The 144,179-nt window shown below is 47.0% G+C and overlaps 3 protein-coding genes across 4 annotated transcripts; 2 read left to right on the top strand and 1 right to left on the bottom strand.

Moving 5' to 3' along the window:
- Positions 1 to 2,265: 2,265 nt before the first annotated feature.
- Positions 2,266 to 19,299, top strand: det1 (DET1 partner of COP1 E3 ubiquitin ligase). Its single transcript, XM_072470571.1, has 5 exons — positions 2,266 to 2,526; positions 8,046 to 9,156; positions 13,754 to 13,944; positions 17,136 to 17,327; positions 18,115 to 19,299. Exons 2-5 carry the CDS (start codon positions 8,071 to 8,073, stop codon positions 18,302 to 18,304), a joined length of 1,659 nt encoding a protein of 552 aa, XP_072326672.1. The 5' UTR covers positions 2,266 to 2,526; positions 8,046 to 8,070; the 3' UTR covers positions 18,305 to 19,299.
- Positions 19,300 to 24,645: 5,346 nt separating this feature from the next.
- mrps11 (mitochondrial ribosomal protein S11) lies at positions 24,646 to 72,516 on the bottom strand. Its single transcript, XM_072470574.1, has 6 exons — positions 72,389 to 72,516; positions 66,030 to 66,143; positions 61,317 to 61,415; positions 51,603 to 51,732; positions 37,359 to 37,424; positions 24,646 to 24,924 (listed from the first exon to the last, which is right to left on the bottom strand). Exons 1-6 carry the CDS (start codon positions 72,451 to 72,453, stop codon positions 24,817 to 24,819), a joined length of 582 nt encoding a protein of 193 aa, XP_072326675.1. The 5' UTR covers positions 72,454 to 72,516; the 3' UTR covers positions 24,646 to 24,816.
- Positions 72,517 to 72,948: 432 nt separating this feature from the next.
- On the top strand, positions 72,949 to 85,617 carry mrpl46 (mitochondrial ribosomal protein L46). 2 transcript variants are annotated; one of them, XM_072470572.1, is made up of 4 exons: positions 72,949 to 73,212; positions 81,879 to 82,077; positions 84,634 to 84,810; positions 85,259 to 85,617. In XM_072470572.1, exons 1-4 carry the CDS (start codon positions 72,976 to 72,978, stop codon positions 85,519 to 85,521), a joined length of 876 nt encoding a protein of 291 aa, XP_072326673.1. In that variant the 5' UTR covers positions 72,949 to 72,975; the 3' UTR covers positions 85,522 to 85,617. The 2 variants fall into 2 exon arrangements, with proteins under 2 accessions (XP_072326673.1, XP_072326674.1); XM_072470573.1 differs by having other exon boundaries at positions 72,952 to 73,212; positions 84,634 to 84,807.
- Positions 85,618 to 144,179: the final 58,562 nt, after the last annotated feature.

Genomic DNA, 144,179 nt, shown 5'->3' on the forward strand with positions numbered 1-144,179 from the left:
CCTATCTCCAGGTCCGGAATGTGCCCCAACATCCGCTTCATAAATCCAGCATCGTCCCAGTTCGGGGCGCATACATTTACCAATACCACCCATGTCCCCTGCAACCTACCACTCACCATCACGTACCGACCCCCATTGTCCACTACTATGTTCTTGGCCTCAAACGACACCCGCTTCCCCACCAGTATTGCCACCCCTCTATTCTTTGCATCCAACCCCGAATGGAATACCTGTCCTACCCATCCCTTTCTTAACCTGACCTGGTCTGCCACCTTCAAAAGTGTCTCCTGAAGCATGACCACGTCTGCCTTCAGTCCCTTTAAGTGCGCGAGCACGCGGGCCCTCTTAACCGGCCCATTCAGGCCCCTCACATTCCACGTTATCAGCCGGATCCCCCCCCCCCCCCCCCGCCGACTAGCCATCTCCTGTTTTAGGCCAGTCCCGTGCCCGCGCCTCCAGTCCCCCACACGGGGAACCCCCGCCCCGACCACCTCTTCTGTTTTCAGTTTCCCCTTGGCCATTGCAGCAGCAACACTATTTTCCCCTCCTCCCCCCGCTAGATCCAAATCTAGGTCTTTTGCTCCCCCCATAACACTTCCGTAAGTCAGCTGACCCCGGCTTCCCCCGCCTTTCCGTTGAACCCCCCCCCCCCCCCCGGTGTGGAAATCCCCCCTCCTCCTCCACCCCCCCCCGCCCTTCCCTAACGCGGGAAAAAGCCCGCTCTTTCCTGAGCCAGCCCCGCCCCCTGTGGCGCAGCTCCTGTTGCGGCCTTATCCCAATTCCCCCATCCCCGAGCCTCCCCTCCCTCCAGCACCGGCGCCCACATTCCCCACCGTCTTCCCATCAAATCTCTTCCCCCATCCCCATCCATCGCCCCACCCGTGGAACAATCCTTACGCATAGTTAAAACCCTGTATACAATCGACATCCCCCCCACAACCACAGACCCTCAGTTTGAGTCCAATTTTTCCGTTTGGATAAAGGTCCAAGCCTCTTCAGGCGTTTCAAAGTAGTGGTGTCGATCCTGAAACGTGACCCACAGTCGCGCTGGCTGCAGCATTCCGAATTTCACCCTCTTCTTATGCAGCACCGCCTTGGCCTGATTAAAACCAGCTCTCCTCTTTGCCACCTCCGCGCTCCAGTCCTGGTAGACTCGGATTACTGCATTCTCCCATCTACTGCTCCGCTCCTTCTTGGCCCATCTCAGGACACACTCTCTGTCCACGAAACGATGAAACCTCACCACTATCGCCCTTGGCGGTTCGTTGGCCTTGGGTCTACTCGCCAGGACCCGGTGAGCCCCATCTAGCTCCAGGGGACTCGGAGAGGCCTCCGCACCCATCAGCGAATGGAGCATCGTGCTCACATACGCCCCGGCATCGGCCCCCTCCACCCCTTCAGGGAGACCCAGAATCCGAAGATTCTTCCTCCTCGACCTGTTCTCCAGGTCCTCGAATCTTTCGGTCCACCTCTTGTGCAGCGCCTCATGCGCCTCCAGCTTCACCGCCAGGACCAAGATTTTGTCCTCGGTGGTTTTTTCCCTCACCTCTCGGATCTCTACCTCCTGGGTCTCCTTCAGCCCCTCGATCGCCGTCAGCAGTGGCGCCAGCACCTCTTTTTTAAGCTCCTCCACGAAGCGCCTGAGAAACTCCTGCTGCTCCGGCCCCCATGCTGCTCGATCTCCACCCTCCGCCATCTTGTTTTTCCTCCCTTGTTTCTGTCGCTGCTCCAAAGCCGCTTTTTTCCCCGCTCCACTTCTGATCCCCTCCATGCACTATGGAAGGGGGACCTTGCTCTCACCTTCCCACACAGGAAGTGGTCGAAAAATTTCCGTTGGGGCGCCTCTGGAGAGCCCAAACGTCCGTTCTAGCGGGAGCCGTCGAAATGTGCGGCTTAGCTCCGTATCGCCGCAACCGGAAGTGTCTTTGTTAAGAGTTGATCACCATGCAGCACTCCTGTAAATTAGTGTGTTGGGGGGGGGGGTTAAAGTGGGGTGGAAATTTATTACTGGTTTGTTCATTCTGGATTATACTCAAGCAAACATTGGTGTAGAATGCAGCAATCCCAGGACACAACATGACACCAGCAGCTCAAACTCCCTCTACAGGCGGTGCAGCGTGGGATAGGCCGCCTGATTCGTCGAGAGCGGTGCAGCGTGGGATAGGCCGTCTGGCGCAGGCTGACTCGTCGAGAGCGGTGCAGTGTGGGATAGGCCGCCTGGCGCCGGCTGACTGGCCGGGGAGCGGTGCAGTGTGGGATAGACCGCTTGGCGCCGGCTGACTGGCCGGGGAGCGGTGCAGTGTGGGATAGGCTGCCTGGCGCCGGCTGACTGGCCGGGGAGCGGTGCAGTGTGGGATAGGCTGCCTGGCGCCGGCTGACTGGCCGGGGAGCGGTGCAGTGTGGGATAAGCCGCTTGGTGCCGGCTGACTTGCCGGGAGCGGACCGGAGCGGACGCTGGTGGGCCAGACGCCGCAAGTTTGAGCCGGTGCGGGGCTGGGCAGTGAACGGGCGGCCTGTGTGCACCAGGTGAGCGCAGGGCAGGATGGGGAGCCCCACCATTCACAGCAAAGCTAAGGCTGAGAGAGAGAGGGAACCGTGGCAACAGACCTGGGGGAAGGGACTGGGCACGGGGATATCTGACTGTGATAACCATCAACCTGGGACCCCCACATTGTGAGCCCCATTCAGTGCTGCTGCCTGTACTTTGCATCACTAATCCTGTTCCTGTTGTCTCTCTGTTTTAAAGTGTTAATTACAGATTAGACTAAGGATGGATCTAAGTTTGCTTCACTACTTTGCCATCCAAAGCCTGCATCTAATAATAATCTTTATTGTCACAAGCAGGCTTACATTAAAACTGCAATGATTTTACTGTGAAAATCCCCGAGTCACTCGGGCACACTGAGGGAGAATTCAGAATGCCCAATTCACCTAACAGCACGTCTTTCGGGACTTGTGGGAGGAAACCGGAGCACCCGGAGGAAACCCACGCGCACACGGGGAGAACGTGCAGACTCCGCACAGACTGTGACCCAAGCGGGAATTGAACAGGAAAGGAGAGGTCACCCTGTTGGGAGTTTTTTATAGGCCTCCTAATAGTTCTAGGGATGTAGAGGAAAGGATGGCGAAGATGATTCTGGGTAAGAGCGAAAGTAACAGGGTAGTTATTATGGGAGACTTTAACTTTCCAAATATTGACTGGAAAAGATGTAGTTCGAGTACAATAGATGGGTTGTTTTTTGTACAATGTGTGCAGGAGGGTTTCCTGAAACAATATGTTGACAGGCCAACAAGAGGCGAGGCCACGTTGGATTTGGTTTTGGGTAATGAACCAGGCCAGGTGTTGGATTTGGAGGTAGGAGAGCACTCTGGGGACAGTGACCACAATTCGGTGACGTTTACGTTAATGATGGAAAGGGATAAGTATACACCGCAGGGCAAGAGTTATAGCTGGGGGAAGGGCAATTATGATGCCATTAGACGTGACTTGGGGGGGATAAGGTGGAGAAGTAGGCTGCAAGTGTTGGGCACACTGGATAAGTGGGGCTTGTTCAAGGATCAGCTACTGCGTGTTCTTGATAAGTATGTACCGGTCAGGCAGGGAGGAAGGCGTCGAGCGAGGGAACCGTGGTTTACCAAGGAAGTGGAATCTCTTGTTAAGAGGAAGAAGGAGGCCTATGTGAAGATGAGGTGTGAAGTTTCAGTTGGGGCGATGGATAGTTACAAGGTAGCGAGGAAGGATCTAAAGAGAGAGCTAAGACGAGCAAGGAGGGGACATGAGAAGTATTTGGCAGGAAGGATCAAGGAAAACCCAAAAGCTTTCTATAGGTATGTCAGTAATAAGCGAATGACTAGGGAAAGAGTAGGACCAGTCAAGGACAGGGATGGGGAAATTGTGTGTGGAGTCTGAAGAGATAGGCGAGATACTAAATGAATATTTTTCGTCGGTATTCACTCAGGAAAAAGATAATGTTGTGGAGGAGAATGCTGAGCCCCAGGCTAATAGAATAGATGGCATTGAGGTACGTAGGGAAGAGATGTTGGCAATTCTGGACAGGCTGAAAATAGATAAGTCCCCGGGACCTGATGGGATTTATCCTAGGATTCTCTGGGAGGCCAGGGAAGAGATTGCTGGACCTTTGGCTTTGATTTTTATGTCATCATTGGCTACAGGAATAGTGCCAGAGGACTGGAGGACAGCGAATGTGGTCCCTTTGTTCAAAAAGGGGAGCAGAGACAACCCCGGCAACTATAGACCGGTGAGCCTCACGTCTGTAGTGGGTAAAGTCTTGGAGCGGATTATAAGAGACAAGATTTATAATCATCTAGATAGGAATAATATGATCAGGGATAGTCAGCATGGCTTTGTGAAGGGTAGGTCATGCCTCACAAACCTTATTGAGTTCTTTGAGAAGGTGACTGAACAGGTAGATGAGGGTAGAGCAGTTGGTGTGGTGTATATGGATTTCAGCAAAGCGTTTGATAAGGTTCCCCACGGTAGGCTATTGCAGAAAATACGGAGGCTGGGGATTGAGGGTGATTTAGAGATGTGGATCAGAAATTGGCTAGCTGAAAGAAGACAGAGGGTGGTGGTTGATGGGAAATGTTCAGAATGGAGTACAGTCACAAGTGGAGTACCACAAGGATCTGTTCTGGGGCCGTTGCTGTTTGTCATTTTTATCAATGACCTAGAGGAAGGCGCAGAAGGGTGGATGAGTAAATTTGCAGACGATACTAAAGTCGCTGGTGTTGTCGATAGTGTGGAAGGATGTAGCAGGTTACAGAGGGATATAGATAAGCTGCAGAGCTGGGCTGAGAGGTGGCAAATGGAGTTTAATGTAGAGAAGTGTGAGGTGATTCACTTTGGAAGGAATAACAGGAATGCAGAATATTTGGCTAATGGTAAAGTTCTTGAAAGTGTGGGTGAGCAGAGGGATCTAGGTGTCCATGTACATAGATCCCTGAAAGTTGCCACCCAGTTTGATAGGGTTGTGAAGAAGGCCTATGAAGTGTTGGCCTTTATTGGTAGAGGGATTGAGTTCCGGAGTCGGGAGGTCATGTTGCAGCTGTACAGAACTCTGGTACGGCCGCATTTGGAGTATTGCATACAGTTCTGGTCACCGCATTATAGGAAGGACGTGGAGGCTTTGGAGCGGGTGCAGAGGAGATTTACCAGGATGTTGCCTGGTATGGAGGGAAAATCTTATGAGGAAAGGCTGATGGACTTGAGGTTGTTTTCGTTGGAGAGAAGAAGGTTAAGAGGAGACTTAATAGAGGCATACAAAATGATCAGGGGGTTGGATAGGGTGGACAGTGAGAGCCTTCTCCCGCGGATGGAAATGGCTGGCACGAGGGGACATAACTTTGAGGGGTAATAGATATAGGACAGAGGTCAGAGGTAGGTTCTTTACGCAAAGAGTAGTGAGGCCGTGGAATGCCCTACCTGCTACAGTAGTGAACTCGCCAACATTGAGGGCATTTAAAAGTTTATTGGATAAACATATGGATGATAATGGCATAGTGTAGGTTAGATGGCTTTTGTTTTGGTGCAACATCGTGGGCCGAAGGGCCTGTACTGCGCTGTATTGTTCTATGTTCTATGAACCTGGGAACCTGGTGCTGTGAAGCAACCACTGTGCTACCATGCTGCCCCATCTGCCTATTTCACAATGATTGTGTTCCCAGAGTGCTAACATTGATGTCTTTTGAAGCAGCTTCTCCATTGCTGCTGATTTGCAGGTGTATAACCTCCCTTACATTTGCTGCCCCATCTGCCCATTTCACAATGATTGTGTTCCCAGAGTGCTAACATTGATGGCTTTTGAAGCAGCTTCTCCATTGCTGCTCATTTGCAGGTGTATAACCTCCCTTACATTTGCTGGCCCTATTTGGAGGATAGTAATGCAGTGACTACTTGGCTGGAGAGGCTCGTGTACTTGACTCGGGCCAGTTTGGTGCCTCTTTTTGTCCTTCACAAGTAGCCCAGTCACTAAGTGTCCAAAAGGTCATTACTATCCCATTCACGCACGTCCTTTCTCTGCATTCTTCCAACTGAGCTTCCGTAATATCTTTCCACCAAAAGTGTCTCAAGTTAAATTCAGTGGGAAAGTACTCGAAGAAAATCAAAATTTTGGATCAGGTAATCACTCATAGGTTGAGGACGTTAAGGCATTGGGGTTCAGATGGACTGAATCTATGAGATTCATTAGAAACGAAAGTCCCAAGGACCGGGAAGTAACTAATATCCCATCAAGGGGAGAAAACAACTCCCTTAATCTAGTTTAGTGTGGGAGACCCTTCCTTGTGTGATATCCGTAATCAATCCCCTCACTTTATTATTAGAGCACCTTGATATTGTAGGAAGGTTGTCATTTTGTTAGAAGTATTACTCCTGGGCCACTCAAGCCAGACAGGTGGAAAGGTAGGAGCCAGACTAAAGGTATTCACTGGCCTGACTGGTTGGGGATGAGTCGGCTCACGATTTGTCCATGCAAAAATGTCTTCCTTTTGGAAGGCTGTCTGCTACAGATGTAACTGGAAATTCATGATATGTTGGATGTAGCAAGACAACATAATGATTTCCACTATGATTCTCTGGACAGAGAACAGTGGAAGAAATAGGTCGCCTCACATGTCACTAAGCACAGGATACATTAACCTCCTGCATGTACCACCAGTGCCTGATTTGCATTACACTGTTCAAAATGCTTCTTCTGGGAACAAGCCAAATTTAGGAGGACAGGATTTTATAATTGCCATCTTTTACAGTTCAGATGGACAAAGTACAAACATTTCCAACATCCACATTTTATTAAACCCCAGAACATTATAGAATTGTATGATGGGTACAATACGGAAAGAGGTAACTAGGTTCATTGTGCCAATGCTAGCTGTCTGCAAGACTAAGTTAGCAGGGCAGCACGGTAGTGCAGTGGTTAGCACAGTTGCTTCACAGCTCCAGCGTCCTAGGTTTGATTCCCAGTTTGGGTCACTGTGCGGAGTCTGCATGTTCTCCCCGTGTCTGCGTGGGTTTCCTCCGGGTGCTCCGGTTTCCTCCCACAGTCCAAAGATGTGCAGGGTAGGTGGATTGGCCATGCTAAATTGCCCTTAGTGTCCAAAAAAGATGGGGTGGAGATGTGGGCTTGGGTAGGGTGCTCTTTCCAAGGGCTGGTGCAGACTCGATGGGCCGAATGGCCTCCTGCACTGTAAATTCTATGATTCTAGTCTCACTCCCCTGCCTTTTTCCTGTAACATTGTTTTCTTTTCTCTTCAGGTAATTATCTAACACCCATTGAAAGTTACAATTAAATCTGTTCTCACCAAAATACTCCGGCAGAACATTCCAGATCCTCACCACGCTACGTTAAAAGAAAATTTATCCTCGTGTCGCTTTTGATTCCTTTGCCAATCAATTCCGTTTGGTGTCTCGAAACGGGAACACTTCTTCCTATCTGTTTTGCCCAGCCCTCTCATGACTTTGAACACTGTGGCTTCACAGCGCCAAGGTCCCAGGTTCGATACCCCGCTGGGTCGCTGTCTGTGCGGAGTCTTCACGTTCTCCCCATGTCTGCATGGGTTTTCTCCGGGTGCTCCCGTTTCCTCCCACAGTCCAAAGACGTGCAGGTTAGATGGATTGGCCATGCTAAATTACCCTCAGTGACCAAAAGGGTTAGGAGGGGTTATTGGGTTACGGGGATAGGGTGGAAGTGAGCTTAAGTGGGTCGGTGCAGACTCGATGGTCCGAATGGACTCCTGCACTGTATGTTCTATGTTCTTGTTCTGTGTTCTCCCCTCGAGCTTCTCTAATCCATCCTTGTCACTCAAAGTCCCTCATCCCTGCAGCCGTTCCTGTAAAATCCTTTCTGCACCTTCTCTAATGCATGAAGCATGGAATGTACAAGTAATCAGTAGGTAAATAACGGGCAATATTTCAGTGGGAATCCAGCTTGTAATGATGTATTTGTGTTGTTTCTGGTACCACAAGTGCAGACCCAGTGGCAGACTTGGCTTGACTCTGCTTTTCAATGTTTTGTGTGCTGCTGCAGAGACAACATGTGGTGATGGCTGAGAATGGACGATGACGAACCTACCATCAAACCTCGTCGAATTGAGAACCAGAATGTTGTTTACCGGCTGGAACGACGGCGGATCTATTCGGGCAGGCCTGGTGCTCACTGGTATATGGTGCGTTGCCTGCACCAGAACGTGTTTCCCAACTTCACCGTTGTAAATGTAGAAAAGCCACCATGTTTTCTGCGCAAGTTCTCTCCTGATGGTCGCTACTTCATTGCGTTTTCCCTGGACCAGACCTCGTTGGAGATCTACGAGTACCAGGGCTGCCAGGCAGCTGAGGACCTCCTCCAGGGCTACGATGGCGAGATCATGCTGAATGGAGCCAATGACCTTCAGTCCGTCAGCATCCGCGGTAAACTGTTTGAACGTTTCTTTGTCTTGCTGCACGTCACAAACGTAGCGTCGAATGGGGAGCACCTGAATCGTGAGTGCAGCTTGTTCACTGATGATTGCCGATATGTCATTGTTGGCTCTGCTGCTTACCTCCCCGAGGAACCTCACCCCCTCTTTTTTGAAGTTTACCGAAACAATGAGTCCGTTACACCAAACCCTCGCTCTCCGTTAGAGGATTACTCTCTGCACATCATTGACTTGCACACAGGGAGTCTTTGTGACACAAGAACCTTTAAGTGTGACAAGATCATTCTCTCGCACAACCAAGGGCTTTACCTGTATAAAAATATCTTGGCTATTCTCTCAGTGCAGCATCAGACCATTCACGTGTTCCAGGTTACCCCGGAAGGAACTTTCATTGACGTTCGAACCATTGGACGCTTCTGCTATGAAGATGACCTCCTCACTGTGTCAGCTGTGTATCCTGAGGTGCAGGGTGATGCACAAAATGCCACATCACGCCCCTTTAAGGAAAAAACACTGAACTCGTTGAAGCACCGGCTGCTGGTGTACCTGTGGCAAAGGGCAGAGCACGATGGCAGTGCCGCGGCTAAGCGTCGTTTCTTTCAGTATTTCGATCAGTTGCAGCAACTGCGCATGTGGAAGATGCAGCTTCTGGATGAGAATCACCTCCTGATAAAATACACGAGCGAGGACGTGGTGACCCTCCGGGTCACTGACCCCTCCCAGGTACAGAGCCAACATGTACCGGTGAACAGGTTGCAGCTTTTAGCTGCCCCAGTTTAATGGGTCTTGAAATGATCAGTGGGAGGAAACAAACTGTTGATGCACGGGGCCCTGGATGTGGAGGATGGCTGGGTCCAAGCTTGGGGGAAAGCCTAAAATATTTAGATGAATTGACTTGTGTCTTAAAGCTGGACTCGCGTCTAATATGGTTGGGGCTGTGAGTGGGAGGAGATTTCCACATTGAAAGGCTGTCATTTGTTGGATTAATAGTGCTCTGAATAATAGGCATATTATAAATCTAGCAGGAAGGAACCAGAGTGTTTTATGCATTTATTTTGCAACGGTCTATGGCTTCCTCAATAATCTTGTGTTAAGTGCACTGTTTATTGTAGTATTAAACTGGTAGACCAGAAGACAACTCCATAGATTGCCTCCTCCTTCTCTTCTTTAGAAATTATTATTTTTTGATCATGCCTTCAGGCTTCCCTCGCCATCTTTACGTTTTCTGTCTTGCTCCGTGTTTACTGCAAAGTGCTCGGAGACCTTTTCTTGTGCCCGGCAAGTGCTGAAGAAATATAAGAGTTTGCTGTAGAGATTTAGTGCAGGGTGAGTTCAGCCTGTGATGGTGCACGTGTTCCTGATTTAGCGACTCCTGCCGCCAAGTGCATCTGTGCGAGGCAGCACGGTAGCACTGTGGCTTCACAGCGCCAGGGTCTCAGATTCGATTCCCGGCTTGGGTCACTGTCTGCAGAGTCTGTACGTTCTCTACATGGGTTTCTTCCGGGTGCTCCGGGTTCTTCCCACAGTACAAAGACGTGCAGGTTAGGTGGATTGGCCATGATAAATTGCCCTTAGTGACCAGAAAAAAGGTTAGCTGGGGTTATTGGGTTACGGGGGATAGGGTGGAAGTGAGGGCTTACATGGGTCGGTGCAGACTCGATGGGCCAAATGGCCTCCTTCTGCACTGTTATGTTCTATGTTCTAAGATTGAATTCAGTGGTGAGGCCCCTACAGTTAAACAGCCTGCCAACATTTACTGTCGTGTCTCATATCAAGAATGGACACATGGGTGAGTTATCTGAAACCATTTAAATTGTACCCCAGCCAGAGTTGGTAAGGGGATGGGGAAAAAGGGAGAAATGTAAAACAACCCTAATATCCTGGGTCCCTCCCACCCCATCTCAATAATATAGGCCAACATAATCGCTCTGGGATCATTTTAAGTAGTTCATAACATGACATACACTGCAACAGTAAAACCTAATCGAATAATATAACAAAGAAGGTAGCACTTGGCTCGAGAACAGTTCATTGCTCATTTTAAGGAGACATCAGAAGATGGCTACCTTTTAAATTAACCAATTGAAACGTCCCCTACCCATAAATTAATGTTTCCACAGTGTAGCAACATCTGCGACCTCAAATCTTTAGATGGTGCACCGATTTGAATAACCACAGGCTGGGTTTTGATTAATGCCATTGGTTCAAATACAACTAAACGTTCAGAGTAATTCCAAAATTGCCTCACTCCGAGACAGACAAGGAAATGAAAACACACATTGCTGGAGATGCATGGCAGAGCAGCCAGCCTCTAGTGGAGGAAAGTTTTCATCCTTTCCCCAGGATCAGTCTTGGACGATCTTTGCTGAATAAGTTGATTTCAGTCAAGGTAATGGTTAAGACAATATCCGGGCCTGGTCTGACAAGTGGTGAGTAACATTCGTGCCACACAATGACCATCTTCAACAAAAGAGAAAGTAACTATCTCACCTTCGCATTCAGTGTCATCACTATCGCTGAATCCCCCACTGCCAACATCCAGGGGGAGGTTACCATTGACCAGAAACTGAACTGGACCAGCCATATACTGATCAGAGGCAGGGAATTATGTGGCGAGTAACTCCCCTATATCTGCAAAGTTTGTCCATCATTTTCAATGATGTGGAGATGCCGGCGTTGGACTGGGGTGAGCACAGTACGAAGTCTTACAACACCAGGTTAAAGTCCAACAGGTTTGTTTCGATGTCACTAGCTTTTGGAGCGCTGCTCCTTCCTCAGGTAAATGAAGAGGTATGTTCCAGAAACAAATATATAGGCAAATTCAAAGCTGCCAGACAATGCTTGGAATGCGAGCATTAGCAGGTGATTAAATCTTTACAGATCCAGAGATGGGGTAACCTCAGGTTAAAGAGGTGTGAATTGTGTCAAGCCAGGACAGTTGGTAGGATTTCGCAGGCCAGATGGTGGGGGATGAATGTAACACGACATGAATCCCAGGTCCCGGTTGAGGCCGCACTCATGTGTGTGGAACTTGGCTATAAGTTTCTGCTCGGCGATTCTGCGTTGTCGCGCGTCCTGAAGGCCGCCTTGGAGAACGCTTACCTGGAGATCAGAGGCTGAATGTCCTTGATTGCTGAAGTCTTCCCCGACTGGAAGGGAACATTCCTGCCTGGTGATTGTCGCGCGATGTCCGTTTTCAAACTGGAGGCCTGTGACCAGTGGTCTGCCTCAGGGATCGGTGCTGGGTCCACTGTTATTTGTGATATATATAAATGATTTGGATGAGAATGTAGGAGGCATGGTTAGTAATTTTGCAGATGACACCAAATTGGTGGCATAGTGGATAGTGAAAAAGGTTATATAAGATTACAACAGTGGGCCGATGAATGGCAGATGGAGTTTAATTTGGATAAATGTGAGGTGATGCATTTTGGTAGATCAAATCAGGGCACGACCTACTCAGTTAATGGTGGGGAGTTGGGGAGAGTTACAGAACAAAGAGATCTAGGAGTACAGGTTCATAGCTCCTTGAAGGTGGAGTCGCAGGTGGACAGGGTGGTGAAGAAGGCATTCAGCATGCTGGGTTTTATTGGTCAGAATATTGAATACAGGAGTTGGGACGTCTTGTTGAAGTTGTACAAGACACTGGTAAGATTACGCATGGAATGCTGTTATCAGTTTTGGTCACCCTATTCTAGGAAGGATATTGTTAAACTAGAAAGAGTGCAGAAGAGATTTACGAGGATGCTACCAGGGCTTGATGGTCTGAGTTATAAGGAGAGGCTGGATAGGCTGGGACTTTTTCCCTGGAGAGTAGGAGGCTGTGGGGCGATCTTATAGAGGTCTATAAAATAATGAGGAGCATAGAGAAAGTAGATAGTCACATGTTTTTCCAAAGGGAGAGGAGTCTAGAACTAGAGGGCATAGGTTTAAGGTGAGAGGAGAGAGATATAAAAGAGACCAGAGAGGAAATGTCTTCACGCAGAGGGTGGTGAGCATCTGGAACGGGTTGCCAGAGGCAGTGGTAGAGGCGGGTACGATTTTATCTGTTAAAAAGTAGTTAGACAGTTACATGGGCAGGGTGGGTTTAGATGGATATGGGCCAAATATGGGCAGGTGGGACTAGTGATAGAAACTGGGCGGCATGGACAAGCTGGGCCAAGGTGCCTGTTTCCATGCTGTAAACATCTATGACTCTATAACAAAGGTTTGCCTTGCCTCTGGTCCCCACATCTTACAAAATATATAAGAAATTGTGAGGGTAAAATCATTTGCGGTCTCCCACAGCTGCAAAGTGTGAGTTTAGATGTCAGATTAGGTCAGGTCTTTGTTGGGAAGAGTCCATGGTTAGTAACTTTGATGTAATGTTCAATCCTGAGGTAAACGTTTAGTCGCACATCTTATCCACTCTCTGGATTGTTCACTCCTACCTGCATACATTGCCTGCCTCTGCCCCTTCCATGAACCCTTTCGACTCTTATACATGCCGTTGTTGCTTCTAGATCGTACAGCTCTAATACAATCTTCAGAGCCTCCCATCACAAATTCTAGATCTGTCTCAACTCCAACACTTCTCTGTCTCACATTAAGTTTCATTACTCCACCCCCAGTGTAGTAACTTTAAAATTCTCGTCTTTCCCTCCAATGCTCCACCCTACCTCTTTAATTCTAAAATCCTTCGCAAAATATTCTAATCTTCTGGTTCTGACTTTCTGACCTTGCGTTGCCCAAACATTGGTGATCGCGCCTTCAGCTATGTTAGTCCTGTTAGCTGGAATTCTCTTCCTAAGATTCTATCCACCTCTCTTTCTGGCATTATAAAGCTTCTCAAAATTTAAGATACCTGTCCATCGGTACTTTTTAGTTCATCATCCAATCTATCTATTTATTAGCCCGTCTCCAACTCCCCCATCTATGTAGCACCCGGATCGTTTTCTATGCATTACACACATTCTCGTTGTTGGTCTCCTGCTGGCAGTCTAGAGTTGTACCAGAGTGAGACCCGGGAAGAGGGAAATAAAGGTGGCTGGGGTTGGGAGAAACGGTAGCATTTTAAAACAACATTTTAAAATGGCTGCAGCCAGCTGGAAAGGCCTTCTTCTCCCAGCCACTCAGAATTGCAATCAGTGTTTCAGCGGCAAGCATCACTTGCTGGTTCCGCACTACGAGCAGGTTTTCCACATAACCAGGTGTTGCAGTTCCCTCCAGACCATGTCCAGCATTAATAGTTGACTGTCTGTGAAGGATCATTGATTCGTACATAGCTGACCTCAGGCTCACTTTCCCTCTCATGGTGCTGTTTTGTCTCTGCTCCCTGCAGCCGTCATTCTTTGTCGTGTACAACATGGTGACCACCCGGGTTCTGGCTGTGTTTGAGAACACTTGTGACGAGCTTTTACAACTGTTTGAAAATTTCTGTGATCTCTATCGGAACGCCACATTACACAGCGAGGCCGTGCAGTTCCCCTGCTCTGCGTCTAGCAATAACTTTGCCAGACAAATCCAGCGAAGGTGAGTGACAGTTTGCTGCCTAAGGTCTTTTACTGTACATTTCACTTTATTCTGCATATCATATAGAATTTACAGTGCAGAAGGAGGCCATTCGGCCCATCAAGTCTGCACCGGCTCTTGGAAAGAGCACCCTACCCAAGGTCAACACCTCCACCCTATCCCCATAACCCAGTAACCCCACCAAACACTAAGGGCAATTTTGGACACTAAGGGCAATTTATCATGGCCAATCCATCTAACCCGCACATCTTTGGACTGTGGGAGGAAACCGGAGCACCCGGAGGAAACCCACGCACACACGGGGAGGATGTGCAGACTCCGCACAGACAGTGACCCAAGCCAGAATCGAACCTGGGACCCTAGAGCTATGAAGCAATTGTGCTATCCACAATGCTACTGTGCTGTCAGAGGAAGGCAGGATGCTGACAATACGAACATGCATGTTATGGGGTTAGCTTTGAAGAGGTTTCATGATATTACCTGCTGCTCTTTCCCGGGTGAATTCACACCACCCTTCAGAGAAAATGTGAAACTGCTGGAACTCTTAAGTTAAAACAGAAAATGCAAGGAACAGACAGACTATTGGGCAGCCAGCATCTGTAAAGAAATGGGACAGGTCATTTATGCTTTTGGTGTTGGGCGGCACGGCAGCACAGTGGTTAGCACTGTCGCTTTACGGCTCCAGGGTCCCAGGTTCAATTCCCGGCTTGGGTCACTGTCTGTTCGCACGTTCGCACTGGAGCTCGCACGTTCTCCCTGTGTCTGTGTGGGTTTCCTCCGGATGCTCCAGTTTCCTCCAAGTCCCAAAAGATGTGCTTGTTAGGTGAATTGGACGTTCTGAATTATCCCTCAGTGTACCCGAACAGGCGCCGGAATGTGACGGCTAGGGGATTTTCACAGTAACTTCAATGCTGTGTTAATGTAAGCCAACTTGCGACAATAATAAACATTATTATTATGATACCCCTTTATCAGAACCTCTCCTGATTATATATAGTTCCAGCAGACTCAACCTCGCATACCGAATCTGCAGTACAACTGCAGGCATTTATATAAAGTTCTGACTGGTAGTGCCAAACTTCAATGCTCTAACATAACATCACTACTAACTGTATAGGAAGAGATGCTCCCCACCACCCAACACTGTCAAAACCAGTATGTGTGCTGAATCTTCCTCTGTAGCCAAATTGGTCAAAGTGAGTTTCACTGTTGCAGTAACTGTGGGAAACAATACCAAGAAATGTGAATGTTAATTGTGATAATCAAATTTATAATATTGTCTTTATAAGGATTGTATATTTCACAACATTTCCGATCGCTTGTCTGTTTTATTACGACTGTGACATTGATTGCTAGTGATGCAGTGGGAACAAATTGGAGCAGTTACAGTGCCAGATAATAGGGAGAGAGTTAACAAACATATATGCACCGTATACATGCACATGCACTCCTTTGTACGCAAGTGCATATATACAAATGTACATATTTCAGGTGTTTGTTGCACATGTGACTGATATAGGTTCTCCTTGTCTGCAATGTCTTACGCTGATCGCCCAGATCATCACTTCTCTTAAATCATATGGAATCCACAAATGTCAAACAAGGATTCAATTTCAATTTAATTCTTTGAAGCAGTTTTGCGTGAAAGTCGGGCTGTGCAATACTGCAGTAAGCATCCTTATTGGAAATGTCTTTTGCTGACGTTTTAATGAAGATATCGATAGGTCATGTGACCCTCCCACTAACTTGTTCATTTATATTCATGACTAATAATGTGGTGCCAACCTTTAAAGGGGTCCTCACGGAGATTCTCTCTAAATGTCAGGTGACATTTTATTGAACATTGTACATTCCATATACAAAACCATTCTTATGGAATGACTACAGTACGGAAGAAGGCCATTTGGCCCGTTGGTCTGTGCTGGCTCTCTGAAGAAGCAATTCTCTTGGTGCCACTGTCCTGCCTTCTCTCCGCAGTCCTGTACATTCTTGCTTTTCAGATAATCCAATTCCATCTTGAATGCCTCGATTGAGCCTGCCTCCACCACACTCTCGGGCAATACATTCCAAATCTTAACCACTGGCTGCAGTCGCCATTCTTTCTTTTGCAATTACCTATAATCTGTGCCCCCTCGTTCTCAATCCAACCATCCTTGGGAACAGATCTTTTGATCCTTTCATCAATGGAAACAGTGATGAATTAATTTACAATTGAAGTGTAACTCAAATAATGAAGTTGGGCGATTCAGAAACTTGTCAACAGAAATGTTGGCAAGAGTTTGGAGTGGTAAATATTGAGACAAATTGGTAACCAAAAATTGTGGCAGTCGGAAGTATAGGCAAGAAGTGTGCCCTCCAGCAAGATTTAGAATAAAATATACCAGTGAATTGCTAAGCTTTTCTTTATTTGTAGCTTCATGTTGATTTTTCCTTTCTAGCAAACTACATATAACTGAACATGTTCCAAATGTTAATGCTGTACACTCTGGGTTTGATTGGGCACCCTATTTGGATGGGGCCTGCACAGTGGTAAGGTGTTCAATAGGCCAAATTTTTAAGGTTCCAACTTGACTCCTGTCAGAATACGATTGTCATGTCCATGTGACCCCTGCTTCTGAGAGATTCTGAATGCGAGACACCGCTCTGTTGGAGAACAGCAGGCAAACGGTAGACACAGAGACCAGGGAAAGACAATGATATGCTGTTTTGATTGGGAGGTTGTCAGATCACCAGAGAAGAAATTCTGCTGGTGTCATAGCCAAAGTTCTTTATTTAGTCAACAGTACTAGCGGGATTGCAAACTCTGGATGGACCTGTTCCTGGAGGTTTGGTCAGGTGACATTTCATTAAACATTGTACAGCATAAATAAATGACCTCCCTTTTTTTTAAAAATGTAAATATATCTTCACACTTCAGTAGAGTGTTCATGTGCATAACTTTGCTTGTTTCTGGGTTTTTAAGCTCGGTGCCCATTGCATAAATGCTTGTCACAGAGGAAACCAGACATTCATCAGGTCGGTATGAGGGTAGGCAGCGGGATGCAGGTTTGAGATTACTTATCAGATCTGATCAGCCATGTTCTTATTAAATGGTGGTCAGGCTTGAGTGGCTGAATGGCCTATTCCTGCTCCTTTTTCATATAAATTACAGACTCTGTTCGAATCGGTGAAACCTGGTCCTTTATTTCCAGGTTTAAAGACACTATTGTGAATGCCAAATATGGGGGTCACACTGAGGCAGTGAGGCGACTCCTCGGACAGCTGCCTATCAGTGCACAGTCCTACAGCAGCAGTCCATATCTCGATCTCTCGCTCTTCAGCTACGATGACAAGTGGGTCTCTGTCATGGAGAGGCCCAAGACCTGTGGCGATCATCCTATCAGGTAAAGCAATCCATTGCACTTGAACTGGAGGGAAGCATCTCATTAAATTGATCCTGCAATTTGGCAGTGCAGCGAACCAGTTCAACCCTATTGTACCCGCGCTGCCTCTCTGAAAGAGCTACCCGTTTGGTTGCATTCACTTATCCTTTTCCCATGCCTTTTAAAATTTTCTTCAAGTATTTCTCCAAGGTAATATGGATTTAAAAGGTAATATGGATTCTACTTCCTTCGTTGTGTCTGATGGAATGTTTCATATCATAACAAAGTACTTCCCAGTGACCATTTGTGTGTTCCCTCCCCTCAAAGTTTCTCCCCTCTGCCTGCAGTTGCTGTTTTTTCCTTCTTTAACTTCGCCCAAATGGTCATTCTTTACATGTGAGTCTGACTGGTGATTTGTGGTATAGTCATCATAGCCAAGCCAGATCCTGTTCTTGCTGATGTCCGCACTAATGTGCATATTTTCTCATGACCAACCAGATAACGATCAGGAGTTGGAACCTGAATGGAAGTTCCCCCCCGCACCAATTGTGTAACTATGGTCACCTAACTCCATACAGACCAGGGAGGGATGTGAGGACCTTTCATTCTGTATAGTACAGTACCGCCCTGGATGGCACTCTTGGCCATCATGTATGGCTTAGTGCCCTCGAAGGGGGGGCAGCTCGCTCTTCATGTCCCAGTGCCGTTTATTACTGAACTCAAAGCTGTGGCTATGATATTTCAATCATTGTGTTGCTAACCCATTGTTGCTGAAGTTTACAAAGAAAATTTATGTTTCTGTTTTCAGATTTTACGCTCGGGATTCTGGTCTACTTAAGTTTAAAATCCAAGCAGGGCTGCTGGGACGGCCAATTAACCATACAGTGCGACGCCTGGTAGCTTTCACCTTTCATCCTTTTGAGCCATTTGCCATATCAGTGCAGAGGACAAACGCAGAGTATGTGGTCAGTTTCCACATGCGGCACGCGTGTGTGTGAAGATGGTGTGCGATCTCGAAGCATTTTGTGCTGCTCGGATTCACTTTGTACTTTTTGTGGGGCCTCATGAAGGGATCCTAATAAAACTCTTGAAACTACCAAAGGTGGAGCTTTGAACTTTGGTCAAAAGTAATAATACTGCTAAGTAACTGCCCCTTAAAAGTCAAATTCAGGCTTCTGAATCATCTTTGATACCTGACAGGCTGAATGATCAAGAGTTTTAATGCAGCAGTTTTCTCCACTAAAGGTAAACCCTATGTGCGTGGTGTGTCTGGACTGTTACCCCTATCTCTTTGTGTCTGTCGTTCATTTACAGTTAATTATATACTAGATGTCTAGAGTGGTAGAGCCCGGCATTTGACTGGTTAACAGCCAAATAGGAAATGATGGACTCTGTGCAATAAACTTTGTCCATAGTTTTGGGAAGTTTGGGGAAATTAAGTCCAATTTTAAATTGGGAACAACTAATGAATGTGTCTCTACAGTGACCTGGGTGGGGGATGGGGTGGAATCCTGAGAACGCTAGTATAATCAATAATAAAAACAAAAGATGCTGGAATTGCACAGTGGCTCAGTTCAGTCTGAGAAAAGAAAAAGTCCAGATTAAGAACCTTTTATTGGAAGCTTCCAACCATTGGTCCTATCTAAAATTATTTTTTCCCAGCAGTTTTGTTTCATTCCCAGTGTTTGACTTGTTTGAGTGAAACTGGGTGTAAACTACTAGCGCTGTCCAATTTAAGGTACTGTATTTTTATTTCACTAGTGATGTGAACTAATTGAACCAGATTTAATTTTATGTGGCGGTGTCCTCGGTACAATGCATCTCAATTTGTTTTTTAAAAATAAGAATTGTTGTATGATGGATTTCTAATTTTACAAATCAAATATTACGTGGGCTTTAAACTTATTTTTTCATATGAACGCTACATTTTGAAAACACCTTTTTATGTATGAACATATCACATCAACTGTCAATCAAAGTTTTTAGAAAATGATGTTTGGTCTTCTGATTTCTTATTTCACTTATCATAGTGTAGAGATACACCAGATACATTATACAAACAGGAAAACACGCCTGTAGATGGTAACACTTATGTGGACAAATGACCAGAAACCATTAAATCTTCAGTCGACTCTCACATTTCTGTTTGTAATGACAGGTGCTTTGCAACTGTGCAGAAAGATGTATTCTTCTGAGTTGTTGAGGCCAGTACAGTCACTGGTCCCAGTTCTAGTCTGACATGAATTTTATAGTAGGATGTCTGACAACGCCAGGTTAAAGTCCAACAGGTTTGTTTTGATTCACTAGTTTTCGGAGCGTAGCTCCTTCATCAGGTGAGCTGCACTTTGAAAGCTAGTGAATCGAAACAAACCTGTTGGACTTTAACCTGATGTTGTAAGATGTCTTACTGTGCCCACCCCAGTCCAACACCGGCATCTCCACATCATGAATTTTATAGTCCTTTAAAATATAACTGCTTGAGCATTTATGAAAACAAATATTCAGGACCAGAAAAGATCACTGTTAGTCCGAAAGTTCAATAGAACCATAAAGTCCTTACAATGCAGGAAGCCATTTGGTCCATCGAGTCTGCAACAGCGACAGAGAATTTGAAACAAAATTTAGAATTTTTCCTATGTTCTGCACTGAATCCTTCACGCTTAAAAGGTACATCCAATGGACTAATTATAAATAACATTCATTGCGCTTCTGATGGTTCACTGGGCAAATGGGAGTGCCTGTTGCAGTGCTTATCCATGTAGACCTGGGATTAAACCTCCCCTCTGCAAGCTCTTCAATTAGGGCTATATAATCCTAATAGTAATCTTTATTATTGTCTCAAGTAGGCTTACATTAACACTGCAATGAAGTTACTGTGAAAATCCCCAACTCGCCACACTCCAGCACCTGTTCGGGTACACTGAGCAACAGTGCTAACCACTTTGCTATCGTGCCGCTATCCTATGGCCTTGTATCCTTTTACAGAGACTGGGAGGAGATCCCAACAATTCTGAGGTACCTACTTGGCTTGTTATAGCTGTGGAGGCACAATAGATTCACTCATTGCCCCTATTGTTGTGCCAGGTTGAGGAGTTAGGAAGGAAGAAACTGATTTGGGTTCCCATTCCTGATCATCCCTGCTGGAAAATATGAATTGAAATTGATTGGATTTGGCTTGGATACCACCCTCTTATAGATGAACCAGCCCGATGATATTCAGTTCAGGTTCATACTTTCCGAGTAGCCAATTGTGGTAGATTCGTGAAGCGATGGATTGTCAGAGGATGCCAGGAACAAACTGCACAAGTTGACACCTTTAGGATGGAAGGATTAAAGTTGATACAAAAAAGGGAGGAAAATGAAAGAAAAAAAATAAAAGCATAGTGGGGCTAACAAGGAAAACTGACGATGCTGAAAATCTGAGTCACTTAAACATGTGTAGCGCTTGTTTGTGAAATGGCAACATTAAACCGTACATTAAAAGCTCACTGAACATAAAGCACCTTTAGCGGGTGCACTGGCTATAAAACTAAAATCTACTTTACAATTTTGAGCACCAGGTACACAGGTACAGTCTGCACAACAAGAGCTGAAAAGTTTCTTTAATTATAAGGGAATAGACAGGATGAAAAGCTCAAGTGCACTTTGTAGTCTCAGTAAATTAATCCTCGCCCTTTTATTTCCTTTTTTAAGTCAAAACATGTGCTGAGGGGAACACTGGGCACAGAGAATGAGTTGTTCTGGCTCAAACCACTGATTGTAAACTTTGCTGTGAGCATTTTGAATGTGAGTGCTCATTACACAGGTATAATACTAAGCAAAAAGCATTGTGTAATCATCACATGCAACGTTTGCTGTGACACTGTTCTGCAGGAATATTCAATTTCAGAATGCCTCTGCAAAAGTACAAATGACAACATTTCTGTAAAATATGTGGTGGTAAAGGTTTTCAGGCGGTCATGGGGGAGGATTGTGAACTTTATCCCTCATTTTTTTTATTTCCTGGGTTGTGGGTGTCGAATGGTAGGGCCAGCATTTGTTGTCCATTCTTAGTTGCCCTTGAAATGGTTGAACATGGGAATTAGGAGCAGCAGTAGGCAATTCAGCCTCTCGAGCCTGCTCCGCCATTCAATCAGATCACGGCTGATCTCTTCCTGGTCTCAAATCCACCTCCCAACCTGTTCCCCATATCCCTTTGACCCGCTTTTTTCATTTCACAAATATATCTATCTCCTTCTTAAAACCATTTAATGACTCAGACTCCACCGCACTTATGGGGCAGCGAATTCCACAAATTCACCACCCTCTGCGAGAAGTAGCTCTTCCTCATCTCAGTTCTAAATCTACCATCTCTCAAACTATATTTGTGACACCTCATTCTAGATTGGTGATGGTGACCTGCTTCCTTGGACCACTGCAGTCCATCTGGTAAAGGCACGCTCGCAGTGCTGCTGGGACAGAAGTTCCAGCATTTTGATTCCATGACAGTGAAAGAACACAGATATAGTTCCAAATCAGGATGGTGTATTGTGTACTCCACGCTACCACATTACCTGCTTACCACTGAACTACTGTTCGTCAGAGGTTTACAGCATGGAAACAGGCCCTTCGGCCCAACTCGTCACTGCCGCCCAGTTTTTGCAACTAAGCTAGTCCCAATTTCCTGCATTTGGCCCATATCTCTCTATACCCACACCTTACCGTCTAAATGTTTTTTAAATGACAAAATTGTACCTGCCTCAACTACTGCCTCTGGTAGCTCGTTCCAGACACTCCACCCTGTGTGAAATAATTGCCCCTCTGGACTCCTTCGTATCTCTCACCTTAAACCTATGCCCTCTAGTTTTAGGCTCCTCTGCCTTTGGGAAAATATATCTACCTATCTATGCCCCTCATTATTTTATAGATCTCTAAAAGATCACCCCGAAGCCTCCTACTCTCCAGGGAAAAGAGTCCCAGTCTATCCAGCCTCTCCTTCTAACTCAAACCATCAAATCCTGGAAGCACCCTAGTAAATCTTTTCTGCACTCTTTCTAGTTTAATAATATCCTTTCTATAATAGGGTAACCAAAACTATACACAGTATTCAAAGTGCGGCCTTACTAATGTCTTGTTCAACTTCAACAAGACGTCCCAACTCCTGAATTCAGTGTTTTGACCAATGAAACCAAGCATGCTGAATGCCTTCTTCACCGCCCTGTCCAACTGTGACTCCACTTTCTTCTTATAAATTTAGAGTACCCAATTCATTTTTTCCAATTAAGGGGCAATTTAGCATAGCCAATCCACCTACCCTGCACATCTTTGGGTTGTGGGGGCCAAAACCACAAACACGGGGAGAATGTGAAAACTCCACACAGACAGTGACCCAGGGCCAGGATCGGACCTCGGCGCCATGAGGCAGCAGCGCTAACCACTGCACCACCGTGCTGCCTCTGTGACTCCACTGTCAAGGAGCTATGAACCTGTACTCCTAGATCTCTTTGTTCTATAACTCTACCCAACACCCTACCATTAACTGAGTAGGTCCTGACCCGATTCGATCTACCAAAATGCATCATCTGACATTCATCTAAATTAAACTCCATCTGCCTCTCAACTGTCGAATTGACACTGATGTTCTGGTGAAAATTTAGTTACGTGTGGCAAGCCTTTTCAGTGTGTAGTACTTTTAATTTATTTTGCGCAGCAGTGCACGAGTGTTACTATGAAATGAAACCGTCACATTACCTTCTAGGCTCCTGCAAGCCCATGCAGCTTGGCGTGACACTGGTTAGGCTCCTGCAAGCCCATGCAGCTTGGCGTGACACTGGTTCAATACTCAAATCATTGTATGTGAGACTATTACAGCCAACAGTACAGAATATTAATCCAATCTATTTTAAAGCTAGGGAATAAACTCAGTAAAGGAAATTCATGAGTGGCACATGGGCTAGCACTGCTACCTCTCAGCACCAAGGACCCGGGTTCAAATGGTGACTTGGAGTGGAGTTTGCACTTTCTCCCCATGTTTGCCTGAGTTTTCTCTGGTTTCCTCCCACAATCCAAAAATGTGCACGTTCGGTGGACTGGCTATGCTAAATTCCCCCTTTGTGTCCAGGGATGTGCAGGTTAGGTGGGATTACAGGGATAGGGCAGGGGAAGATGCTCTTTCAGAGGGTCGGTGCAGACTCAATGGCCAAATAGCCACCTGCACTGTAGAGATTCTATGGTTTCTATGGAAGCAATGCTGAAGTGAAAGGAGTCTCGTAGAAGAGAAAAAGCATAATTTATTTTATGGTTAAACTGACATTCCAGTCAGATACTAGGTGTGGAGACCAAGTAGTTGTTTTGGAACATATTTGCCATTTTTGCTCACTCTGGTACTGATTTAACACTAGCAGGGAGCTGTTCTTGGATGCTTCTGCAGTTTAATTTGTGTGTCAATTAAAAAAAAACCCAGAATGGGCTGGAAATATTCAGCAGGTCAAGCAGCATCTGTGAAGCCTGAAACAGAGTTAATGTTACAGGTCTCTGACCTTTCATCAGAATAGTGTGTGGATACAGCACACAGTGCAGCAACCAATGACTGTGTGGCCGCAATCAATACTCACTTTGAGGTCAGAAATTTGGCCCAAACTCTTCTCTGTTTCATTTAAAACAGGGCCTAATCTAATCTGCAATTGAAATTGTTGTCTGACAGTGATTTAGGAACTGGAGGAAATGTTCATTAATGTCTTTAATGTATTCATGAAGGTTTTGCTTATAAGTGGCAGATTTGCTGGAATAGAATGAATCTTTGCTTTCAGCAGTTCCCCTGCTGGATGCAGAGATGGGCTTAAATTAATATTAAAGGTTTTTGATGAACAATAAGCCATTCACACTACCGCCTGAAATCAATATGAATGATGGTGCTCTGAGCTGAATTAGTTCTTCTTTCTATCCAAATCGCACTGGGAACACATTGGACATTAACAGATTAGAGCAGGACACACGGACGGGGTGGTTAACAACAAACCAGACCTGCTGGAGGCACCTGATTTTAATCCATTTCTATGAAACTTGATTTGGCCTCAATTTTCTTCTCTCCAAAATTATCAGTAAGTTCATAAAGCAACCATTCTTTTTAAAGGGACACTGTCATTCAGATTTCTGATTTGCTGTGAAGAAATCACCTGGCCAGAAAAAAAGAGCGGGAGAATGTAAAAGTAAAAGAATATATAAAAGTTGGATTTCTCCAATTTTCAGTTAATCATAGATTACTTTTGTGCTTTTCATGGGTGTGTGCTGTGGAACTGAACACTTCACTCTTCAGTGCCATCAATAAAAACACACAAAATTGGAACCTGGCCCCTCAGCATTTACCCAGCACAGTCAGTTTTTATTGCTATATTTGCCCTTTGGTAACAGTTGGTTAAATTGAACTCTGAACAAACGTAGCTGGTCTTGGTATGTGATGAATAGGGGGACGTTTTGGAACACGTGGTTAGTCCCGTTTGATGTTTCTTCATCAGTTATGCATCGCACAGCTTCACATTCTGCGGGCTTTCCGCGGTCGGCAGCCATTGTGAGGAATGGGAGTGTTGTCAGTGATTGAAACCACCTGGAGGCCACCCATGCTTAATCCTTTTATGGCAGACTGCAATGGAAAAGAAGTGGAATGAAACCAGGAAAAGCAACACTGAATGTGCTACACCCACATCCTCAAACATTTTTTCAAAACAATGAACAAAGCTTTCTGATAATTCAGTGAGGGTCATTGTGCAGAGTCCGCACGTTCTCCCTGTGTCTGTGGGTTTCCTCCGGGTGCTCCGATTTCCTCCCACAAGTCCCGAAAGACGTGCTGTTAGGTGAATTGGACATTCTGAATTCTCCCTCTGTGTACCTGAACAGGTGTCGGAATGTGGCAACTGGGGGCTTTTCACAGTAACTTCATTGCAGTATCAATGTAAGCCTACTTGTGACAAAAATTATTATTAGTTTATCTCATCAATAGCTCTGCCTAGAACTTCCAAAGTTCCAATCCAAGATCTCACCTGAGGTGGCAATAGGAACACTGAATGGATATCTGTTCTCTTGCCGTATAGAGAAAAAAAGCACCAGGGTACCTTCTCCTGAATACTAGCCAGTAACCTTTGCTTAAAAGTACAGTTAGGGTTGTGTCAGGAGAGGACATGATCAGCTGTGGTGCATACCAAAATTGTATAGCTTGTTCACACTCAAACATCGAGGCATAGCATTGAAGAATGTGACAACTTATGTGAGGCACTGACAGTCAATTAGAAGTCTTGGAACTGAACTCCAGTTAAGAGCTAGTGCCTTCAGGGCAGCCGAGAAAGTGAGGGAGGCAGAAGTAAACAAATGGACTTAGTGCAACACGAATCGGACAAAGCCATGAGAGTACCATCAATCAGATAAGAGTAAATCACACATGCAGTAACATCAATTAGAAGAGTAACAATCAGACAAGAGTTAAGACCAATCAGAGGCACAACAGCACCAGTCAGATACCGAAAAACATCAGAGTAATATCAGGCGAGTAGCAATCAGATAAATTACAAATAAATCTTAAAGTAAATTAGTTAAAAAGGATCTGTGAAGTACAGAACTATCTCAAATACTGCAAAGAGCAAATTATTTACAGGATAAACAAATAATATTCAAGGTAAAAATTTACCCAGTGACTGAGCTCCACTGGTTCCATTTAGAGAAGGGTTTTTCAAACTCGGGGTTGCAACATGTGGGTGGGTCGCAGGCGAGTGTTGGGAGGGTCACTGCATGATCGGTTGTGGCATTCCCGATCACTGGAGGGATGTCCAACGGCCGCAACTGGCTTTTACAAATGCTGGCTTTGACCAACTTTAGAGATTGCTGGCCATCCTGTGCCTGCTTGCCCCCTCAGCCGGATCTGGCAGTGCACAGGCCTGGAGCTCAGCGGGGTGGACCGCCTCCTCCTGACGTCACCGTGTTGTCCCAGGGCCAGTCCTCCCACCGGAAGCAGCAGTAAGAGAGGTTAAGCGCCCCATACACGTTGTCACGTGTTCTGAGCGTGAAATCACTGCGCAGAGATTCCTCCATTTTGTAGCTGCTAGCACTGAAGAATTAGGCGCTTCTGTGGACGTGAAAGAGACTCCAGGATGGTATGTTGCCTCCCTGGTGCCAGGGTCCAGGATGTCTCCGAACGGGTAGAGGGAATCCTGAAGGGGGAGGGCAAACAGGCAGAGGTCGTTGTACATATTGGTACTAACGACATAGGCAGGAAGGGGCATGAGGTCCTGCAGCAGGAGTTCAGGGAGCTAGGCAGAAAGTTAAAGGACAGGACCTCGAGGGTTGTAATCTCGGGATTACTCCCTGTGCCACGTGCCAGTGAGGCTAGAAATAGGAAGATAGAGCAGACAAACACGTGGCTAAACAGCTGGTGTAGGAGGGAGGGTTTCCGTTTTCTGGACCACTGGGAGCTCTTCCGGGGCAGGTGTGACCTGTATAAGATGGACGGGTTGCATCTAAACCGGAGAGGCATAAATATCCTGGCCGCGAGGTTTGCTAGTGTCACACGGGAGGGTTTAAACTAGTATGGCAGGGGGGTGGGTACGGGAGCAATAGGTCAGAAGGTGAGAGCATTGAGGGAGAACTAGGGAATAGGGACAGTGTGGCTCTGAGGCAGAGCAGACGGGGAAAAGTTGCTGAACACAGCGGGTCTGGTGGCCTGAAGTGCATATGTTTTAATGCAAGGAGCATTACGGGTAAGGCAGATGAACTTAGAGCTTGGATTACTACTTGGAACTATGATGTTATTGCCATTACAGAGACCTGGTTGAGGGAAGGGCAGGATTGGCAGCTAAACGTTCCAGGATTTAGATGTTTCAGGCGGGATAGAGGGGGATGTAAAAGGGGAGGCGGAGTTGCGCTACTTGTTCGGGAGAATATCACAGCTATACTGCGAGAGGACACCTCAGAGGGCAGTGAGGCTATATGGGTAGAGATCAGGAATAAGAAGGGTGCAGTCACAATGTTGGGGGTATACTACAGGCCTCCCAACAGCCAGCGGGAGATAGAGGAGCAGATAGGTAGACAGATTTTGGAAAAGAGTAAAAACAACAGGGTTGTGGTGATGGGAGACTTCAACTTCCCCAATATTGACTGGGACTCACTTAGTGCCAGGGGCTTAGACGGGGCGGAGTTTGTAAGGAGCATCCAGGAGGGCTTCTTAAAACAATATGTAAACAGTCCAACTAGGGAAGGGGCGGTACTGGACCTGGTATTGGGGAATGAGCCCGGCCAGGTGGTAGATGTTTCAGTAGGGGAGCATTTTGGTAACAGTGACCACAATTCAGTAAGTTTTAAAGTACTGGTGGACAAGGATAAGAGTGGTCCGAGGATGAATGTGCTAAATTGGGGGAAGGCTAATTATGACAATATTAGGCGGGAACTGAAGAACATAGATTGGGGGCGGATGTTTGAGGGCAAATCAACATCTGACATGTGGGAGGCTTTCAAGTGTCAGTTGAAGGGAATACAGGACAGGCATGTTCCTGTGAGGAAGAAAGATAAATACGGCAATTTTCGGGAACCTTGGATGACGAGTGATATTGTAGGCCTCGTCAAAAAGAAAAAGGAGGCATTTGTCAGGGCTAAAAGGCTGGGAACAGACGAAGCCTGTGTGGCATATAAGGAAAGTAGGAAGGAACTTAAGCAAGGAGTCAGGAGGGCTAGAAGGGGTCATGAAAAGTCATTGGCAAATAGGGTTAAGGAAAATCCCAAGGCTTTTTACACGTACATAAAAAGCAAGAGGGTAGCCAGGGAAAGGGTTGGCCCACTGAAGGATAGGCAAGGGAATCTATGTGTGGAGCCAGAGGAAATGGGCGAGGTACTAAATGAATACTTTGCATCAGTATTCACCAAAGAGAAGGAATTGGTAGATGTTGAGTCTGGAGAAGGGGGTGTAGATAGGCTGGGTCACATTGTGATCCAAAAAGACGAGGTGTTGGGTGTCTTAAAAAATATTAAGGTAGATAAGTCCCCAGGGCCTGATGGGATCTACCCCAGAATACTGAAGGAGGCTGGAGAGGAAATTGCTGAGGCCTTGACAGAAATCTTTGGATCCTCGCTGTCTTCAGGGGATGTCCCGGAGGACTGGAGAATAGCCAATGTTGTTCCTCTGTTTAAGAAGGGTAGCAAGGATAATCCCGGGAACTACAGGCCGGTGAGCCTTACTTCAGTGGTAGGGAAATTACTGGAGAGAATTCTTCGAGACAGGATCTACTCCCATTTGGAAGCAAATGGACGTATTAGTGAGAGGCAGCACGGTTTTGTGAAGGGGAGGTCGTGTCTCACTAACTTGATAGAGTTTTTCGAGGAGGTCACTAAGATGATTGATGCAGGTAGGGCAGTGGATGTTGTCTACATGGACTTCAGTAAGGCCTTTGACAAGGTCCCTCATGGTAGACTAGTACAAAAGGTGAAGTCACACGGGATCAGGGGTGAGCTGGCAAGGTGGATTCAGAACTGGCTAGGCCATAGAAGGCAGAGGGTAGCAATGGAGGGATGCTTTTCTAATTGGAGGGCTGTGACCAGTGGTGTTCCACAGGGATCAGTGCTGGGACCTTTGCTGTTTGTAGTATATATAAATGATTTGGAGGAAAATGTAACTGGTCTGATTAGTAAGTTTGCAGACGACACAAAGGTTGGTGGAATTGCGGATAGCGATGAGGACTGTCTGAGGATACAGCAGGATTTAGATTGTCTGGAGACTTGGGCGGAGAGATGGCAGATGGAGTTTAATCCGGACAAATGTGAGGTAATGCATTTTGGAAGGTCTAATGCAGGTAGGGAATATGCAGTGAATGGTAGAACCCTCAAGAGTATTGAAAGTCAAAGAGATCTAGGAGTACAGGTCCACAGGTCATTGAAAGGGGCAACACAGGTGGAGAAGGTAGTCAAGAAGGCATACGGCATGCTTGCCTTCATTGGACGGGGCATTGAGTATAAGAATTGGCAAGTCATGTTGCAGCTGTATAGAACCTTAGTTAGGCCACACTTGGAGTATAGTGTTCAATTCTGGTCGCCACACTACCAGAAGGATGTGGAGGCTTTAGAGAGGGTGCAGAAGAGATTTACCAGAATGTTGCCTGGTATGGAGGGCATAAGCTATGAGGAGCGATTGAATAAACTCGGTTTGTTCTCTCTGGAACGAAGGAGGTTGAGGGGCGACCTGATAGAGGTCTACAAAATTATGAGGGGCATAGACAGAGTGGATAGTCAGAGGCTTTTCCCCAGGGTAGAGGGGTCAATTACTAGGGGGCATAGGTTTAAGGTGAGAGGGGCAAGGTTTAGAGTAGATGTACGAGGCAAGTTTTTTACGCAGAGGGTAGTGGGTGCCTGGAACTCGCTACCGGAGGAGGTAGTGGAAGCAGGGACGATAGGGACATTTAAGGGGCATCTTGACAAATATATGAATAGGATGGGAATAGAAGGATACGGACCCAGGAAGTGTAGAAGATTGTAGTTTAGTCGGGCAGTATGGTCGGCGCGGGCTTGGAGGGCCGAAGGGCCTGTTCCTGTGCTGTACATTTCTTTGTTCTTTGTTGAAAATGCATCGTTTGTAATAAGGAAGATAGGGCCAGAGACACAAACAGGCCAGGATCTTACAACTAAATCTGCTGGAGAGAGCTCTTTTAGGAGGGTCCACAGCAAGACAAAGCAGTGCTGGTGTGTGCTCCAGGACCTCTGGTGAGCAACCCATTAAGAAGAAGCTGAAATTAGGAACAAAGCAGTATAAAGCTGATTTTTTTAAGAGATGGCTTTATTAATTGTGCCAATGCAAGTCAGGTGCCAAGCCCACGTGTGTTATATTCACACATGCAGTAACATCAATTAGAAGAGTAACAATCAGACAAGAGTTAAGACCAATCAGAGGCACAACAGCACCAGGGAAGTACTGGCAAATGAAAGTTTCAAACCCTCAAAACTCCAAAGGCATTTGAAGTCTAAGCATGGCGGGTTTGAGGACAAACCTCAAAGGTGCAGCAAGAACTTAAATCGTCAGCTGAAGTCCTCAGCAGAAATGTTACATTGAATCACAAAGCACAATTAGCCTCTTACATGGTAGCTTATCATGTGGCTAAAGAGAAAATGCCCCACACTGTAGCAGAGATTAATCAATTCTCACTGCAGCAATAGACATATTCCATACAGTCCTCGATATATGTGAACTGAAAAAGTTAAATGCATCCCAATTAGTGTTAACACAGTGGCTGGGCGAGTTTGTGATATGGCTGAGAATTTAGAAGCCCTGCTAATTTCTCATTTAAAATCAGCACAGGAGTTCTCAATACAACAGGATGAAAGTAAAGACGTTTCAGATTGTGCAACCTTACATAGGTATGTTTGGCACAATGAATATTGAGGATTTGCTGTGCTGCCCGACATTACCAACCCACACGACTGGTGCAGAGATTTATGAAGCATTGAATAATTACGTGGTTGGAAAGTGCACGCTCAACTGGGTTCATTGCAGAGGAATCACAAGCGATGGGAGCAGCCAATATGATTGGGAAAAACAGTGGAGTTATAAGGATTAAGAAGGCAGCTGGCCAGGACATTGTTCAGAATCATTGTTTTATTCACTGTGAGGCTTTGACATCCAAAGGAATTCCATCCGATCTTGAATTGTGAAAGTTGTGAATTTCATTAAACACAGTGCACTCAATAAATACCAGGCTTTATTAAAAAAATTTTTTAGAGTACACAATTTTTTTTTCCAATTAAAGGACAATTTAGCCCGGCCAATCCACCTACCCTGCACATCTTTGGGGCAGACACAGGGAGAATGTGCAAACTCCACACGGACAATGACCCGGGGCTGGGATTGAACCTGGGTCCTCAGTGCCATGAGGTAGCAGTGCCAACCACCCCACTGCCCAATACCAGGGTTTTTGAAGCATTGTGTTCTGATATGGGGGCCGAACACACATAAGTACATTGGCTGTCAAGGGGTCAGGTGCTTGTCAGAGTTTACAAACTGAGGTATCAAATCCATGCTTTTCTCTTTGTAAAATCATCCCGTATGGCAGATTTGTTTGTTGATGAAACTTGGATACTAACTGTGTCTTACCTTGCAGACATTTTTTCAATTCTAACTGAACTGAACCTCAAATTGCAAGGGTAGGATGATGATTGCTTTCGACACTGTGAAGAAATAAATGCTTTTCAAAAGGCATTGAAAATGTCAAGCCAATGTTGTTCCTCTGTTTAAGAAGGGTAGCAAGGATAATCCAGGGAACTACAGGCCGGTGAGCCTTACTTCAGTGGTAGGGAAATTACTGGAGAGAATTCTTCAAGACAGGATCTACTCCCATTTGGAAGCAAATGGACGTATTAGTGAGAGGCAGCATGGTTTTGTGACGGGGAGGTCGTGTCTCACTAACTTGATAGAGTTTTTCGAGGAGGTCACAAAGATGATTGATGCAGGTAAGGCAGTGGATGTTGTCTATATGGACTTCAGTAAGGCCTTTGACAAGGTCCCTCATGGTAGACTAGTACAAAAGGTGAAGTCACACGGGATCAGGGGTGAGCTGGCAAGGTGGATACAGAACTGGCTAGGTCATCGAAGGCAGAGAGCAGCAATGGAAGGATGCTTTTCTAATTGGAGGGCTGTGACCAGTGGTGTTCCGCAGGGATCAGTGCTGGGACCTTTGCTGTTTGTAGTACATATAAATGATTTGGAGGAAAATATAACTGGTCTGATTAGTAAGTTTGCAGACGACACAAAGGTTGGTGGAATTGCGGATAGCGATGAGGACTGTCAGAGGATACAGCAGGATTTAGATTGTTTGGAGACTTGGGCGGAGAGATGGCAGATGGAGTTTAATCCGGACAAATGTGAGGTAATGCATTTTGGAAGGTCTAATGCAGGTAGGGAATATTCAGTGAATGGTAGAACCCTCAAGAGTATTGAAAGTCAGAGAGATCTAGGAGTACAGGTCCACAGGTCACTGTAAGGGGCAACACAGGTGGAGAAGGTAGTCAAGAAGGCATACTTGCCTTCATTGGCCGGGGCATTGAGTATAAGAATTGGCAAGTCATGTTGCAGCTGTATAGAACCTTAGTTAGGCCACACTTGGAGTATAGTGTTCAATTCTGGTCGCCATACTACCAGAAGGATGCGGAGGCTTTAGAGAGGGTGCAGAAGAGATTTACCAGAATGTTGCCTGGTATGGAGGGCATTAGCTATGAGGAGCGGTTGAATAAACTCGGTTTGTTCTCACTGGAACGACGGAGGTTGAGGGGCGACCTGATAGAGGTCTACAAAATTATGAGGGGCATAGACAAAGTGGATAGACGCTTTTCCCCAGGGTAGAGGGGTCAATTACTAGGGGGCATAGGTTTAAGGTGAGAGGGGCAAGGTTTAGAGTAGATGTACGAGGCAAGTTTTTTTACACAGAGGGTAGTGGGTGCCTGGAACTCGCTACCGGAGGAGGTGGTGGAAGCAGGGACGATAGTGACATTTAAGGGGCATCTTGACAAATACATGAATAGGATGGGAATAGAGGGATACGGACCCAGGAAATGTAGAAGATTGTAGTTTAGTCGGGCAGCATGGTCGGCACGGGCTTGGAGGGCCGAAGGGCCTGTTCCTGTGCTGTCCATTTCTTTGTTCTTTGTTTGTGAGTAGAAAGCCAAAACTACTGCATGTTCCCCACACTGCTACGACACATCAAAGAAAAGTGTTAGTAAAGGAACTGTCAATGGTATGGCAAGCCTTATTCAATCACAACTAGGTGCGCTGATCAGTTTTTGTCATTATTTTCGAGAAGTTTCAGATTTTGAGAGAAAAGCAGTGGGTGAAAAATCCCTTCGCGTTTGAGACCCCAGAGTTAATTATTAACTTGCAGCTGACTCCAAATGAAGAAACTGAACTTCTGAGCCTCACCTGTGACAGCACATTAAAAACACGCCACAAGTCAATAAGGCTGTCAGTATTCTGGAGTAACATCTGCGAGGAGTATCGAGTGCTGAGTAAAACAAGCATTTTGTTGTTTTTGCCCTTCACAATGGTCTACATGTGCGAGGTTGGGATTTCCCGTCCTCACAGAAATGAAGACAGCACACAGGAACCAGCTGAACCCTGCACCTGATATGCACATAGCCGTCTTCTCCTATGAACTTGATTGGAGTGAGATTGTGAGGATCAAGCATGCGCTCAGTTGCATTGAAGGTAAGAGAAGGTTGCCCAGCATGGGTTGCTGAGGTCGGCTGGTTGGTTAAAAAAAAGGTTCTCGGGCAACAAAGTTTGAAAATGGCTGATTTAGACCCTGAGATGCCATAGTCCAATAGTTACACGTTTACTCGTGTCATGTGGTTTCCTCCTCACCCATCCCCCAACCACCACTGCTTCCGGCACTGCAGATCTGCCCAGGAATGTAATTATAGATTCAACCTTGTACCATGTTCAGGGGGTAAACTCAATCCATAGGACAAAGAACAAGCAGGATGACCACCATATTACTCATCCTAATATCTGCATTATGCAATGGTCAACTGAGTATTAGGAAAGACAGTTATAGAAAAGAAGGGCTGGGTCAGAGCCGAATGCCAAATTGTAGATGACATGCTAGCACATTTGAAGTAACTTTACTTGTGTTGACTTATTTTAGGTATAGGAGTTAATATTCCCCGGAATATATGTGGCAGGATCTGCTCCAACCCCCTCTCCCAGCCTTTTGCTCTTTTTGACCACAAATGAAAATGCAGAGAAAACCGAAGCTGTCGAAAGTCTATCCAAGCTGTAAGTATAGTTAATAGTTCACCTCCTCAGTTTTGCCTTCTGTCACAGTCTAATTGTCTTCATCCCAACGCACCAAGAGGGAATTAGATAAACACTTGGAGACAAATGTTAAAAGGTAATTGTGATTATAAGTACAAAGCCCTAAAGTGGAACAAGCATTGGAACAGGCATGATGGGCTAAACACCCTCCCCCTATACTGAAATTTCTATAATGCGCATAGTGCAACCTCCAGCAATTATCTCAATCAGTTATACAAGCAAGCCAGAGAAAATGGAGCGTTTGAAGGATTCCAGAAGGAGAGAGTGAAGCCCAGCATGGAGACTAACAGCAGTGAGATCATACAGTGAAGAGACTAATACCATCAGTAGATGCAGCATCAGATCTGGTTTTCCAAATAAATATCCCTCGAGGTTAATTTGCAGGGAATTAATCGCTGGGAAGCCTGCGGCATAATAATGAGTAACTGTTTCTGTGCAGAGTTCTGAGAAACTCTCTTAAAAGATCCATAGACTCTAATAAGCATTTTGAGGCTTCAGGGAGCCAAGGGAACAGGCTTGTTGAGCCAAATACATTTGCTTGCTTCATGCTTTCCTACATTAAACTTTCCCACCCCTAATTTAATGTATTTTAGCAGCCGCCCTGGTGACGTGGATGATCCTGGTAAACTGCAGCTATGATTCTATTACCTCCCGGACCAACATGTGCATTTTTCAACTTCCATAATTTTATCTTTGTGAAATTGTAAACGCGTTTGAATATAGTGTCCAGAGAGGGTGCCCCCTCACACGACGCACAACTAATGTTTGTTTCAGTATTGGTGTCATTTCACAAATACTAAATGTTGGAAGAACCAGTTTCTTTAATTGTCCAATTTACCACCCCTTTTATCCTTGCGTCTTCATCATTATCATCATTTAATCACACTGGAAAGGTAGAACAATTATGATACCAAAGATTCAAGTAACTCAGTAGTATATTTTTCTTTCAATTTGACAGCTTTTCTGGGTTACCAGATGGATCTGGGGTATTGATTTTTTTTTTAATTTAGAGAACCCAATTATTTTTTTCCAATTAAGGGGCAATTTAGCGTGACCAATCCACTTAAACTACACATCTTTTTTAGCTTGTGGGGACGAGACCGACGCAGACATGGGGAGAATGTGCAAACTCCACTCAGACAGTGACCCAGGGCTGGGATTGAACCGGGTCCTCGGCGGCGTGAGGCAGCAGTGCTAACCATCACACCACCGAGCCACCCGAGTCAGTTGTATTGTTACTGGACTAGTAACTGGATTAATAATATTGGCGCGTTCAAATCCCATCAGGGTAGTTTGAGAAATTGAATTTGGTTTAAAAAGAAAATCAGGAAATAAGATGCTATCCTACAGGTTCACTAACATCCCTCAGAGATGGAACCCGTATCTAGTATAACCTGCATCTGGTTCTACCTTATTGTATTGTCATTACGAACATAGCCAAGACTCAAGCCAGACTTCATGTCTCAAAGATCAAAACTTAGCAAAGAGAGCTGTGCAGAAACAAGCTCATCAGAAGTATGCGAGTAACCAATGCCTTTCCCCACTGTTTAGCAACAGCTTTCAAATCTGATCAAAACCATCTTCAGATAACGAACCTCACTATCCCAAGAACCAGGGAGAAGCCAGGTCAGTCTGTGAACAACTGCCGAGACAGCAGAAGATAAGGCAGAAACATCTTTACCCTTTTAAAACTTGTACTTTCCTTTACAAGTCCATCAATACAGAAACTTAACCTCTTGGCCAGAAGACTATAATTATCTAATTCTTGAGACTTGCTGAAAATCTATACATCTAGGAAATCCTGCAACAATCCTGATAGATGACTCCAGCTGTTTGAATCCCCTGCCTTTAGGAGTGAAATACCTTCATCACCGGGCCTACAATTTATACTTCTGTCATAAGATAAACCGAACAAGTGAATCACAAATTGTTCCTTTGTTTGTAATTGGTAAGAGTACATTAATTTTTAATAATATTTATTATCACAAGTAGGCTTACATTAACACTGCAGTGAAGTTACTGTGAAAAGCCCCTATTCGCCACATTCCAGCGCCTGTTCGGGTACACTGAGGGAGAATTCAGAATGACCAATTCACCGAACAGCACGTCTTTCGGGACTTGTGGGAGGAAACCAGAGCACCCGTAGGAAACCCACGCAGACACGGGGAGAACGTGCAGACTCCTCACAGACAGTGACCCAAGCCGGGAATCGAACCTGGGACTCTGGAGCTGCGAAGTAACAGTGCTACCCATTGTGCTACCGTGCTGCATCCTCTAACTGCATTTTCTCCCCTGAGTGTATTTGTGTCGGTGAGTGACTTTGGGAGCAAATGCGTGAATAAATAATCCTCTTCATTTAAATCCTGCAAAACCTGGGTGCTGAATGTTCGAATTGAGCCCCCACTCCATGGCTGAGAAACACACATCTTCCTTTTTAAAAAACACACATTGAGGGAAGGGAATTTCTTTCACCCCTGTCTGTAACAATAGTTATATCTACAATTCAGAACATCTGAGTGAGGGAATGGAACTTAGCTTCTGAATGCTCTCCAGTGCTTTCGGGCTGAGGGAGGTGAAAATCTGGGTCCTGTATTCTGATGCTATTCACCTGCAGAAGACATCAAGGCCAAGGTTTCTACCAGTGATCAGCAAATGCATGTGTGAACCTGAGTTAAAAACTGCAACAGGCTTGACTGTAATGTTGTTTGTGGTGAAAAGGACGCAGAATGACCACCGAGACAAAGACCACAGGAGGATGTCATCTAGTATGAAATAACTGCATTCAGGAAAAGGCTGGAGAAAACCGAACGCAACGGCGAGATTTTAAATCATATACCAGCAGATTGTCAGAGCAATGCACAACTTAATATGTTAAGAATTAAGATCGGTTCCTCAACCATATTAGTCCGAGAGAGATTTTGTTTCAAAGTCTGAAGGACCAGCTATTTTTCCAAAGTAGATCAAGCTTCTAAATATCTTGCTTGTTGCCCAGCTGGGAACAGACTTGCGGAATTAATGTTGTATATTATTATTGTCTATTGGTGCAATGAGCATTTCAGGACAAAATATTATTCAAATATGTAGCGACAGCTTACAGATCAAATATACACAGAGGTCTCAGGGATATGTTAGTGAAACGCGTTCCTTCACACCAGAGCTGTTGTACAAGACACACAAGGGTGACAGCAATGAAAAGATGCAAAGAGAACAGCAGGATCCATTTCAATAGTCTGGTTTTCGTAACTCACCAGCCTGCCAGGTCCCAAACCCTTCACGACCACACGCACAAAGGATATTCCTTGATCAGTCGCTTTCTGCCAACAAGAAATAAAACAGTAGTTACTCAGGATTTTGTTTTCTAAAAGTAATAATAATGCTCCAGAAAGTGAGACTGCTCTGTGCCCGCTGCTCCTCTGCATCATTGGAACCACCTTATTCAACTCTGCTTTGATATAACCATTTCTGGGCTACCAGCAGCTTGCAAAATGATCTCCGCCTGCTTTTCTCTCCAACACTAACCACTCTGTTATTGTCTGCTCAGTTGGTAGCACAAGGTCCCATCTGGTGGTTAAAGATCCTATTGCTAGAGTAAGAATTTCTTTGCGATATTCACTTGGTTGCAAGTGGGTTGACCTTGGTGCGGTTTCTGGCATTATCCTAATTACAAAATTAAGGGCAGGTTTTGGGTGTTACCAACACCTTGGATAGTGAGGTCCATTTCATTTCAGTGATGTGCGCCAATGTCAAAACTCTTGATTTGGCCGCGTTTTCTTTATAGAGGTTCAGTTGTCATGACCAGTTTAACTTTGAACATTCTCCCTTTTACTGAACATGATTGCATGTCAGCAAATCAAGTCGTCGAACTTGCATGGTGAATAAATTTGCATATCATTAAATGACCCAAGGACACAGACGATACTGCAATAAGTAAATGTGCACGCATTTTTAAAAACATACAGTAAATTAAATTACCAGCAAATTACCCAAAGGGCTGTTCACTGCCAATCAGAGAATGTGTTGTTATTGAATGAGATGATGACATGAAGATTAGACCAAAGTATGTGTCCCCCTTAAGGCCACAGAAACCCTGTTGAATTAATTCAAACATTAATTGCTGATGAAGCTGGAGATCAGAACCCAGGCTTGGTTTGTAATTAATAGCCTGCAGACCTTGTGGCTCCAGTATTGTGTTCCAGAAGGTTTTTTCTGCACATTCAAAAAATGGCCATCTTCGTTTCTAGCTAAACCAGTTAAAGAATGGACGGGTTGTGCGTTATTTTATTGGAATGCAAGGGAGATTGACTGAAGTGAGTGGAATGTGTTTTGATTGTTGTTCACTTGCTGTCTTTAAAATAAATCTGTTTAATGATTCACATTTGGTTTTGTCAGTCCACCTTCAAAAAGATGGGAAAAGCACAAGGGCCTGGGCGAAAGACATGGGGCTGGATTCTCTGCAGCCCAGCGCCAAAATCGTGTTCAGCGCGGAGGCAGAGAATCGATGTTCCCGACCGAATTGGCCCGGCACCACTGGCGATTCTCTGGCCCCCGGAGAATCTCTCGTCCACGAAATATGCCGCGCGGCTGGGGGGCCATTGTCAGAGGCCCTGCCAGCGTTAATCCGATCCCGACCGGCCGAGTTCCCGACGGCGTGGAACTAATGTGGTATGGCCGGTTGGGACTCTTGCACGGCGGCTGCGGACTCAGTCGGCGGCCGCCCTGGTGGAGGGTGCGGGGGGATCAAGCACTGGTGGGGGGGCCTTATGGGCGGCCGGGGCAGCGATCGGGCCGCTCCAATAAAGCAGTACGCGGCCGATCGGAGGGGCCTTGTTTCTTGGTCTTGATCCGCGGTCTGAGACCGTCTCCGTGCACATGCGTGGACTTGGAATTGGAAGTGCGGGAGCCCGTATCCGCAGCTAAAGCTGTGTGAATTATTCCGGGTCCCTGCTAGCCCCCTGCAGGTAGGGGAACAGCCGTTTATTTTTTGCAAGGAGCTGGGGAGTGTAACAGCAGCGTTTTTACGCCGATGTGGGGACATAGGCCCATTTTTGGAGAATCCTGCCCAAGAAATCAAATTTTATTCAGGAGTGGGCAGCAGGGGTTGAGTGGGGATGGGGGAGGGCTGATGTGGGTCCCACTGTTACACTATAGTAAAATTAGATGAATAGTATTGAGAAGCTTCTGAACATTAGGGGCACTGACTACTTATAAGAGTGAACGTACTATTGTACTCAGGACACTTAACACAGACCCAAAGCTTTTGTTGACAGCTGCCTCTATGGTGCTGATGCTCCTGGAGTGCAGGCACACTGTTCAGGTGTCAAAGGTTGCAGGACATTCAGTCCACTAATCATCCTCTCTAGACAGGACACCTGTTCCTTCAAGGAGGTATAGAGAGATATGAATCAATATTTCACTTTGTACTGTTGAATGTGTACATTTTTGTTCTGTTAACTCATGTTTCAGGGGCCGATTAGGACAGTTGGCTAATGTGCAGTTTAGAATAACACATGTTTGATTCTCCTCCTGGCTGAGGTAAACCTAGGAACTGCCTTCTCATTCTGCTTCTGAGAGCAGAAGGCAATGACTTACATGAACTGCCAACATAACAGCTCAGTATGAAGCATCAGCAGACAATGAGACAAGGACCTGTCTTCAGCCAGCACACTCATGGAATGGAGTGGAATAATTCATGTTTATATGGTAATAGCACACCCTGCTGGAACTATTCCTTAATGTGAATGTGTATGCGCATGCACGTGCATGGATATGTGTGAGCGTGCACGCATGTGTGTGGGTGTGCATCAAGCATACGTGAGTGTAACTTAGTCAAATTTCCCCAGGATTCCCCATGCTAATTCTGAAACACTACCACAGACTCTCTCATCCAACTTCCACAAGACAGTGATTAACAACTAAACAAAAAATCTATGCTAATATTACTGGACAAAAACTGAGAACTGAGATTGGTAGTAAACATGTTTTGAAAATCTTTGCTTTAATAATAATAATCTTTATTAGTGTCACAAGTAGACGGACATTAACACTGCAATGAAGTTACTGTGAAAATCTGCTAGTTGCCACACTCCGGCACCTTTTTGGGTAGAGGGAGAATTCAGAATGTTCAATTTACCTAACAAGCACGTCTTTGGGGACTTCTGGGAGGAGAACACAGCACCCGGAGGAAACCCACGCAGACACAGGGAGAATGTGCATACTGCGCACAGACAGGGACCCAAGCCGGGAATCGAACCCGGGTCCCTGGTGCTGTGAACCAACAGTGCTAACCACTGTGCTATCGAGCCACTTTACACCAACAGCTAGTCAGAAATCACAATGAGTTTCATTGTTTATGGCATTAATGAAACAGGTTACGGTGCTAAAAGGCAGACACTGCTGTGTAGATTTTATAAACTGAATATTTTGACAAATAAAATTGAAATAGTAACATATAAATAACTAAAATGTTAAGACATTTGCAGTAATTTTTGTAACACGTATAGGATACAATTTTCCCACTGTTTTGCACCAAGCGCAGATCCGGGCACGCCGGGTGAATCACGGGAGATGTCAAAATCGAGATTCACAGCGGGCGTGGATCATTTTGAAATTCATCTTGCCTGTTCCTGATCTCGCCCAAAAATGGCGAGAAGCTCATTAACAATCATTTGCATTCATATGAATCTCATTAGCGAGATTGAAGTTGAATGCAGTGACTTCCCGGGCGTCACCTAACTCCCCAGCGAAAAGTCACATGGGCTTCCTTTATTATTCCTCTACAAAAATGGGAAGCTGGTGCAATGGTTACCAAAGGGAAGTGAGGGGGTGAGTAGCCCTTTCCATTTACTTGCATGCAGGTCAAGGGCATCGGAGCTGCTGCCCCAGTGTTCGGGAAGGGGAGGGAACGGTGTCCAGCTTGGGGGTCGCCCCTGGGCCAGGGGAGCGGGTGTGGGGCTTTGCAGCTGTGATTCCTTCAAGCCAACTTTAAATATTGTGGACACCCTTAACAAAGGCAAGCACATCTGCAGGCTGTCTGTCCTACCAAACTCTCCCAGGATAGAGCTATGCTGCAGCCTCTCTCATGAAAGTTAATTGCACCCCCTTTGACTGTGAGAAGCCTCTAACTTCACAGCTGAAGGCTATTTCAAAGGAGTGATTAGCCTTGTTAGTTGTGTTAGCAGTTCAGGCTCCTGAACTTTCAAGTGCCTCCTTGAAGGAACAGGTGTCCTGTCTAGAGAGGATGATTGGTGGACTGGATGTCCTGCAACCTTTGACACCTGAACAGTGTGCCTGCACTCCAGGAGCATCAGCACCATAGAGGCAGCTGCCAACAATCAAACACTAAAGAGCAGGGCCTCACCACTGAGGATCCTCTTGCGGCCAAAGTGCAAGTGTGTGGATGAGCAGAGGACAGCTGAGCACAACCTCCCTAATGTTGGCGGGCAGAGGTCTGGGGTCTAGAGATTCCTGATCTGGCCGGGAGTGAGTGTGCAGTGCAAGGTTTTCAAGCACAACTGGTTTGCTGGATGGCACTCTGAGGGAAGGCGGAACAGTCATGGTAAGGGTGGGAGAGGCTTGGGGGATATGGGCTTGAAGGTCCTGAGTTGGAAGTCCTAACTGATTGTCGGTCTCTGTCCTTCTCCAATTCTTTCCTGATACAGAAATGTTTGCTGGTCTAGATCCCGTGGATGCTGCCCTTTCTGTGCTTGTTGCAGCCGAGGCAGGCAGACGCTGAAGATGGCAGCAAGGCCATTGCAGGCTGGAGACGTCACCACATGTGTAGGGTGAAAACCTGGCCACTCATAAGGCTGAGGAGGGGGTCAGAAGGGGAGGCCAGCGATGTGCAAGGTGTACCGAAGTCATTGGTCCTTCCCTGAACTGACGGACACCATATGCCGCAGAAGACTGCATCTCAACAGAGAGACAGTGCCGCACCTGTGCCACGTCCTTGCAGACATGGCCCCGTGGAGGAGGACACCCGCTCCCAGTGGCCGTGAAGGTCATTCCAGGCCTCGAGCAGGGACCAGTGGGGCATTTTGCAATCTTCAACCCACAGGTGCATCCAGGAAGTGACGGATACTTTGTATGCCCAGATCACCTTTGATCTGAAGCAGGCTCACCAAGATGCCTGGGTTGCAGGATTCACCACCATCGCTGGGATGCCCCATGTCCAGGGGGCCATCAAATGCATGCATGTTGCCCTGTGAACACTGGGGCATCAGGGAGTGCCCTATATTAACAGGAAGGGGTGCCACTCCCTAAATGTTCAGATTGTGTGTGACCATTGCCTGAGGATCATGCACGTGTGTGTCTGTTACCCAGAGAGCGTGCTACATCTTGGGACACACAGAGATTCCCAGTGTCTTTGAGGACCACCCCAGGACGGAGGGTTGGCTGTGGGGGCACAAGGGATACCCGCCGAGGATATGGTTGATGACTTTAGTGGGGAGGCCTGAAACCGAGGCAAAGATCCGATACAAAGAGGCCCAGTTTGCCACCCACGCTATCATTGAGCAGTGCATCGGGTTGCTCAAAATGCGATTCCGATGCCTGGAACGCTCTGGTGGGGCTCTACAGTACAGCCCCAGAGGGTCTCCGCTTTGTGGTGGTCTGCTGTTCCCTCCGCAATCTGGCACAGCAGCGGGGTAATATGCTAGAGGAGGTGGGACATGCAGCCTCGTCTGAGGAGGAGGCGAACCAGGAGGGGATGGAGGACGAGCCTGAGGAGGAGCAGGAGAATGGAGGACAGACAGTGGCAAGGGTCCAACATGCCAGGGGGACCAGAGAGGCCCTCATCATCTCCAAATTCTCCTGAGACAAGGCTGTCCGTCAGCTCAACCCTCCTCCACAATCACACTGCCACCTTCCCCATCACATCCTGTTCCCCCTCCAAGGGTCTATGTAACATCACTCCTGGGTGACGGACCAGTGTTGGACCTATCAGCAGGTCCCTATACAAGGCAGGAGATTGATGGACCTCTGGGGCTTGAGAGGAGAGGGGAAAACAGGGGATTGGCAGGGGATGGGGGGGGGGGGGGGGGGGAGGGGGGACGTGGCAGTGAAGACTAAAGTGCCAGAGGCTTCACATGTATCCGGTGTGAAATGTTTTTAGTGGTCAACATTTTAATGTGACAAATTTCCATTTCCCTCTAGTGATCTCACCAGTGCCCACTCAGTGCTCCTCATTTTTCTTGATCTTCCGTGGTCTAGTGCTATGTTTAGGTGTGTCCTCAGGATACATCGGAGTTACATTAGATTTCCAAGATGGCGCTGGAGTGAGGCGACTCTCTGCGAGCTCTCCCCAACAGATCCACTTTTTACTTAACTTGTACTCGCTCTAATCTTTTAAAATTTAATTCTAAGACTAACATTATTGCGAACCTCTCTCTTTTATCTTTTCTTGCAGGCTTCAACATCCTCAGAGGCCCATGGAGATGACCCGGGCCTTGGAGCTCCCAACCCGGCCTAACAACCAACGCCAGCCCCCGGATCGCCTGGCCCAGTCCCCCGAGCTCCCGACCCGACCCCCAACGACGAGACCCGGCCCGACTCGACACCGAGAGACCCGCCCAGCGACCCGACCCGGAGAGGCCTGCCCAGCACCCGACCTACCTGGAGATGGAAGAAAGAAAAATCCACGTAGAGGCCCGACCGGGCCTACTTCAAGACCCGACCCCAGGAGCACCCAGGAAGGGAACAGACCATGGGACTCAGCCCAACCTGCCTCAGGAAGCCCCTGCCCATGACCCAGGACCCCCAAAATGGCAGAGACCCCGCATGAGGACCCGAACGCGCTGCAAGGTATTCCCGTGTCCGCAGAACGCCGGGACCCATCCGGATCGCAAACATGCCCCCCTAGCAACCCCTCTACCTCAACCAGCGCCCGAGTCCCTGGACCCCGCCAGACACAACCACATACCTTCCACAAGGGCTGACGTCTCCCAGCGGATCCCGGCACCATCCAGCTGCAGCCGGCGACCGAGGAAGCGAGGGAAACGCGGTGGTCTGCAGGTTAGACTGAAGCAATGCGGTTTTAAGACCCCTCTCCCCAGCATACTCCTGGCAAACATCCAAGCGATCGAAAACAAGCTCGATGAACCTAACGCTAGACTTACCTCTCAGAGGGAAGTAAGAGATGCTGTGTGCTCGGTTTCACAGAGACATGGCTCACCCCCGCCTCACCGGACTGTGCCATACAACCTGAAGACTTCTCAATTCACCGGCGGACCGCACTGCGTCATCAGGCAAAGCGAAGGGTGGAGGGGTGTGCCACCTCATCAACTCCTCCTGGCTACCCTGGCGACCTACTGCTCCCCGGACCTGGAATACCTGCCCGTGAAGTGCCGCCCATACTATCTTCCACGTGAGTTCACTTCAGCCATTATCACAGCGGTCTACATCCCACCCCAGGCAGAAGTGAGGAAGGCGCTGGACGAACTGTACACAGTTATAAACAACTACGAAACAGAACACCCGGAGGCCTTGTTCATTGTGGCCAGAGACTTCAACAAGGCCAACCTCAAGAGTGTACTGCCAAAATTCCACCAGCACATCTCCTGTCCCACCAGGGGTGACGACACTCTTGGCCACTGCTACTCAAAAATCAAGGGTGCCTACCGTTCCATCCCTCAACCGCACTTTGGGAAATCAGACCATAGGATGGTGCTCCTTCTCCCAGCATACAAGCAGAAACTCAAGCGGGAGAATCCAGCTAAGAAGGTCGTGGAGTGCTGGTCCGAGTAAACAAATAAGCTCTTACATGACTGCTTAGAGACAGTGGACTGGTCCATATTTTAGAACTCAGCAACCAACTTAAATGAGTATGCCACCACCGTCACAGACTTCATCAGCAAATGTGTGGACGACTGCGTGCCAAAGAAAGCAGTACGTAAGTTCCCCAACCGGAAACCATGGCTCAATCGCGAGATTGGCTCCCTACTGAAGGACAGATCTGAGGCGTTAAAGTCAGACAACCCTGACCTATACAAGAAATCCAGGTACGACCTCCGCAAAGCCATCCGAGATGCCAAGAGAGACTATCAGACCAAGCTAGAGTCACAGACAGACTCTCGGCAGTTGTGGCAAGGACTAAACAACATAACGAGCTACAAAGCGAAGCCGAGCAGTATCTCCAGCAGCAGCACATCTCTCCCCGATGAGCTCAATGAATTCTATGCTCGGTTCGAGCAGGTAACCAACAATCCGCTGTCGAGTGCCCCAGCAGCCCATAACTCACCCTTACCCACCATCACAGCTTCCGAAGTCAGGTCGGCCTTCCTGAAAGTGAACCCTCGGAAGGCGACGGGCCCGGACGGGATCCCTGGTCATGCACTCAGAGCCTCCACGGACCAACTGGCAGAGGTGTTCGCGGACATCTTTAACCTGTCCCTACTCCATTCCGAGGTCCCCACCTGCTTCAAGAAGACCACCATCATACCGGTGCCAAAGAAAAACCAGGCAACGTGCCTCAATGACTACCGTCCAGTGGCCCTAACTTCAGTCGTAATGAAGTGCTTCGAGAGGTTGATCATGAAGCGCATCACCTCCATACTCCCAGAACGCCTTGATCCACTGCAATTCGCATAGCGTCGCAACCGGTCCACATCAGACGCCATTTCCCTGGCCCTACACTCATCCCTAGAGCATCTCGACAACAAGGATTCCTACATCAGACTCCTATTTATTGACTATAGCTCCGCCTTCAACACCATAATCCCAGCCAAGCTCATATCAAAGCTCCAAAAGCTAGGACTTGGCTCCCCACTCTGCAACTGGATCCTCGATTTTCTGACCAACAGACCACAATCAGTAAGAATGAACAACAACACCTTCTCCACAATAGTCCTCAATACCGGGGCCTGCAATGCTGCGTACTTAGCCCCCTACTCTACTCCCTGTACACACACAACTGCGTGGCAAAATTTGGTTCCAACTCCATCAACAAGTTTGCTGACGATACGACCATAGTGGGCCGGATCTCGATTAACGACGAGTCAGAATACAGGAGGGATAGAGAACTTCGTGGAGTGGTGCAGCGACAACAATCTCTCCCTCAATGCCAGCAAAACTAAAGAGCTGGTCGTTGACTTCAGGAAGAAAAGTACTGTACACACCCCTGTTAGCATCAACGGGACCAAGTTGGAGATGGTTAGCAGTTTCAAATTCCTAGGGGTGCACATCTCCAAAAATCTGTCCTGGTCCACCCACGTCGACGCTACCACCAAGAAAGCACAACAGCGCCTATACTTCCTCAGGAAACTAAGGAAATTCGGCATGTCCACATTAACCCTTACCAACTTTTACAGATGCACGATAGAAAGCATCCTATCGGGCTGCATCACAGCCTGGTATGGCAACTGCTCGGCCCAGGACCGCAAGAAACTTCAGAGAGTGGTGAACACAGCCCAGTCCATCACACGAACCTGCCTCCCATCCATTGACACCATTTACACTTCCCGCTGCCTGGGGAAAGTGGGCAGCATAATCAAAGACCCCTCCCACCCGGCTTACTCACTCTTCCATCGGGCAGGAGATACAGAAGTCTGAGAACACGCACGAACAGACTCAAAAACAGCTTCTTCCCTGCTGTTACCAGACTCCTAAATGACCCTCTTATGGACTGACCTCATTAACACTACATCCTTGTATGCTTCATCTGATGCCGGTGCTTATGTAGTTACATTGTGTACCTTGTGTTGCCTATTATGTATTTTCTTTTCTTCCCATGTACTTAATGATCTGTTGAGCTGCTCGCAGAAAAATACTTTTCACTGTACCTCGGTACACGTGACAATAAACAAATCCAATCCAAAGGTAGAGGCAGCTTGCTGCTTTCCATGGCCTGTGGCATTTGATGCCCTAGGTGGATGTCCTCTGGAAAACCGGAGGGCCCCGACCAACTTACGGTGTCACAGCCATTGCTGTGCCACCTTCTTTCGCCTGCTGCCCTTGAGATGCACCGGTGTTGGGAGCGGGTGGGGGGGGGGGAGTGAATTCAGAAGAACTGGAGACTGCCTTAGTCTTTTTCACGCAGGCACTGGGATGTGTTCCAGCGCATTCTCCTTCCCAAGGGTACCCAGAGGGCCTTGGGTGACTCCATGGGATGGAGGGGTAGCTGGAGTGATTGCAGTCATCTGACGTTGCCAATCCTGGAGGCTCCCCATTGTCTGTACCATGGTGTCGATGCCTATAGCGATGGTCCTGTGTGACTGGGACACGTTCTGGAATACCTCAGCTATGTCCACCTGAGTCTGGGACATGTCCCTCATCGACTGGAACATGATATCGAGGCACTCAGCCATTGTCGGCACAGACTGAACAATGCCTTGTACACCACCAAACAAGGAGTGGACGTCATGCACCCAGGTGTTCCACCAAGAACTCCCGTTCCTCATAGGGGGTGAGGACCCGGACCTCTGGCATCTAATAATAATAACCTTTATTGTCACAAGTAGGCTTACATTGACACTGCAATGACGTTACTGTGAAAAGTCCCTAGTCGCAACACTCCGCCGTCTTTTCGGGAGGGAGAATTCAGAATGTCCAATTCACTTAACAGCAGGTCTTTCAGGACTTGTGGGAAGAAACTGGAGCACCCAGAGGAAACTCACGCAGACACGGGGAGAACGTGCTGATTCAGCACAGTGACCCAAGCCGGTAATTGAACCTGGGACCTTGGAACTGTGAAGCAACAATGCTAACCAGTGTGCGACTGCTTGCACCCTGTCTTCGCCTTTTCCCTCTTATTATGGGCTATCTTCTCCAGCGGGGACAAAGAGAGGACATTGTGAGCCGCTCGCTCAGGGGAGTCTCCAGCAGGTGGCGTGTTTGGGCACCATGAGAGACGTGGTAACTTACCTTTGCAGCTCGTTGGAGGTCATTCGCTTTCTGACTACATTGGACGGTGGTCTTCCTAGTCATGCTAGGCAGCATTGCTGACCCTGCTGCTCCGACCCCCTCGGGGAAACAGGGTGCCCACCTTTCATCCACAACGTCGAGAAGCCTGGCTAGGCTCTGCATTCCCAAAGCAAGTAGCAGTTCTCCCTGCTGCCATCCTCATATCTTGACTGAGAATGAGTGCTGAAGGAACATTTAAAAGCAGCTCCCCCTTGTCAGCGGCGAGCAGCTGAGGCATGATTCGGGCCACGATTTCCCGCAAAACCTGCCCAAAACGACGCTTAGTCATTTTTTGGGTGAATCACGTCCATAAAGTGAGTGGGTCTTGCTGGAAAATTAGTTAGTGCGGATTAATAAAGAAAAAACACATTATTGGGAACAGACACCATTGCAGAAAAGGCACAAAACTAAATAGCTAAGGACATGGAAACAAGAAAAGGTCTTTCAGTTGATCCAGCTCATTGTCATCCAGACCCTGTTTTAAGGCACTGTCTGAGCACATTTAAAAAAATGCCAGCAATAAGAGCACCTGACTTCAAAAAAAATATTCACATGTTCCTCGCAGAAAACAGATCAAATTGAGAAAGACTGGAAACAATTCAAATTGGATTTAAAACTAATTATATATACTCGCGGGCTCTTCTCCTATTTCCATCTAATCAATTACTTGCCTGAGAAGGCCTGTAATGAGATCTTGAAGATTCATATGTTTTTATTTCAAGGTATTAAGTCACCATCGTAACAGATAACCAGCCACTCAAGTTAATCTCAGTTTAATGCTCTATTTATAAATGATTGAGGTGACCTGTCAAATATCATTTTGTTTGAGTTTAATTCTTTACCATCTGGCAACTTATTACTGTGGCTTCCCTGATACTTACAACCATGGTTCAGTTTGACATTTTCCTGCTTGGCTGCTGGTCCAAAGCCACTCAACACCAAGCAGAACACCTACAATAGGTGGGTTTTATTCCATGGAACGATTGTGCATCGCAAACTCACAGATTTGGCCCAGTGCAACGAGATAGCCTACTAGAAGATCCAGAATCTGGCCATCAACTCAAATTTAAAGGGATGTGAACAATTAATTTTAAGTGGATATCTTAAGAAAAATATTGTTTCAATCTACACATAGATTTTAAATGCAGCAGCCTTTGCCAAGGCGGATGTGGGGTTCTGAGGGGAAAGAAACAAGATAGAAGTAAAAGGAAACTCAGTGTGGAGTGACAAACCAGAGCCTGTGTAAGAGTGATATGCCACCTAACTTGGTGTCTGGCAAAGTGGGTGTGCTGGCAAAGTTGGTGTATATCTGTATCGGATGGGTGCAAAGAGGATTGTCTTTTTTGGAACTTCAGGGCATCCTCCCTAGAGGACAGCCAGTGTTAACCATACTCACTGCTAAGCACAATATCTGCAGGACCCAGAAACAGATGGAAAGTTGAGGACATACTTATGGAATTTAGCAAGGTAAAAACATAGACCCATGTATGGTTAAATAGCCTTAGACTGCATACTATCAAGAGCTGTCTGTCATTCTGTTCCACATTTACAACTGAATTAAGCCAAGTCCTCACATAAATTTCTAGCCTTGCATCTCACGCATAAGGGATTATTGCTTGTGTGGGGGATAAACATTAACACTGACTGAATAAGTCAAGTGACCTGTTTCCATGTTGCAACTTCCGTGTAGTCCATAAACCACATATTTAAGATGCAAGGTACAATTTGCTGATACAAGGTTGATCTATAAGTTAGGTACAAGTCTGTCATCTTGAACTGTGAGCATCTGAGGATTACTTTTTTTTTTGCTTGTACAACGAGATGGCACAATCCAGGACACAAATCTCCTTGAAGGGCAGGATCCATGTGCTCTGCAAAGGCACAAGTAATTATGACCGCGGTTAACCATTGCTTTGGGCAGATCACATCATATGCGGGCGGACCTGCTTTTGCACATTTTTGCCTCCTCATCCTCCAATTCAACTGAGGGAGAGGGAAATTCTCATCCTTTAAGCTGAAGGTACTGAGTTAAAGTTCAATTCATTGCAATCATGAAGTGAAAGCGAAATGAAATATCTAAAAAAAAACAAGATTGATAAACACAAAACAGTTACCCAAGGGCAACAAAACCCAAACAGACTAAATATGCTGCACCTCCCAAAACTGATCCAACAAAACCCCTCCGAAAGGTAATTAATATCCATATAATGCATTTTGAAAATCACCCATTTTTAACTGTGTGGACACCCATTAACAATATTTGCTTTACCACGAGTTCAGGGTAGTCTGATGACCACAGCCCCACCAAACAGGGCCACAGAAAACAAAATTGGGACATAATGTTTTGAAAATATACTGGTACAAGGACTACGTCTTTCCATTTCTGCAAAGTAGAAAATCATAGGCTGAGGAGCACAAGGTTAAAACCCCAAGGCAAATTTTCTGATCAATGGCTTGGTAGTTCCCCACAGACAGAATCAAAGGTATAGTTGAAGGATAAAGTTGGCAGAAACTGAGACTCAATCTGCATCAATCAGGAAACTGTATGGAGACTATTTACAGCTGCACTGAATGGGTAAGGGTGAATTTTTACTGGTGAATTTATATGCTCAACAAGGCAAGGCTATTCGCACTGAGGAATGGAGCCACTATCAACATCAAATGCTCCCTGGTGATGCAGAGAATCTTTTAGATGCAGAGTATAAAGCTCCCTCTACACTGCTCGATCAAACTCTCCCATGGCAATGATATTCCAATACCAAAATCACGGATCAATCCTTATTACACCAGCGTGCATTTCCATTTCTCATACCAGCCATCTTCTTGGCTTCTCTACAATCATCAGCTGAATGTCAAGTTGGAGGCAGTTTAGTCTCTGATGTGTTAAGTAAGTTGGTTCAACGTTGACTGCAACTGGATGCAGTGAAACTAGAAACAGGCTTCTGACACAGGAGATGGTCCAACACTGTTTTATTGAACTTGCCGATTGCTGTACATAGTCTGCTGTGAGTTGACACTCACAATCTAACTGCTAACCTCCTACTGGCTTGACCAGACTAACTCTCTACCTCATGGTGATAGTGCTCACTGGCTTGTGCACTCTTACTATCTCAGTAACTGTGTCCTGTAGAGAGAGGCAGAGTCTCAATGCCCTGTGTGTTTTATAGTGGTGTTGTCCTGTCTGGTGATTGGTTATTATGTGTCGTGTCTGTTCATTGGTTATCCTGTGTGTCAATCTCTGCCTGTCTGCATCTCATTATATACATGAGTGGATATTATGACAGTCTCCAGTGGGACCATGTCTATTATTAACTAGGTTGTGGCTGCCCAAACTCATTTCATGTAGAACCCATACAGCCAGCAGAGAGAGAAAACTATCAGAGTTTGATTTGCTTGGATTCTTCAGCTGAAAGATGACTGTTTTAAAATCACTGTGCACTGGAGGCCCTAAGAGGAGTTTAATGAATCATGAAAATGGGCATTAGTGCAGCCAAAAAAAGGCACTGCAACCCTAATCTAGGTGCCGTGTTGAAACAGAGAGCCAATACATGAACATGTTTAAACTAAGCATTTACATTGGAAAAATAAAGCTGCTTTACCACTGCTGCTGAAATGCCGGCAGTCTGTGCTGCAATTGGGGTCCCCTTCTTGGCATTCTTAAACCCTTCTGTACCACATGAAGTTCGCACCATGCTTTGCCCCTCCTGGGTAGTAACCTGAATGTGTGTGCTTAGAAAAAACAATAGCATGTGAGTGTCAGAAAGAAAAGGGGTGACGGAGAAAAATAATTGGAAATCTTTCAGTTAGTTACACATTTCTTTTAATTTGTGTTCACTGCGGTTAAGAATGTTACTGCATTTAAACTGGAACAATGCCAAGTCAAACGCAGTACAGTCAAAAGCAGACTAATGATTGCTTCACTCTGTCCAGGCCCAGTAGAGCCCCTTATTCCATACAGGTAAAGTGCCTCAAACCCAGTCATCAGAACACCAGACATTTTCAGAATGTGGCATACATCAATTTTAATTGAGCAAAATTAAAAAAAACTTTTTTGGACAATTCAGCTAGATACTACATTGGTGTGACGCGACACCGGACTAGTTATCCGCTTTGGCACTTATGCGCCAGTGTGTTCCTGCGCCCCAAGCGAACCTTGAACGCAGCTGATTCAACTTGGCCCAAACTGCTCACTGCCTGACCTCCCCGAGCCAAAATCTGGTAAGGTCTGAAATCCGAGGAGCGGTACGGTGGTGCAGTGGTTAGCACTGTTGCCTCATGGCATTGAGGAGCCGGGTTCAATCCCAGCCCCAGGTCACTGCCTGTGTGGAGTTTGTACATTCTCCCCGTGTCTCACACCCACCACCCAAAGATGTGCAGGGTAGGTGGATAGGCCAAGCTAAATTGCCCCTTAATTGGAAAATAAATAAAAAATAAAAATATCTGAAATCCGGCAGTCTCAGTCCCGGGTTGTTGGGTTTGAGACACTAAACCTGTACTACTTTCTAGCATTTTTTGCAAACCATACACTAGGACTTCTCTGAGCAACATTGCTAATTACTTTCAAATTAGCAATAATTTAGTGCTGTTCGTACATTACCCATGGGTAATGGATTGAGACGATCCTGATGTTGTTTCAGCCAATAGAAGAGACCTTAAACTTGAGAGTCTGTGCTGTATTTAAACTTAGAAATCAAACCAGCATCAAACTCACTCCTCCACCCAATCCTCCCCTTGGAAGGATATACCAATTATTTTTCTAAACTACAACAAAAATCTGTATTTATACAATGCATTCGGTAGTTTTAAAAAAAAATCACTCTACCCAAGACAGTTTAAAAAGGCAGAATCAAAATTTGGATGTCACCACAAGGCTATACTAAGTGGGATGATCAAAACTCGTTCAAAGAGATTAATTTTAAGGAGGGTCTTAAGGAGGACAGAGATCTGAAAAGACAACGAGAGGTCGGCATGGTAGCACAGTGGTTAGCAATGCAGCCTCACAGTCTAGGGTCCCAGGGACGATTTGTGGCTTGGGTCACTGTCTGTGCGGAGTTTGCACGTTTTCCCCATGTCTGCATGGGTTTCCTCCGGGTGCTCCCGTTTCCTCCCACAGTCCAAAGATGTGCAGGTTAGGTGGATCGGCCATGCTAACTTGTCCTTAGTGTCCGAAAAGGTTAGGTGTAGTTACGGGGGTAAGGTGGAGGCGTGGGCTTAAGTAGGGTGCTCTTTCTAAGGGCCGGTGCAGACTCAATGAGCCAAATGGCCTCCTTCTGTACTATAAATTCTATGATACCAACGATACCTTCAGGGAGGGAATTCCAGAACTTGGGTCTATTGCTGAAATGAAATACATGTTACCGAAGTTTTACATCTCGCACTCATCAGGGCAAATGCAAGAATGCCAAATTTCAAACAATCACAACAATTTATACTACAGAAGGAAAGGGTGCTGATTAGTTGGAAAGTAGACTGATTGGCTGAGGCATTGTATGAGAAAGCAATGGGGAACAATCGGCATCCTGAGCTTCTGAGTCAATCAAAAAAGACGCAAATCTTGAACATATGCCTTCTCCCTAGAAGGTCCCAATGTATTAATGTACGTTGATTCTTGGGTTTATGTGGCTATTGCCCCATCTGCTAATAATGAAATTGAGAAAAGTCAGGATGCACAAGATTTAGAACAATAGAGATTTTGGGAGGGAATTGTAGGGTTGAAGGAAGTTAGAGCTAGTGAGGGATGAGGCTGGATTGGATTGGATTTGTTTAGTCACGTGTACCAAGGTGCAGTGAAAAGTATTTTTCTGCGAGCAGCTCCTCAGATCATTAAGTACATGAAAAGAAAAAGAAATACAAGAAAATACATAATAGGGCAACACAAGGTACACAATGTAAATACATAACACCGGCATCGGGTGAAGCATACAGGGGTGTAGTGTTAATCAGGTCAGTCCATAAGAGGGTCGTTTAGGAGTCTGGTAACAGTGGGGAAGAGTCTGTTCGTGCATGTTCTCAGTCTTTTGTATCTCCTGCCCGATGGGAGAAGTTGGAAGAGTGAGCAAGCCGGGTGGGAGGTGTCTTTGATAATGCTGCCCGCTTTCCCCAGGCAGCGGGAGGTGTAGATGGAGTCAATGGATGGGAGGCAGGTTTGTGTGATGGGCAGTGCTCACGACTCTCTGAAGTTTCTTGCGGTCTTGGGCCGAGCAGTTGCCATACCAGGCTGTGATGCAGCCAGATAGGATGCTTTCTATAGTGCATTTGTAAAAGTTGGTGAGAGTTAATGTGGACATGCCAAATTTCCTTAGTTTCCTGAGGAAGTGTAGGCGCTGTTGTGCTTTCTTGGTGGTAACGTTGACGTGGGTGGACCAGGACAGATTTTTGGAGATGTGTACCCCTAGGAATTTGAAACTGCTAACCATCTCCACCTCGGCCCTGTTGATGCTGACAGGGGTGTGTACAGTACTTTGCTTTCTGAAGTCAATGACCAGCTCTTTAGTTTTGCTGGCATTGAGGGATAGATTGTTGTCGCTGCACCGCTCCACTAGGTTCTCTAGCTCCCTCCTGTACTCTGACTCGTCGTTATTCGAGATACGGCCCACTATGGTAGTATCGTCAGCAAACCTGTAGATGGAGTTGGAACCAAATTTTGCCACGCAGTCGTGTGTGTACAGGGAGTATAGTAGGGGGCTAAGTCCGCAGCATTGCGGGGCCCCGGTATCGAGTACTATTGTGGAGGAGGTGTTGTTGTTTATTCTTACTGAGTGTGGTCTGTGGGTTAGAAAGTCGAGGATCCAGTTGCAGAGTGAGGAACCAAGTCCTAGGCTTTGGAGCCTTGAGCTTGGCTGGGATTATGATGTTGAAGATGGAGCTGTAGTCAATAAATATGAGTCTGATGTCAGAGTCCTTCTTGTCGAGATGCTCAAGGGATGAATGCAGGGCCAGGGAGATGGTGTCTGCTGTGGACCGGTTGCGGCGGTATGCGAATTGCAGTGGATCAAGGCGTTCTGGAAGTATGGAGGTGATACACTTCATGACCAACCTCTCAAAGGACTTCATTACGACTGAAGTCAGGGCCACCGGACGGTAGTCATTGAGGCACGTTGCCTGGTTTGCCTTGCTATGAAGCAATTTAAACAGGAGCATGGGAACTTTAAGTTTGAGGTGTTGGGGCACTTGGAGCCACTGGTGGTTCGTAAGAATTGGAGTGAGTGTGGGGTGACTGGGGTGGTGCCAGATCAGGTATGACCAGCAAAGTTCTGGATAAGCTGAAGTTTATGAATAGTGACGAATTGAATGACAGAAGGCTTCAATGGCAGCTAATATTTTGAAGGAGGAAGAAATTTGGAAACTCAGCTAGGGTCAAACAGGGTGTTGTCTGAGAACAATGTAGTGGTTCCGATACAGTCGTTGGGGAGCAATTCCAATTGGTGGATGAAGGTACAAAGTTGGGGTGGGGACCCAAGATGATGACTGTCATCTTCCCAATACCTAGCTAGGAAAGACTGTAGCATATCCAAGACTGGATAATGCTAAGGCAGTGGAAGGTTGAGAGAGAGCAGGTGGCAAAAAATAATTCAGTGTTGCCAGCATACAGGTAAAAGCTGATTCTATGTCTGTGGATGATAGCGCCAATGGGGAGACAAGTAGATAATAATAATAATCTTTATTGTCACAAGTAGGCTTACAATAACACTGCAATGAAGTTGCTGTGAAAAGCCCCTAGTCGCCACATTCCAGCACCTGTTTGGGTAATTCAGACTGTCCAAATTAAATGAGGAAAAGGTAGGGCCAAGCACAAATTCTTTAGGACTGCACAGGTAATGATGTAGGAGTGGGAAGACGAAACTTTACCAGAATTGTTCTGGATACAATCAGAAAGGTAATAGAACCAAGCAAAGGCAAAGTGGACAATGGAGTGGAGGCTTTCGAAGATGGTGGAGTGGTCAAGGAAAATGCAAAAGGATAATGAACTATGATCACCGTGACAGGGAATGTATTTTATGACTTTGTTTCTCAGTGCTTTGGTGATGAGGCTGACATAGAAATCTAATTGGAGAGATCCAAACAGGGCTTCATGGGAAAGATGAGCACAAATTCAGGAGGTGACTGCACATTCAAGAAGTTTGGCGAACAAAAGGAGGTGGAGGATGGGACAGCAAAATTGTTGAAAGGACACAGGGATCAAGGATGGTTTTGTGAGTCGAAGACTGATGAAGGTGGTTTTAAATGGGAGGGGAACAGTACCCGAGGAGAAGAAACCATTCACTGTCAGACAAAAAGAAGGCCATAAAAAAGGCAATTCAAAGGGAATGGGTTAAAGGTGCAGGAGATGAGTCACATGATGAAACAAACTCAGAGAGGAGGTAGGAAAAGACTTGTATTTATCCAGCATTTTTCAGAGCCAGCAAACATCTCATCGTGCTTTGCCTCCGGTGAAATATTTTTGAAGTGTAGTTACTATTAAAATGTACAAAACACAGCCAATTTGTGTACTGAAAGCTACCACCAACAGAAATAAACTAATAACCAGACAATCTCTTTTTGGTGATGTTGATTGAAGAGTAAATATTGGCTAAGATACTGGTGACCTTCGATATAGTGCCACAGAATTTATATGTTTGCCCGAGAGTGTAGATGGGATCTTGGTGTAATATCTCATATGAGAGATGGCACCACTGGAGTGCAGCACCCTCTCAATACAGCTCTGGAGTGTCGGCCTCGATTTTTGTACTGATGTCCTGGAGTGGGACTTAAACTCAAAGCCATATGACTTAGAGATGAGGCTTCTACCACCGAGCCACAGGAGAGAAACTAGAGAGTTGTGGGTTCAGGGTGAGGGCAGATCGTACCCTGGAGGGAGATTTGGGTTCCTAGGCAAAAGAAAAGGGAAGTTGAAAAATTGTTAACTTTAAGATCATAAAATAATAATCGCCATATCTTAACATGGTTTTGCTTTGGTTAAGAAGGAGTTATCGGTATTTTCAGAAAATTAACTTACAATATTCTGAATGTATTGATTTAATTTAAAAAAAAACAAAAGCTAATAGGTTTTTCAAGACCTCAGGTATTGCTGTTGCTTTATATATTTTTTATAGATCGAATTCTGAAATGTAATGCTTTCTGCACCAACCACTTTGAATGAATTATTGATTTAATTGAAACGTTCACTCCACTGAGAGGCACTGTTGACACTGAAGCATCACCAACTTTAAGATTGCAGCCGAGCATTCTGATTATTTTATTGCCATATATTTTTCCTCTATCAAACATCGATATATAGAAGATAGGAGCAGGAGGAGGCCTTTTGGCCCTTCGAGCCTGCTCCACCATTCATCACGATCATGGCTGATCATCCAACTCAATAGCCTAATCCTTCTTTCTCCCCATAACCTTTGATCCCATTCTCTCCAAGTGCTATATCCAGCCGCCTCTTGAATATATTCAAAGTTTTAGCATCAACTACTTCCCGTGGTAATGAATTCCACAGGCTCACCACTCTTTGTGTGAAGAAGTGTCTCCTTATCTCTGTCCGAAATGGTTTACCCTGAATCCTCAGGTTGTGACCCCTGGTTCTGGACACACCTATGATTGGTAACATCTTCCCTGTCTCGTCCTGTTAGAATTTTATAAGTCTCTATGAGATACCCCCTCATTCTTCTGAACTCCAGCGAGAACAATCCCAACCTAGTCAATCTCTCCTCATTTGACAGTCCCGCCATCCCTGGAATCAGTCTGGTAAACCTTCGCTGCACTCCCTCGAGAGCAAGAACATCCTTCCTCAGAGAAGGAGACCAAAACTACACACAATACATGGCCTCACCATGGCACTGTACAATTGCAGCAACACATCCCTGCTTCTTTACTTGAAACCTCTTGCAATGAAGGCCAACATACCATTAGCCTTCTTTATCGCCTGCTGCACCTGCATGCTTACCTTCAGCAAATGGTGCACAAGGCCACCCAGGTCCCACTGCACACTCCCCGCTCCCAATTTACAACCATTCAGGTAGTAATCTTCCTACCTGTTTTTGCTTCCAAAATGAATAACCTCACTTATCCAAATTGTACTGCATCTGCCATTGGTTTGCCCACTCGCCCAACCTGTCCAGATCTTGCTGTAGGATCCCTGCATCCTCGTCACAATTCACCCTCCCACCTAATTTGGTATCATCTGAAAACTTTGAGATTTTACATTTTGTTCCCTCATCCAAATCATTAATGTATATTGTGAATAGCTGGGGTCCCAGCACTGATCCCAGTGGTACCCCACTGGTTACTGCCTGCCAATTGGAAAAGGACCCATTAATCCCTACTCTTTGTTTCCTCTCTGCCAACTAGTTTTCTATCCACTTCAATACATTTCCCAATCCCATGCGCTTTAATTTTGCACAATACTCTCTTATGTGGGACTTTGTCAAATGTCTTCTGAAAGTCCAAATATACCACATCAACTGGCTCCCCCTTGTCGACTGTACTGGTTACCTCTTCAAAGAATTCCAACAGATTTGTCAAGCATGATTTTCCCTTCATAAATCCATGCTGACTCTGACTGATCCTGCCACAGCCTTCTAAATGTTCCGCTATAAAGCCCTAGATAATGGATTCAAGCATTTTCCCCACTACTGATGTTAGGCTTACTGGTCTATAATTCCCTGCTTTCTCTCTACCTCCCTTTTTGAATATCGGAGTGACGTGAGCTACCCGCCAATCTGCAGGGACAGTTCCAGAGTCCATAGAATCCCGGAAGATGACCACCAATGCATCCACTATTTCCAGAGCCACCTCCTGAAGCACTCTGGGATGCAGATTCTCAGGCCCTGGGGATTTATCCGCCTTCAATCCCATCAGTTTCCCAGCACCATTTCTCTACTAATGTTGATCTCCCTCAGTTCTTCCCTCTCACTGAACCTTTCATTCTCCAACATTTCTGGGATCTGATTTGTGTCCTCATTTGTGAAGACAAAACCAAAGTATGTATTTAATTGCTCAGCCATTTCTTTGTCCCTTATTACGCATTCCCCTGTTTCTCTCAGCTATGGGCCTACATTTCTCTTCACAGATCTGTAGAAACTCTTAAGTGTCAGTCTTTATGTTCCCTGCAAGCTTCCTTTCGTACTGTACTTTCCCCTTCTTAATCAATCCCTTCTTTGCTGAATTCTAAACTGCTCCCAATCCTCAGACCTATTATTTTTCTTGGCCAATCTGTATGCTTCTTCCTTGGATTGGATACTATTTCTAATTTCCTTTGTAAGCCATGGATTGGCCCTCTTACCCCCTTTGCTTTTGTGCCAGACAGGAATGGACAGTTGCTGTAGTTCCTCCATGCGTTCCTTGAATGTTTGCCAGTGTCTAGCCACTATTATCCCTTCAAGTAACTCTCCCCAATCTACCAAGGCCAACTCACGCCTCATATCCTCATAGTTCCCTTTATTACGATTCAGCACCGTAGTCTCCGAATCAACTACTTCACTCTCCATCTTGATAAAAAATTCTATCATGTTATGGTCACTCATCCCCAAGGGGTCTCATACAGTCAGATTGGCAATAATTCCCTTCTCATTACACAGTACCCAGTCTAAGATGGCCTGCTCTCCAGCTGGTTCCTCCACATATTTGTCAAGAAAACCATCCTGTGTACACTCCAGGAATTCCTCCTCTACGGGCATTGTGGCTAATTTGATTTGCCCAATCTATGGGAAGATTAAAATCACCCATGATCAGCGATATTCCCTTATTACATGCATCACTAATTTCTTGTTTAATGCCATTCCCAACCTCATCAGTGCAGTTTGCGGGTCTATATATGACACCCACTAATGTTTTTTGTCCCTTGGTATTTCTCAACTCTACCCATACAGATTCCACATTGTCAGAGCTAATATCCTTTCTCACTATTGTGTTAATTTCCTCTTTAACCAGCAGTGCCACACCACCACCTTTTCTTTCATGCCTGTCCTTCCTAAATACTGAGAACCCTGGGACATTCAGTTCCCATCCTTGTTCACCCTGTAGCCATGTCTCCGTAATCCCAATTATATCATACCCATTTTGCGATTAGTTCATCCACTTTATTGCAAACGCTCCGTGCATTAAGGCACAGAGCCTTTAAGTTTGTCTTTTTCACAATGCTTGTCTTGCTCCCAATATTTTTATCTGCTGCCCTGTTTGAATTTTGTCCTTGGTTTCTCCACCTATCCTTTTTCTTATTCACTTTTCTACCTTTTGCTTTTGTCCTTGCTCCCTCTTTCTCTGACTCCTTGCGTAGGTTCCCATCCCCCTGGCATTTTAGTTTAAACCCTCCCCAACCGTTCTAGCAAATAGCCCCCTGAGGACATCAGTTCCAGTCCTGCCCAGGTGTAACCCGTCCAGTTTGTACAGGTCCCACCTCCCCCAGAACCGGTCCCAATGCCCCAGGAATTTAGCCACGTATTCATCCTATATATCCTGTCATTTATAATCTGACTTGCACGTGGCATTGGGAGTAATCCTGAGATCACAACCTTTGAGGTCCAATTTCTTAACTTCCTTCCTAGCTCCCTGTATTCTGCCTTTCTGACCTCATCCCTCCTGAAGGCACTGACTGGTGCTCGAGCAAGTGGCCATTTCTGTTTTACATAGACAAAAGTGTCCCAAAGCCATTTGATAACACGATCAATCAAAACCAAGCCCAATCTTGTCCTCAATAGACATTCACATATGGAGTTTAGCTGATGAGGTTATCTTGTGAGAAAAACTCGAGCAGGTTGGGCTTGGAGCCATTGAGGTTTAGAAGAATGATAGGTGATCGTTTTGAAACATATAGGATTCTGAGAGGACTTGACAGGTGGATGCTGTGAGGATGTTTCCTCTTGTGGGGGTGTCTAAAACTAGGGGATATTGTTTAAAAATTGGGGGTTTCCCATTTAAGACAGTGATAAGGAGAAGTTTCTTCTCTTAAGGGGGTCAGTAAACCGGGGAATTCTCTGCCCGAGAGGAGTGGGGAGGCCGGGTCATTGAATATACTCAAGGCTGAGTTAGATTGATTTCTGTTCAACAAGGGAGTCGAGGGTTACGGGGGACAGACAGGAAAGTGGAGTTGAAGCCACAATCAGATCAGCTATGATCTTATTGACCAGCAGGGCAAACCTGAGGGGCCGAATGGTCTACTCCCGCTCTCAAGTCTCGTATATTTCAACAGGAAACAATGGATCAGCAGTTAACTTTCTCCTGTTTCTTAATTTGGAAAAGTGATTCCAATTATAGTGCCCTAACCATTATTCACCTCAGATTAGCTAATACTGTATTTGTCATTGTACATTACTGCACCAGTTACTTACTTATTATATGTTGCCTTGATATGGACTATGTGTAGATCTTCATACTTTTTGTTTCCCCAGCGCAGATGACTCTCTTGTCCTGGCATTGGAGGTAGGATACTGTGAGCAACACACGAATAATAAAATAATAATAATTCCACACTAATAATAAAAACTGCATTTAAAATCCTGTTTGACAATATTATCACATTTAAAAAATATATTTTTATTCTCCTTTTTTACATTTTGCCCCAAATTTACACCCACCAACAATAAACAATAATCAGTAACGAATGCAATGTCAATCCCCATACCAATGACATCCTCCCATCAAACCCCCAAACATGTTAACATAAACAAATAACAAAAAGGAATCAGGAATCATCCGTAGTCACCATTAACACATACAGTCCCCCTCCACCCAATCCTCCCAACCGCCCCCTCACTAATGTTCGACGTAATCCAATTCTCGAAAGTGCACAATGAATAACGGCCATGAATTGTAGAACCACTCCACCCTTCCCCTCAGTTCAAATTTGACCTTCTCAAGAGTCAAGAATTCCAGCAGGTCCTCCCGCCATGCCAGGGCACAGGATGGAGAGGTTGATCTCCATCCCAACAGGGTCCGCCTTCGGGCGATCAACGAGGCAAAGGCTCGTTGATCCAGACATCTGCCTCCGCACCCGTTTCCAACCCCAGCTGGTCCAACACCCGAATATGGCCTCCCGAGGGCCGAGGTCCAGTTTCACATACACCACTTTAGAGATTACCCTAAAAACCTCCTTCCAGTAATCCTCCAGCTTCGCACGAGGTGGAGGTGTTCATCCTCCGGAGCACCTCACACCAGAACCCCGCCTCCATACCCTCTCCCACCTCTTCCTCCCACTTTGCCTTGATCCCATGCAGCGGTGCATTTTCCTCTTCCAAAATAGCCCCGTAAACCGTCGACACTACCCCTTCTCCAGTCCCCTTGTCGTCAGCACCTCCTCCAGCAATGTGGAGGCCGGCTCTACCGGTAAGCTCTGCATCTCCTTTCTGGCAAAGTCTCGAACCTGCATGTATCTAAATATTTCCCTCTGCTCCAGCCCATACTTCGCTCCTAGCTCCTTTAATCCTGCAATCCGACCCCCAAAGAAACAAATCTTTTAGTGTCCTAAATCCATTCGTGCTGGCGAGACTGCCTCCAAATTCTCAACAAAGTTATTACTACCGGAGTCTCTGAATATTTCCCCAGGGCCGTTGGGACTGACGCTGTTGCTAGCGCCTTCAATCCCAACCCCCTACAAGCAATGTCATCACTTTTATCAATATCCAGTTCTATGAAATGCAGTGTTGAGTCGTCTGCTCTACTTACAAAGGCCATCGAGGATCAGCATCTTTCCTTGTCCTTCATGGTGAAACCCGTTGGCCTGAGAAACTTCAAAATTCAGTACCATAGAATTCCTACAGTGCAGAAGGCCATTCGGCCCATTGAGTCTGCACCAACCCTCCGAAAGAGCACCCCACCCAGGCCAATACCCCTGCCCTATCCCCGCAACCCCACCTAACTTCCACATCTTTGGATATTAAGGGGAAATTTAGCATGACCAATCCACCTAAAGCACATACCTGGACTGTGGATGAAAACCGGAGAAAACCTACGCAGACACGGGGAGAACGTGCAAACTCCACACAGTCACCCAAGGCCGGAATTGAACCCAGGTCCTTGGAGTTGTAAAGCAGCAGTGTGCCACCATGCCACCCCATTTTTGACTATGACCAAGCTTTGCCTGTTTAATTGCAGTTATTTGAATCTTCTGATCTTTACAATAACTGACATGCTGTGAAGAATCTGTAAGCATGAAGTGAATGAGAGTTCTATGACACTCACCATAAAGCCAGGTGGAAAAGGTGAGAGTGAGTCACACAATACAAATTTGAGCTAAATTATTTTAAGTTCCATCAGCACAGAATGGTTTTGCTCTATGCTTACAAGATGCAACAGCAAATTCCTTACTCTGTTCTTCCCAAATATCCTCATCTTAAGGAATTGATTCCTGCTGGACTGGTGTTTCACAGGTAACCTTCCAATTCCTTACGTAGAGGATCATTCTCCATACTAGCGGTTTGGCTAAATGAAAGCACATTCACTTAAATGGTAAGTAAACAGAGCTGTGATACAAATCAGCCATGATTAAATTGAATGGCAGAGAACGCTCAAGGGGCCGAATGGATTACTCCCAATTCCTGGCACACTCATCTCTGAATCAGAATCCCACAGAGGAACTTAACCACATAATGTAAGCTGTACTTATGGAGAAGCTGAATTATAAGAGGTACTGTCTTCTGGATGAAATTTTAAATCAGGCTGAACTGCCTGTTCAGGCGAATATTAAAGATTTCATGGCACATTTCAACAGATGTGCAGGGAGTTCGCTCTGTTCCGTGGGAAACATTTCCCCCTTACCAAATGCCACCCAAGCAGATTAACTGGTCATTATCCTGTTCTTTTTGGAAGATCTTGCTGTGTACAATTTTGATTGCTGTGATTGTCCACGAAACAGTGACGGCAGTTCATAAGTAATGTGTCAGCTATAAAGCAATTTGGTGTACTCTCAGCACAGACTATAAAGACCAACTCTTTCTTCTTTAGAAAGTGAATATCAGCAAGCCATTTGAACAAGGGAGAAATCAGAGTAGAGTCCAATCCTTTTCTCACTCAATGTCACATTCAAAAAAGGGGCGATACAGAGTGAGCCTGGCTAATTTTTCTGTTCTCCGGAGTCTGGAAAGCAACTGTTGGGCTGCCTGCTACAGATCTACAATTGTACAGCATTGAATGGAGGGTATCTGAAAAAGCTCTGTACAATTCCAGACAGGAACACATGAGCACTTTATGAGCGGTTCAAAGCCAGACTGAGCATTTTGAAGACTGCGTGAACCAGTCCAATTTCTAACACACAAACAGGATCTGATACCACCTGGAAAGCCAGAACATTTTCCTTGCGGCCTTTATCGAGATCCCGGGTGAGATTCTCCGTATGGGAGACTATGGGCGAGGTTCTCCCAACGTGAGTCTAAGTGCCGACGCCGGAGTAAAAACCGGAGTGTTTTACTCCGACATCGGCGCCCGTTCCCAGACCCCTATTCTCCTCTCTCTGTGGGGCTAGCAGGGGCGTCACGCGATTTTAGGGGGGCGGGGCCTCGGCGTGGCGTCAGAGACCCGGCGCAGCGTAAAAGACGCGGCACCTTGGGTCCCGCGTATGCGCAGTTGGGCCGGCGCCAACTACCGCATGCGCGGTGGCCGTCCTCCCCCAGTCCGACCCGCACAAAAATGGCGCATGGATCCAGGCTCGCTGGCGGAAGAAAGGAGGCCCGCCGACAGAGAGGCCGGCCAGCCGAACGCTGGGTCCCGATCGCATACTAGGCCACTACGGAGGGCCTCCCCGGGGTTGGAACTCCCCCCCCCCCGCCCCCCCCACAGGCCGCTCCCAGCCCTTCAAGCCCCAGGTCCCGCCGGCCCAAGAGCAGGTTACAACGGCGCCGGCGGAACTGTCATTTTCTTTGCCTGCCGCTCGGCAGAATCGCCGCTTGCGGCGATTCTCCGAGCGGCCCAGTGCGATTCGCGTGGCGCTGGTTTCGGGGGGTGGGAGAATCGCGTGCGGGGGTCGGGGCGGCGTGGCGCAATTCGCGTGGCGCCCCGGCGATTCTCCCACCCGGCCCGGGGGGGGGGGGGGGGGGCTGTGTAGAGGAGAGGGGGGGAGAGAATGCCGCCCTATGTTCTCCCACTGGAGGAAAATTGCAACCGATTTACATTACCCGTGGGATCGTAAATCACAAAGCAATTCTGTATCCCTAACTGTGCAACATTCCTGTAATTTTGAGTGGGCAGCCCGATAGCGAAGTCCTGTAGCTGGCCACGCCCGCATAGCAGTCCCCCACCCCCAGAATGCCTGAGTGACCCCCCCCCCCCCCCTGCCCCCAAGCACAGGGGTGACCGGACCACCCCCCTCCCCCAGGACTCCCTTAATGTAGGGATACCCTCCCCAGGGTCCCCCTTAATAGGGAAACGTCCCCCACGCCTCTGCCAGGGACACCCCCGCCCCCCCCCCCCCCCGAGACCCTCTGAATAGGGAGATTTCCCCCCCCCCACCAGGGGCCAAGTAACCCACAAAGTTCTCTAATTAGAGGAAGCCCCGACCCCCCCCACAAAGACCTTCTGACTAAAGGGACCCACCACAGAGACCCACTAACGAAAGAGACAAGGGGAGTTATCCCCTTGGCCAACTGCGAGCCCACCTTGAAATGCTCACGTTTAGTGAGACCTGTTTTAATCCCGTTCCACGTGATTCGTGGCCCTGGCGACCGGAGAATCACCTAGGGCCTGAGATTAGGGTGCTGGGCCCGCTAAATGGATGCAAATCGGTCATTAAGATTCATTTACATCCTTCCGCTGGCACGCAGGCATGGAACTTGGATCATGTGGTGGGTCAGAGCATCGAAAACAAATCGGCACCCACCGATGCCCGACGCCGATTTTACAAATCTCCGTCCCATCGGGAAATGTACTTCAGGCGTCCCAGGAGGGAGAATTCACCCACCTGTCTCAGAAAACAGGATATTCCCATTTATTTTTCAAACATCAGAATTTCTGGTAGCCACTCCTGAAATTTAACTGTCAGGTTCAAAATTAGACATTTGGTTCCCCCCAATATCAAGTTTAAAACAGTGCAGCTGATAAAGGAGGTGAATTACCTGAAATCTGCTGAATGCCTGGCATGTGTTAGCTCTGTAGAGTTGCTCTCCTCTGCTACCTCTTGAAGCTTCTGTGAACCTGTGTGTACCAGACGGCACTGGCTCTCCACTGAACTAACATGAGAACCGGGAGAAGAAAACATAAACCAAGTTAGCATGAATATAAATGAAACTCCACACAGTAAAGATTTAAGCAAAGAAAATAGATTGAATTTACTTAAATTACTGCATTATTCAGAAATCACACCATCGCCGTTTCAGGGTGAAACTTTACCCCATCTCTATGCTCCTACTCTACAGACTCCAGGATTCAAACCTGCTACTTTGCTTAAGGACATGTCGGTCAAACATTGTCCTTCTTTATATCAGTCCTGAAAACTGCTGCATTATCAAAGGTGCTGCCTTTTGGGAAAGATCTTGGATAAGACTGGTTTCTTCAAAACCAATGCCTGCAAATTCCTCTCCAAGTCACAGGTTCGATTCCCACTTGGGTCACTGTCTGTGCGGAGTCTGCACGTTCTCCCCGTGTCTGCATGGGTTTCCTCCGGGGTGCTGCAATTTCCTCTCACAAGTCCCGAAAGATGTGCTTGTTAGGTGAATTGGATATTTTGAATTCTCTCTTTGTTTACCTGAACAGGCGTCGTAGTGTAGCGCCTATGGGATTTTCACAGTAACTTCATTGCAGTGTTAATGCAAGCCTACTTGTGACACTAATAAAGATTATTATCCTGACTTGGAACTATATCACCGTCCCTTCACTGTCACTGTGGGCAGCACGGTAGCATTGTGGATAGCACAATTGCTTCACAGCTTCAGGGTCCCAGGTTCGATTCCGGCTTGGGTCACTGTCTGTGCGGAGTCTGCACATCCTCCCCGTGTGTGCGTGGGTTTCCTCCGGGTGCTCCGGTTTCCTCCCACAGTCCAAAGATGTACAGGTTAGGTGGATTGTCCATGATAAATTGCCCTTAGTGTCCAAAATTGCCCTTAGTGTTGGGTAGGGTTACTGAGTTATGGGGATAGGGTGGAGGTGTTGACCTTGGGTAGGGTGCTCTTTCCAAGAGCCGGTACAGACTTGATGGGCCGAATGGCCTCCTTCTGCACTGTAAATTCTATGATAACACCAACCGCTATGGGTTTACCTACAACACCTGAACGGCAGTGGTTTAAGAAGGCGGCTCACCACCACCACCTCGGGGTCAATTTGAGATAGACAACAAATGGTAGCCTAGTGAACGATGCCCTCGACCGTGAAATAATTAAAAATGTGTATTAACGGTGCCATAGCTCAATTATTAGGAGAACAGGGAGGGTCTCCATGTTTTGGCTAGCATTCCTTCTCAAACATCATCAAAATCAAATTAATTGGTCATTTAATAACTACTTGCATTAGTTTGCATTTTTTTGAATTAAGAATAAGGAAATCTGAGCCAGGAGAAGATTAGAAGGGTTGGCCAAAGGATTGATCAGAGATAAGTTGGAGAAAGGCAAGAGCTTCAGAGACTAAGTTCTAAGAGTTAGGATTGAGATGGGTGGCTGAAGGTGCTGTAACTAGCGATGGGGCAAGTGGAAGGGTGATGTCTGGACATGTTTAGGAAGGGATGAAGAGATGGCAGCAGATAGCAGAAAAAGAATTAGCCTATTCTTTGGAAGGATTTATTGATAAAAACAATGCTTAGAGAGCAAGAACTAGATCAGTTAGGACCTCGGAGTTTGAAGAATGCGGGACAGTATACTTTTGCACTTTTGTACAAATCTGAATTTATAACAGATGAGAAAATTACTTTCACATAGGTGGCATCTTTCATGACTGCAGGACATTACAAAATTACTTTACATCAATTGAGTATATTTTTGAAGTCACCAATGTTGTAATCTAGGAAACGCAGCAGTTTATTTGCACACAAAACAATATAATCTTGTACTAACGGCCAGATGATCTGTTAAATCCCGCCCCAGGACTTGAGCACAGACGTGGCTGACACTGCACTGTTGGCAGTGCTGCCTTTTGGGTGAAACGTTAAATCGAAGACCCGTCTGCCTACTCTGGTGGATGGATGTAAAAGCTCATGTGGCAGTATTTCAAAAAGAGCAGGGGAGTAATGCCCGGTAGTTTAGCCAATATTTATTCCTCAATATTTATGTCACAAAAATAAATTATTTGGACATAGTTTTTTGTGGGAGCTTGCGTGCATGAGCATGAATTGGCTGTTGCATTTTTCCTACATTATAACAGTAGGTTAATTAGCTCTAAAGTGCTTTTAAGACATCTGGTGGTTATGAAAGATGCTATGTGACTGCGAACTATCTTTGAAGTAATTACGGTAAAATCAGCAGACACACCCGAGGGAGTGTGTTGATGGAAGTAGAAGCATTTGAAGTGAACAGGAAGAATGTGCATGGGTATCCATAGAATCCCTACATTGCGGGAGGCCATTCGGCTCATCGTGTCTGCACCAACCCTTGGAAAGTTACCTACTTAAGCCCACACCACTACCCTATCCCCTTAACCCAGTCACCCCACTTAATCTTTTTGTCACAAAGGGGCTATTTTTTAGCATGGCCAATCCACCTAACCTGCACATCTTTGCGACTGTGGGAGGAAACCGGAGCACCCAGAGGAAACCAACGCAGACACGGGGAGAAAGTGCAAATTCCACACAATCACCCAAGGCTGGAATTGAACCCGGGTCCCTGGAGCTGTGAGGCAGCAGTGCTAACCACCGTGCCACCCATGGGTAGAGTGTGGGGAGGCGAGTGAGTTGCTCATTTGCCGAGAGCCAGTACAGACACGAAGATGCAGGTCACTGGAATCGGAAACAAAAACAGACAAATGCTGGACAACCTCAGCAGGTCTGACAGCCTCACCTCTGTGGCGGGAGAAAGAAGGGAGCCAACAACTCCAGTCTGGATGGCCTACTTGTGACATAAAGAATATTATTATTATTAATGCTGGTGCAGACACGATGGGCCGAATGTCCTCCTTCTGCGCCATGGGGATTCTGAATTTAGAGATTGGGAGCGGGCTAACGAGGTGCAGTGGCCATCACCAAGGAGAAGGTTCTGGGGAAACTGAAAGGTCTGAAGGTAGATAAATCACCTGGACTGGATGGACTACACCCAAGGGTTCCAAAAGAAATAGCTGAGGAGATTGTGGAGGCATTGTTGGTGATCTTTCAGGAATCACTGGAGGCAGGAAGGGTCCCAGAGCACTGGAAAGTGGCGAATGTAACATCACTGTTTAAGAAGGGAGGGGGGCAGAAGACGGTTAAGCTGGCTTTGGTCACTGGTAAGATTTTAGAGTCCGTTATTACAGATGAGATCACGGAGTACTTGGAAGTGCATGATAAAATAGGACTGAGTCAGCACGGCTTTGTCAAAGGGAGGTCATGTCTGACAAATCTGTTAGAGTTCTTTGAGGAGGTAACAAGGAAGTTAGACAAAGGAGAACCAGTGGACACAATTTATTTAGATTTCCAGAAGGCCTTTGCCTCCTATGTGCCGCATAGAGGATTGTTAAATAAGTTAAGAGTTCATGGTGTTCAGGGTAAGATCCTGGCATGGATAGAGGATTGGCTGACTGGCAGAAGACAGAGTAGGGATAAAAGGGTCTTTTTCAGCACGGCAGTTGGTGACTAGTGTGCCTCAGGGGTCTGTAATGGGATCTCAACCTTTCCCAATATACATTAATGATCTGGAAGAAGGAACTGAAGGCACTGTTGCTAAGTTTGTAGATGATACAAAGATCTGTAGCGGCACAGGTAGTATTGAGGAAGCAAGGGGGGGTGCAGAAGGTCAGGCAAGGAGAGTGGGCAATGAAGTGGCAGATGAAATACAATGTGGAAAAGTGTGAGGTTATGCACTTTGAAAGGAAGAATTTAGGCATAGACTATTTTCTAAATGGGGAATGCTTAAGAAATCAGAGGCACAAAGGGACTTGGGAGTCCTTGTTCATGATTCTCCTAAGGTTAATGTGCTGGTTCAGTCTGCAGTTAGGAAGGCAAGTGCAATGTCTGCATTCATGTCAAGAGGGCTAGAATACAAGAGCAGGGATGCACTTCTGAGGCTGTATCGCAATCTAAGATGGCCACCTGCAAAGGACCATGGGAATTATGGCCAACCCAGGACTCAGACAGATACACAGCCTATGTGTATCTAAAACACAGGTAACCAGACCTGACCGAAACCCCCGCTCGTTTACATTTCAATGGCCCATTTTCCCAGGACAATAGAACTCCAATCAAGCAACCGGTACAGCCACAGACTGGTCGGCGCCACTCCCCTTACTCAGAAAGCACAACTGCCAAGGTCAATGACCGCTAAGGACCCGCCCAGCTACCAAGGCACCCACCCCTTTATTGGCCAAAATCGAAGAGAGTGATCAGAGCCCTGTCGAACTATTGGGTCCAAGGTTAAGGACCGCCCCAAAGAGCGCGAAATCCCAGAGGGACAAAAGAGAACACAGCCATGTGTTGTGTCTCTCTTGAATCCGGCCTGTGCCACCCAATTGCAGCAGGAACAGCCAGTTAAGTTCAAGACCAACAATTGCTACCTGATGGATGAGCCCAGCAGAGACAGAGTCACTTTCTTCGAACCAGCCAAGTGAAATCCAGATAAAGGCCTTTATCCATTTGCACAGTGCCGGTCACCCTGAAGTTAAGTATAGGCTATTACAGGTGATAGGTGTCATAGATTATCATAGAATTTACAGTGCAGAAGGAGGCCATTCGGCCCATTGAGTCTGCATTGGCTCTTGGAAAGAGCAGCCTACCCAAGGTCAACACCTCCACCCTATCCCCATAACCCAGTAACCCCACCCAACACTAAGGGCAATTTTGGACACTAAGGGCAATTTATCATGGCCAATCAACCTAACCTGCACACCTTTGGACTGTGGGAGGAAACCGGAGCACCCGGAGGAAACCCACGCACACACGGGGAGGATGTGCAGACTCCGCACAGAGTGACCCAAGCCGGAATCGAACCTGGGACCCTGGAGCTGTGAAGCAATTGTGCTATCCACAATGCTACCATGCTGCCCTAGGTGTAGTTTAACTCTTAGTAGATATTGTGTTTGCATGTTGAGATAACTCTTGTGTATGTAAATAAACCATCTTTTGAACTAACTAACTGGTTGTATGGTCATTTGATTGATACAAGGGAAAGGCTTGTGGTTCACCAAGATAAATAAATAGAGCAAAAGCTGTATAAGGCTCCGGTCAGACCCCGTTAGGAGTATTGAGAGTCGTTTTGGGCCCCATATCCAAGGAAGGATGTGCTGGCCTTGGAAAGAGCCCAGAGGATATTCACAAGAATGATCCCTGGAATGAAGAGCTTGTCGTATGAGGAATGGTTGAGGACTCTGAGTCTGTACTCGTTGGGAGTTTAGAAGGATGGGGGGGATCTTATTGAAATTTACAGGATACTGCGAGATCTGGATAGAGCATACGTGGAGAGGATGTTTCCACGAAGGAAAAACTAGAACCAGAGGACACCATCTCAGACTAAAGGGATGATCCTTTAGAACTTCTTCAGCCTGATGGTGGTGAATCTGTGGAACTCTTTGCCACAGAAGGCTGTGGAGGCCAAATCACTGAATGTCTTTAAGATAGACGTAGGTTTTTGATTAATAATGGGATCAGGCCGTACCAGCCTCCCCGAACAGGCGCCGGAATGTGGCGACTAGTGGCTTTTCACAGTAACTTCATTTGAAGCCTACTTGTGACAATAAGCGATTTTCAATTTTAGGTGTTATGGGGAGAAGGCAGGAGGATCGGGATGAGAAAAATATCATAGTTTCATAGAATTTACAGTGCAGAAGGAGGCCATTCGGCCCATCGAGTCTGCACCGGCTCTTGGAAAGAGCACCCCACCCAAGGTCGACACCTCCACCCTATCCCCATAACCCCAACCAACACTAAGGGCAATTTTGGACACTAAGGGCAATTTATCATGCCCAATCCACCAAACCTGCACATCTTTGGACAATGGGAGAAAACCGGAGCACCCGGAGGAAACCCACGCATACACGGGGAGGACGTGCAGACTCCGCACAGACAGTGACCCAAGCCGGAATCGAACCTGGGACCCTGCAGCTGTGAAGCAATTGTGCTATCCACAATGCTACCGTGCTGCCCATATCAGCCATGATTGAATGGCGGAGCACTCAATGGATGGCTCGAATGGCCTAATTCTGCTCCTAAATCTTATGGTGAAAGGAACTGATTTGGGATTGAGGGCAGGCGACCTTCCTCAGGCGGTGACTGACTTGACCAAGTGGAACTGAATGGGGGGGCTGCCGTCCCCATGGAAACGCGGCCCACCCGCCTTCCCGTCCGCACAGTGAGGGCGCCTCCACTCACCAGCCGCCCGGAGCCTGCAGCAGCCTCCGACCCAGCCACCTCAGGACACCCTGTGTCCCCAGCATCGTTAATACAGGGGTGTGTTCATGATCCGGTCCACTTTGCTCAGGGTAGGCCCACCAGATCCCCTGCTCCCGCCAACACAGCGCGGGGTAGGGGGGTCTGCCACAACAGATATATATTTATTCATTCTTTAAGACATAAAATGCAACGTAAAGTAACGGAGGAAAATATTTATGTATTTCAGATCCCTTTTACACCAATTCCGGTTCATATGTACGCATTTATCCTGAAGTATTTGACCTGAGCGCAAACAATCCCCCCCCCCCCCCCCAAATCATTTGGTACTGTCCACGACCAGGGTCCGACTGTTCTATTTATTTATAGGGGACGCATGAAGAATTTCCAATGGATTATGCCACAGTTCTCAGGTGTTCCGTGCTGAGGTTGTCTCGTGGCATTTATTTAGACGTTCTGCCAGTGTGAGATGATGATGGCATTGCGGCAGGTGTTGATTGCGGCGGTGCCGGCGCCTGCGCCTGGGTTCTCCCTCCCCGCCCACCTTTGGTGGCGGTTCCTGGTGCAAGATGGCGGCGGCGACTTTGCGCCGCCTTCCCGCGCTCGGCGGCCGGGCTTTGGGGGCTGGCGGCCGGCAGGGGACGGGGCGGCCAGGCTCGTGGCTCCATTCCGTGGCGGGCGGCCCAGGCCACACCCCGAGGCTGGAGGATTGGCAACGTTGCGGCGCGGTGTGCCTGCAGCGTGCGGCCACCCTGTCGCGGGAGAAGAACCCGATGGAAAGCGCGTTCGCGCAGCTGCTGGAACAGGTGAGGGTGCGCGCACGGGGACGCGCATCCGAGTGCGCGCGAGCTCCTCACTCAAGCTGGCGGTGCAGGCATTCAAATATTACATCTTTCACTTAGACCATGGGCTGCAGGGGTTGCACCCTCAAATATTTATTTACCTGTAACTTTGCCCATTGAAAGTCAGCAGATCTGAGTCAAAGACCAGATCCGAAACGTTACCACCCTTTTCTCTCCACAAATGCTGTCTGACCTGCTGAGATTGTCCAGTATTTTCTGTTTCAGATTCCAGCATCCACAATAATTTGCTTTTATTTTGAGACAACTTTTCCACGAGTACCCATTTCAGGTCAGTCTTGCCTCAGTTGGTAGCGCTCACTTCTGAGGCATGTACATATTACATAAGGGGGCGGGATTCTCTCAGCCCACGGCCGGGCCGGAGAATCCCCGCGACCGGCGCGAATCGCGCCACGCCGCCCCGTCACCGGCCCGCGATTCTCCCCCTCCGATTCTCGGCCCAGGATAGGCCGAGCAGCCGTCGTAAAAAACCCGAGTCCCGCCGGTGCTCTTCACACCTGCACTCAGCCGGCGGGACCTCAGCGTGGAAGGGTCCGGGGGCGGCCTGGTGGGGGGGGGGGGGGGGGGGGTGGTCCAGTCCGACCCGACCCCGGGGGGCGGGGGGTGTCCAATGTGGCCAGGCCTGCGATAGGCGGGCTGGCCTCTCTGGCTGGGGGCCTCTCTCTGTGCCGGTCCCTGTAGCCCTGCGCCACGTTAGGGCAGCACAAGTGGATAGCACGGTGGCTTCACAGCGCCAGGGTCCCAGGTTCGATTCCCCGCTGGGTCACTGTGAGGAGTCTGTATGTTCTCCCCGTGCCTGCGTGGGTTTCCTCCGGGTGCTCCAGTTTCCTCTCTCAGTCCAAGGACGTGCAGGTTAGGTGGATTGGCCATGCTGAATTGCCCTTCGTGTCCAAAAAAAGGTGAGGAGAGGTTATTGGGTTACGGGGATAGGGTGGAAGTGATGGCTTAATGTGGGTCGATGCAGACTCGATGGGCCAAATGGTCTCCTTCTGCATTGTATGTTCTATGTTGCGTCAGGGCCGGCGTGGAAAAGGGAGCCACTGCGCATGCGCGCGTTGGCCCCGGGGCCACTGCGCATGCACGGACCCCGCGGCGCCCAGTTGACACCAGGATCAGCAGCTGGAGCGGTGTGGATCGCTCAGTGCCGTGCTGGCCCCCTGTAGGGGCCAGAATTGCTGTTCCTGAGGATGTGTTGACGCCGTCGAGAAACGCGACAGTGTTTCCGATGTCGTCAGCACTTAGCCTCAGGATCACACCATCCCGCCCAGAATCTACAGTGCAGAAAGAGGCCATTCGGCCCATCAAGTCTGCACTGACACTTCAAAAGACCACCTTGCCTAGGCCCGCCCTGTAACCCCATCCCAAAGGGCAATTTATCCTGACCAAATCCACCTAACCTGCACATCTTTGGAATGTCAGCAGGTTCTGAGTTCAATTCCCACTCTGGCGCAGTCCCGAAGGACGCTGCGCTCAGATGGGACACTAAACTCATGTAAATGCTCCTGTGGCACTATTTTGCAGCGGAGCAGTGTAATCCATGCCAGGCAATGACAAGAGAGAATCTAACTATCACCTCTTGACTTCAATATCATTACCATCGTTGGATCCCCCACTATCAACATCCTGGGGGTTATTTGACCCGAAACTGAACCGGACCAGCTTTATAAATACTGCAGCTACAAGATCAGGTCAGGCTGGGAATTCTGCACTGGGTAACTCACCACCTAATTCCCAAAAACCTGTCTACCAAGGCACATGTCAGGAGTGTGATAGAATACTCTCCACTTGTCTGGATGAGTACAGCTCCACAACATTCCAGAAGTTTGACACCATCCAGGACAAAACAGCCTGCTTGAATAGCACCCCATCCACAAAAATGCATTCCCTCCAGCACTAATGCACAGTGACAGCAGTGGGTACCACCTACAAGATGCTCTGCAGGAACTCACCTTAGCTAGCACCTTCCAAACCTACAATCGCTACCAGACTCCTGAATTACCCTCTTATAGACTGAACTGATCTCTCTACGCATCTTTACTGTTGTAGCACTATACTCTATGCTTTACCCGATGTCTATGTCCATGTATTTACATTGTGTATTTATCGTATGTCTTGTGTTTTTCATGTATGGTACCATCTGCCTGGACTGTACGCAGAACAATACTTATCACGTGACAAATCTAAATCTCGAAGGACAAGAGCAGTAGACACATGGGCACATCAATGCTTGCAAATTCTCCTTCCGAGTCACTCACTATCCTGACTTGGAAATCACCGTTCCTTCACTGTCAGCTGGTCAAAATCCTGGAACGTCCTCCCTAACAGCATTATGGGTGTACCGACACAGGGACTGCAGGGGTTCAAGAAGGCAGCTCACCACCACCTTCTCAAGGGTGATTAGGGATGGGCAATAAATTCTGGTCTAACCAATGACACCCATATTCTATGAATGACTAAAACAATGGGGAGTGATCCTTGGGGTCCTGACCAATATTTCTATGTCAGCCAAATGTCACCCGATCAATATTGCATTGCTGTTTACGGCAATTCACTGTATGTAGATTAGCTGCCACAATTTCCACTCTGCAAAGTACTTCAAAGAGTACTTAATTGGCTGTGAAAGCTTTGAGACATCTGGTGGGTCATGCAAAGCAAGATAGAGATACAAGTCATTTTTTCAAGAAAGTGGTTCACCGCTACCTTCTCCAGGGCAATTCGACAAGGGAAAAAATCCTGGCCCCACATCCTGTTTAAGAATTTATAATAATTTGAGGAATAATCTGGGCAAGCATTCCAGCTGTGCAATCGGAAGTGCCCTCTTTCAGATGAAATGTTAAACCTTATGTCCTCTCAGGTAGTTGTAAAAGATCCCATGACAGTCCTTTGAATGACAAAAAAGTTCTCCCTGGTGTTCTGACCAATATTCAACCCTCAACCAACACCATTGAAACAGATTATCTGCTTGGTGCTTTTTATGGTAGATTGCAGTGCACACATTGGTATTTCATATTGTACACCAGTGACTTACTTCAAAAGTACTTAGTGGGTATAAATCACTTGAACAAAGAATAAAGAAAAGTACAGCACAGGAACAGGCCCTTCGGCCCTCCAATCCCGTGCCGACCATGCTGCCCGTCTCAACTAAAATATTCTACACTTCCTGAGTCCGTATCCCTCTAATGAAATGAAATGAAAATGAAATGAAAATCGCTTATTGTCACAAGTAGGCTTCAAATGAAGTTACTATGAAAAGCCCCTAGTCGCCACATTCCGGCGCCTGTTCGGGGAGGCTGGTACGGGAATCCCATACATTCCCATCCTATTCATGTATTTATCAAAATGCCCCTTAAATGTCACTATCGTCCTTGCTTCCACCACCTCCTCCGGCAGCGAGTTCCAGGCACCCACTACCCTCTGTGTAAAAAAACTTGCCTCGTACATCTCCTCCAAACCTTGCCCCTCGCACCTTAAACCAATGCCCCTTAGTAATTGACCCCTCTACCCTGGGGAAAAGCCTCTGACTATCCACTCTGTCTATCCCCCTCAATTTTGTAGACCTCTATCAGGTCGCCCCTCAACCTCCGTCGTTCCAGTGAGAGCAAACCGTGTTTATTCAACCGCTCCTCATAGCTAATGCCCTCCATACCCGGCAACATCCTGGTAGATCTCTTCTGCACCCTCTCTAAAGCCTCCACATCCTTCTAGTAGTGTGGTGACCAGAATTGAACACTCCAAGTGTGGCCTAACTAAGGTTCCATACAGCTGCAACATGACTTGCCAATTCTTATACTCAATGCCCCGGGCAATGAAGGCAAGCATGCCGTATGCCTTCTTGACTACCTTCTCCACCTGTGTTGCCCCTTTCAGTGACCTGTGGACCTGTACACCTAGATCTCTCTGACTTCCAATACTCTTGAGGGTTCTACCATTCACTGTACATTCCCTACCTGCATTAGACCTTCCAAAATGCATTACCTCACATTTGTCCGGATTAAACTCCATCTGCCATCTCTCCACCCAAGTCTCCAAACGATCTAAATCCTGCTGTATCCTCTGACAGTCCTCATCGCTATCCACAATTCCACCAACCTTTTTCGTCTGGAAACTTACTTATCAGACCAGTTACATTTTCCTCCAAATCATTTATATATACTATGAACAGAAAGGTCCCAGCACTGATCCCTGAGGAACACCACTAGTCACAGCCCTCCAATTAGAAAAGCACCCTTCCATTGCTACTCTTTGCCTTTTAGTTCTGTATCTACCTTGCCAGCTCACCCCTGATCCCGTGTGACTTCACCTTTTGTACCAGTCTACCATGAGGGACCTTGTCAAAGGCCTTACTGAAGTCCATATAGACAACATCCACTGCTCTACCTGCATCAATCATCACTTGGGCCATCCTGAGGTCATGAAAGGTGCTATATGGGCAGCATGGTGGCGCAGTGGGTTAGCACCACGGCCTCACACCGTCGAGGTCCCAGGTTCGATCCCGGCTCTGGGTCACTGTCCATGTGGAGTTTGCACATTCTTCCCATGTTTGCGTGGGTTTCGCCCCCACAACCCAAAAATGTGCAAGCTAGGTGGATTGGCCACGCTAAATTGCCCCTTAATTGGAAAAAATGAATTGGGTACACTAAATTTGAAAAAGAAATGAAAGGTGCTATATAAATGCAGGTTCTTTTTTTTTTTCCTTTTCAATTTTGTGCAAGGCAGCACAGTGGTTAGCACGGTTGCTTCACAGCACCAGATCCCAGGTTCGATTCTTGGCTTGGGTCATTGTCTGTGAGGAGTATGCACGTTCTCCCCGTGCCTGCATGGGTGTCTGCCAGGTGCTCCAGTTTCCTCCCACAGTCCAAAGATATGCAGGTTAGGTGGATTGGCCATGCTAAATTGCCCTTCGTGTCCAAAAAGATTAGGTGGGGTTATGGGGATAGGGTGTAGGTGTGGAACATAAGTGGGGTGCTCTTTCCAGGGGCAGACTCGATGGGCTGAATGGGCTCCTTCTGCACTGTAAATTCTATGTTGTATTGTGTTGAGCACTGTGATTATGAGCAGATCTGTTTTAGTGATGTTGGTTGAGGGACATATTATTTTCAATATGTATTGATAACGTGACTGTGGAATATTTCTTTGTAATAATATAATTTGTTCACAAGGGTATAAAGTAAGTATAGTTGCCATAGTCCCAGAAGATCATAGGCTACTTTCCCCTTTGAGGGGGAGAGCTGACTGGTGGGGATTTAACTTGAGGATCACCACACCTCAGACGAGGAACCAATGGGGGAATCTGTGGGTGCAGCCAGAGGATATTGGTAGGGTGTTGAACGGATACTTCATTTCTGTCTTATTCCAGGAGAATGTGGAGGTAGATATAGAACTCTGGGAGAGAAACTGAGGTCCTTGAGCAAATTATCTTAGGAAGTGTCAAGGTATTGGAGGTGTTGGTAGGCTTAAAAGTAGACGAAAAAGTGGATGAATTGTGTCCCAGGAGTCTGTGAGAAACGAAGCAGGAGATTGCAGGGACTGTGACCCAAATTTTTAATTGCTCTCTGGCTTCGGTGGAGGTGCCAGAGGACTGGAGAACAGCTAATGTTGTCCCACTAATAATAATAATAATCTTTATTATTGTCACAATTAGGCTTACATTAACACTGCAATGAAGTCACTGTGAAAATCCCCTAGTCGCCATACTCGGGTGCCTGTTCGGGTACACTGAGGGAGAATTCAGAATATCCAAATCATCTACAGTACGTCTTTCGGGACTCGTTGAAGGAAACCGGAGCACACGGAGGAAACCCACGCAGACACGCGGAGAACGTACAGACTCCGCACAGTGACCCAAACTGGGAATCGAACCTGGGACCTTGGCGCTGTGGAGCAACAGTGCTGACCACTGCTACTGTGCCGCCATATTTAAGAAAGGTTGTAGACATAAGCCAAGGAACCACAGATGAGTGAGTCTTATGTCAATGGTTGGGAAACTGTATTACAAAGGCGAGGATCTATCTCCATTTGGAGAGGCAAGGTTTGATCAGGAAAAGTCAGTATGGCTTTGTGAGAGGGAGGTCATGGCATGCCCAACAAATTTGATTGAATTTTTTGAGCATATGACCAGGTGTGTAGATGAAGGTAGTTCAGTAGATGTAGTTTACATGGATTTCAACAAAGCCTTCGGCTAGGTCCCACACGGGAGACTTATAAAGAAGGCAAATGCACATGGGAAACAGGGTAACTTGAGAAGGTGGATTCAAAATTGGCTTAGCTGTAGGAGACCGGGTGATGACTGACAACTGCCTTAGTGACTGGAAGCCAGTGTCCAGTGGCATACTACAGAGATCTGTGCTGGGTCCCCTAATGTTTGCCATTTATATAAATGACATGGATGACTATGTTGGGGATAGGATCAATATGTTTACGGATGACACAGAGATTGGCCGGGTGGTTAACAGTGAGATTGAGTGTCTTGGGTTACTGGAAGATGTAGACAGAATAGACAAATGGACAGAAAAGTGGCTGATGGAATTTAACCCTCAGAAGTGAGGTGATACACATTAGAAGGAGTAATGTGACAAGGAAGTATTCAATGAATAGCATGACACTGGGAAGTTCCGAGGAACAAAGGGGCCTTGGCATGTTTGTCCATAGATCTCTGAAGGCAGAAGGGCAGGTTAATAGGGTGGTGAAAAAGGCATATGGGACACTTGCCTTTATCAGTCGAGGCATAGATTACAAAAGCAGGGAGGTCATGTTGGTGTTGTATAGAACTTTGGTGAGGCCACAGCTAGAGTACTGTGTGCAATTCTGGTTGCCAAGTTATAGGAAGGATGTAATTGCACTGGAGGGGGTGCAGAGGCAATTCACCAGGATGTTGCCTTGGATGGAACATTTAAGTTATGAAGAGAGGGTAGAAAGGCTTGGGTTGTTTTCACTGGAGCAGAGCAGACTGAGGGGCGACCTGATCGAGGTGTACAAGATTATGAGGAGGATGGACAGGGAGCAGCTGTTCTGCTTCGTTGAAGTGTCAGTTACAAGGGGGCACAAATTCAAGGTCAGGGGCTGGAGGTTTAGGGAGGATTTAAGGATAAGCTTTTTTACTCGGACGGTCTGGAAATTACTGCCTGGGAGGATGGTAGAGGCGGGTTGCCTCACATCCTTTAAAAGTACCTGGATAAGCACTTGGCACGTCTTAACATTCAAGGCTATGGGCCAACTGCTGGCAAATGGGATTAGGTAGGCAGGTCAGGTGTTTTTCATGCGTCCGTGCAGACTCGATGGACTGAACGGTCTGTTCTGTGCTGTATTATTCTGTGATTCTCAAGGTTCAGAAGGCGAGGCCTTCATGAATAACCTCAGCCAGTACGGGAAAGGTATAAATCCCTGGCGGATACAGTTTAAGCATCGACGATAATAATTAATTTACCTGTGCTAGTACAGTTAACCCTGTTGTGAAAATTATTCATGGCCCTGAACACCAATCTCTAGTGTGAGTTAAATAACCACCGCATTACCAACAGAATAGAAAAATAGTTTGCTTGTCTTCTACTGATTAATCACCATGAGGACAAAGTATACTTGTCTTTTAAAACGTTATGCCCGGTGTGGTACAATACTACCTGTCTATCAGGTTTCATCTTTGTATTGAATTATTTGTTGGGACGGTGGTATGGGTGCTGTTATTGGCCTCTGTGCCCCTGGGCCAGAGAGAGTTTTGGGAGTGGGGGAGGGTTAGGAATCTTAATTGTACGGTATTGCTGTTTGTCATACTATAATTTATGGTGAAAGTGCCTAAAAGCGAAAACTATCAAACTTGGCTGTGATTGCTTTCACAGTCAAAAAGCTTTCTGACATTGCATGACTAGATGCACACTTGAAGAATGACTGCACAGATGAGGTATGAGAGGACCACCATTGATTCAGTCTTAACAGAAATAGAGAAAACAGGATTTTTTAAAAAATGACTGATTAAATTACCAAGGGCAGGTAACGTGAATTTTGACTCCCAAGTTGTAGCAGCATGAGTCCTACACTTAACATTTCATAGATAGATAGAATTTACAGTGCAGAAGGAGGCCATTCGGCCCATCGAGACTGCACCGGCTCTTGGAAGGAGCACCCTACGCAAGCCTACACCCCCACCCTATCCCCATAACCCATTAACCCCATCCAACACGAAGGGCAATTTTGGACACTAAGGGCAATTTAGCATGGCCAATCCACCTAATCTGCACATCTTTGGACTGTGGGAGGAAACCGGAGCACCCGGAGGAAACCCACGCAGACACGGGGAGAACGTGCAGACTCCGCACCGACAATGACCCAAGCCGGGAATCGAACCTGGGACCCTGGAGCTGTGAAGCAATTATGCTAACCACCATGCTACCGTGCTGCCCTCAAGATTTGAACCAGGAAGATCACTAACTTTGTAGTGATGTTGATGCCAAACATTTGTTTTCAGGTCCAAATGCCGTGAGTGCACCCTGAATCGTTCTAACGATTTCTAAGTTTTATCCTGCTTGTTGTGAAACGTGTAGGCTACGTTTTAGGAAAATTTAATGTTCAGCCCCGACCAAGTTCCTGAAATACCGGTGACTTCCCTTAACGTTTTGTAGGTAGAGCTGGAGAAAAGCCTCTACTCTGATCACGAGCTCCAAGTCTTTGAAGATGAAGAAAAAATTCGTTGGAGGCAGGCAGAGGATTATGATTCGGAGGAGGAAGAGGATGTTGGCCAAGACATTGTGACTGCCCAAGATCTGGAAGACATGTGGGAACAGAAACTCCGACAGTTTAGAGCTGCTGATAGAGAACAAGGTATGTGTCTTTTTCTGTTCATCAGTATTCAATCCGAAAGTGCTCCAAGCTCTATGTGCTCATTGCACACCACATTTTCGGCCAGGGATGCAGCATATTCCATCCAATGTTTTTCTTTGATTGAAAATGAATTGCATTTGAATCAGATTCCACAGTTTATTTTTCCTTATCGTTACATGGTCACCCATTTCCTACTTCAACTCATTTTTCCAGAGCCTTCAAACTTGTAGTAAGTGCTCTTCCCTCTAGTCTTTCCGTCCTCCATATAATCCTGACGCTTTTTTTTCATTCCTCTCCGTGTCTGCTCTTTTCACCCTTGGGTGGTAGGGCAGGAATGTGAGGGATGATAGAAAACATCTAGTAAATCGGAATTTATTCTTGGAATTTTCAACATTCACATGTTGGAAGGTTTGGACTTTTAGACATTTCTTAATTAATTATAGTTTGTGGGTCAATTCCTTGACTTAATTATAATAATCTGTGTATTCATTTGTCTTCACAAATTGATCTAATCTCCAAGAATTGCCATTTTGATGGGCCGTTTTGTATCACCAAACTCACTTGTCTCCATTGCAGTCTTAACCCTTCTGATTGTCCCGGAATAAATTAGTGTGGCCCGGGGTGCTACTTGGCTGCCGTGTCATGTGCTGCAGCAAGGCCGAGAACCTTTGCCATGTTTCCGTAATTAAAAGTAAAAGATTGTCAGGTAGCCTGCTTGTATTGGAGAATGCAGTTGAATAAGACTCATGATGTACATTCGCATCTTGCTGAGTGTGGCAAACTTTAAATTGCAGCCTCACTGATCTTTAACATTTATTGCCTTGGGTAGAAGGCTGCAATATCGTTGAATTTCGCCATAAAGTTCCTGCTGGAATGCAATTTTGAATTGAAGGAACTTTCAGCATTCGCTATTTGTATGTGTCTCAGGACTCGGTTTCTGGTCAAGTTACACATCATAGAAATCACGGAATCCCCACAGAGCAGAAGGAGGCCATTTGACCCATCGAATCTGCACCGTCCCTCTGAAAGGGCACTCTACCTAGGCCCACTCCCCGCCCTATCCCCGTAACCCCACCTAACCTGCATATCTTTGGACACTAAGGGGCAATTAGATTGGCCAATCCACCAAACTTGCACATCTTTGGACTGTGGGAGGAAACCGGAGCACCCGGAGGAAACCCACGCAGACACTGGGAGAAAATGCAAACTCCACACAGACAGTCACCTGAGGCCGGAATCGAACCTTGATCCCTGGCGCTGTGAGATAGCAGTGCTAACCACTCTGCCACCGTGCCCCTGTATTAAAAGCCTTCTAAAAGGCTTTTCTGAAACACGGGGTTGAAGTTTTGTTTTCAACCAGCCTCTGTTGTCAGCGTGGTGGAATATGTTTGCTAGAATTGTACTGTCCATCATTTGTAAACTCAGTGGACAAATTGTAAAAACTTATTTGGCTTTTAAAACTGCGTGTGACAACCACAACCGCTTCAATTTTATTTTTTCATTCAAATGTTGTGAATAATACATTGAAGCAAGGGTTTCATTTATTAGAGAGAACAGTGACGGCAGGGACACTCAAAGGGCTCTGATCTTATGTACAGCTTCAAAAGCAGCCTTTCTAATAATTATTGAAAATCTAAAATGTCTGTTACATTTGTAAATAGAGTCCCATCCTTTCACATTTTTCGTCCGAAGTGTATTAGCTTGTACTTTCCCAATAGTTTCATTGTTGGAATTTATGCAAGAAGCAAACCCCCCCTGAGGTTTATGGTGGAATTCTGAACAAAGCGATAGGAGGTGGAAGAGCATACAACAGCATACCAGGAGCATAAGAAGGACAGCAGATAGGAAAACAAGGCTCCACTGAGTCTCATTGATGCATCTTTTAAAAACTGAATATTGTGAGTTCCCCAAGAGCTCAGTGAGCAAAAAAAACTGCGGTTTGGAACTGAGCCATAGAGACTAGAAAAGTTCCAGTTGTGTCGGCCCCTTGAGCTAAGTTAACTATTTAACTTCTCTGTCCCTAAGTCAAGAGAGAGATAGCGATTCCGTGGGATCCTGCGCCTGAATCCACAGCAGTACACAAGTGGATGTTGGCAGATTAGACTTTCCTACAATGTACTCAACAATTGACTTATCTTGACACTCACTGTCATATTTCAGAAAGAATAACCACTTGGACAAAGGAATGGAGGGTTTCCAGTGCTTGTGAAAATACCTCAGCAACAGCCAGCACCCTCTGGAAGAATGAGCAAAAATTAGAGGAGGAGAAAGCATTCATTTTCTAACAGTGTTTGGTAAAATAAACCTCCTCGCTGAAGTGGAAAATCTTGATGTTTAGTTTTAAATGATGGAATTGGAAGTTCAATAATGATAAAAGAATATCAGTTCTCAGGAGGAAAATTAAACTATTCGTGATTTATTTAATGCGAATACACCTTTCCTCGATTGGAAAACAAATCTAGAGATGAAGTTGCTGAATTGTTTCTGAAACTGCGTCGTTGGTCGCCTGGACAATTATTCAAACTGTCAAAATGTGATTTTCTACCACTCTCTTAGAAGCTGACAAGAAGGACGACAGGTCGACATTGAACAGGCGATTGGACGAGAAGCTGACATTACTGGTGAAAGAAAAAGTGGGAGATGAGGAGATCTGGTTGCTGCCACAGAGTGAATGGAAACCAGGAGAAACCATGAGGCAGACTGCAGAGCGCACCCTGTCTGCACTATCTGGTAGCAGCTTTTGTGGTAGTTTTTTATAGGAAATATTCTGTTCAGTTAGAATCACAGTATGAGACAGCACAGAAAGAGGCCATGCAGTCCACCGTGCCTGGGCCAACGCTTTAGCAGAGCTATCCAATCAATCCTATTCCCCGGATCCCTCCCCCAAAGGCCTGTAATTCATTTTTCCTCCTCCAACATTTATCCGATTTTTCTTTTGAAAGTTACTGTTGAATCTGCTTCTGCCATCCTCTCGAGCAGTGTATTTACACAACAACTTGCTGTTTTTATTTTGTTTAAAAAGGGCTTGACATGTCGCTTTTGTTTCCTTTGCTAATCGGATGTCTTTTCTCCTTTAATTATATCTATTCCTGATATATTTATATTTGCTTTTTCACAATAATGGTCGCTTTTTGGAATGTCGCTTTTTAATTATTTTTTCCCCACCTTTTAAATTTTATAGGAAATGAATTGCAAGCTGCTTTTCTGGGCAATGCTCCAGCTGGTTTCTATAAATACAAGTATCCTAAGGCCATGAGGACTTCCGACACTCTGGGGGCCAAAGTGTTTTTCTTTAAAGCCTTGCTGGTGAATGGAGACCTGAAGGCAAGAAGGAAAGGAGACTATGTATGGGTAACTAAGAGCGAACTGAAGGACTACCTCAAACCAAAATACTTGCGGCAAGTTAATCGCTTCATCTTTGATACTGCGGCAATGTACCCGTAAAAGTTCATTTTGTTAAAATGGCATCATTGTGAAAATTAAATTATGCGATGAAGTTTCTCCCACGTCTCTCAAATAAAATTTTGGACATTTCCTGAATCTTCTGCTATCTTCCAATTAAGATCAAAACTCTAATTGGGAATGTCCTATGTTCAAAACCTGGTTTGTACTCCATTATTGTCATTGGGATGTTTTAATTGGCCTTGGTTAGGAAGGGAAAAATCAACTTGGAGTCCTTCTGTGCATTAACTATGTTGTGGCCTCTTGCTGGAAAGTATGCATATGGGAATCAGTTCAAACACATGATCAAACTTGGTATGTAGCCATTTAGGGAAGGTTTGCTCTTGACTGTTGAATTGGACCCGGTAAGGAATCAACACAATGGGAAGGAAGGCAGACAATTGGAGGGTGTGAGGGTTGAAGGAATCCCAACTCGAAGACGCTGTTCCCTCTCTTGTTTGCCTGTACAAAGCTTACACTGAAACTGATAGTCAGAGAGTGCCCATCCCTGACCTAGATTTGTCTGTTCCCAACCAGCAAAATCCTGGGCCTTGAGACTAGTTTCAAACCCGAAGCTGATTTTTAAGACCGACAGATTGTTTAAATATTGTGGACTGAATTCTCCGCCCCGCCGCGCCACATTTCGGCCCCGACCCGCCGGCGGGATTCTCCATTACGCCGGCCGGTCAATGGGGTTTCCCATTGTGGGGCAGCCCCACCCCGTCCAGAAACCCCCGGGCGCCGGCAAAACGGAGCTTCCCGCCGGCGGAGAATCCCGCCCTATATCTTTGGCAAATCATGAATTTTGAATTTAAAAATGGATTTTAGGCTGGAGGTTGCAGGTCAGGTTACTTTTATCTAGAGTTCACCCAATGCTTCCAGATCCCATTGAGTTTTAAGAAAATTATTGTTTGGAATTCATATCACTGCCCACGACAATAAGCACACCCTGAGATCAATGGAAATCAAAGCATGCATTTCTCTGTCCAACATATATGTGTAGATTTACAGGGTTTAATTGAGAATTCTTGCTTACTGGAATGTATCACCTACTTCATGACATGGAAAATGTCTTTACTCCATCAGATTGAAATTCTGCTCCCAACCAAAAGGTTAATTTACTTAATGTTAAACAGAAAAATGAGCCGTATTTAGTACAAATGATTACAATAATTTGCTCAACTTCTCCATCTCAAAATAAGGAGACACTGCACCTACAACTTTCAATATAAACTGGATTTTTGATAGAGGACATTCGGTTATTACATGGTGAAACACTACCACAGAGTCCAGTACCTCTGCTGATTCCAGACTGACTGCAAAGCCAGAGAAAGTCAGCTGCAGATACACCATCCAAATCCTTTCAAGGTATAATGAAAGGAAAGATTTTTAAAATCTATTTCTCTCAGCTGTACTGCAATTACAAAGAGTGGCAGAATTAATGTGGAATGGCTTGATTCATATTTGAATACCATGAATAATCTGTTATAGATAGCCTCTCGTCCAATGAGAGTGGTAACAATCGAGTCAAGCAAAGTTTCCGAACTGACCTGTTTCTGCCAACTCTGAGCACCATTCAACTTTCAGAAATAGCTGCAGCAGCTTTGACCAGCAAGACTATTTTAATGAAAGTATCATAGATATAAAAGCATCAGTTCTGTTGCACTAATATCAACCTCTCAATGCTTCAAGATTCTGGTACATTTTGCCCACCTCCACACTCTTACTTCCATTAAGATCTTGGAGCATTATTGGACTGAATCCACCAGCACTACCAGTCATATTAGAATATGGCAGATTAGAAATAACAAATTGAGGGAATGTATGTATCAAGGACAAAGCAGCCTGCTTGATTAATATTCCTTCCACAAACATTCACTCCCCCTGCCCCCCCACCACGAGTAACAAACAGTGACAACAGGATGCACTGCAGGAACTCACCAAGGCTCCTTAGGCAGCATCTTCTAAACCCACAGCCACTACCATCTAGTTGGACAAGGGCAGCAGACACCTGGAAACACCAACGAAAGAGAAAATGCTGGAAAATCTCAGCAAGTCTGGCATCTAGGGAGAGAAAAGAGCTAAGCTTTGACAAAGAGTCATCGGACTCGAAATGTTAGCTCTTTTCTCTCCTTACAGATGCTGCCAGACTTGCTGAGATTTTCCAGCATTTTCCCTTTCGTTTCAGATTCCAGCATCCGCAGTAATTTGCTTTTTTACCTGGAAACACCACCTGGATGTTCCCCTCCAAGTCATTCACCATCCTGACTTGCCATTCCTTCACCATCGCTGGGGCAAAATCCTGGAACGCTCTTCCTAACACACTGTGGGTGCACCTACACCTGAGGGACTGCAGAGTTCAAGAAGGCAGCTCACCACCACCTTCTCAAGGGCAACGAGGGTTGGGCAATAAATGACCTAGCCACACATCCTGTATCTGAATTTTTATAAAGTTATGGAAATCAGCTGTAAAATGTACCACTGAAAAGCCATTAAAGGCTAAAGAAAATAACCTATTCTGCACGAGCAGTTAGGGGGAACTATAATTAAAAGAAGGCGGAGGTGGGGGTAAAACATTTGAATTGCAAGCATTTTTTGCTTTGCACTACTATGCTTACATTTACTGATTCAAAAATCTTCTGTCTCTTTTAATATCTTCACTGAAGTTCTTGTTGTGTGGTCCTGGTCTGTCTCAAAAGACTAAACCTTCAGTTGGATTTTCTTTTCTTCTGAAGTGGTTGAGATTTATGAGTACTGCAATTTGCAGTTGGCAGATTTTCCCAGCTTGCGTCAATTGGTTTGTGTGAGTTAAAAATGGAGCCCGTGAATAGTTATGAGTGTTTTGTGCTTTTTTCAAAACAACCTGAATATTGCATTCTCAAAAGCTTTATCTCAGATAAGTTGCACATTGAGAATATTGATAGCTCCTTTTCTAGTTTAAAATTTCTCAATTTTTAACTCATGGTTCAGGCAGCACTTGTGGTTTTTGTTGATAATTTGAAAGCAAAACCAAAATTGATTATTGAGCATGGATTTCTTTTCCTCAGTGGACAGTCAGAATGTTTCAATTTATTTTTTCCCCCAAATTATTCTAACTAACTGGAATAGGAAGTTAATTATTGGTTCCTCCAAATTTGCTGTTATTTGTGCCAATCACAAGTCGCTCTTCTTTTTGACTACAAAGCTAATTAAAAATCTCATAAATAAGTACTAATCGTGGGAATAAATTTAACAAAATTGACCTGAATCCTGGCAGCTGCATAACGTCTGAATTTTTGAACAGTTATAAGTCCTATACAGTTAAGGTCCACAGTTCCCTAAAAGTGGCAACACAGGTGGGCAAGGTGATTAAGAAGGCATATGGCATGCTTGCCTTCATCAGCCAGGGCATTGAGCACAGGAGTTGGGAAATCATGTTGCAGGTATATAAAACCTTGGTTCAGCTGATTTGGAGAATTGCGTGCAGTTCTGGTCATTATCAGAAGGTCGTAGAAGCTTTGGAGAGAGTGCAAAGAAGGTTCACCAGGATGTTGCCTGGTCTCGAGGGTGTTGGCTAAGAGGAGAGGTTGAATAAATTGGGATTGATTTCACTGGAAAGACGGAGGCTGAGGGGAGACCTGATGGAGGTCTAGAAAATTATGAGAGTCATAGACGGGGTGGATAGTCAGAGGCTTTTTCCAAGGGTGGAAGTGACAATTACAAGGGGGCACAGGTTCAAGGTGAGAAGGGGAAAGTTTAAGGGAGATGTGTGGGGTATGTTTTTCATGCAGAGTGGTGGGTGCCGTAATGTGCTGCCAGAGGATGTGGTGGAAGCAGGCACATTACGGCACCCACCACTCTGCATGAAAAACATACCCCACACATCTCCCTTAAACTTTCCCCCTCTCACCTTGAACCTGTGCCCCCTTGTAATTGTCACTTCCACCCTTGGAAAAAGCCTCTGACTATCCACCCCATCTATGACTCTCTCAATTTTCTAGACCTCCATCAGGTCTCCCCTCAGCCTCCGTCTTTCCAGTGAAATCAATCCCACATTGAGGGCAGCACGGTAGCATAGCGGTTAGCGCAATTGCTTCACAGCTCCCGGGTCCCAGGTTTGATTCCCGGCTGGGTCACTCTGTGCGGAGTCTGCACGTTCTCCCTGTGTGTGCGTGGGTTTCCTCCGGGTGCTCCGGTTTCCTCCCACAGTCCAAAGATGTGCAGGTTAGGTGGATTGGCCATGCTAAATTGCCCTTAGTGTCCAAAATTGCCCTTAGTGTTGGTTGAGTGGGGTTACTGGGTTATGGGGATAGGGTGGTGTGGGCTTGGGTAGGGTGCTCTTTCCAAGAGCCGGTGCAGACTCGATGGGCCGAATGGCCTTCTGCACTGTAAATTCTATGAAATTAGCAACATTTAAGAGGCATCTGGATGGGTACATGAATAGGGAGGAAATAGAGGGATACGGACCATAGTAAGGGCAGAAGGTTTTTTTTTCAGTTAGGGAATCATGATTGGCACAGGCTTGGAGGTCCGAAGGGCCTGTTCCCGTACTGTACTTTGATCTTTAATTTCTTTTGTACGGAGATGTTTTTTCATTACTGTTCAATTGTACATATACTTCTAGTGCACTAAATACTTAAGGGCAACAGCTTGAATTTATATAGCATCTTTATTGTAGAAAAACATCCCACGGTGCTTGCTGTAATTAGCCAAAAATGGAAGCTGAGAAATAATTTAAATGGCAGGAATGCAGTGGATGGACTCATGGCCTTGGTTTTCTTTATTCTTTCATGAGATGCGGGCATCGCTAGCATTTTTTTCCCATCCCTAATTACCCTTGAACTGAATAGCCATTTCAGAGCTGATGAAAAACAAAAACTGCTGGGCAGGCATGGTGGGATGGGATGTGGACCAAAAGAGGCCAAAAGCAATGCTGCTGGGGGCCTCCCTCTGCCTGCCCAAGCTTATCAATAGTCCCACTAATATTGCTGGACTTGAGGGGTGGGATTCTCCACTCCCACGCTGAAGTGGCCGCGCCGTCGTGAACGGCGTCGAGGTGCACGACGGCGCGGAACGGCCCCGGTCCCGACCGATTAAGGCCCTGACAATGGGCTAGTATCGGGGCCGCGTCATCTACACGTGCCAGGCCTTGTCGCCCGCGTAAAAGCGGCGCCGCATAACAAACGTCATGCGCGCATGCGTGGTTGCTGTCCGCTGTAAGTCCGCCCCGCAAGAAGGTGGGGGACGGATCTTGCGGGGCCGCGGAAGGAAGGAGGTCCTCCTTCAGAGAGGACGGCCCGACGATCGGTGGGCACCGATCACGGGCCACCCCACATTCGAGGTGAAGCCCGGTGCAGGATACCCCCTCGCCCCCCCACAGGCCGCCACCCCCAGCGTTCACGCACCACTCACGACTGCAGCGACCAGGTGTGGACGGCGCCGGGGGGAACCCGCCGTTTTGGCCTGGCCGCTCGGCCCATCCGGGCCTCAGAATAGCGGGGATGCCGGAGAATCGCCATTTTGGGTGTTTCCGGCGATTCTCCGGCCTGCGAAACTTGACCGGGCCGTTCCCGCCGCTTGGGAGAATCGCGGGCGGGCGTCGGACCGGCGGCCCCGGAAATTTTGGCGGCCCAGGCATTTCTCCCAACCGGCGTGGGAGTGGAGAATCGGACCCCATGACTCCCCTCCCAGTGTTTCATAGAGTGATGTGTGTTAGCTGACGAATGACTGGAGCATAGCAGCAAGTCATGAAATGCAGGAAAACATTTTATCACCTTTGCCAACCCTAATTGAAACCTTCCAAATTGCAGGAGGTCTTCCCAATATTTTCACACACATTTAATTGCAGTAATATCTACATGTATTGTATCCCTGATGTAATGAATTTTGGAAAATATTACATTTATCTTCTATGTTCAGTCTCTTACAATTATGGTTTCTCTTGTGTCATTTTTAAATCACAAATTGTGATGCCAATATCTACAGTCATTTTTAACAATGCCTGTTTACATTACTTTTAATGGGTCACAACTCCTTTGCAATACGTATCTTTCAATCCTCCTACGTTGGGGACAGTACTACCTCTTCCATGCCTTCAGCTTGGCTAAGCACATGCCAACACCATTTGACCTGCTGACAGCACATATCAAGGATCACAACAAGGACTTGGAGCCTTTAAACACTATTTGTTTTTTTTTTCACTCAGATTTTCCCTGATGTGCTTCGAGCTTCTGAGAAAAAGTAAATAAATGGCAGATGCCTCTGTGCACCCTGGCTTCCTACAGGGTTTACAAAATGTTAGGAAAACATTTGGAGCCCTGAGGAGATTAAATCCATCCATATGATTTTCTTCTGCTTAAATTGAACAGCTTGGTGCCTTACACATGTAAAATGGCTCATGCATTCTTTTTATTACAGTTAAATAAATAATTCACTAATATGGTGTCATTTCAGCTACTTGTTTCTGGCAGTGTGTAAAATAAAACTGGCAAGAAAGGAGTATTACAGGAGACTTTTACCATTTTTCTGCTGAACATTTTTCTTAGGCGTACTCTCATTTGGGGCAATAGTATATGGGCTGTGAAATTAATACATAAATATGTGAAGGAAGATGTAAAGTAATCATTCATAGTTCACAGAAAAAATGTCAAAAGTTGTGAAGTTCATTGTGTAACCCATCAGTTAAACTCACATGCCACGCAATGTCTTATTAGGCCATTACAAAACATTGGTCCTGGCATATGCTATAACAGCCTGTTCCTGTAAGATCTGAATTAAGTAAGAGCAATACAATAGGAAATGTGTAAGTATGACTATACCAACTGATCTGGCGTTGTCCCAAAATTTGTCAGTGTATCAATTTCGGACCGAAAGCCGGCATGGAGCTCTCCAGCTGCACATGCAGCCGGGTTTTCTCTCCAGATGTTCTGGCATTCAGTGCACAGAGAATCTGGGAGCGTGGTTTTGGGCCGTCACTCTGGTTAGACAGGGCCTGATAGAGCTGGCAAGGCCTGCTCCTCAGAGATCGGGATGCCATCTTCACCCCACCCCACAGGCATTGCACACACACCCTCCCCCCCCCCCCCCCCCCCTCCCCTTTCACACGATTTTAAATACCAGTTGCGATTTGCTCCGACACGAAGTAGCAGCTTCAAGACTGCTAATTATATTATAATGTATGCAAATCAGGCTCATGCCCTTCCTGGGCATTTACCTGATCACATCATTGGAGGGGGGGTGCGGGACGGGAACGATCCCAAACTGAATTCTTACCGATGCAAATCCTGTTTTTTGAACCATCTGGAGTTGAATGGAGGAAGGCAGTCCAGTGATTAATCCCAGCGATTACAAAATTTAGCGGCCGTTACGAGATTTGAGCCCACGGCTAGCGCAGACGCTAAATCGCAGCCAGAGAGTCAAGACCATAAAGAACAAAGACAAAGAAAGAAATGTACAGCACAGGAACAGGCCCTTCGGCCCTCCAAGCCCGTGCCAACCATGCTGCCTGACTAAACTACAATCTTCTACACTTCCAGGGTCCGTATCCCTCTATTCCCATCCTATTCATGTATTTGTCAAGATGCTCCTTAAATGTCACTATCGTCCCTGCTTCCACCACCTCCTCCGGTAGCGAGTTCCAGGCACCCACTACTCTCTGCGTAAAAAACTTGCCTCGTACATCTACTCTAAACCTTGCCCCTCTCACCTTAAACCTATGCCCCCTAGTAATTGACCCCTCTACCCTGGGGAAAAGCCTCTGACTATCCACTCTGTCTATGCCCCTCATAATTTTGTAGACCTCTATCAGGTCTCCCCTCAACCTCCTTCGTTCCAGTGAGAACAAACCGAGTTTATTCAACCGCTCCTCATAGCTAATGCCCTCCATACCAGGCAACATTCTGGTAGATCTCTTCTGCACCCTCTCTAAAGCCTCCACATCCTTCTGGTAGTGTGGCGACCAGAATTGAATACTATACTCCAAGTGTGGCCTAACTAAGGTTCTATACAGCTGCAACATGACTTGCCAATTCTTATACTCAATGCTCTGGCCGCAAGCATGCCGTATGCCTTCTTGACTACCTTCTCCACCTGTGTTGCCCCTTTCAATGACCTGTGGACCTATACTCCTAGATCTCTTTGACTTTCAATACTCTTGAGGGTTCTACCATTCACTGTATATTCCCTACCTGCATTAGACCTTCCAAAATGCATTACTTCACATTTGTCCGGATTAAACTCCATCTGCCATCTCTCCGCCCAAGTCTCCAAACAATCTAAATCCTGCTGTATCCTCTGACAGTCCTCATCGCTATCCGCAATTCCACCAACCTTTGTGTCGTCTGCAAACTTACTAATCAGACCAGTTACATTTTCCTCCAAATCATTTATATATACTACAAAGAGCAAAGGTCCCAGCACTGATCCCTGTGGAACACCACTGGTCACAGCCCTCCAATTAGAAAAGCATCCTTCCATTGCTACTCTCTGCCTTCTATGACCTAGCCAGTTCTATATCCACCTTACCAGCTCCCCCCCCGATCCCGTGTGACTTCACCTTTTGTACTAGTCTACCATGAGGGACCTTGTCAAAGGCCTTACTGAAGTCCATATAGACAACATCCACTGCCCTACCTGCATCCAACATCTTAGTGACCTCCTCGAAAAACTCTATCAAGTTAGTGAGACACGACCTCCCCTTCACAAAACCATGTACAATCTTTCGTGAAGTATATTAGAGGCTGGGTGATATTTAGATACAGTTATCATTCAGTCTTCATTTTAAAGCACATATCTCCTGTCCTCATTTATATATTTTCATGTTCATTTCCTCTGCCCATCCATGTAATGGAAACTGCATATGCGAACATATGCTGCAATTATACCCTCCTGCCACTACTGTTGCAGTGTTCTGACTTGGCAGAGAGGGTAATTTCAACATGACAGGCTGACATAGGCCCTTCTGCTAAATATGAAGATTTTGTAATGTGACGATTTGTAATCGAAGAAGCTGACTGGAATTGTGTGCAGACGTAAGGTTTTAACTATAATAAATAAAAATGGTGGACCTACATTAAATTTCTCACGGGGCCTGGGATGAGGAGGTTAGCGCCATGTGGTACAAGAGCAACGGCGCTGAACAATTGCCAATTCCTCATGTTCGTACAAGCGCATTGGGGTCCTTGATTCATGTTGCCAGGTCAGGTTTGGATTCACATTTATTATCAGTCCAGGTTTCACAGGCAATTCCCACATATTTGTAAGTTTCCTGGCTGTTTTCTGACAGGGATTCTTCCAGCTGAGGCACACAGCTGGGGAGGATAGTGGGATGGAGGGTGTGGATCTGCCAATGGAGAACAAGAAGAATCTTGGAGCCAGTCCAGAAAGGGCACGGATACAGGAAGCGTTCCAGGCAGACTCGCTTGGAGGCCTCCTGCCCCACCTTTACATAAAAACTTGATTGTCATGTTGTGGTAGTTGACGTTGTGTTGATGAGCCAAGTGCTTTATATGTTAAATGTGGGATGGCTGCTCCTGTGTTCTGTTCGTGAAATCTGCTGCTCATCAATAACATTACACGGTTAAAATAGACCAATCTGAATGCCCGAAGAAACCGCGATCATATGCTGCTTCTTCCATTTACTGTCTGAAGGCATGCTTGATCCATAGCGCTGGGATGTCCAATATGTCACACAAGGAGGCAGGTCCCGAATCCACGCTAGCCAGAATGGGGAATTGAAACTTGTGCTATTGTCACCATCTGATCCGCGCTGACATCCAGCTGCCAAGGAGTCTGAGTTGCTGTGGCAACATATACTTTTACGTGCCTGTTGTAGTCTTGAATGATGGATAGTAATGGTAGAGGCTCTAAATTTTCTTTTCATCAAATAGCTGAGCAGCTATTACTGCCTGCCATAGGTGTGTATTTGCAAGTTGATACTTAACCTGTTTGGCCATGTTATGAATGCACTTTTTTTGACCATCAAGTCCTCTCGTGGAACTTGAACCCAGAGCTTCTGGCTCAGAGGCAGGGACCTTAGCCACTGTACCACATGACCACATTCTGCAATCGTACAGACGCAAAAACAATCACTAGTTTTCTTTCTCTTTTGAGCCATCTGGAGTTGCGATTAATCAGTGTGTGGAGACCCAAATCCAAGTGCAATCTTTAAAAATTGCAACAGCCATTTAATCATTGGTTGGATACAGTATTTCCAAAGTAACTTTAATGTGCGAAGTGCTTTTGGACATTTCAACCCAAGAGCAAGGAATTTTGTTTGAATGTAAATATTGCTGTACAAGTCTGCTTCACAGAATGCTTAGAATTGCATTATATGACACCAGCCATTAACAGAGTAAGCTGCAGCTATGTGGAAGTTATCCAATTTAGAGAACTCCAATTGACCTGTCACTGCCAAAACTCAGATCTGTCGCACTGAGATTGTCGTTTGTAATTTTAATCTGACTGAGTGTTTCCCTTGATTATGTGGCTAGCCATACTGTACAGTATTGTATTTAAAATGTTTCTGTGTGGGAGATGCCAAATAACTATTGCTGAACTGCTGCTATCTCACACTCTTGGGTACCCTGTATAAACACTGACACTTTCCCTGGAACCCTGTGTTGATTGCCAAAACAGGCCAGTTGCTCAAAGGGAAACTGGAGTATTGTAGCAGAAAGCGTGCTTTATATTTGCGTACATCAGCAGAAATCATGCTAATGAGTCAAGAAAATAAATTCTTAGTACCAATGCTCATAGTGGGCCTGTCATCAGATAGGTAGTGCAGCATAGATGCATTCAAGAGAAAGTCTGATATGTGTAAAAAGGAGAAAGGATTAGAAGAATATACTGATGAGGTTAGAAGGAGATGGAGAAGGCTCATGTGGGGCACAAACACTGGTTTTGGTCATTTGGGCTGAAAGGTCTGTTTCTATGCTGTAAATGCTTTGGAAGATCCCGTGTTGAAAACCTGCACACAACACTTGGAATATCTGGAACTGATGTCCTCCTTTGCAGTTATTTGCTACTCAGTGTAGTTTTGACTACCAAATGCTACATCCAAAATTCTGGCACTCCGATCCTTTATGGCATTATCCAGCTGACCTACCATCCCCGTCCTGTCAGTTTCCAATGGCTCCCTAGCCCCCGTGTGTTGAGTTTAAAACCCTTACCCATTCCCAGTGCATTAGCTTGATGTGGGGTGAGTGAGGTTAGAAATGATCTTGCTGCAAAAGGTTCTCTGGCAGGCATTTGCTGAAGACGAGAGAACTGGAGCGATTGGTGTTGTTGCTGAAATTGTCAGCTTGTGGTACAGGAGGAGAGGGTCAGCTGTCAAATGCTATTAAGGTTGGCGAAAGAAAGAACCAGTAAATTAAAGTGTCAGTCCTGTCAGTGTTGCATTCATCTATGTGTCAATCAATGGAGCAGTTTGCTGTGGTGGCAGCCATGCAATGATTTCAGGGCTCTTGATTCTCTCAAACTGGAATGTTCCAGCAGTCTGTCCCATCTGCACCTCCAGTATCTTTCTATGATCTGAAAAGCTGAGTCTGCAGTTCGTGAACCGACAAAATCTCAGTTGTTGCAGGTGGACAACCTTCGCAATGCTGCAATCATGTTACACGCAGGTATCGGGTGAGACTCAGTTGGTCACATGCGTCAGAAGCCACCCAGAAATACATAGAATATTCAACACACAAGCTGGCTATTCAGTCCATCAGATCTTTGCTTCACACAAGCTTCCTACCCTTCTTCATCTAGTCCCGTCAACATAACTTTCTATCCTTTTCTTTCTCATTCACTTATCTAGCTTCCAGTTAACTGATATTTGCTTCTACTATTCCTAATGGTAGCAAGTTCCATACACTGGGTAAAGAAGTTTCTCTGTAATTCTGGGTAGGATTTATTAGACTATCTTACATTTCTGTCATCCAGTTTTAGTCTCCTTGGCAAATCCTATCAAATACGTTCATAATCTTAAAATTCTACGTCAAGTTGTGAGTTCAAGTTCCATCCCAGCGGCTCAGGAACAACATTGAGGCTGACTTTTCAGTGCAGCGTGGAGGGAGTGCCGCACTGTCAAAGTTGAGACCGTAAACCGTGGCTCTGCCTAGATGTAAAAAGGTTGACATAAAAGTTCCCTTGTCACTATTTCAAGGTCGAGCAACAGAATAATTTTGACCTCTTGACCAATATTTATCCCTCAACCTACATCACAAAAACGTTATCTGATCATTAGCTAATCGAATTTCATAGGATCTTGTCCTCTGGACATTGGCTGCTGTGTTTCCTACATTGGAACCATGACAACTGTTCAGAAGTATTCTATTGGCTGTATTTTAGGACGGGTCTTAGCTTATGAAAGGTACAATATAATTTTTATCTTGTCATATTGCAAAACTAAGGAACAATTTACCATAGCCAATTCCCCTAACTTCCACATATTTGGACCATGGGAGGAAATTGGAGCAACTAATGGAACCCCATGGAGACACAGTCACCCAAAGCCGGAATTGAACCTGGGTCCCTGGCACTTTGAGGTGGCAGTGCTAGCCATTGTGCCACTGTGCTGCCCTATTGACATGAAGGACCAGTAAACCTCATCTTCATACTACAAGTTGAGGGAAGAATATTGTTGAGGATACCAGGAGAACTCATCTGCTCTTCAGAGAGACAAAATAATAATTCATGTGCCCCTGAAGAGGAAGTTAAGTACCTCATCTAAGAGCAGAACCTACAATGAAGTGCCGCTTTGGTTTAGCACTATAGTCCCAGACAGGATTACATCTGCTCCCAGTATCGGGACTGCGTCTGTGAATCCACACCCTTCTGACTCCGAGCTCAGGTTAGTATAACTATAGATCAAACCAACATAATGTTCGTTGTATAAAATTATGAGAGGCATAGATAGAGTTGACAGGAAGAAACCTTTCCCCTTGGTGGAAGGATCAATGACCAGGGGGCACAGATTTAAGGTAGAGGGCAGGAGATTTAGAGGGGATGTGAGGAAAAACCTTCACCCAGAGGGTGATGGGAGGTTCGAACTCGCTGCCTGAAAGGGTGGTGGAGGCAGAGACCCTCATAACATTTAATAATTTAGATGTGCACTTGCGATCCCAAGGCCAAGTGCTGGAAAATGGGATTAGGTGGTTGTTTTTAATTGGCGCACACATGATGGGTCAAAGGGGCTTTTCTGTGCTGTGTGACTAATGTTCTGCAGACATGAAAAATGCTTTGACACTTTTCTCAATTATATGTGAGTCTAGAAATAATTGTCAGTAAGTTGGCTGGCTCTAGAGTTGTTACATGTAAGCCTGATTCTCTTCTGCCCAAAGCCCACATATGCACAATTCAGCATAACAGCTGACCTGTTAAACCGAAAATCACCCAAATCTCTTCCAACTGCCGTTTGACCATCTTGGAGTTGCTCATAGCACTAAACCTCATTACAGTACAAAGCAGAACCGATTTAAGATTAAAAATGTAGGCTTAGTGACTCACATAGGATCAGAGTTGTGGTAAAAATACACTGGGCTTTTTTGTGCCTATAGATTAGAGAGATGAATGCAAGTAGATTTTCAATTTGCCTTCAGCAGTGGAGAAAGGGGACTGCTTATGTAATGCAAGCCTCTTGTGCTGTGCAGTAAATGTCAAGGTTTGAGCTTTGCAGCAAATGCCTGTTAGAGCAATAAAATGTATTAAGGACATATGAAGGTACGGTTAATGAGATGAATTGGGAGAAACAGAAATCAGGAGAAGTGTTTGAGTAGACGAGCTGATATTGCATATTTTACACTATTATCCAATGTCCAAAGGACGGGACCATAAGAACTAGAAGCAGAAGTAGACCATTCAGCCCATCAAGTCTGCTCCACCATTCGATGAAATCATGACTGATCCTCAACTCCACTTTCCCGCTTTCTCCCCATAACCCTGGATTCGTTTACTGATTAAAAATCTGTCTATTTCGGGCAGCATGGTGGCGCAGTGGTTAGCACTGCTACCTCACAGTGCTGAGGACCCAGGTTCAATCCCGGCCCCGGGTCACTGTCCGTGTGGAGTTTACATATTCTCCCCGTGTTTGCGTGGGTCCCACCCCCACAACCCAAAGATGTGCAGGGTAGGTGAATTGGTCAGGATAAATTGCCCCCTAATTGGAAAAAAAAAGAATTGGATACTTTAAAAAAGAAAATCTGTCTATTTCAGCCTTGAACTTACGCAATAGCCCAGTCTCTACTGCCCTCTGCGGTAAAGAATTCAACAGATTCACTACCCTCGAAGAGAAGAAATTCCTCCTCATCTCTGTCTTAAATGAGTGACCCCTTACTCTGAGATTATGTTCTCTGGCCCTAGACTCTTCCAAAAGGGGAAACAATCTCTCAGCATCTACCCTGTCAAGCCCCCTGAGAATCCTATGTGTCTCAATAAGGTTGCCTCTCATTCTTCTACACTCAAGTCTAGGAGGTCTCGCTAACTATTAGATTTAGATTTATTGTCACGTGTACCGAGACACAGTGAAAAGTATTGTTCTGCATACAGTCCAGGCAGATTGTTCCATACATGAAAAGCATAGGGCATATGATAAATACACAATGTAAATACATGGACATAGACATGGGGTGATGCATATAGAGTATAGTGCTAGTTATTTAGTAATACACTAGTTGTTTCATTTTCCTCCCATTCTCTTATGAAAATAATGTATTTTCAGAATCAGGAATTTCAGCATAATGAAAGCCACCTCCCCATCTAATTATTTTCCCCTGCTCATTCGCTTAACCCATTGATATGTCTCTGCTAATTCTTTCTAAATGCCATGATCAGTAGCTACAACATGCACTTAGAGTCACACATTTTGTATCCTATTACAAATTGCTTGAAAAAAAATCCCTTTCATGCTCCCCTTTTATACTTCTAATACTAATCCTGAGTTACTGTCCCCTTTGATGTATCATTCAGAGGAAATGCTGTTTTGCTCGCTTAAACGCTTTCACAGTTTTTGAACACTTCTCCAGTGAGCAGAACTCTTGTTTTTTAAGCTTTTAGTGTTAAATGTATCTACTCATCCAGGATAGCATAGGACAATCAAGTCACACTTTTGATTCAATTTCATTGTGCTGTATTTTCTTCTCCGGTTCTAATTCAAGCTTTTGCCCTTTGCATGCATCAAACATGGTACACATTTAAAAGAAAGTATTATTCTCATGGTTTGGTGGGTAGATGTACTGAGCCAAAGAGACTCAAAATCCCCAGGTTTACTCCCTGGGCCTCCTGATCTGACTTACCTGACCTCAGAAAGAAGGCACAACAGCACTACAATTAAACATCAAACATCAGCACTACAATTAAACATCAAACATCAGCACTACAATTAAACATCAAACATCAGCACTACAATTAAACATCAGGTGACTATCCAATAGCCTCAGATGGAAGGTGTGCATGTATTTGGGTGAATATTGAGTGAGAACAGGACTGGGCTGTGACTTGGGCCAAGATCAAGTAGCCTGCTGGCATTAGCTGTGTCCAGCCTCATGCTTGGAGACTGGCCAATTGATGAAGTACATGAAGGTGAAACAGTCCCCCAGCAAGAATTAGCACCCTAAAAAGAGGAGGAGAGGAATGTGGAAAAATAAGAGAAAGAAACACAGGGTACATAAGAGGTTAAAAATCTCATCCATAATGCTGGAGATTGCAATTCACATTGAACTTCTTTTCCAATAAGTTCAGCTGCTTATCAGTGAATTTGCTTTTGGACACTAGAATTTCAGAAAAGGATGATACACTTGTTATCCATTTTTTAAATACTTAAAAGTATTTTTATTGAAATTTTTCATTTTAACAAATAACTAAATCACAGGACTGATGCAGCTCACCAAAAAAGTCTCAACATACATGGATACAGAGGAGAACATGGATACAGAGGAGGAGGTGGTGTAGTGGTATTGTCACTGGACGAGTAATCCAGAGACCAGGGTGATACTTTGGGGACCTGGGTTCAAATCCCACCAGGGCAGTTGATGGAATTTGAATTCAATAAAAAATCTGGAATTAAAAAACCATTGTCAGTTGTCGTTAAAACCCACCTGGTTCACTAATGTCCTTTAGGGAAGGCAATCTGCTATGCTTACCTGGTCTATCCTACAGCAGTGTGGTTGACTTTTAAATGGCCTCAGGAATGGGCAATAAATGCTGGCCAAGCCAGCAACGCCCACTTCACATGAATGAATTTAAAAAAGGAACAGCAACCTAACTTACTCGGTACAATCTTTAGACTCAACTTGGGGTCTCTGTACACACCACCAGAGAATGAGGGAGAGAAGGATAAGGGGATGATGTATGGTAAAATGGTGCACACCTTCCCTTCACGCCATGTTCAGCATTCAGCTCAGGCGCGCACCAGAGCATATCTCCAGCAACACCTGCTTCACATCTCCAGGTTCGATTCCCGGCTTGGGTCACTGTCTGTGGAGAGTCTGCACGTTCTCCCCGTGTCTGCCTGGGTTTCCTTCGGGTGCTGCGGTTTCCTCCCACAAGTCCCGAAAGACGTTGGGGGCGATTCTCCGAGCCCCGCGCCGGGCCAGAGAAACACCGCAACTGCGCAACGACTCCCCGACGCCGGCGCACGATCCTCGAAGGTGCGGAGAATCGGCGCCATTTGCGGCGGCGCGGTGCTGGCCGCGGGCCGCTGGAATCGGCGGGGCTGCCGATTGTCTGGCCCGGATGGGCCGAGCGGCCGCGCCGATACGACAGAGTCCCACCGGCGCCATTCACCCCTGGTTGCTGTCGGCGGGAACTCTGCGCGACCGGTCGGGGAGCGGCCTGTGGGGGGGGGGGGGGACCTCCGATGGGGTCTGGCCCGCGATCGGGGCACACCGATCGGCGGGCCGGCCACTCCCCCCGGGCCTACTTTCTGGCGCGACCAGCCCCTGAATGCCGACGCCATGTTGAGCGGGACCAGCGTGCTAAAGAAGTCCCCCCCGCATGCGCAGGTTGGTGCAGCCCAATTGCGCATGCGCGGGTTGGCATGGTGCCCATTTGGCGCCCTGCGGGGGCCAGAATTGGTCGTACCCGGGCATGGTTCGCGACGTCGTGAAACGCGACGGTGCAAACACTTGGGCTCCATATTGGAGAATCACCCCCGTACTGTTCGGTTAATTGAATATTCTGAATTCTCCCTCTGTCTACCCAAACAGGCGCCGGAGTGTGGCAACTAGGGGATTTTCACAGTAACTTCATTGCAGTGTTAATGTAAGCCTACTTGTGACAATAAAGATTATTATTATGACACACCTCCTCCCCTTGGAGACCAGACCTGCCTGTAACCCTGTAGGAGCCAATCACAGATTCTTAAATCCCACCATAACAAAAGTATTTTTAAAATAACAAGAAGATTCGCCAGAACCCCAGTTCTAAAAGGATGTTTTACACATACCACAGAATGCAACAAAATACCAGTCTCAGGCACGGTACAGAATGATCATCATTCCACATATTTATACAGAGAGGACCAGCAGTTATAGATTGAATTATGGTCAGCGCATCAACGCCTCCCAACACACTAATCAAGACATGCTAAATAAGGGAGAACTACCAGGAGCAAAAGGTCTCAGGATTAAAGAGGACCAAAGTACAACAATAGGTACGCATTCCTCCTGCACATGCCCACCACCGAATGATGGAGAAGAGAAAAAGCTGCTCTTAAAACAAGGGAACGTCCCAACCATAAGGCGGCAAAAGGGTATCAGCCATAGTACTGGACTCACCTTAACAGCATGCTCTCGTGCACTTATGAGTTAATAAACCAAGGATAGACAAAGCACATCAAAAATTCAGCCTCTCAGGATGTCCCTAATAAGTGCCTTCATGAAGCGGCATCCCAAGGAAAGGGGATACCAACCACAGCACCAGATCTGGCCTAATCCAGCATACTCTGACACACAGGGGTCAGTCCCCCAGGGCACCCAGTGCATGCCAGGACCCACCACCCAGCTGGCCCTGCACCTCACTAATCACACCCAGGACAGTGCACCATCCCCATCAGGTAGAGAAGTCGCCAGGCCGGATAGGATGCATCCTAGATTGCTGAGAGAGTTAAGGGAGCATATTGCAGAGCGTTGACAGACATTTTCCAGGCCTCTCTGAACACAGGATTAGTCCCGGAGGACTGAAGGATTGCAAATGTGATGCCGTTGTTTAAGAAAGGGTGAAAGAATAAGCCAGGAAACTACAAACCTCTCAGCTTGACATAAATAGTGGGAAAACCAATGGAGGCCATAATATGTGATGAGATAAATATACACAGAGAAAAATAACGACAGTCAACATGGCTTTGTCAAGAGCAAGTCATTTATGACAAATTTAATTGAGTTATTTGATGAAGGTAGAGTTAGACTTTAAGAAAGCATTTGATACAGTGCCATATGGCAGTTTGGTTAGTAAATAAAAAAACGGTTGGGATTGATGCGTCCTTGGCAGCATGGATTAGAAGTTGGCTCAGAGATAGGAAACAGAGGGGAGGTATAGATGGGCATTTCTCAGACTGGAGACTAGTTAAAAGTGAAGTTCCCCAGGGCTCAGTATTGGGACCCTTGATTTTTCTGATTTTTGTAAATGATTTAAAAGTGGGTGTTGAGGACAAAATTTCTAAATTTGCAGATGATACTAAGCTAGGGAGAATAATGAATTGTGAGGATGATGCTGAGTGACTTCAGAGGGACATTGACAAGTTGGCCAAATGGGCAGGCACCTGGCAGATGAAGTTCAATGCAGTGAAATGTGAAGGAATGCATTTTGTTAGAAGGAACATGGGGAGATAATGGCTCAATGGTACAGCTTTGAGGGGAGTACAGGAACAAAGGGATCTTGGGGTTCAAGTGCATATTTCTCTGAAGGTGACCAGGCAAGTTGAAACAGTTGTGAAGTAGTCTTATAGGATTCTTGGGTTTATAAATAGAGGCATTGGGTGTAAAATCAAGGAAGTGATACTACACCCCTACAAATCATTGGTCAGACCACATTTGGAATATTGTGTTCAGTGCTGGGCACCTTATTTAAGGAAGGATGTTAAAGCCCTCGAGTGAGTGCAGAGGAGATTTGCTAGAATGATACCAGGAATGAGGAATTTTAGACATAAGGAAAGATGGGAGAAATTGAGCTTGTTCTCCTTGGAGTAGGGAAGATAAGAGGTGACCTAATTGGGGTGTTCAAAATTCTGAACAATTTTGCCAGGGAAAAGAAGGATATTCTGTTTCCACTAGTTGGTAAGTCAGTGACTAGGGGTCACATTTCAAGATGGTCAGCAAGAGAGCAAGGAGTGAGATGAGGAAAAACCTCTTGACTCAGAGAGTTGTTGGGGTTTGGAATATGCTGCCTGGGAGTGATGGAGGTGGATTCCATAGGAGAGAGCTGGATTTATTTGAAAGTGGGTAATTTGGAGGACTATGGATATAGGGCTGGGGAATGGGCCTGGCTGGTGAAGGCCTCCTTCTGTGCCGTAAATAACAAAATAACAAAACAAAAACAGCCCTCTCTCGGATACATGATCTGCCCATGCCTTTGAAGGAGACATGCACGGATTCCCAAAATCTCAAAGCAACATAACAAAAAAGCAAATAAAACCCAATACAATTAGCTCTAACTGGGGGCTATCCTCAGTCCAGGTGAGGACATATCTAACCCTATCATCCAAAACCACACCAACCATCCATCCATCACCCTGCTGTGGCTCCACTCATCTTCTCTATAAACGAGGTAAAGGGTGTCTAAAATGTACTCCCTTCTCGGCCAAGACTGAGAACAAACCACACATCACTTTACCAATTCAATATGGTTTTTGTTAAAGCAGAATGACAAATCACCCTCATCCTTGTGCTCAAACATTGCACACCCTTGCCAGCAGAAATGACAACAACAAGAAACAAACAGCATGGGGAATAAAATTCAGGGTTATCGATGAACTGCAGGCAATAACACCATCTATGTCACTTGGAAAGTTTCGTCGAACAACCCTCAGGATCTCTCAAAGGTTCCATCGAATGAAATGTCTTCACCTCCACCACTGAGGCAGCTAGGCCCTGCCCAGGAGGATGACTTGACATGACAAGTGATATTCCATCAATAAACACGAGGTGTGATGAACGTAACTGAGGCTTAAGTACACTAAACAGCAAGCCTCCTGGCCTCTGGTCCCGAACTGGGTCGGAGGCGGAGACTAGCCACCTTTATACACGAGCCCGAGGGGAGGAGCCATGGGCGGAGCCAGCCGGGACAAGCCCAGGCATGTATAATACAACACAATACAATGCAATACAGTTGTTTACCACATTCACCCCCTGTTTAAAAAAAAGTCCGGCGGGGGTGAAGTGGTCTTAAAGGTCAAGTCTGTCGGGGGCCTTGACCTTCTGCCGTGATCGCCTCAGCCCGGCTGTGGTGTGGGCAGTGGCGTCGAGACCTGCGCGTCTGGGAGCGTGTTGTCCTCTTCTTCACCCAGTTGTTGAGTCGGTGGAGGGGGGGGCGGTGTGCGGGCAGAAGTGGCGGTGAATGTCGCCGGTGGGCCTGCGGGTGCTAGTTCGTGAGGTAGGTGGGCAGGGGTGGGGGAAGACGGAGTAGGGTCGGGGGTGGTGGTGATGGTCGCTGGGGAACCTGCAGGTGCCAGATTCTGAAGGGAGACTGTGTCCTGTCGCCAGTCCTGATGTGTCACGTAGGCATATTGTGGATGGTATGGAGGAGCAGGACCTTCTCGACGAGAGGGTCGGATTTATGGCTCCTCGCATGCTTCCGGAGGAGGACGGGCCCTGGGACTGTCAGCCAGGACGGGAGCGAGACCCCGGAGGTGGACTTCCTGGGGAAAGCAAACATACGCTCATGAGGAGTATCATTGGTGGCTGTACACAGGAGCGACCGGATGGAGTGGAGCACGTCGGAGAGACCTCCTGCCAGCAGGAGACTTCTAGATTGCAGGGCCAGGAGGACGGCCTTCCAGACCGTCGCGTTCTCCCTCTCCACCTGTCCGTTTCCCCGGGGTTTATGGCTGGTCGTCCTGCTGGAGGCAATGCCTTTGCTGAACAGGAACTGACGCAACTCGTCGCTCATGAAGGAGGATCCCCGACCACTATGGATGTAGGCAGGGAACCCGAACAGGGTGAAAAGACTGTGCAGGGCCTTGATGACGGAGGCAGAGGTCATGTCGGGGCACGGGATGGCGAAGGGGAATCTTGAGTACTCGTCAACGCTGTTGAGGAAGTACACGTTACGGTCAGTAGAGGGGAGGGCCCCTTTGAAATTGATGCTGAGGCGCTCAAAGGGGCGAGAGGTCTTTACCAGGGGTGCTCTGTCTGGCCGGTAGAAGTGCAGCTTGCACTCCGCATAGACCCTGGTCACAGTCCTGACCTCCTCGATGGAATAAGGCAGGTTGCGAGCCTTGATGAAGTGAAAAACACGGGTGACCCCCGGGTGACAGAGGTCATTGTGGAGGGCCCGGAGTTGGTCCACTTGTGCGCTGGCACATTTACCGCAGGATAGGGCATCTTGGGGCTCATTGAGATTGTAGGTGGAGAACTCGATCCTCCACCTCAGAATCTTGTCATTCTTGATCTTGCCCCGCTGTATGTTATTCAACATGAAGGCAACCAATCGTTGGTCAGTGAGGAGAGTGAATCGCCTGCCGGCCAGGTAATGCCTCCAATGTCGCACAGCTTCTACAATGGCTTGGGCTTCCTTTTCGACGGAGGTGTGTCGAATTTCGGAGGCATGGAGGGTACGGGTGAAGAAAGCCACAGGCCTGCTCGCCTGGTTGAGGGTAGCGGCCAGGGCAAAGTCCGACGCATCGCTCTCCACCTGGAATGGGATGGACTCGTCCACAGCGTGCATCGCGGCTTTGGCAATATCTGCCTTGATGCGATTGAAGGCCAGTCGGGCCTCAGCCGTCAGGGGAAAAATGGTGGATTTGATAAGTGGACGGGCCTTGTCCGCATAATTGGGGACCCACTGGGCATAGTACGAGAAGAACCCCAGGCATCTCTTCAGGGCCTTGGGGCAGTGGGGGAGGGGGAGTTCCAGTGGCGGTCGCGGTCGGGACCTAGGACTCCGTGTTCCACGACGTAGCCGAGGATGACTAGGCGGGTTGTGCGGAAGACGCATTTTTCTCTATTATAGGTGAGGTTCAGGAGTTTGGCGGTGTGTAGGAAGTACCGGAGGTTCTCGTCATGGACCTGCTGGTCATGGCCACAGATGTTGGCATTGTCTAAGTACGGGAACGTGGCCCGCAGCCCATACTGGTCAAACATTCGGTCCATTTCTCTTTGGAAGACCAAGTCCCCATTGGTGACACCGAGGGGGACCCTGAGGAAGTGGTAGAGGCAGCCACCTGCCTCGTAGGCAGAGTTTTGGCGGTCCTCCGGGCGGATAGGGAGCTGGTGGTACGCGGACTTCAAGTCAACTGTGGAGAAGACTCGATACTGCGCAATCTGATTGACCATGTCAGATATGCGGGGGAGGGGGTATGCAGCGAGCTGCATGTGCCGGTTGATGGTCTGGCTGTAATCGATGACCATCCGGTGCTTCTCCCCAGTCTTGACGACCACCACTTGGGCTCTCCTGGGGCTGTTACTAGCCTCAATGATCCCCTCTCGCAAGAGTCGCTGGACCTCCGACCTGGTAAAGGCCCTGTCCCGGGCACTGTATCGTCTGCACCTGGTAGCGACGGGCTTCCAGTCCGGGGTGAGATTTGCGAAGAGCGAGGATGGGGTGACCATAAGGGTCGTGAGGCTACAGACGGTGAGGGGGTCAGGGAACCACCAAACTTTAAAGTAAGGCTCTGGAGGTGGCACTGGAAGGCGAGCCCAAGTAATAGGGCAGCGCAAAGATGGGGAAGGACATTGAGGTTAGCGTACTCTACGCCTTGTACAGTAAGGGTCGCGACACGGTACCCCCGGATTTCTACTGCGTGGGATCCGGAAGCCAGGGAGATTTTCTGGGTCGTGGGTAAGATTGGGAGGGAGCAGTGCCTTACCGTATCTGGGTGAATGAAGCTGTCTGTGCTCCTGGAGTCGAAAAGGCAGGCCGTCTCGTGCCCGTTGATCCGGACGGTCATAGTAGACTTCTTTAGTGGATAGTCAGAGGCTTTTCCCCAGGGTAGAGGGGTCAATTACTAGGGGGCATAGGTTTAAGGTGAGAGGGGCAAGGTTTAGAGTAGATGTACGAGGCAAGTTTTTTACGCAGAGGGTAGTGGGTGCCTGGAACTCGCTACCGGAGGAGGTGGTGGAAGCAGGGACGATAGGGACATTTAAGGGGCATCTTGACAAATATATGAATAGGATGGGAATAGAGGGATACGGACCCAGGAAGTGTAGAAGATTGTAGTTTAGTCGGGCAGCATGGTCGGCACGGGCTTGGAGGGCCGAAGGGCCTGTTCCTGTGCTGTACATTTCTTTGTTCTTTGTTCTTTGTTCTCGAGGTGGTGCGGCCAGGACTGGTTGAGTGTGATGGAGGCGAGCTTTGGAAGGCTGTTGGTAGGCCTGTTGGAGGGAGGGGCGGCCGGGCTCCCGGGAGGCTGCGGAGTGGTCCCAAGGCGGCGGCCCCCATGAGTCGCTTGTGGCGGGAGGCATCGGGATGGTGTCCAAGATGGCGGCTCCGTGGGTCGCGCGTGGCGGTTGGAGGATGCATGAAAGATGGCGGGGCCCATGGGTCGCACATGGTGGGTGGCGCGGCAGTTGGGGGCGGCCCTGACAGGCAGCAGGCAGCGTGCTGGGCCTAGAGGTTTTAGGGGGAGATCGGGCCTGGCAGGCTTTTGCAAAGTGGCCCTTCTTCCCACAGCCGTAGCAAGTTGCTTTCTGTGCAGGGCAGCGTTGTCTGGGGTGATTACCCTGGCCGCAAAAGTAGCACCTCGGGCCTCCGGCGTTGGCGGGCCGCTGCGCGGTACAGGCTTGCGTCGCACCCGGGTCGGTTGATTGCTGCGCCCACGAGGGTGCGGCGCAGTCGGAGGTATCAGCCTCCATGTTCTGGGAGGCAACCTCCAGTGAGTTGGAGAGTTGCACAGTCTCTGGGAGGCCGAGTGTACCCGCTTCTAGTAATCGCTGGCGGATATAATTTGATTTCATGCCCGTGACATAAGCGTCCCTGATCAGCAGCTCCACATGCTGGGTAGCCGATATCGCCCGGCAAACACAGTTCCGGCAGAGTACACGCAAAGCACGCAGGAATTCTGCAAGTAATTCCCCAGGACGTTGCCGTCTCGTGGCAAGGAGGTGCCTAGCATACACCTCATTATCGGACTTCACATATTGTCCCTTCAGCAGCATTATTGCCTCCGCATATGAGGGGGCGTCCCCGATGGGAAGAGAGACTCTTGGGCTCACCCGTGCATGGAGGATCTGCTTCTTCTGGAGGTCTGTGAAGTCTTCGGTGAAGGATGCGAGGTACGCTTCGAAGCAGCTTAGCCAGTGCTCAAACGTTTCTGTGGCGTCAGCTGCCTGTGAGTCCAGCTCCAGGCGATCAGGCTTGAGTGATGAGTTCATCTTTAGAAGTTTAGTGTATTAAATTGATACACCATCAATAACACACGACGAGTGATGAACATAACTGAGGCGTTAATACACTAAACAGCAAGCCTCCTGCCTCTGTACCCGAACTGGGTTGGAAGCGGAGACTTGCCACCTTTACACATGAGCCCGCGGGGGGGAGCCACAGGCGGAGCCAGCCGGGACAAGCCCAGGCATGTAACAGCACAACACAACACAACACAATACAATGCCAATACAGTGGTTTACCACAACAAGCCACCTCCAACTCCTCACGACGAGCATAAGTACTGGTCCATAAAAAGGTGGACAGTATAAGACCAGTGGTTGGGGCCTCCAACCAACTCAAGACCTCGAAGACCGGATACAATTTGCTCCCTCAATCCTGATGTGCTCAGCCTTCAAATCAATATTACGAAAGCATGACAGCCAATTCTCAAACTCAGTCAGGAACCTGCCTCCCACACCTCACAAGAGAGCAGGCTCATGAACACGCCTTGTTCGGCCCTTACTCCTCGAGTTATGTTCCAGTTATATAGAACGTTGGTTCGGCCACATTTGGAATACTGTGTCCAATTCTGGTCACCACACTACCAGAAGGGCGTGGAGGCTTTGGAGACAGTACAGAAAAGGTTTACCAAGATGTTGCCTGGCATGGAGGGTATTAGCTATGAGGAGAGATTGAATAAACTTGGACTGTTCTCCCTAGAAAGACGGGGGCTGAGGGGCGACTGATAGAAGTTTCTAAAATTATGAGGGGGTATAGATAAGGTGAACAGTTGGAGGCTTTTCCCCAGGGCGGAAATGACAATTACAAGGGGGCACAGGTTCAAGGTGAGAGGGGATAGGTTCAGCGGAGATGTGCGGGGCTAGTTTTTTACACAGAGGGTGGTGGTGGCAGTGCCAAGTGAGGTGGTTCAGGCAGATACATTTGTGACATTTAAGACTTATCTGGATAGACACATGAACAGGGGTATAGAAGGATACAGGCGGTTGGTCTAGATAGGACAGATGATCGACGCAGGTTTGGAGGGCTGAAGGGCCCGATCCTGTGCTGTATTGTTCTTTGTTCTTTGAGTCAGTCAGGATGGATGACACACCATGTAGCAGGATTTCCAAAGACCAAAGGTGAGCCCCCACCAGGGAAATTACTCTATCAAATATCAGGATTCTCTCCAGTGCTTCCACCATTGCCTCAAGGATACTTCACAGTTCATCAAAGTGACCACCAAAATCCTGCACCACGGAGCCGAGATCATCATCCAAAACATTATTCGCAATGTCAGCCATTATCCCGATGCCGACAGCGCCCCGAGGTGTGGGTCCACTCACCAGCAATCTAGGCCCCATCACACCCCACTCACCTCCGACCGCCTTCATCAATTGAGGATTAATTTTGATTAAATTGGCTCTTCATCACCAAACCTCTACCAGGAACATCCAGGGACATATTGCAAGACATGTAGCCCAAATAATGTTAATTATGGAATGTGAATTCGGATAAAATAAAGGATTAAAAGACGAATATAGCCAGAGCTAGATTCGCAAAAATGCAGCTGCTCCTGCGCTCACATCACGTGACCTCCCTTGTTATCCATTTTTAATATTTACACAAATAAATGTCCAGACTAGATCCACACTTGTAGCTCATCAGGAGATATGCTAGTAGTCTTCACCTAGCTTCTCCATAACTGAAAGTACATGACTAAATTGGAAGGCAATGTAAAAATGTTCCCAGGGTACTCGCAGTATCTGGTATCGACTGTCCAAGTGGTCATGTGTGGGTGCCTTTTCTTCACAAAGAGAATTGGAAATTAAATGTTGGAGACAAGGAGATGATGGTATTGCATCTCAATTAGACAGACATTTCTGAAAATCTGACAAATTTCCCTTGATGCTGCTCATGGCGAAGTGAGATGTGAATATTGGAAACCAGTTTAACCAACCTAATACAGAAGCCATAATAATTAATGAGGCCCAAAAAGGACCGAAGCTCAGTGTCGTTCCATGGAGTGGAAAGCCTAGACTTTATCCTGGACTCTGTGTAGCCCATCACTGTCCATCCGAGCTAGGTCACTGCCTTGGCACGTAAAACACATTTACTTTGTTTCAGTTGGGCGCCTACATGGGCAGAGTACCTCCTGGAGATTCGCCATATGATCCGGTGGAACCGGTGACAAGAACATCATCTAAGTACATAGTCACTTTTGGACAGCCCTGTAAGATGTTTTCTGTCTCTTTCGAAACATCGCGAGGGCCAACAAAACTTTAAATGGAAGGCGGATGTCTTTGAATAATCCCCGATATGTATTTATGGTGGCAAATTTCCTAGATTCTGAGTTGAGCTCCACCTGTAGTTACGTGTGGCTTATGTCTGGCTTTGTAAAGGAACAGCCGCCGCCAACTGAGCATACAGATCCTTCACCCGGAACATTGAGTTGTGGTCCAATTGCGAAGCTCTGTTTGCGGTAAGCTTGAAGTCCCCGCACAGCCAAATGGTTTTATCAGGTTTTATCACTGGCACCACAGGCGCAGCCCATTCCGCAAATTGTACGGGTCGAATGACCCCCAGATCTTGTAAACATTCCAGTTATGTGTCCAACTTATGAAGTAGCACACACAGAACCAACCTTGCTCAGAAGTACCAGGGCTGAGCAGTAGGATCAACATAGATATGGGCTCTGGCACCTTAATCCTATCCAGACCTTCCTGCAAAACCTCAAGATATGTATTCAACGTAAAGATTGCCGGAGCCCATTCAGAAGATTTGTTCCCAATCGAATCGAAGGGCTCTCACTGAGTCTCTTCCTCGTAGATTTGGACCCAGACCATGTACAGCCACCAGGAGCAGGCAGACTGCCTGCTGTCCATATGTCACTGGCATTACGGTGGTCCCCACACTTTTCAATGGTTCCCCCATATTGTTGGCCAATCGAGCCAAGGTCAGCGACATGATTCCCATAAGCAGCCGCAGAAACTTGCGGAGATCTACAATGGAGATGGCAGCCCCAATTACAGCACAGGAGCAGGCCTGCGCCGATCCAGATCCTTTATCTAAACCTGTCTTCTATTTTCCAAGGATCTACTTCCCTCTGTTCCCCGCCCGTTCATATATCTGTCTAGATGCATCTTATATGATGCTATCATGCCCGCCTTTACCACCTCTGCTGGCAAAGCGTTCCAGGCACCCACCACCCTCTGCATAAAAAACTTTCCACGCACATCTCCCTTAAACTTTCCCCCTTTCACCTTGAAATCGTGACCCCTTGTAATTGACACCCCCACTCTTGGAAAAAGCTTGTTGCTATCCACCCTGTCCATATCTCTCATAATTTTGTAGACCTCAATCAGGTCCCCCCTCAACCTCCGTCTTTCCAAAGAAAACAATCCTAATCTACTCAACCTTTCTTCATAGCTAGCACCCTCCATACCTGGCAACATCCTGGTGAACCTCCTCTGCACCCTCTCTATAGCATCCACATCCTTCTGGTAATGTGGCGACCAGAACTGCACGCAGTATTCCAAATGTGGCCTAACCAAAGTCCTATACAACTGTAACATGACCTGCCGACTCTTGTACTCAATACCCTGACCGATGAAGGCAAGCATGCTGTATGCCTTCTTGACCATTCTATCGACCTGCGTTGCCACCTTCAGGGTACAATGGACCTGAACGCCCAGATCGTCATTACATCAATTTTCCCCAGGACTCTTCCATTGACCGTATAGTCCGCTCTTGAATTAGATCTTCCAAAATGCATCACCTCGCATTTGCCTGGATTGAACTCCAACTGCCATTTCTCTGCCTAACTCTCCATAGAACATAGAACATAGACCAATACAGCACAGAACAGTCCCTTCGGCCCTCGATGTTGTGCCGAGCATTGTCCGAAACCAAGATCAAGCTATCCCACTCCCTGTCATTCTGGTGTGCTCCATGTGCCTATCCAGTAACCGCTTGAAAGTTCCTAAAGTGTCCGACTCCACTATCACAGCAGGCAGTCCATTCCACACCCTAACCACTCTCTGAGTAAAGAACCTACCTCGGACATCCCTCCTATATCTCCCACCCTGAATCTTATAGTTATGCCCCCTTGTAACAGTTACATCCACCCGAGGAAATAGTCTCTGAACGTCCACTCTATCTATCCCCCTCATTATCTTATAAAACTCTATTAAGTCGCCTCTCATCCTCCTCCGCTCCAAAGCGAAAAGCACTAGCTCCCTCAACCTTTCCTCACAAGACCTATCCTGCAAACCAGGCAGCATCCTGGTAAATCTCCTTTCCAATGCTTCCACATCCTTCCTATAATGAGGTGACTAGAACTGCACACAATACTCCAAATGTGGTCTCACCAGGGTCATGTATAGTTGCAGCATAACCCCACGGCTCTTAAACTCAAGCCCCCTGTTAATAAACGCTAACACACTATAAGCCTTCTTCACGGCTCTATCCACTTGAGTGGCAACCTTCAGAGATCTGTGGACATGAACCCCAAGATCTCTCTGTTCCTCCACATTCTCAGAACCCTGCCGTTGACCCTGTAATCCGCATTCAAATTTTTTCTACCAAAATGAATCACATCGCACTATTCAGGGTTAAATTCCATTTGCCATTTTTCGGCCCAGCTTTGCATCCTCTCAATGTCTCTTTGCAGCCGACAACATCCCTCCACCTCATCCACTACTCCACCAATCTTGGTGTCATCAGCAAATTTACTGACCCACGCTTCAGCCCCCTCCTCCAAGTCATTGATAAAAATCACAAATTGCAGAGAACCAAGCACTGATCACTGTGGTACACCGCTGGTAACTGGTCTCCAGTCTGAAAATGTTCCATCCACCACCACTATCTGTCTTCTATGTGATAGCCAGTTACTTATCCATTTGGCCAAATTTCCCTCTATCCCACACCTCCTTCCTTTCTTCATGACCCGACCATGGGGAACCTTATCGCCTTACTAAAATCCATGTATATGACATCAACTGCTCTACCTTCATCTACACACTTAGTTACTCCTCAAAGAATTCAATCAAATTTGTGAAGCAAGACCTACCCTTCACGAATCCATGTTGACTATCCCGGATTAAGCTCATCTTTCCAAATGGTCATAAATCCTATCTTTCAGGACTTTTCCCATTATCTTCCCAACCACCAAAGTAAGACTAACTGGCCTATAATTACCAGGGTCATTCCTATTCCCTTTCTTGAACAGAGGAACAACATCCGCCACTCTCCAGTACTCTGGCATTATCCCCGTGGACAGCGAGGACCCAAAGATCAAAGTCAAAGGCTCTGCAATCTCATCCCTTGCCTCCCAAAGAATCCTTGGGTATATCCCATCTGACCCAGGGGACTTGGCGACCCTCGGGTTTTTCAGAATTGCTAATACATCCTTCCTCAGAACATATACTTCCTCCAGCCGACCCGCCTGAATCACACTCTCATCCTCAAAAACATGGCCCCTTTCCTTTGTGAACACTGAAGAAAAGTATTCATTCAATGCCTCTCCTATTTCTTCTGACTCCATGCACAAGTTCCCACTACTGTCCTTGACCGGCCCTACCCTCACCCTGGTGATTCTTTTATTTCTCACATAAGAGTAAAAAGCCTTGGGGTTTTCCTTGATCCGACCCGCCAAGAACTTCTCATGCCCCCTCTTAGCTCTCCTAAGCACTTTTTTCAGCTCATTCCTTGCTACCTTGTAACCCTCAAGCGACCCTACTGAACCTTGTTTTCTCATCCTTACATACTCTTCCTTTTTCCTCTTGACAAGACATTCAACCTCTTTTGTGAACCATGGTTCCCTCACACGGCCATTTCCTCCCTGCCTGACAGGGACATGCCTATCAAGGACACGCAGTATTTGTTCCTTGAACAAGCTCCACTTTTCGTTTGTGCCTTTCCCTGACAGTTTCTGTTCCCATCTTATGCTCCCTAATTTTTGCCTAATCGCATCATAATTACCCCTCCTCCAATTATAAACCTTGCCCTGCCGTATGGCCCTGTCTCTCTCCATTGCAATAGTGCAAGACACCGAATTGTGGTCACTATCTCCAAAGTGCTCTGCCACAAACAAATCTAACACTTTGCTCGGTTCATTACCCAGTACCAAATCCAATGTGGCCCCCCCTCTTGTCAGCCTTTCCATACATTGTGTCAGGAAACCCCCCTGCACACACTGTACAAAAACTGCCCCATCCGAACTGTTCGACCTATAGAGGTTCCAATCAATATTTGGAAAGTTAAAGTCACCCATGTCAACTACCCTGAGGTCTCCACACCTATCCATATTCTGTTTTGCAATTTCTTCCTCCACATCTCTGTTACTATTTGGGGGGCCTATAGAAAACTCCTAACAATGTGACCGCTCCTTTCCTATTTCTAACTTCGGCCCATATTACCTCAGTCGGCAGATCCCTTTCAAACTGCCTTTCTGCAGCCGTTAAACTATCCTTGATTAACAATACTCCTCCTCCACCTCCAATCTATCTATATTTTGCTGTATTTTCTGACAGTCCTCCTCGCTATCTGCAACTCCACCAATCTTAGTATCATCTGCAAACTTGCTAATCAGACCACCTATACCTTCGTCCAGATCATTTATGTATATCACAAACAACAGTGGTCCGAGCACGGATCCCTGTGGAACACCACTAGTCGCCTTTCTCCATTTTGAGAAACTCCCTTCCACCACTACTCTCTGTCTCCTGTTGCCCAGCCAGTTCTTTATCCATCTAGCTAGTATCCCCTGAACCCCATACGACTTCACTTTTTCCATCAACCTGCCATGGGAAACTTTATCAAACGCCTTACTGAAGTCCATGTATATGCCATCTACAGCCCTTCCCTCACAAATTAACTTTGTCACTTCCTCAAAGAATTCTATTAGGTTTGTAAGACATGACCTTCCCTGCACAAAACCATGCTGCCTATTACTGATAAGTCTATTTTCTTCCAAATGTGAATAGATCGTATCCCTCAGTATCTTCTCCAACAGTTTGCCTACCACTGACGTCAAGCTCACAGGTCTATAATTCCCTGGATTATCCCTGCTACCCTTCTTAAACAAAGGGACAACATTAGCAATTCTCCAGTCCTCCGGGACCTCACCCGTGCTCAAGGATGCTGCAAAGATATCTGTTAAGGCCCCAGCTATTTTGTCCCTCGCTTCCCTCAGTAACCTGGGATAGATCCCATCCGGACCTGGGGACTTGTCCACCTTAATGCCTTTTACACTACCCAAAACCTCCCCCTTCCTTATGCCGACTTAACCGTGAGTATTTAAACATTCATCCCTAGCCTCAACATCCATCATGTCCCTCTCCTTGGTGAATACCGATGCAAAGTACTCATTAAGAATCTCACCCATTTCCTCTGACTCCACGCATAAATTCCCTCTTTTGTCTTTGAGAGGGCCAATCCTTTCTCTAGTTACCCTCTTGCTCCTTATATACGAATAAAAGGCTTCGGGATTTTCCTTAACCCTGTTAGCCAAAGATATTTCATGACCCCTTTTAGCCCTCTTTATTGCGCGTTTGAGATTTGTCCTACTTTCCCGATATTCCTCCAAAGCTTCATCAGTTTTAAGTCGCCTAGATCTTATGTATGCTTCCTTTTTCATCTTTGCTAGTCTCACAATTCCACCCGTCATCCATGGTTCGCTAATCTTGCCATTTCTATCCCTTATTTTCACATGGACATGTCTGTCCTGCACTCTAATCAACCTTTCCTTAAAAGACTCCCATATTTCAAATGTGGATTTACCCTTAAACAGCTGCTCCCAATCCACATTCCCTAGCTCCTGCCGAACTTTGTTATACTTGGCCTTTCCCCAATTTAGCACTCTTCCTTTAGGACCACTCTCGTCTTTGTCCATGAGTATTCTAAAACTTACGGAATTGTGATCGCTATTCCCAAAGTAATCACCGACTGAAACTTCAACCACCTGGCCGGGATCATTCCCCAATACCAGGTCCAGTATGGCCCCTTCCCGAGTTGGACTATTTACATACTGCTCTAAAAAACTCTACTGGATGCACCTTACAAATTCTGCTCCATCTACGCCTCCAACACTACATGAGTCCCATTCAATGTTGGGGAAGTTAAAATCTCCCATCACGACCACCCTATTGCTCCTACATTTTTCGATAACCTGTCTACATATTTGTACCTCTACTTCACGCTCGATTTTGGGAGGCCTGTAGTAAAGTCCCAACAGTGTTACTTCACCCTTCCTATTTCTTAGCTCTACCCATATTGCCTCAGTGCTCGAATCCTCCATCGTGCCCTCCTTAATCACAGCTGTGGTATCATCTCTGACCAATAATGCAACTCCTCCACCCCTTTTACCTCCCTCTCTATCCCTCCTGAAGCATCTATACCCTGGGATATTTAGTTGCCAGTCTTGCCCTTCCCTCAACCAAGTCTCAGTAATACCAATAACATCATATTCCCAGGTACTAATCCAAGCCCTAAATTCATCTGCCTTACCTGCTACACTTCTCGCATTGAAACAGATGCACCTCAGACCACCTGTCCCTTTGCGTTCATCATCTCTTCCCTGTCTACTCTTCCCCTTAGTCACATTGAGTACCATAGTGCTTCTAGTTGCTGCCTCTTTACTGACCTCTAACTTCCTAATCTGGTTCCCATCCCCCTGCCACATTAGTTTAAAACCTCCCCAACAGTGTTAGCAAAAGCACCCCCTAGGACATTGGTTCCAGTCCTGCCCAGATGTAGACCATCCGATTTGTAACGGTCCCACCGCCCCAGAACCGGTTCCAAAGCCCCAAAAATCTGAACCCCGCCCTCCTGCACCATCTCTCAAGCCACGTATTCATTCTGACTATTCTTGAATTTCTACTCTGACTGTCTCGTGGCACTGGTAGCAATCCTGAGATTACTACCTTTGAGATGCTACTTTTTAACTTATCTCCTAACTCCCTATTAGGGAGGATTTGTTACACCAGGCCCTGAGTTGGGCCTGATTTTGTACCTTGCTCATAACAAACCCCAGCTGGTTGGCCTCTGCCCCTTACCTGGGGGCTTATATTCCATGAGTCCCACAGGAAGATCAATGATTATTTCCCCATGGTCCTCCTGGGGGTTATGACGGTAGATAGGCCGAATCGAGCCGAATGTCCATTTCCTGTTCTGGAATATTCTTCTACACATATAAAACGCATGCAGGGTGTCAAGCTAAGCTTGTTATCCACATAAATGCGGGTGTGACGCTAATGGTCCCTGATTGCAGTGGAACACAATATCTTGGTGTTATAAATAGCAGAGAGTTACTTAATGGAAACCACTTAAATCTCCAAGACCGAAGGTAATGCAGATCTCAGCACTCTGTGGGCTGAAGCTGCCATCTTCCTACATTTAGCTGAGTGACATTTACAACCCCTTCCCAGGGAGTGTCACTTTTACATTTATTCAAAGAAGAAAATTGCCTGACAAATGTACTGATGCATTTGAAGGACTCCTGTCCTCAAGGAAGCAGGAGCTTTCGAACCAGTTTTTTTTTTTTTTGGTGCTTCTCTTCAGAAATATTTAATGTACTGTTGCTTGAATGATCGTCTCGTCTCACACTGCTCCAAGATGACCTAACACGTGGGCTGAATGCAGATTGAGCTGTCACACAAAGTCCGAAAGGTAATCTCAGGCATTGACCCGGTGGGTGGCAGGATGTTCATTCAGGCAAACCGAGAACATTACTTCAAAGTAAGATAAGGAAGGAAGGGACATAAATGGAAATGAAGGCAAAGTTCATGTGAAACAGATTTCAGGTACAATTTCTTCACTTGAAGCTTGGAATAGTCTGTGCAGTGGAAGCAACAAAACAAATGTTGGGGTTATTCAAACTACAAATGATGCCATTACGAGAGAGTTAATGTACCAGAAAGATGAATCTAAATAGCTTTTTCTTGCACTCGCTTATCCATAAACATTTATCCACTGCTTCTTACTCTATTCATACGAACATGTGAAGATTGAAATGAGTACAAACACCTGACCCATTCCTCATTATCGTTTCCATTCATCAATGCAGTTTCTTGTACCATTATCTGCATCCCCCTGCCCAGCCCCCACTGCAACACCCTCCCCAAATCCCCGCCAATAATCCTTGGCGGAAACAATAACCCAGAGTAAAAAAATGTCTGTAGCCAATTTCAGAATATACGCAAGCAAGCATGATGCATCCTGCGATTTACTTTACTAGCGGCCACTTCGCGATGTATTTGTTTTATTCTTCATGGGATGTGGGCATCGCAGGCTGTGCCAGCATTTATTGCCCATCCCTAATTGCGCTTGAAGGGGCGGTTAAGAGTCAACCACATTGCGGTGGGTCTGGAGTTACATGTAGGTCAGACCGGGTAAGGATGGCAGATTTCCTTCCCTAAAGGACATTAGTGAACCAGATGGGTTGTTACGACAATCATCATTTCCATGCACCTAGGAGCATCAGACGGTACGTAGGTAATTAGCCATGGTCCATGCAGGACCACGCATCTCTATTAGAGAGGGACAGTTGGTTATATAACTTGTTGCTCTGTTTCGGTTCCAACAGCATCCGCCAATACTGTGGGTATTTCTATTTATCTTAGTGAACTGCAAGCCTTTCCCTTATATTGATCAAATGACCACACAACCAGTTAGTTAGTTCAAACGATTATTTATTTACATACACAAGAGTTATCTCAACATGCAAACACAATATCTACTACGAGTTAAACTACACCTATCAGCTATAATAACCTATACTTAACTTCAGGGCGACCGGCACTGTGCAAATGGATAAGGCCTTTATCTGGATTTCACTTGGCTGGTTCACTTGGTGGCTCTGTCTCTGCTGGGCTCATCCGTCAGGTAGCGATCGTTGGTCTTGAACTTAGCTGGCTGTTCCTGCTACAATTGGGTTGGCACAGGCCGAATCCAAAAGAGAAGGAACACCTGGCTGCGTCCTCTTTTATCCCTCTGGGATTTTGCGCTCTTTGGGGTGGCTCTTAACCTTGGACCCAATAGTTCGACAGGGCTCTGATCACTCTCTTCGATTTTGGCCAATAAAGGGGCGGGTGCCTTGGTAGCTGGGCGGGTCCTTAGCGGTCATTGACCTTGGCAGTTGTGCTTTCTGAGTAAGGGGAGTGGCGCCGATCAGTCTATGGCTGTACCGGTTGCTTGATTGGAGTTCTATTGTCCTGGGAAAATGGGCCATTAAAATGCAAACGAGCGGGGGTTTCGATCAGGTCTGGTTACCTGTGTTTTAGATACACATAGGCTGTGTAAATGTCGGAGTCCTGGGTTGGCCATAATTCCCATGGTCCTTTGCAGGTGGCCATCTTAGATGGCTACATTCCGTTCTTTTGATCCTGAACGCGAAGCGTGGTGGATCACACTATTGATCCCTGTTCATCCTCGGTGGACCGGTCCCCCTTGGTCAAGGCAAGGTTCTACTTTACTCTATCTTATGGTTTGGGACATTTACCTAATATTTCATTAATACATTCATAAATTAATTTGTCTCCAATGGTTACTCTAATTCAGGTCACTATAAAACATTTAATTTATCCGCAGTTGATCTCTAGCTAACGCTATCTAAGCTACTCTCATGCTGCTGGAGGATATCAAAGAAATTATATACAGTACAAAATTTAAAACAGCAGAATCACATTTCTACTTAATCCTAATAAAGTTAAAGAGGTACATGGTTTATTTTTAGCAGCGATTGTTACATGAGTTCAATTTTGTTGAATGCAAAGAAGGGGGCTCGGACTGTATTTATCGGGGAGCGGGAGACTTTTGCTCGCCATTTACGGAGTCGGAGTGTCTGAATGACACTGCAGATTATTGCAATTACTAGAAGGGCCTCTACTATGTATTAAAGGGGGTTCCATTTGGCAATGTTTTCGCACCAAATGGGGGTTTCAATGGCTGTCTTTATGTGCGGTGTAGTGTCCGGGCTGGGGGTGGCCTGTGTGTGGTAGTGTTCGGGGCTGGTGTGGGGTTTGTAACAAACGTGTGTTGCGCGCGCAGTTGCAGAAGTCCAGCGATGATCCAAACGCATGTCAGCAGTCCTTGCTTCATCCTGTGTCTTCTGTTTTCCGTGTAATCCTGGGGGTGCATGCATAGTTTCTGTTGTTATCTTTGGTTGATATCTCGTTTTATTAGTCTTTCTCTCCTTACTCCAATTACCCGTTATGATTTTCACAATGTGTGACTCCCTCATTTCTTTTTTTGAAATACCATTTTGGAGAGACAAGAAATGCAAAAAAAATGTTTTTTTTTAAAGTACAGAGACTCTCGCAGCTTGTGATCGATGCGGGGAGTGGTCGGACAATTTCTTCAACCAGTCTTTTCTTTACTTGCAACCAGTGGTGGTTGAGGCTTATCTTAACCAGCTGAATTTCAGGGCGGCCAATTTTATAGAGTTTCGTCCCAGGGCTCAGAGGTAGTTTGTGTGTAGCAGCGTGTATAGCAACCAATTGTGTCGTATGTGTAAATAGCAGGTGGGGAGCGACCAGGGGGTCGCGGGAGATAAAGGAAAGAAGGGGTGAGCATACGGAACATGGCAAAATACATTCTTCTTCCACAACTAAAGAGAGAGTAGAGAAGGTGAAACTAAGGCCTGCCAAAGGCAACGCAGAGTGTAGAGAACCAGTCCAGAGCGTATGAAGTGAAGGGAACATGAGGTGCGTATGGGCCGCTGCGAGAGAAGAATGGGTGGAATCCCCGAGTAGGGCGGGGGTTAGTGCCGTTACTCCACTACCCGAGCTTAACTGTGTTATGGGCCAGGGTTTAAAAAACCCCAAAGTGTATCATGGAATTTACCTGACCCACAACTTTTAATAGATTGTGGTAAGGGGAGCACACGGCCCACTCTACAGGTGTGGGACAGCAGAAATGGAAAAGTATTTTTTAAAGCAAAACAATGTTTATTCTATGAACTCAAGTTAACCTTTTTAAACCATAGTGAACATCTTAGCAACCATTAATTCAAATACAACCCCCAAAGAATACAACACTAAGTAAACCTTTAAGCTTTCCTTTTTAACATCCATACGACTTAGAAACAAAACCTTTATCAGAAGCACATCAGGTTAAAGTCACTACTGAAAACATTTATAATTCTGAATTCATCAAATGATCAAGAGATAGTCTTCTGATGGCAGAGAGAACAGCAGTACACCTGCTTGGTCTGGCTTCAGCTCCAAGACTGGAAACAAAACTAAAACACACCCTGCAGGGTTGAGGCCTGTGATGTACTCAAAGCACTGTACTGCCCAAAAGACTGCAAGCAAGTGCCATTCACAGGCTGGGAATCCTTGCTCTACGGGGTCTAATACTCTTGAGGCATAGGCAACGAGTCCTAAGTGATCTTGTCGTTCTTGCAGGAGTACTGCTTGTCATGATATTCAAACACACACATCATGATAGACACACCAACAGACAAATCAGAACACACACCACAACCAATCACAGACAAAGACAGGGACAGTATAAAAGGACAAACACGACACCTGGTGGGCAGTAGATCTGGGGACAAGGACAATGACAAGACCTGTTTTAACATCACAGACAGGGAGTCCCCACGTGCAGAGTATCAAGACAAAACTGTAGATAGTAAGTTTGAATAAAACAGCGTTGTACCAAATACAACTGTGTTGGCTCATCTGTGTGTCAGAACGCCCAACACCACATGCCATTCTGGACATGGACCTCACCAATAAACCGCAGCCGTTGCAAGTCGCGGGGAACCTTGGTACCAATTGGAAGCTCTTCAAGCAGCGATTCGACCTGTACATCCGAGCCAACGAGAAACAGAGTGCCTCGGACGAAACAAAGATTGCAATGCTCCTCTCCTACACAGGTCAGCACGCCATCGATGTCTTCAACTCACTGGTGTTCGAAGAAGGTGAAAACCAATCCAAGTATGACACAGTCATCCTCAAGCTAGACCAGCACTTTAATGTTGAAGTGAATGAAAGTTTTGAAAGATATCTCTTTCAGCAACGCCTGCAAGGTAAGGAGGAGCTTTTTCAACCCTTTTTGACGCACCTCCGAATTCTAGCGCAGTCCTGCGGTTACGGCAACACCTCAGAGTCCATGATCAGGGACCAGATTGTTTATGGCGTTGCCTCCAGTGGCCACGCCAGCAGCTTCTTAAAATCAAAAGCCTCATCTTAGCGTCTGCAGTGGAGGCCTGTGTCCTCCACGAGAATGCAACCAGCCGTTTTGCCCGATTTCAGGCGTCCGAATTGGCACGGAGGGGGTCCCCAGCCGTCGAATCGGCAAGCCAGGCTGCCCACGACGCCGAACGCATCCAGGCCATTGATTATCTCCCGACCCGCGGCCCCGACGAGAGCGGCCGCTTCCCGCGCTTTTCGCGGTCTCCCGCGCTTGTGCGTGCCAAAACCAACGGCAACATCGAGCGACGCACCGCGCAGGCGCGCCCAATGCAAGATCGCACTGCGCATGCGCAGTGGCGCAACGAACGCCGTGACGTCATGACGTGCGGCAACTGTGGAGCTGTACACTTAAAAGGGCAATGTCCTGCTAAAAACCGACAGTGCCTCCGATGTGGCAAGATGGGTCACTATGCTGCCTACTGTCGTGCGGCTCAACCCATGGATCCTACACATCTCCGACAACCTCGCAGACACGTCAGGACCGTCCAGCCCACGCATCAAGACTTCCAGCTAAATGATGCAGATGACCAGGATGCCTTCCGGGTTTCCGTCATCGATGTAAACAGGGTCAACGCCATCAATCCGGCCGATGAGTGGAGTGCCACCCTAACGGTCAACCGATCGCACGTCGCCTTCTGTCTGGACACCGGCGCATCCGCCAACCTGATTGCAAATTCTGAATTCCAGGCCATGAAGGTCAAACCACCCATCACGCCATCCCGGCTCAAGATGGTTGATTATTACGGGAACGTCATCCCGTCCATGGGTTCTTGCCAGCTACAGGTAACTCACAAAACGCACACGGCCACACTCCCCTTCGAAGTTGTTGGCTCATCAAAAGATTTGTTACTGGGCGCACAGGCGTGTAAGGTCCTTCACCTGGTACAGCGCATTATGTCTCTCTCTCCAGCTGAGATATCCGACTTCCCGGATGCTGAGTTCCACGCAAATCTCCATTCCCTCCTTGCTCACAACCAGGAGGTATTTGAAGGCATGGGGACATTGCCATACACTTACAAGATTCGCCTCAAACCAGACGCCATCCCGGTCGTTCACGCACCTCGCAGGGTTCCTGCGCCACTCAAAGACCGCCTCAAGTTGCAGCTGCAGGCTCTTCAGGACCAAGGGGCCCTATCCAGGGTCACGGAGCCCACGCCATGGGTCAGCTCCATGGTCTGTGTAAAAAAGCCCTCTGGCGAGCTCCGCATATGCATAGATCCTAAAGATCTAAATAACAACATTATGCGGGAACACTATCCAATCCCGAAACGAGAGGAAATCACCAGCGAGATGGCCCAAGCCAAAATATTTACCAAACTGGATGCGTCCAAAGGATTTTGGCAGATCCAATTGGACCTGGCCAGCCGAAGGCTATGCACGTTTAACACCCCTTTCGGCAGATTCTGCTACAACCGGATGCCATTTGGCATCATCTCGGCATCTGAGGTTTTCCACTGAATCATGGAGCAAATGATGGAAGGCATCGAAGGGGTACGTGTATATGTGGACGATATCATCATTTGGTCCACCACTCCGCAGGAGCACATGCATCGTCTATGACGCGTCTTCGCCCGCATACGACAAAATGGCCTGCGTCTCAACCACGCCAAGTGTGCCTTTGGCCAGACTGAGCTGAAGTTCCTCGGGGACCACATCTCACAATCAGGGGTCCGTCCCGATGCAGACAAAATTAGCGCCATCACAGCCATGCCACCGCCGGCTGACAAGAAGGCTGTCCTAAGATTCTTGGGCATGGTCAACTTCCTTGGGAAGTTCATTCCCAACCTTGCTTCTCATACAACGGCTATGCGCCATCTCATGAAGAAATCAACAGAATTCCAATGGCAACAATCGCACCAGCTGGAATGGGAGGAGCTCAAGCACATACTGGTCACGGCACCAGTGTTGGCGTTCTTTGACACTGCTCGCCCCACAAAAATCTCAACGGATGCCAGCCTATCTGGTATTGGTGCAGTACTCTTGCAGAAAGATAGCACGTCGTCAGGGGCCCCGGTTGCATATGCCTCACGAGCCATGACCCCTACGGAACAGCGCTACGCGCAAATAGAAAAAGAATGCCTGGGCTTGTTAACTGGATTGGACAAGTTCCACGACTATGTGTATGGTCTTCCACGATTCACGGTCGAAACTGACCACCGCCCCCTGGTCAACATAATAAACAACGACCTGAACGACATGACCCCTCGCCTCCAGCGCATCTTACTTAAACTCAGGAGGTATGATTTCGAACTGATCTACACTCCGGGGAAGGATCTCATCGTGGCGGACACGCTCTCCCAAGCAGTGAGTACACCACCAGATGCGGAGGGGTTTGTATGTCAAATTGAGGCACACGTTACTCTGACAGCAGCAAATCTGCCGGCTGACGACCCAAGTCTGGCCCGCATACGCGCAGAGACAGCAACTGACCCCCTTCTACAGCGAGTGATGCGCCACATGGCGGAAGGGTGGCTCAAAGGGCAGTGCCCGCAGTTTTATAATGTGCGAGATGACCTTACCAACATTAACGGGGTCCTTATGAAGTTAGACAGGATTGTCATTCCGCACAGCATGCGCCAGATGATTCTTAATCAACTACACGAAGGCCACCTGGGAGTCGAGAAATGCAGACGGAGGGCCCGAGAGGCGGTATATTGGCCGGGTATTAATGAAGACATAGCCAACATGGTGCTCAATTGCACAACCTGTCAGAGGTTTCAGCCGGCGCAACCTCCGGAGATGCTTCTACCACACGAGATGGTGACGTCCCCCTGGGCGAAGGTGGGTGTTGACCTATTTCACGCGCTCGGCAGAGATTACATCATTATTATAGATTACTTTTCCAATTACCCTGAAGTCATACGTCTACATGATCTGACGTCGTCCCCAGTCATTGGGGCCTGCAAGGAAACATTTGCTCGCCATGGCATTCCAATGACTGTCATGTCGGACAATGGACCCTGTTTCGCCAGCCGTGAATGGTCGTCCTTTGCCGCAGCATATGGTTTCACTCATGTGACGTCCAGCCCGCTACATCCACAGTCGAATGGGAAGGCAGAGAAGGGCGTTCACATTGCCAAGCGGCTCCTCTGCAAGGCGGCTGCTGCCGGATTGGACTTTAACCTCGCCTTGCTGGCCTATCGATCGGCCCCGCTAGCCACGGGTCTCTCGCCAGCACAGCTCCTGATGGGTCGCTCCCTCAGGACGACGGTGCCATCCATCCTGGCACCAACAACAGACCATGATACGTTTCTTCGTAAGATGCAAATGCACTGTGATCGCCAGAAGAGTCTGTACGACACACGGGCGACGGACGTTCCCCGCCCTGTCCTCCGGAGACAAAGTACGCATCCATCTACCGCATGGTGGCTGGTCAGCACCGGCCGAAGTTCTCCGACGTGTGGCTCCCACTCGTTCCTGATACGCATGCCGGATGGTTCAGTGCGTCGCCGCAATCGGCGCGCCCTTCGCCGACTTCCACGCTCGCAGCCACACTGTACACACACGCCGGATCCTCAACAGGCTTCCGAGGATGACTTTGTGGAGCTGCCGCAGATCACGCCCCTTCCATCGCCACCCATGGCCAGGCTTGCACATTAGCCGGTGGTTCTTGACCCACCCTTGAGGCGGTCAACCCGAATTCGTCGCACACCCATTAGACTGGACTTATAACACTGTTCATACGTTTAAAAAGTTAAACACTACTGTATTATAACCTGTTGTTGTTTATCATTCCAGATATCGTTTGACCGGACCACTATTCAAGGTTTTTTTCGCATTCATGTTTTGTTATGGTACAACCTCGTTAGCATAACGCACCCGACATCGCCCCATGTAAATAGTTACGTCATATGCACATGCTGTACACAACTCACACACACACTCTTAGATGCACTCACGACACGATTATATTTATAACCACGTAGGCACATATCTTTGTAAAAAGGGGGGATGTCATGATATTCAAACACACACATCATGATAGACACACCAACAGACAAATCAGAACACACAACACCACAACCAATCACAGACAAAGACAGGGACAGTATAAAAGGACAAACACGACACCTGGTGCGCAGTAGATCTGGGGACAAGGACAACGACAAGACCTGTTTTAACATCACAGACAGGGAGTCCCCACGTGCAGAGTATCAAGACAAAACTGTAGATAGTAAGTTTGAATAAAACAGCGTTGTACCAAATACAACTGTGTTGGCTCATCTGTATGTCAGAATGCCCAACACCACACTGCTGATAGGGTTTGGTCGATGATTGCTACGTCTATGGCATCGGGCAGGTCTGGATCTGGAACTTGTAAAGTGGGGGCTGTGCCTAGGGCGCGTTTTAAATCGTCAATGGCGTCTATGTGCTGCAGAAACCATTCCCATGGGGCGTTCTTTTTTTAAAAACATTTTTTTTATTCTCCTCCTTTTTCACATTTTCTCCCACATTTACATCCATCAACAATAAACAATAATCAGCAAGATATGTCAGTCCCCATAATAACAATGATCCCATCTACCGACCAACCCCCAAACCTCAACCCGCATGCTTACATAAGCAAATGGCAAAAAGGAATCAGGGATTACCCGTAGTCACCCTTAATCTTACACAGCTCTCCCCCCCCCCCCCCCCCACCGCAGGTCTCCAGCTCCTCCTGTCCACTGCCTCTTGTAAAACTCCTCCTCCCAACCTCGGTTCCTTCCCCCCCAACTTTCCACCCCGGCTAGACCACTCGGACCCTGTTCTGCCAGGCTCCGATGTTTTTTAGCCGGTCCCGACAGCGTAAGTTAGAGTAGGTCCTTACCGGTGGGACCTGGCGGCGCGGGCGGCCTCCAGGGTTCTTGGGGGGGGGCGCGGAGGGATCTGGCCCCGGGAGGTGCCCCCACGATGGCCTGGCCCGCGATTGGGGGCACTCTATTCTTCCTCACCGGCGGCTGTAGCGGTCCGCCATGGCCGGTGCAGAGACAAAGCCTTCTGCGCATGCGCTGGGATGACGCCAACTCGCGCTGGCTGCCGGAGGTCCTTCAGCACCGGTTGGCGTGGCACCAAGCCACTTCCCCGCTCTACGTGTTTCTCTTTTGTGTCCATTTGCAAGAGCAGGTCATCTACATATTGTATTAGGCATTTGGGTCGGAAAAATTTAGAAAGTCTGTTGGCCAATTGTCGGTTAAAAATGGAGGAGGCGTTATGGAATCCTTGTGGGAGGCATGTCCACGTGTACTGTTGCCCTTGAAACGTAAATGCGAATTTATACTGGCAGGCCCTGTCTAACGGGATGGACCAAAAGCCATTGCTCATGTCCAGCACTGTGAATTACTTTGCCTGTACTCCCTGTTTGAGCATGGTCGCGGGACTCGTGGCAACGGTGGTGGCTGCTAAAGTGGTTACATTATTAAGTTCTCGGTATTCGATGGTTAGTCGCCATGAACCATCGGGTTTCTTTACGGGCCAAATTGGGGCATTATTTGTGGAAGCTACAGGTCGAATAACTCCTTGGTCAAACAAACTGTTAATAATCTTTGAAATCTCACCCTCGGCTTGCTGTGGGAAACCGTATTGCTTTTGCGGCTTTGGATCGGGACCCAAAATCTTTACTGTACCTGGGATCTTCCCACAATCGTGTTTGTGTTGTGCGAACAAAGTTTTGTGATTTATGAGGAACTCTCTAATTGTCTGGTCTGCACTAATTGTTTGCGGATTTAACCAATAGTCTGTGTCAAATGAAAGGTTAAGGGAGCTCATAAAATCAATGCCTAAAATGTTTGGAGTCTTACAACACCAGGTTCAAGTCCAACAGGTTTGTTTCGATGTCACTAGCTTTCGGAGCGCTGCTCCTTCCTCAGGTGATCTCCACATCATAAAATGTTTGGGGTAAGTCAAGTAAAACGACGGGGTGTTTGGTGCTAATGTTCCCTATCTGGATGGGTATGGGAGCTGTGATATATCCTTGTTGCATGTGGCCTGTGAATCCACTCAGTGTGATGGTGCCTGTGATGGGCCATTTGTCCTGTTGAAACATAGTGGAGTAGTTCAAAGTGGTGCGGGATCCTCCTGTGTCCCAAAGAAAATCAACTGTATGTCCCCGGACTGTGCCTGTAACTACTTGTCTGCCTGATTTGTCCCAGCGTGTGTCACAGACCCAAGTTGGGGAGTCTGAACACCGCCGTCACTCTGTGAAGTTAAACGCTCAGTTGTCTGAACAGGCGCTAACATTATGCATGGGCCTAACATTGTTCCTTGGTGGGGGGGGTTTGATTGTTGGTATCGGTGCTGGTTCAGGGAGTTTTGTCAGCAATCGCGGGCGTAATGTCCTATGTGGCCACAATTGTAACAACCTCGTGGTGCCTGTGCTCTGGGGTGCTGTCCCTCGTGTCTACCATCGTTTATCCATGCTGGGTCCTGGCTAGTCCTAGCTGGGTGCATGTTTGCTTCTATCTCGTCCTGATCTGTCTGTCGGTAGAGGGTTTGTTCCCATGCTCTATAAAGTCGTTTCAATACCAAATCCTCATTGTATGTGTGGTCTGCGGGGTCATAGTTTACACAAGCCTTTTGGCCTGCGTCTGTGGCATGTGAGACTAAGGTGCGGGACCATTTAGTGATGTCCTCCTCATTTAGGTGTACACGGTTCAATTGTCCGTAGACTGCCATGAAATGAATCCATAGACGATCAGCAAACGCGGTCGGGTGCTCTCCCTTCTTTTGCCTGTAGTGATTTAAACCCTCGGCTGGATCTCCTTTGTTATACCCGATGGCATCTAATATGGCTGTGTTCATTTCCTGTAGGGTTCCTCCTGCTACATTTTGGGGTTCTGACCTTACGGACTGGCTAAGGCTCATAACTATTAGCTTTACTCCCTCCCTCTCGTCTAGACCATACATAACTTTTTGTTGGCGCACCTCCTCAAAGAAGCTGTGCAGGTCTACGGTGGGCTGGAATGGACTAATTTTCTGCAAGCTTCTCTTAATTGGGTTATGGATAGTGGGGTGGTGTAAACAATATCAGGTTCCTCCTGATCCGATGACGTGTTTTCTGTGGTAACCGGATTCATGGGGGTCGAATTGCGAGTGGGGGTGTGTGCTGCCTGTGCAGTCGGTGCTGCGGGTGCTTTTCTTTTTGGGGAGTGGGGGGTTCAATTTTGATTTCCCGTGTCCTCTACGTATCTTTGGGCGCTTTTGTTTAACTCTTGCCAATCGGGAGCATCTTCCTCATCTAAATCCTGCCCGAAAGTGTACCTGAAGCCATTCTGTACTGAGTAGCAACTGTAACTTTTCTATCTTCTGTCGGCATTTAGCATGGTCAAAGGTACTCTACCTCTGTTCCTTAGTGGAGCTGTGGAGCGCGCTCAACGCTGCTTTTAAATCTGCGCATTTGCTCGTTAGCTGGGCGACCTGTTGTTCTGTTTCCTCTCTTACCAGGACTGCGCGCTGTCCATCTTGGTAGGCTTTATCATACTGGGTCTGGAAGCTACGAAGGTGAACTAGACAAGGTTGATGTGCGCATTTTACATCGGCCATTTCCTTATCCTTAGCTGCTAACTGTTCCCGGAGTTGCTCAATTATATTCTCGCTTTCATTGCTGTTTCCCTCGTTCTTTTCTTCCTTCTCAATTAACTGCCTACCAAGGAGGTCTTCACGACCTCCTCTGTGCCTCGCAACTGTGCCAAACAAGACACTATTGCCATCGGCTTTCTGACTTTCCCTACATTTTTCTTGTGAACCTCGCTTAGGTTCTCCCACCAAGTCTGTCCTATCTTTCCTGGACCTGACTCATGATTAGTGCAAAAATTCGGCCAAAGGGGCCACCCTTTACCCTTTAAGTATTTTCTAAAATCTTCCTCTCATATGGGGCATTGCTCTGCTCTGTTGGTCGCTGCGACCTCGGGTTCTTGTGGATTCATCAATCTTTCCATTGCTTTGGTGGCCATTACTTCTCTTATCTCTTTCTCTACTTTGAATTTGGGACAGGGGAATAAGGTGGCGATTTGAACAGAGGGTATAGCTTAAGCTATTTTCTGGCTCACAATCCCTCGATCGTTGTACACAATTCTAACGAATTTACCTTACTTTTCCTGTTAGGTACGCATGCGGGTTAGTACACACTTCTGAAATTCGGTTATTTGGTCGATATGGATATAGATAAGCTGCAGAGCTGGGCTGAGAGGTGGCAAATGGAGTTTAATGTAGAGAAGTGTGAGGTGATTCACTTTGGAAGGAATAACAGGAATGCGGAATATTTGGCTAATGGTAAAGTTCTTGAAAGTGTGGATGAGCAGAGGGATCTAGGTGTCCATGTACATAGATCCCTGAAAGTTGCCACCCAGGTTGATAGGGTTGTGAAGAAGGCCTATGGAGTGTTGGCCTTTATTGGTAGAGGGATTGAGTTCCGGAGTCGGGAGGTCATGTTGCAGCTGTACAGAACTCTGGTATGGCCGCATTTGGAGTATTGGGTACAGTTCTGGTCAACGCATTATAGGAAGGACGTGGAGGCTTTGGAGGGGGTGCAGAGGAGATTTACCAGGATGTTGCCTGGTATGGAGGGAAAATCTTATGAGGAAAGGCTGATGGACTTGAGGTTGTTTTCGTTGGAGAGAAGAAGGTTAAGAGGAGACTTAATAGAGGCATACAAAATGATCAGGGGGTTGGATAGGGTGGACAGTGAGAGCCTTCTCCCGTGGATGGAAATGGCTGGCACGAGGGGACATAACTTTAAACTGAGGGGTAATAGATATAGGACAGAGGTCAGAGGTAGGTTCTTTACGCAAAGAGTAGTGAGGCCGTGGAATGCCCTACCTGCTACAGTAGTGAACTCGCCAACATTGAGGGCATTTAAAAGTTTATTGGATAAACATATGGATGATAATGGCATAGTGTAGGTTTGATGGCTTTTGTTTCGGTGCAACATCGTGGGCCGAAGGGCCTGTACTGCGCTGTATTGTTCTATGTTCTATGGGACTTGCACTTGTGGTTATTTCTTTCTCGCAATTGGATTCAAAGTTTGTGGGTTCTCTCGGAGTGACAATCACTTCTAATCAAGTCCCGTCAGAGGTCGCCAATAATGTTGCTCTGTTTCAGTCCCAACAGTGTCGCCAATATTAATGATAATGTTGATGAACCGCAAGCCTTCCCTTATATCGATCAAATGACCACACAACCAGTTAGTTAGTTCGAAGATGGTTTATTTACATACACATGAGTTATCTCAACATGCAAACACAATATCTACTACGAGTTAAACTACACCTATCAGCTACAATAACCTATACTTAACTTCAGGGCGACCGGCACTGTACAAATGGATAAGGCCTTTATCTGGATTTCATTTGGCTGGTTTGAAGAAAGTGGCTCTGTCCCTGCTGGGCTCAGCCGTCAGGTAGCGATCGTTGGTCTTGAACTTAGCTGGCTGTTCCTGCTACAATTGGGTTGGCACAGTCCGGATCCAAAAGAGACAGAACACATGGCTGTGTCCACTTTTATCCCTCTGGGATTTTGCACTCTTTGGGGCGGTCCTTAACTTTGGACCCAATAGTTCGACAGGTCTCTGATCACTCTCTTCGATTTCGGCCAATAAAGGGGCGGGTGCCTTGGGTGCTGGGCGGGTCCTTAGCGGTCATTGACCTTGGAAGTTGTGCTTTCGGAGTAAGGGGAGTGGCGCCGACCAGTCTGTGGCTGTACCGGTTGCTTGATTGGAGTTCTAGTATCCTGGGAAAATGGTCTATTAAAATGCAAACAAGCAGGGGTTTCGATCAGGTCTGGTTACCTGTGTTTTAGATATACAGAGGCTGTGTATCTGTCTGAGTCCTGGGCTGGCCATAATTCCCATGGTCCTTTGCAGGTGGCCATCTTAGATGGCTACAAACTTAAGAGACACCAGCCCACATGAAGCATGGGGCAGGAGAGGAGGCTAGGTCCCAAGTCTACCCCAGCCAGCACAGGAACTGAATCCGTGCTGTTGGTGTTATAATAATAATAATCTTTACTATTGTCGCAAGTATGCTCATAACACAACACAACAATGAAGTTACTGTGAAAAGCCCCTAGTCACCACACTCCGGCGCCTGTTCGGGTACACAGAGGGCGAATTCAGAATGTCCAATTCACCTCACAAGCACGTCATTCGGGACTTGTGGGAGGAAACCAGAGCACCCGGGGTAAACCCACGCAGACACGGGGAGAACGTGCAAACTCCGCACAGTGACCCAAGTGGGAATCGAACCTGGGTCCCTGGTGTCTTGATGCAAGAACTGACTGAGCTAACTTGCCCCCGTGGTCAATTATATCCAATGGGCATTTCCTAACGATTACAGTGTTCCTGCCCCACTTTGGTTCTCACCCACATAACGGATGAGCGCAGGAGTAAAGACCACATCTGAAGTAACAAGTCTCAAGCAAAAGAGTAGACAAAATAACTCTTTTCCTCATAGGACAGAGATATGTAATTAATTGAGTAGCAAGTTGATTGATTTGTCTATAGAATCATAGAAGCCGTACAGTGCAGACGGAGGCCATTTGACCCACTGAGTCTGCACCGACCCTCTGAAAGAGCATCTTGCCTAGGCCCATTCCCTGCCCTAACCCCGTAACCCAATAACCCCACCTAACCTGCACATCTTTGGACACTAAGGGCAATTTAATATGACCAATCCACCTAACCTGCACATTTTTAGATTGTGGCAAGAAACCGGAGCACCCGGAGGAAACCCAGGCAGACACGGGGAGAATGTGCAAACTCCACACAGACAGAAACCCAAGGTTGGAATTGAACCCGGGTCCCTGGCGCTGTGAGGTAGCAGTGTTAACCACTGTGCCACTGTGCCGCATGAATGCTTGCAGCGATTGCCTGCTGCATTCTACCCCCCACTAGCAGAGCCCTACCTGGGTAATGAATGCTTGTCTACCAAACATTTATTCCATCAATTTCTTGAAATTTACCAAGTTCTCTCACAAAAATGTTTTTGGCATTAGAAACTAGATTACCTGGTCATTTATCTCATTGCTGTTTGTGAAATTTTGCTCCACAAACTGATTGTATTGTTCACCTATAAAACAACTGTGGTTTATTAGCTACGAAGTCCTTTGGGACATTCTAATGACTTAATCTTTTCTGTACAAATAGAAGTCCTTTTCTTCTTTTCACGGGCCCCACAGGTTCAATCACTCTCTTTCCACAGCTCCTGTACAACCTACATATGTGGACTCCACTAACTCATTTAATCACCTTCCACAGTGTATGGGCAATCTGTCTATTGTGAGTACATGCAATCGACTCTACTGTGGACTTTATTTCATCTGGTCCCCTTAGGAAAGGTTCTACAAAGTTTCTCCCCACGATCATGCAGGAACCTATTGTACCTCCAATCCTACAGGGCGGCAGGGCGGCACAATGATTAGCACATGCTGCCTCACAGTTCCAGGGTCCCGGGTTCAATTCTGGCCTCGGGTGACTGTGTGGAGTTTGCACTTCCTCCCACGTCTGCGTCGGTTTCCTCCGGGTGCTCCAGTTTCCTCCCACAGTCCAAAGATGTGCAGGTTAAGTGGATTGGCCACGCTAAATTGCCCCTTAGTGTCCAAAAGGTTGTAGATCATAGATCATAGAATTTACAGTGCAGAAAGAGGCCATTTGGCCCATTGAGTCTGCACCGGCCCTTGGAAGAACACTTAAGCCCACCCCATCCCCGTAACCCAGTAACTCTACCTAACCTTTTGTTTTGGACATTAAGGGCAATTTACCAAGGTCAATCCACCTAACCTGAACAGTTTTGGACTGTGGGAGGAAAGGTTAGAGGTTAGGTGGGGTTACGAGTTATGAGGATAGGTTGGAGGCATGGGCTTAAGTAGGGTGCTCTTTCCAAGGGCCAGTGCAGACTTGAGAGGCCGAATGGTCTCCTTCTGCACTGTAAATTCTATGTTACTTATCCTTAAAATGCATAAAATCCCTACAGCGCAGAAGGAGGCCATTCAGTCCGTTGAGTCTGCACCAACCCACCGAAAGAGCACTCTACTGAGGCCCACTCCTCCATCCTTACCCCGTAACCAAGCGCATTGATCATGACCATTCTACCTCATCTGCACATCTTTGGACTGTGGGAGGAAATTGGTGCACCCGGTGGGAAACACACGCAGACGCGGGGAGAACGTGCAAACTACACACAGAGAGTCACCCAAGGACGGAATCGAACCCCGGTCTCTGGTGCTGTGAGGCAGCAATGCTAACCACTGGGCCACCGTGCTGCCCTGACATTGCCTGGTTTGTTTCCTCAGACCAAACTTTTAATGATCGCAATGGCACTGGCAACAAGAAAATGCAGAGTGGAAGAAACAGTGATTTTGCCCCTGAATCCTTCTCGATCCAGAACCCCTGTGGTATTAATCTATCATGTCCTCTGCTTTATAATATGGAGACCACAACTGTGTGCAGTACTTCAAGTGTGGTCCAGCCGAGGTTCCACGCAAATCTAACGTCAATTCTTTGTTGTCGAATTCTAATCCTTGACAGCAGAACTCTAGACCCTGGTGTTGTGAGGGTGCCACTCCAGGCAGATTGAGTTGATTACAGTGAGGAAAGCAGATAATGGAGGAAGAAAAGGCTTTCAGCTGTCACCTGCAACAGGAAAAAAGCATTTTCACTTCCCTTCCCACCCAGGACACAAATGCAGGGAGAAACTCAGGCAGGGAGAACAGGTGTACAGAAAGGTGCGTGGAGAATCTGAATGTGTTCAATCAGAAGATTTGCAGTGAATGAAAAATAAAACATTTTGCAGCTCTTTTTGTTTTCTCGACAACCACTTTCTTTTGCACTCATTTATGTGTCACAGCCATCGAGGGCAAGGGTGGATTTTTAAAAAATTAACCCTGATGGTTGCCTCTCTATAACCCTGATGTCACCTCCACGCCAACACTCATACTCTCATACAGTAAGGAGAGACAATATTTCTTCCCTCATCTCCACTGAAAAAAAAGACAATTTTTATATAACCTCTCTAAGTTCCCAATCTCAACAGGTATCAATCCAACTTCTTTTTATGGTGTCAGTTGATGCTGAATCAATTTTCTTCCCCTTCAATTTGTTCCACAGAGCTAAGGAACTAAGCCATGGCAACAGATACTGGCCTTGCCACTGACAAACCATGCAGCCTCCTCCTTTCTCTTCCTTTCTCATGCACTCATCTAGCTATCCTGAAGGACATCTTCAGTGCTCACCTTAACTACTCCACGTGGTATCAATTTCCACATTCTAACTACCCCTTGGGCTAAAAAGATTTTTCCTGAATTTTTTTACTGGATTTATTGCTGACCATCATATTTATGATCCCTAGCTTTGGATTCCCCCAAAAGCAGAAATAGCTAATGTAACATATTGGACCACTTTATGATTTTGGAGACATCTATCACGTCATCGTTCAGCTTTCTTGTTTCTAGAGAAAAGAGCTCCAAGTGTGAACATGTGTGAATACCAAATAAAGAGAGGGTTATTCTGCCTGTATAGCATGGTAGCACAGTGGTTAGCACTGTTTCTTCATAGCCCCAGGGTGCCCGCTTCGATTCCCGACTTGGGTCACTGTCTGCGCGGAGTCTGCACGTTCTCCCCGTATCTGCGTGGGTTTCCTCCGGGCGCTCTGGTTTCCTCCCACAAGTCCCGAAAGAAGTGCTTGTTTGAAGAATTAAACACTGAGTTCTCCCTCTGTGTACCCGAACAGGCACCGGAATGTGGCAACTAGGGGATTTTCAGAGTAACTTCATTGCAGCGTTAATGTAAGCCTGCCTGTGACACTAATAAAGATTAGTTTTATTATTATTATTTCTTCATGCATCCCGCTGACATTTTTATTTTGGCTTCAAGCAGAGTCACTGAGGTAAGAGCCGGCCCCTATGGCACTGGTCTCCAATCAGAGGATAGGGGGGAGAAATGTTTTGGGGGGAATATTTGTGCCTATCTGCACATGCAAAGGACAGCAAACTATTGATGGCCCAGTCAGTGATCATGTAATATTAAACTGATCCAGCCAATTACCATCGTCCTGTGTGCTGTGTTCATTGTTAATCCCAACAAACGTGGGCCTGATTATTAGTCAAGTCATGTTAACCTTGCAGCTGTTTGCTTGCAAGGAGCCATTGGTGTTTGCTGAAGATAAGATGATCTAAAGTCCTCTGCTGCACCGACGATTAATGCCACGTATGAAATTTGATCAGGGCAGGAGTGTGGTAGTATGTATTGGGGGTCATGTGGGACTGGAAGCCCTAATGTCATTGGCTGACAGATCCCGGGTCCTGGTTGGCCGTTGACCTCTAGCTCCGCCCTGAAGGCGGAGTATAAGAAGCCGGAGTCTTCCCCCGCAGGCCAGTTTACTATCGAGCTGCGGGGGAACAGACACGCTTAATAAAGCCTCATCGACTTCACTCTATTCGTCTCACGGAGTCTTTGTGCGCTACAAGGAGATTGCACAGTAATTTCAAAAGGCAGGGATGGAGATCTTGGGTTATGATGACCCCTGTGTTTAGAGGATATCTGAACAATTGGATTGCATTTGTCCTTCTCTATCTCGCGCGCACAGATACTTAAACTAATTGCTTGCTGATCTGTCGATGTTTCATCCAAATGGCCAATTCAGCCTGATTTCCCAACATTCTCCTCTGTAGGCCAACTTTAGTGCCAAATTAACAAGCGCCATTTGACTGAAATCCAGAATGTGTGCAGTGAACAAAGCCTTTCTGCGCTGTCTTTAACCATCCGGGTTAATTTTTTAAAAATCCACCCTTGCCCCTCATGGCTGTGATATCTAAATTAATGCAGAAGAAAGTGGCTACAGAAAAAATCAATAAAAACTGCTAAAGGTTTTAATTTTCATTCACTGAAAAGTATTCTCTTCTGTTTAAAAATAAACGCACTCAGATTTCCAAGCACGTTTCTGTACACCTGTTTTCTCTGTGTGAGTTTGTGCCTGCATTTGTGTCCTAGGTGGGAAGGGAAGTGAAAATGCTTTTTCCTGCTATAGGTGACAGCTGAAAGCCTTTTCCCCTCCCATTATCTGCATTCCTCACTGTAAACAACTCAATCTACGTGGAGTGGCGGTGTGGCAGACTCGCAACAAAGTGGTCTACAATTCTGCAGTACAGGATTAAAATTCAGAAGCAGAGCATTTATGTTACACTTGTATGGAATACTTGAAGTACTGCACACAGTTCTCGTCTCCATAATATAAAACAGAGGCTCTGTGCGGAGTTCCTGTTAGAATCCTGTTAGAATTTTATAAGTTTCTATGAGATCCCCTGATGCACGATCAATTGAACAAAGACGAGAGTTGAATACAACTGAGGCTTTATTGCTCTAAGATGTGTGGTCTCCCACAGCAGCTGGCAAAATGGCTGCTGCACGGAGGACACACATACTTAGCCTCCACCTCCTGGGCAGAGCCAGCAGGCAGGGACTATCGTCGTACCTGTAGTACAGGTCCTATCGTACATCACCTAATATAGGTGCAACAGCGGTTTACCACATTCACCCCCTGTTAAAAGTGAGTCCGGCGGGGGTGGTGGAGAACAACTGAATTTTACATGGTACAATTTTTGTGAGAAAAAATTGTCTTTTGAAGTCCAGTGGACCAATTAGAGATTCAACCGGTCCGGGGCCTTGATGTGCCGCTGGGAGCGATGCAGTGGTGGCGGTGATGCCGATGCTGGTCTGGTCTTCGGTGACTCCGGGAGCGTGCCGAAATCCTCTTCATCCTCGACGTGGGCAGGGTGAGGACGGATGGTCCTGGGGGGGTTGCTGCTGGGAGCGCTGGGGGAGGGGAGGGGAGGGTGGCACCAGGCTGGAGGGGTGTGTGTGTGGGGAACCTGCTGGTGCCAGGTCCCTGAGGGAGACAGTATCCTGGCGGCCATCAGGGTACGCCACGTAGGCATACTGGGGGTTTGTATGGAGCAACTGCACCCTCTCCACCAACGGGTCCACCTTATGGGGTCGGACGTGCCTACGGAGGAGGACGGGTTCTGGAGCTGCGAGCCAAGTCGGGAGCGATAGCCTGGATGTGGACGTCCTGGGGAAGGCAAAGAGATGTTCATGGGGTGTGTTGTTAGTGGCGGTGCACAGTAGTGACCGAATGGAGTGTAGTGCATCAGGGAGGACCTCCTGCCAGTGGGAGGCCGGGAGGTTCCTGGACCGTAGGGCCAGTTGGACGGCCCTCCATACCGTCCCGTTCTCCCTCTCTACTTGTCCGTTTCCCTGGGAGTTATAGCTCTGGACCACATAGCCGAGGATGGCTAAGCGGTTTCTGCTGAACACGCACTTCTCCTTGTTGTAGGTGAGGTTTAGAAGAGTGGCGGTGTGGTGAAATTTGGCAAGGTTGGCATCGTGGTCCTGCTGATCATGGCCGTAGATGGTGACGTTATCTAGGTACGGAAAGGTGGCCCGTAAACGGTCCCGGCCGACCATTCGGTCCATCTCCCTTTGGAAGACCGAGACCACGTTGGTGACGCCGAAGGGAACCCTGAGGAAGTGATAGAGGCGGCCGTCTGCCTAGAAGGCAGTGTATGGACGGTCCGCTTTACGGATGGGGAGCTGGTGGTAGGCGGATTTGAGTTCTACCGTTGAGAAGACCCGGTACTGTGCAATCTGATAGACCAAATCAGATAAGCGTGGGAGGGAGTACGCGTCGAGCTGCGTGTACCGATTGATGGTCTGGCTGTAGTCCATGACCATTCTGTGTTTCTCCCCAGTTTTAACTACTACCATTTGGGCTCTCCAGGGGCTGTTGCTGGCCTCAATGGTGCCTTCCCGAAGCAGCCGCTGGACCTCGGACCTGATGAATGTCCTGTCCTAGGTGCTGTACCGTCTGCTCCTGGTGGCGATGGGTTTGCAATCCGGGGTTAGATTTGCGAAGAGGGAAGGTTGATCGACCTTTAGGGTCGCGAGGCCGCACACAGTAAGGGGTGGTAGGGGCCCGCCGAATCTTAGGGTTAGGCTCTGGAGGTTACACTGGAAGTCCAGGCCGAGTAGTAGGGCAGCACAGAGATTAGTGTGGACGTAGAGGCGGAAGCCGCTGAATTCTATGCCCTGGACTGTGAGTGTGACCGTACAGTACCCCCGGATCGCCACGGAATGGGATCCGGAGGCCATGGCAATTATTTGATTGGTGGGGTGTATGGCGAGGGAGCGCGCCTTACCGTATCTGGGTGGATGAAGCTTTTGGTGCTCCCAGAGGTCAGCAGGCAAGAGGTCACGTGTCCATCAATTTTAACGCTGGTCGATGCGGTAGCCAGGTTGTGCGGACGAGACTGGTCGATGGTCACAGGGGGGGGGGGGGGGTCGTGGTTGGTCGTCGCTGGTGTCGGATGATGGGGTCCTGGAATGCTGGTGGTGCCCATATGCGTGGGGGAGACAAGATGGCGGCGCCTGGCGATCTTGGGGAGGACAAAATAGCGGCACCCATGGGCCGCACGTGGCGGGGGTTGAAAAAGATGGCGGCGCCCATGGGCCGTACGTGTTGCATGGAGGGGAAGATGACGGCGCCCACTGGTGGCGTGTGGTCTGAGGGGGAGAAGATGGCGGCGCCCACTGGCCGCACGTGATCCGGGGAGGTGAAGATGGCGGCGCCCATTGTCTGTAAACGAGGGGGGTGGGGGCGATAGCGGCAACTGCGCGGGCCTGGCACACCGCGGCGAAGTGCCCCTTCTTACCGCAAGCCTTACAAAGGGCAGCGCGGGCCGGGCAGCATTGGCAGGGGTGTTTCTGCTGGCCGCAAAAGTAACATCGGGGACGCCCGGGGTTCGCTGGGTGGCGCATGGCGCAGGAGTATTGGCTGGTAAGGCCCCCGCTGGGGCGGCCGTCTGTGGGGTCCACGATGCTTAGGAGGGGTGGGCCGCGCGGCTGGCGGTGTAGGCCTGGATAGTGCCCGAGGCGACCATCATAGAGAGCGCTAGCTTCTTTGTCTCTGTGAGATCGAGCGTGGCCCCCTTTAGAAGTCGCTGGCGTATGAGGTCCGACCCAATCCCCGTAACAAAAGCGTCCCGCATAAGGAGGTTTGAATGTTCCATGGCCATAACGGCCTGACAGTCACAGTCCCGAACTAGTGGGATTAGGGCCCCGCCAGAAGCCTTCTATGGACTCACCAGGGAGATGAGAGCGAGTGGCGAGTACGTGCCTGGCGAAGAGCGTGTTCGTCTTCTGGACGTAATTTTCTTGAGTAGCGACATGGCTTCGGCGTAGTTTGGCGCGTCCTGGATCAGCGGAAAGACATTGGAGCTCAACCTCGAGTGCAGTATATGTATTTTCTGAGCCTCTGGTGCCGAGTTGATGTACGTCTTGAAACAAGCTAGCCAGTGCTGAAAGTCCTTTTTGGCGTCGCTTGATTGCGAATCCAGTTGCAGGCGATCCGGTTTTATACGGAGGTCCATCTTCTGAAAATCATAGAGCAATAAATTGATGCACGATAAATTGAAAGACGAGAGTTGAATACAACTGAGGCTTTATTGCTCGAAGATGTGTGGCCTCCCACTGCAGCTGGCAAAATGGGTGCTGCACGGAGGACACACATATTTATACTCTGTCTCCTGGGCGGAGCCAGCAGGCAGGGACTACCGTCGTACCTGTAGTACAGGTCCTACCATGCATCACCTAATATAGGTGCAACAGTGGTTTACCAAATTCCCTCTCACCATTATAAACTACAATGAATATAATACTAATCAATTTAATCTCTCCTCATATGACAGTCCCGCCATCCCAGGTATCAACCTGGTAAACCTTCACTGCACTCCCTCCATATCAAGAACATCCTTCCTCAGGGCAGCACGTTAGCACAGTGGTTAGCATTGCTGCTGATGCACTATCAATTACGACGGGACTAGAGTAGAATGTAATCGAGGCTTTATTACACGGAGATATGTGGCCTCCTGCAGCAGCTTACGAGATGGCTGCTGTTCGGAGATCACACACATTTATATTCCGTCGCCTGGGCGGAGCCAGCAGGCAGGGATCTACCCACGTACCTGTAGTACGGGGCCTTACCGTAATACCCATATATACAATATAATACAACAGTGGTGACTACCACAGCTGCCTCACAGTGCCGAGGTCCCAGGTTCGATCCCGTCTCTGGGTCACGGTCTGTCTAAGAGCTCTCCTCTGAGGTGTTCTCTTGGAAGTTTGGGCAGGGTGGGGGGGCAACCCGGATGGGTCGGCACCATCAAATGGGGATCCTGCGGGATAATGGACATGTGGTCAGTAATAGGGGAGGGGCAGCACGGTAGCATTATAGAGGCAGCACGGTAGTATTGTGGATAGCACAATTGCTTCACAGCTCCAGGGTCCCAGGTTCGACTCCGGCTTGGGTCACTGTCTGTGCGGAGTCTGTACATCCTCCCCGTGTGTGCGTGGGTTTCCTCCGGGTGCTCTGGTTTCCTCCCACAGTCCAAAGATGTGCAGGTTGGGTGGATTGGCCATGATAAATTGCCCTTAGTGTCCAAAATTGCCCTTAGTGTTGGGTGGGGTTACTGAGTTATGGGGATAGGGTGGAGGTGTGGACCTTGGGTAGGGTGCTCTTTCCAAGAGCCGGTGCAGACTCGATGGGCCGAATGGCCTCCTTCTGCACTGTAAATTCTATGAATTAATCAGACACGATTTCCCTTTCCATAAAGCCATGCTGACTCTACTTCTCTACTTGATTAGATTATGATTTTCCAAATATGCTGCTATTACTTCCTTAATAATTGATTCCAACAATAGATGTTAGGCTAAGCGGCCTATAGTTACCCGCTTTTTGCCTCCCACCCTTTTTGAATAGGGGTATCACATTGGCAGTTTTTCAATCCTCTGGTACTTCTCCAGAATCCAAGGACTTTGGGAATTTTTTTGATCATTATCACATTACTGTTTGTGGGAGCTTGCTGTGCATAAATTGGCTGCTGTATTTCCTACACCACAATAATGACTACACTTCAGAAGTACTTGATTGACTGTAAAGCGCTGTGGAACTGCCCAAAGAC

Source organism: Scyliorhinus torazame, chromosome 12 (assembly GCF_047496885.1).
Source record: "Scyliorhinus torazame isolate Kashiwa2021f chromosome 12, sScyTor2.1, whole genome shotgun sequence".
NCBI classification, from domain to species: Eukaryota; Metazoa; Chordata; class Chondrichthyes; order Carcharhiniformes; family Scyliorhinidae; genus Scyliorhinus; species Scyliorhinus torazame.

Coding starts and splice junctions, on each gene's coding strand:
- mrps11 (XM_072470574.1), bottom strand. CDS start 72,453: ATGCTGGGGACACAGGGTGTCCTGAGGTGGCTGGGTCGGAGGCTGCTG. Junction 61,416..66,029: donor AGGCATTCAGCAGATTTCAG/GTAATTCACCTC, acceptor TGTTGCTCACAG/TATCCTACCTCCAATGCCAG. Junction 51,733..61,316: donor ATCAAGGCAACATATAATAA/GTAAGTAACTGG, acceptor GTTTTTTCTAAG/CACACACATTCAGGTTACTA.
- mrpl46 (XM_072470572.1), top strand. CDS start 72,976: ATGGCGGCGGCGACTTTGCGCCGCCTTCCCGCGCTCGGCGGCCGGGCT. Junction 73,213..81,878: donor TCGCGCAGCTGCTGGAACAG/GTGAGGGTGCGC, acceptor AACGTTTTGTAG/GTAGAGCTGGAGAAAAGCCT. Junction 82,078..84,633: donor AGCTGCTGATAGAGAACAAG/GTATGTGTCTTT, acceptor CCACTCTCTTAG/AAGCTGACAAGAAGGACGAC.
- det1 (XM_072470571.1), top strand. CDS start 8,071: ATGGACGATGACGAACCTACCATCAAACCTCGTCGAATTGAGAACCAG. Junction 13,945..17,135: donor GCCAGACAAATCCAGCGAAG/GTGAGTGACAGT, acceptor CTTTATTTCCAG/GTTTAAAGACACTATTGTGA. Junction 17,328..18,114: donor TGTGGCGATCATCCTATCAG/GTAAAGCAATCC, acceptor TTCTGTTTTCAG/ATTTTACGCTCGGGATTCTG.